The sequence below is a fragment of the Oncorhynchus gorbuscha genome, linkage group LG06, assembly GCF_021184085.1.
Source record: "Oncorhynchus gorbuscha isolate QuinsamMale2020 ecotype Even-year linkage group LG06, OgorEven_v1.0, whole genome shotgun sequence".
NCBI classification, from domain to species: Eukaryota; Metazoa; Chordata; class Actinopteri; order Salmoniformes; family Salmonidae; genus Oncorhynchus; species Oncorhynchus gorbuscha.
In genome coordinates this window covers 94,262,718-94,384,613 of record NC_060178.1, presented here as the reverse complement: position 1 = coordinate 94,384,613, position 121,896 = coordinate 94,262,718, and the positions used below count along the sequence as shown (strand labels likewise).

Genomic DNA, 121,896 nt, shown 5'->3' with positions numbered 1-121,896 from the left:
TGATAGATGTAGGCCTAAAAACACACAAACTGAAAAGTTGCTGAGTTGCAGTCTCCACACAACCTTGTTGACCACTAAACCATCAACATATAGGGCTTAACGTGTATAAGTTACTCCCATAGCTCCATACATAGCCTGCACATACATTTAGTACCTTTTTTCACGAAATGTTATTTTAGTAATATCCGCAGAGAGATTTCAATAAATCGAATTTCTATATTTCAGTTGGTCAGTAATTTCATCCAGGTCTCGGAGGTATGAGGCTGTGCAGGCTATCAGGCTATGCATTTAACGTGTTAAGGCGTTTCCCTTGTGAAAGGCCCTGTTTGGAGTTCGTCATCATTATTATTAAGGGACATCAGGAATATTTTCGTGAGAATATAATTGTTGCCCGCTATAGAGGGCCTCTCGTAGAGACCTCCAGTTGGCCCTTATTTACCTCCCCAGGCAGTCAGTGTGTTTCGCGTCGTCTGCAAATTGCGCTGATAAATATGTAGCTATACCCGCACTAAGTTCTTTCAGCTTTACCTTAGGGCCAACGCACCTATACGTGACACCCCTTATTTATTTAGAATACACTGTCCTTTTAAAATGACACGTGCGAACATGCTACAAGCAGCAAGCTCCCTTTACATACAGAGATTGCCTCGAGCGCTGAGGCGAGCGAACTGTGCAGCGCGGACGTTCTTTGGTTCTAGAATGGTCATGGTGAGAACGCAGGTCAAACAGAAAGACGCTCTTCTCTCCAGCGGAAATGAAAACTCCAGCCTTGGTTTTTGGAAGTGGGCCTTTCCTTGCAAAAAAGCGCACCGCTCTATTAGTTTGGGTGTGAGAGGGGAAGGGAAGTGGGAAATGTGTCAGTCAAGAACGCTTCATTGCTCGAGGACAATCCCTCGCGCAGGACCGGTCTGTTTCAAGAGCAATCAGTCAATCCGCATTAATTATCCGCGCGCCCTCTCGGTATAGGGTAGCTCACGCTGGCACACGGACCGGAGAGAGATGGGAAGAGAAAATAAAAGAGTGTGTGTGCATGTGCGTGTGTGTGTGTTATGCTTTCTATACACATCGAGCAGGCGAGCACCCACCCAACCCCCCACCTTTAAGTGAAAAAGAACCAATACAAATCAGGCAGTAAAGGGCTTTTTCTTGTCACTAAATAAATTAAATGCAGATTTCTGTTTTAAGTGCGGGACCCCTTTTGTGAGGCTATGAACATAATTCTGTATTGTCCCGATGTCATTGGTTTTAAAGACAACCGTGCTAGAGAATGGAATGGGAGCGTGAGGTTGGAAGGTGATTCCTTCCGGGGAAATCACAACGATATTAATGAAAATGTTGTATTTTTATCTGTAGAGGAAGGTGCCTTTGTTTATCACTGAGCATGCACCTCCTAACTCAATGAAAGCATGACATTTAAGTTGAATAGAAACTGCTGTCTATATATCCGACATTACAGTGGTTTTACGAATGTAGTATCTCACGGGCTTCGTCTGTTTTGATCAGCCTAATGGGCACTATATTTGGCAAATTTGGGGCGGCACAATTCTGTCCTCAGAATATCGATGATCAGATTTGGACCTTTCCCACCTGGCACAGACGTGAATTCAACATCTATTCCACGTTGGTTCAACTTAATTTAATTGAAAAGACGTGGAAACAACGTTGATTCAACCAGTGTGTGCCCAGTGGGTTTAGTCAAAGCGTAGAGATCGTGTGTGTCTGTGGGGGATGACGACTCCAACCCACCGACAGGCCACTGGGGGTCAGGACCCATGGAATGCGGTGTGCATATGTAGATTGCAGTGAGCGAACGATTCAATTATGGATTATGCGCAGAAATCTATTAGTTTTTATATTATTTTATTAATTTATTAATTTGTTGCAATACATAAAATACTAATTTCTAAGCTACATTTAGTTGCATTGCTGTTGTCCAGGACAGACTATTTTGGATGTTGTTTGATACTGCTGGTCGGATGTTGGGATTGGGGTGTTTGTTGTGGTTTTACCAAAAGGAGATTGATTGAATAATACAGATATCATAAGTGCAAATCGAATATTTATTCTGTCTGTCTGCTCATTAGATCTACCCCAGAAATGCAGAGATATTATCTTCGTCTGGCTTTTTTATGTTGTCTAAATTATGGTTTTGCAGTCAATTATATCATGATTATATGTTGGGTACATTACCTCTTTTTTGTAGCAGTTAGACCTAAGAACATTTATAACATGTCAGTCAAATGTCACCAGTGTTACCTTGCGTAATAAACTATGATATTTTACATACATTTTTATTACTATTATCATTAGGCTAGTATTATTAGCCTGTGTTTAATCAGTGAATTTAATTATGAAATCCTTCACCAATAAAGCACTATAGGACCGTTCTGAATTACAAGCGATTGGATTTAGCCTATTCTTAGAGAGAACATGTTTCTAAAAATGTTTCTCCGTCATTATTTTCCACCCTTATTGATATAGACTATTGTTGATATTTTCTTGTAGCAAACAATGTATGTAGCTAATCCCAATTCATGGTAACAAGTAAACCAACACCCATGTGAGGTGTCCTTGAACAGTTATGGTAATAATCCAATTTGCGATTGTAATTTATTTAAAAACGGAAATATCCACTTACTTTAGCATGGTTACTGAATAGCTGCAATAAAAACGTACGCGAACGTTTTAGAAACACGGATGTAATGACATGAGTCCAACGTTTTCTACCACATAATCACTCTCGCGCTCCATCTCCGCGTATATCTTTAGGAAAAAAAACAAAAATTTTGCGGTTCGTATCTTGGAAAAACAGAATTTTCATTTCCAATAAGAGCTAAATAGTTGTTTCCTGTCATTGAAGCCATTTTACCTCCCCTTTTCTCTATGTAACGTTGTTATTCCATCGCATTAATCCGCAAATCTAGCCTCTACGTTTAATACAACATGTAATTTCCCCCCTTTTTAACGTATTCCCTTTGATTTAGTCACTCTTGACACCACTTTTGCTCTGGGGCCAACGGGGTTCGCCGTGGGGGCGCCTTGAAACAGCCCCTCCTTATCTCCTTTCATCATTCAACCCGGGGCCGCCTTGAAACCGCAGGGCCAGTAATTGCTTTTTTCAGTCAGCCCAGTGCGGACTGGCCAGCAGCCAATCAGAGCCTTGTTTACATTTAGTGATTGACAGCTCTCTGGCAACATGCCAACCAATCAGACACTTTATTCACACCGAAGGCTGGAGTTTTAACCCTGTAGTTCCAGTTAACACAAACTGGGAATATTAGCTTATAGCTCATGATTTTTAGCATGGAATTACGCAAGGCCATATCCTTCCTTCTTTAACTCACTAAATTAGTGAACTGTGAGCAAAACTAACCCCGAGGACAGTACATTACATTGTGATTCGATTTCCCTAAGTGTGTGTCATGACTGTAAACATAAACAGACACCAACGTTTGTACTTCCCCAGTAATTTAGTCTATTAAAATCAAATTTGACTTCCTCCTGCATTTCTGTTGTTCTTTAATTGCCCTTTAAGCTACTATTTGGCCTATATTTAGCTTATTTTACAAATACATATTTGTAGGCATTTCATAATAAATGGGATACTCAGGTGTAAGCCATTTTATTATATGTGTTTATTAAGCAAGTTATAGGCCTAAATAAATTAAATTGGCCTGATTAAACTGATAATTGAAAACGTTTGCCTATTTCTGTTGACATAAGTAAGGTCTAAGTGTGAAGCTTTGAAAAAAAAAACGTTATTGTAAAATTATACAAATAAAAACTGGGGCGGCAGGTAGCCTAGTTGTTAGAGCATTGGGCCAGAAACCAAAAAGTTTGCTAGGTTGAATCCCCGAGCTGACAAGGTAAAATGATGTCGTTCTGCACCTGACCAAGGCAGTTAGCCCACTGTTCATAGGCCGTCATTGTAAATAAGAATTTGTTCTTAACTGACTTGCCTAGTTAAATAAAAAATTGACGTGTAGTTCATGTGATCACAAAATATTCTGTGGACTTCCTAGTGATCAAAAGTCCTGTATTTTCTGCTGTTCACTCACAGAGCTGTGCTGTGTTTTGATGATATCTCCTGACATTTGCATGCTACGCTCTGAAAAGGGCTATGCTCTGGCAAGGGCTTAAATCAAACGCCCGCCGTTTTGTTTTAGGAATCCAGCAGCATTCCTATTGGTTCAGGGCATCTTCCAACCAGAGTTTCTGTTTATCGCGGGGCGCGCCTCATGGACACGCTTCTCATTGTATTTATCAAACCAATGGGAGAGTGCGTTCCCCTACTGTCCCTCCTTCGCTCGTAGTTGAGTGGCACTAGCGGATACAGTGGGAGAGTTTCTGTGTGGATGTACGAGCTTAGATTCACTAGAAGCCTGTACTTCTACGATGCATCTCTATACCTCAACTGCACACTACAATCTGCAGACTAGGATGTAACTATTTCCACATGTTTTCCTTTTTGTACGCCGCTTTTTTCCCTTTGTATATTTTTGTACATTTTTTAAAAACAATTAATTGTTATGCAAGGAATAACTTACCAGTAAGTAATTTATTTATTGTGTCCATTTTGAATGTGTGTAATAATAAACATCTATACTTTCAACTTCTGCTTTTAAAAGAGTCTTTGTAGTAGAACATTTATGGGTTATTTTAGACTGCGTAAAGACACGATGCATTAATTTAAATCACACGGCACGGCACATATGTTCCATTGCTTAGTAGTAGTCCAGTAGTATAGTAATATAATGAAAGTAACAACAATATTAATATTTCTAACAAAATAATAATAATTATAAATAGTACAATGACAAATACTATAATGACTATAGCATATAACAAAAATGCATGAGAATATAGCCATTTTAACATTTGTACTTAAGCCAAGTGAAGGTTCCTTCCTTATGCTTTTGACAAGCTAAACGTTGATTGTTGTATAGACAATCATTGTTATTGTACAATTAAACAATCATCTACAAAACCTCTCTCCTGACGAGATGAGGTGCCACGTTTCAAATATAATTATCTTAACAGAATTTAAATGGATTTGGTTCTATGCATTATAAGACGCGCTTTTACCCGTGTTTCAGATAAACTAATAATGGGTTATATTGTAGTTTTGTTGTTTTAATATCAGTAGGCCTATTTGATTATAGGCTTGGCCTACTGCAGTTTTTCACAGTTGTTATGGAGGGGGCTTTGCCAGTAGACAGTTCTTACCGAATCCCACCAGGCAGGTTTCGCTGTGCTTGGAGTGTCCCTCTTGGAGTGTGTCTTTCGCTTAACTGGCCTTTGAATATCTTGATTTAGTATCCCAGTTATGGATTGTGACTTCGCTTTACTGCAAAATCGTGAATTGCAGCTCTTTGGGCCTAACGTAAAGCCGTGTAGTGAACAAATAACAGTGACAACAGTGATGCCCTTATGAGAGTCTATTCTTTTTCAGAAGAGTTTGTGCGTTCCATGCCCAAAATACCTTAGTTTTATTACAATCTCATCTCATGTTGGGAATTGGGAAGAAAGGAGAAATTCGTGCTTCCACCTCAGTGTTTAGGCATGCTTTTCGTGTATTGCCATTCGGCTGGTAGTTTTCTAAAGGTTTTTTTGTTGTCTCCTGATAGTTTGACCCTTTGGGGGCAGCGATGGAGGAGGGGGTAGAGAGAAAGACTGTCGGGCAGAGAGGAGTGGAAGGAAAGGAAGTCTCAGCGTCTCCTAGCCTACTCCCACGTTGATCCCAGATTTAAATTAGGCCCAGGCTACCTGTTTTTTAATCAGATTTGAATGTGTTTTTTATGTGATGGCCTCTAGTCAGCTCAGTGACACGGTTGAAGGACGGTAAGCCTATGGTCCTACATTGATTGTATATGTTGTTTGGTCGAAACGCATAGCTTGGATGGCTTCGTTTTGACTTGGAATGTAAACATTTTAGACTTTTGTTTACGAGGAATAATGTAAAAAAAATAGTCTGCGTGAAATAAGAGGAAGCGATGTATCTTCGATTGTTGCTAAATTAAATTCCACAATAGTTTTTTCATGGTTCCACTATTACACATAAAGAAGATAAAACACTTGAAATGTTTAACTCTGAAAGCACCGTTAGCCTTTAATGTAACGATTTGAATAAAAATATAATAAAAAAATGTGCACGTTTAAAATGTAATTATTTTAATATAATTGAAATGTATTTGGTTCTATGCATTCTAAGACCGTTTTTTGTAACAGAATGAAACAGACATATTTTTTTATCACATTGTGAGGAGTGTAGGCCAATACCATTTTTCAACGATTGTCAACATTTTGAATAAAAATACACTCTAACACGTTGTCATGCTCAAGGATTTGGATACATGTGCAAATCTCACGCACACACACACCCACACACACATTCGTCAGTTGCCTATGCTGCCTGAACATATAAGCCTCTGCTCTGTCGTTGAGAGAGGCTTGTCTCGCTCAGAATTCCTGAACGTTTCAGTTTGACTACTGTTCTAGAGTAGAATGTTCGCTGTGTACTTTTCTCCTTGAAATAGCAAGAGGACCAGTTGGTTTAGCTCGCCATTTTATATTTTCTTTGTTCTCTTACCTTGGATTTTGCTGATATAATTGAAGTTCACCAATCACCGTATCAGTAGTGCCTGAATGGAGGTGCTATTGAAGCAGCCTAATACATTGCCCAGTGAGATGTGTTTTGTGAACACAGGCCCACCTATCCATATTTGAGCGCCATGGGGTGTCCCATTGAACTGAATGACTAGGGGTATAAGGCACATTGAGTATGTTGATTCCCATTCCTATATTTATTGCTTAAATTTCTATCCCCGGCGGTAAACGTCATTTAGTTGGTGTTGTTATTATACATGTCCTACGGATGCACCCACCCATACATGCATTATAAGTGATTACCATTGTGAAAGGGGTGAAAGGCAATGTTGACTTAACTATTAAATTACCTTTGCGATAAACAAACGATTTCAATGCCTTTTCTCAAGCACATTCAGACTATATATGCCAGTAAAGAAACTACACATTTACAGACATAAAGGAGCTAGTCAAAATTCACGGACGTGACAGAATTGTCCCAAGTCTAACAAAAACTGTAGCTGATACATTTCAATATATTTATGCCTACATTTAAGTCTTAATAGTATTTTGTTTACATCGACATATTTATAATGTAACCTATTCTCCCTTTGATGATTTGCATTAGGCTATGGTCATGGAAGCAGTTTTGATGCTTGGAGTTTGAAAATTACAAAATTGGTCTGTAATGGACTGACTGAAAGATCAAACATTTGCTTCAGGTGAGATATGGACGAACGTCTAATTTCGACGTGAGACTGAGAGATGGTAGACCCCCCCCCCCTCCAGACTGACTCATCTATAGGTTTCAGAATACACCGAAGTAGTATAGCGTTATTATCCCCTACAGTGAAACAACCCGTAGTTTAAGATGACCACTCCTTTTGTTGTCCCGTTTGTAGCCACCCTGCTCTTTCTTGTCTGCCATGAAGACGAGTAAGCGGTTTGAGTCTGCATTCTACCGTAGGCTACTGTAGACTGGGTAGGCTATTTGTTTTGGGGTTTCATTTAGTCAAACCTTTTAGCATTCTTTTACTGATACTTAAAAACACTTGATGTTATACTTTTGTAATGCAAGGAAATAAAGTGTAGTTGGCAACATTAGACAGGATGCGTGTGAGAATTACACGCCTCAATTGATCTTTCAGAGATTTTGTCCCATTGTTTTCGGTGCATTGACGTGGTCTTGTGTTTTCTCTTTGTAGAACATGACCGGGACATACTTTTTGGTGGGCAAGGCAAATACTCGAATGAGTTCAAGACGACCTATCCGAAGTTCATAAAAGGGATTATTGAATCTAGACAGCGTTCGATGCTTCTGGTTTTTCCTCTGGATTTGGGATTTATTGCTTCTCGACAGAATGGAAAGCCGGGATTTCGCTCCTCCACACCACCTCTTGACAGAGCGGGGCGCGTTGGTTCACCACGCCTCCTCTCGGATAGCTTCTGGCGGCCGAGGCACGGTGCAGCACCCCGCTCACTTCCAGCCTGGAAAGTACTATTCCTCTCACATCGCCATGGCCCCACATTCAGGTTGGTGGAAATACGAATTTGTTGGAATATAAGATTAATTGTGCGATTTTATAAATGAGTCTCTGGTGTTTTTGGACTGTTTGAAAGTGGGACGGACATACGGTGTGCGTCTCCCGTGGTAAACTTAACCCTGCCGTTTGTCAGGGACGAACGAGAGTTTATTGGAAAAGGAAATGAGTTAGACGATGTGGTCATTCTCTAAATTAGGAATTACTGTGGACTCTTGATATTTTATGTTCCAGTTTTAGTCAATATTATATTTTATTGAACCGTTTCTAGCGCTGTTTCTTACATACCCTGTCAGAACCGAGTGTAGGCTACTTTAATATGAAAAATAAGCGTGCACTTTATAAAAGTAAACACAAAATAAACTTAATTTGTTAAATTACAGATTTAGTGAGACTAAGCCTATTCTAGACAATACGATTTATAGTTAGAACACAATATACAACGTTATTATATAAAATAGATTATTACATAATTCTGAAATATTATTGGGATTATTTAGAAAGAGTAAAGGATTATTAGGGCTACAATACATTATTTGCTTTCAAGTGACATGGAATCTTTCCAAATGAAGTTGGATAGTTTCACCTCCAAAAAATCTGTTTAGTAGAATGGACTAATCCTAATGTTATAAATGGGTTTTAATCCTTTTGTAACTTTATGTTGCCTCATTTACCATCAACCGTTTGTCCTTTGCTAAAATGATTGTTGTATGTGCGTAGGCTAGGATACTGTAGACCTATTCCCGTGAGCGCGGTGCGTGTGGAGGAGTGACGTGCGAGCTGGTGCGTTCCTTTCCGTCTTCGATGAGGCCCTGCGACTGTCCTGAGTCCGAGACCCGGGGGTCAGTCTGTAGGAGTGGAGAGGAGTCCGCGCTAATAGAGGTGCGCGTAATACCAGACAATCCGGTTTCTATATTGAGCGCGGACGTGACGGGCGAGAATGGTTTGACAGTGCATGCATTAGATTTTAACAAGTAGCTTTGGTATCCTGTCCTAAAGGAGGAGGGGAGGGGGGAGTGAAGGTGTGTGTGTAAGTGAAGGCTGGGGGAGGGGTGTCTGCTGCACCTAATCATGTAGTGAATCGTAAAACCGAGCGAATGCTTGTATAAATATAAAACGTATGTGTCTTGAGTGAAATCTCATTAATTTATTATAAAACGTTGAGATACGAACCCGTGTTGTTGTCGTTATAGTTAAGAACATTTATTTTCTAGCTATAGATGTTGGTCTAAATGCATTACGCGTATCAATTAAATTGGGAATTTGAATCGTTTAGTATGCCAGGAAGTCTTTGTAAATACACATTTAGTGACTATACCTTCTGAATAAAGGTTGAATAAAGATTTAATAAAGTAAAAATCAAAATTATGGGTAAATTGACAAATTAAATACAGACAGAATTTATTCTCACCACCTTTATGGGCATTTTACAGCAGCAGCACATGTTATTGAGCTGTGCATTTGAGAGCGTTTGGCATTGTCTGCTCTATTTTGTTGTACAGTAAGTTCGCTGGTGAAGCTATCTTATCACAGAGTATCATTGTAATAATAATAACTATATGAATTGCATTTTTATAGTCTTTTAGCGTTTATATAGTCTCAAAGTGTTTCACATTGTATGTTATCATATTTAGAATGCCAGTACTTCAGTATTGCTTCATTATTCCTGATGGATGACTGACATTCTGATGGGGATTGTTTTTTGGATGGGGTTCTGTTGTAAAGGGGCTGAGGAGGGGGGCACTTTGTGTTGGGCACCCCTTGAGATTCAGATAGCTGTCTGCCTGGCCCTAGGCCACTGGGCAGGGGGTTGATGTGATGTGTGGTGCAGGCAGGGCAGGCGGGGGCGTCAGGGGGGAGTCAGGGGGAGGAGGAAAGGTTTTTGGGGGTTAGTTAGATCTCCTCTTCCTGGGACGACTCTCCCCCAAAACGCACGCACGCACACGCACACGCACACGCACACGCACACGCACACACACACACACACACAGATTCACCAATGTTTTGCATCTGCAGCAGGGTAATTCCAGAATCTTATGAGGAAATGGTGAGGAAAAATGTAAATTTCCTTCTTTTACCATCATTGTTTTTGCTAAATCTGTATTTGATCTATCTATAACATTCGCGTCCTTATAAGGATCTGCATGGTGTCTGTTGTGCATGATGAGGTGGCTAAATGGCTGGTATCACTATTATATAGCTATAAAGACCAGCCCCTCAGATGAACACCGGTGGTACTGTGTTGTCTGTAAGGTTCATATCTGAACTGGGACCATTTGTCACTCTCTCTCTCTCTCTCTCTCTCTCTCTCTCTCTCTCTCTCTCTCTCTCTCTCTCTCTCTCTCTCTCTCTCTCTCTCTCTCTCTCTCTCTCTCTCTCTCTCTCTCTCTCGCTCCTCTAGGTTGTAGTTGTTTCAGTGCAGATGAGGGTTGTGTCTAGTCTGTAGGTAGATGTATAGTTGAACAGGTGTGCTGTATCATGGAGGGTGTGGCTTAGCCTCCTTGCACTGGTGTGTCATTTTCAGAAGGTGTGGATTAGTGTGTGTGAACGCGTACGTTTGAGCTCCTAATCCTAACTCTGAGACTAACCCTAGACTAACCCTAGCTCCTAACCCTAACCCTTACCGTAATTCTAACCCTAATCCTAAACCCCCTAGACATAGCATTTGATCTTGTGATGACTTGCAAACTCCCTCCCTCTCTCTCTTCTCCTTTTTATCTCCCTCTCTCTCTTCTCCTTTTTATCTCCCTCTCTCTCTTCTCCTTTTTATCTCCCTCTCTCTTCTTCTCCTTTTTATCTCCCTCTCTCTCTTCTCCTTTTTATCTCCCTCTCTCTCTTCTCCTTTTTATCTCCCTCTCTCTCTTCTCCTTTTTATCTCCCTCTCTCTCTTCTCCTTTTTATCTCCCTCTCTCTCTTCTCCTTTTTATCTCCCTCTCTCTCTCCTCCTTTTTATCTCCCTCTCTCTCTTCTCCTTTTTATCTCCCTCTCTCTCTTCTCCTTTTTATCTCCCTCTCTCTCTTCTCCTTTTTATCTCCCTCTCTCTCTTCTCCTTTCTATCTCCCTCTCTCTCTCCTCCCTTTTCTCTCCCTCTTTCTTCTTCTCCTTTTGCTCTCTTTCCCTCTCTCTCTTTTCCTCTCTCCATAAGTGCTGTGTCTCATTATGTCAGCACTGGCTCCTACATTGTCCTGTGTGTGTGTATGCTGTGTGTGTGTTGGGTATTTGTGTGTGTGTGTGTGTGTGCCGTGTGTGTCGTGTGTGTGATATGTGTTCTGTGTGTGTGTATCAGACACTGTCTCACATTCCGCAGCCCTGTCCAGTCATTCTGATGCCTCGTTTGGACTCGGAGTCAGCGAGCAAGCTGATTGGCTAAGGTGTTTGAGGTGCTAGCTTCGGGGTGCCATTACTTTGATCGCCACGGTTACAGAGAAGAGACACCCTGCCCCCCCCATCCAATGGCAGAGTTGTTAGCGTGTTCTGCCTATTGTCCTGTCTGTCTGTCTGTCTGTCTGTCTGTCTGTCTGTCTGTCTGTCTGTCTGTCTGTCTGTCTGTCTGTCTGTCTGTCTGTCTGTCTGTCTGTCTGTCTGTCTGTCTGTCTGTCTGTCTGTCTGTCTGTCTGTCTGTCTGTCTGTCTGTCTGTCTGTCTGTCTGTCTGTCTGTCTGTCTGTCTGTCTGTCTGTCTGTCTGTCTGTCTGTCTGTCTGCCTGCCTGCCTGCCTGCCTGCCTGCCTGCCTGCCTGCCTGCCTGCCTGCCTGCCTGCCTGCCTGCCTGCCTGCCTGCCTGCCTGCCTGCCTGCCTGCCTGCCTGCCTGCCTGCCTGCCTGTCTGTCTGTCTGTCTGTCTGTCTGTCTGTCTGTCTGTCTGTCTGTCTGTCTGCCTGCCTGCCTGCCTGCCTGCCTGCCTGTCTGTCTGTCTGTCTGTCTGTCTGTCTGTCTGTCTGTCTGTCTGTCTGTCTGTCTGTCTGTCTGTCTGTCTGTCTGTCTGTGTAAGAGGTAGACTAGACACAGAGTTAGTAAACGGAGAGACTCGTCTCCCTCTCTGGGGCGGTGTGTGTTGGAGATAAGGCTGTGTGTCTGTCTGTGTATCTTTAGTCGGAGGAGAATGTCCTCTGATCATAGTTAAGGCTGTGAATCTAGAATAGTTCCTTTTCCCTCAGGCCTCCCTCCCAGCACATGTATTTCTATGGACACAAGCACTGTTCATGACACAAACTGTTCACACCCCTTTTGTTGGGGGAGATACAATTTTGCAGGTTTAAGGCTTATTTCCTGCAATTCTACACGATGCCATGGGTGCTGAGAACATTTTGCAAGTTTAAAGCTTTAAAGCTTATTTTCTTGCAATTCTATACATTTTGCCATGTCTAATGTTTATTCATGTGATATTTGAGTGACTCAAACATTGCAACAATATCCTTGGGATAGAAAAACCTATCTAAAAAAGGTCAGCTGACATGGGCTAGTTCATCTGGACATTTCTGACAAGTTATAAATAGCTCTCTAAGGTATGCAATGATTGACATGACAAGAATAAAACTGATGATGCACTACTCAACTTTGAAATGGTACCTTATGCAATCTACTATTACAACTTTCCATAGTAAGTTGAAAGATGGTCTGAGTTCCTTAAAATATATATGTATATTTTCTGGGTGGGGGGACCCCTGTTCCCCCCAGGTCAACCCCTTGTGGACACAGTTTGGGAACCACTGCTCTATAGGAGCAGGGAGAAGGTGTAATGAACAGTCCTCTAGGGAGAAGGTGTCATGAACATTCCTCTAGGGAGAAGGTGTAATGAACATTCCTCCAGGGAGAAGGTGTAATGAACATTCCTCTAGGGAGAAGGTGTAATGAACATTCCTCCAGGGAGAAGGTGTAATGAACAAACATTCCTCTAGGGAGAAGGTGTAATGAACATTCCTCTAGGGAGAAGGTGTAATGAACAGTCCTCTAGGGAGAAGGTGTCATGAACATTCCTCCAGGGAGAAGGTGTCATGAACATTCCTCCAGGGAGAAGGTGTAATGAACATTCCTCTAGGGAGAAGGTGTAATGAACATTCCTCCAGGGAGAAGGTGTCATGAACATTCCTCTAGTGAGAAGGTGTCATGAACATTCCTCCAGGGAGAAGGTGTAATGAACATTCCTCTAGGGAGAAGGTGTAATGAACATTCCTCCAGGGAGAAGGTGTCATGAACATTCCTCTAGTGAGAAGGTGTCATGAACATTCCTCCAGGGAGAAGGTGTAATGAACATTCCTCCAGGGAGAAGGTGTCATGAACATTCCTCTAGTGAGAAGGTGTCATGAACATTCCTCCAGGGAGAAGGTGTAATGAACATTCCTCCAGGGAGAAGGTGTAATGAACATTCCTCTAGGGAGAAGGTGTAATGAACATTCCTCCAGGGAGAAGGTGTAATGAACAGTCCTCTAGGGAGAAGGTGTCATGAACATTCCTCCAGGGAGAAGGTGTAATGAACAGTCCTCTAGGGAGAAGGTGTAATGAACATTCCTCCAGGGAGAAGGTGTAATGAACAGTCCTCTAGGGAGAAGGTGTAATGAACATTCCTCTAGTGAGAAGGTGTCATGAACATTCCTCTAGGGAGAAGGTGTCATGAATATTCCTCCAGGGAGAAGGTGTCCTGAACATTCCTCTAGGGAGAAGGTGTAATGAACATTCCTCTAGTGAGAAGGTGTCATGAACATTCCTCCAGGGAGAAGGTGTCCTGAACATTCCTCTAGGGAGAAGGTGTAATGAACATTCCTCTAGGGAGAAGGTGTCATGAACATTCCTCTAGTGAGAAGGTGTCATGAACATTCCTCTAGGGAGAAGGTGTAATGAACATTCCTCTAGGGAGAAGGTGTAATGAACATTCCTCCAGGGAGAAGGTGTAATGAACATTCCTCTAGGGAGAAGGTGTAATGAACATTCCTCCAGGGAGAAGGTGTAATGAACAGTCCTCTAGGGAGAAGGTGTAATGAACATTCCTCCAGGGAGAAGGTGTAATGAACAGTCCTCTAGGGAGAAGGTGTCATGAACATTCCTCTAGTGAGAAGGTGTCATGAACATTCCTCTAGGGAGAAGGTGTAATTAACATTCCTCTAGGGAGAAGGTGTAATGAACATTCCTCCAGGGAGAAGGTGTAATGAACATTCCTCTAGGGAGAAGGTGTAATGAACATTCCTCCAGGGAGAAGGTGTAATGAACAGTCCTCTAGGGAGAAGGTGTCATGAACATTCCTCTAGTGAGAAGGTGTCATGAACATTCCTCTAGGGAGAAGGTGTAATGAACATTCCTCTAGGGAGAAGGTGTAATGAACATTCCTCCAGGGAGAAGGTGTAATGAACATTCCTCTAGGGAGAAGGTGTCATGAACATTCCTCTAGGGAGAAGGTGTAATGAACATTCCTCTAGGGAGAAGGTGTAATGAACATTCCTCCAGGGAGAAGGTGTAATGAACATTCCTCCAGGGAGAAGGTGTCATGAACATTCCTCTAGGGAGAAGGTGTCCTGAACATTCCTCTAGGGAGAAGGCAGAAAGTATTATGAACAGACCTCTCAGGAGAAGGTTGAAGTTGTAGTGAACAGTCCTTTCGGGAGAAGCTGTAATGTGTGTCTCCCTATAGCCGTACGCCCCAGCCCTGATCACCCACCACAGGACTCACAGCTGGTGATTTTTGCTCACATTGTTGTAATACTTGGAGGAGGAGAGGAGGATATGAACGGACATATGAAGAAAGGATAAAGGGATGAGTGAGAAAGGAAGAGTAAGAGAGGAGGTAGAATTAAGGGAGAGAAGGAAGGAAGCAGGGAAAGGAGAAGAGGTGAGGTGGAATTAAACAGCAGGAGGGTGAGGATGGAGGGAGAGTGGAGCAGAGAGGCTAGGAGGAGAGAGGGAAAGGAGGAGTGGAGAGGGGGAAGAGAGAGAGCGAGAGTGGCTGAGCATTTCCACCTGGTTGATAATCCAGTCAGATTACCGGTGCCTGAAAGCACCGACCGTCGTCCCCGGCAACTCATCCGAGCATCTCCGCGGGAACACTCTGGCTCATAAGTAGTGTGTGTTTGTGTGTGTGTGTGTGTGTGTATGTATGTATGTATGTGTGTCAGCGATGAGTCAGCAGATCAGCCGAGCCACAGGTAGAGAAAGCGACAAGCCCGAGCCCCCCTCACCGTTCTCCCTAGATGGGAAGCCTTCATCTGGGGCATGGAAGGCGAGGCAACCCCTTCTCTGGAGCTGGAGATGGTGGTGGTAGCGCTAGCGGGTTGGTGGTGGAGATAACGTAGTTTAGCCCACGTTTAGAGACAGTTTACAGCAAGCAGGTTGATGGTGGAGATCATGTGGTTTAGCCCACGCTTAGAGACAGTGTACAGCAAGCAGGTTGGTGGTGGAGATAACGTAGTTTAGCCCACGCTTAGAGACAGTGTACAGCAGGTTGGTGGTGGAGATAACGTAGTTTAGCCCACGCTTAGAGACAGTTTACAGCAGGTTGGTGGTGGAGATAACGTAGTTTAGCCCACGCTTAGAGACAGTGTACAGCAGGTTGGTGGTGGAGATCATGTGGTTTAGCCCACGCTTAGAGACAGTGTACAGCAGGTTGGTGGTGGAGATCATGTGGTTTAGCCCATGCTTAGAGACAGTGTACAGCAGGTTGGTGGTGGAGATCATGTGGTTTAGCCCACGCTTAGAGACAGTGTACAGCAGGTTGGTGGTGGAGATAACATAGTTTAGCCCACGCTTAGAGACAGTGTACAGCAGGTTGGTGGAGGAGATAACATAGTTTACCCCACGCTTAGAGACAGTGTACAGCAAGCAGGTTGGTGGTGGAGATAACATAGTTTAGCCCACGCTTAGAGACAGTGTACAGCAGGTTGGTGGTGGAGATAACATAGTTTACCCCACGCTTAGAGACAGTGTACAGCGGGTTGGTGGTGGAGATAATATAGTTTAGCACACGCTTAGAGACAGTGTACAGCAGGTTGGTGGTGGAGATAACATAGTTTAGCCCACGCTTAGAGACAGTGTACAGCAGGTTGGTGGTGGAGATAACATAGTTTAGCCCACGCTTAGAGACAGTGTACAGCAGGTTGGTGGTGGAGATAACATAGTTTACCCCACGCTTAGAGACAGTGTACAGCAGGTTGGTGGTGGAGATAACATAGTTTAGCCCACGCTTAGAGACAGTGTACAGCAGGTTGGTGGTGGAGATAACATAGTTTAGCCCACGCTTAGAGACAGTGTACAGCAGGTTGGTGGTGGAGATAACATAGTTTAGCCCACGCTTAGAGACAGTGTACAGCAGGTTGGTGGTGGAGATAACATAGTTTAGCCCACGCTTAGAGACAGTGTACAGCAGGTTGGTGGTGGAGATAACATAGTTTAGCCCACGCTTAGAGACAGTGTACAGCAGGTTGGTGGTGGAGATAACATAGTTTAGCACACGCTTAGAGACAGTGTACAGCAGGTTGGTGGTGGAGATAACATAGTTTACCCCACGCTTAGAGACAGTGTACAGCAGGTTGGTGGTGGAGATAACATAGTTTACCCCACGCTTAGAGACAGTGTACAGCAGGTTGGTGGTGGAGATAACATAGTTTAGCCCATGCTTAGAGACAGTGTACAGCAGGTTGGTGGTGGAGATAACATAGTTTACCCCACGCTTAGAGACAGTGTACAGCGCTCTTCAAATAGCTAATACACTCCAATCAGCCAGCCAGCCAGCCAGCCACTCATCCAGTCAGCCAGCCAGCCAGTCATTCACACACACACGCTCACTTGCACGTGCACAGTTGTATGGGTTGACTAATTATTTCTCCTCTGCATCTGTTATGTAGGGTGTTTGTCAGTGGCACTGCTGAATATTATGTGTTAACGTAATGGAACCAATCAATTATTATATATTTTTTCCTTGGATGTGAACTTATGGACTGAGTGATGACACTTATTGTGGAAAGCTACCTCTTGCCTCGGGGTCAAGGCATCCGCTGTTCACAAGAGCCAGAGCGATGACATCATTTGTCAGGGACAGACATGATGTCATCCAGGATGAGAATCCTTCTCGGGCGGCTGGTCTGGCACGTGAAACACACACTAGCGTCCAGAGATGCAGCCACGACAACCCTCAATACCTGCAAATAGCCACATGATATGGCCCTGAAATGGCCTTGTCCAGCTGAAATGTGTATGCTTCTTATTTGGTTAATGTCAGCGCTCAGTGCTGCATCTCAGCTCTGCTCATTCATATTGTAATGCTGTTCATTGAGCAGTGTTTGTCTGTTAAAGTGTCAGGGTCTTAGATGGATGGAGAGGTCCTTGGTTCACAGAGAGGTTAAGGAATACAGGGGAACAGTGACACTAGAAGGGCATGAAGAATCTGCCTGAAGTTGAGGGAGCATGATCCTTTCATTCTATTCTGTTGTCTCTCCTTTCTTTTCCTTCTGTTGTCCATGATAACCTCTTTATCAAATGTACTGTCTCTCTCTAGCCCTTTTTGCTGTCTGGACTGTAAACTGTTCGGTAAACTGTTCTGTAAACTGTTCTGTAAACTGTTCTGGACTGTAAACTGGACTGTAAACTGGACTGTAAACTGTTCTGGACTGTAAACTGGACTGTAAACTAGACTGTAAACTGTTCTGGACTGTAAACTGGACTGGACTGTAAACTGGACTGTAAACTGTTCTGTAAACTTTTCTGTAAACTGTTCTGGACTGTAAACTGGACTGTAAACTGGACTGTAAACTGTTCTGGACTGTAAACTGTTCTGGACTGTAAACTGGACTGGACTGTAAACTGTTCTGGACTGTAAACTGGACTGTAAACTGGACTGTAAACTGTTCTGGACTGTAAACTGTTTTGGACTGTAAACTGTTCTGGACTGTAAACTGGACTGTAAACTGTTCTGGACTGTAAACTGGACTGTAAACTGGACTGTAATCTGTTCTGGACTGTAAACTGTTTTGGACTGTAAACTGTTCTGGACTGTAAATTGGACTGTAAACTGTTCTGGACTGTAAACTGTTCTGGACTGTAAACTGGACTGTAAACTGGACTGTAAACTGGACTGTAAACTGGACTGGACTGTAAACTGGACTGTAAACTGGACTGTAAACTGGACTGTAAACTGTTCTGGACTGTAAACTGGACTGTAAACTGGACTGTAAACTGGACTGTAAACTGTTTTGGACTGTGAACTGTTCTGGACTGTAAACTGTTTTGGACTGTAAACTGGACTGTAAACTGTTCTGGACTGTAAACTGGACTGTAAACTGTTCTGGACTGTAAACTGTTTTGGACTGTAAACTGGACTGTAAACTGTTCTGGACTGTAAACTGGACTGTAAACTGTTCTGGACTGTAAACTGGACTGTAAACTGTTTTGGACTGTAAACTGTTCTGGACTGTAAACTGTTTTGGATAGTAAACTGGACTGTAAACTGTTCTGGACTGTAAACTGGACTGTAAACTGTTCTGGACTGTAAACTGGACTGTAAACTGTTTTGGACTGTAAACTGTTCTGGACTGTAAACTGTTTTGGACTGTAAACTGGACTGTAAACTGTTCTGGACTGTAAACTGGACTGTAAACTGTTCTGGACTGTAAACTGTTCTGGACTGTAAACTGGACTGTAAACTGTTTTGGACTGTAAACTGGACTGTAAACTGTTCTGGACTGTAAACTGGACTGTAAACTGTTCTGGACTGTAAACTGGACTGTAAACTGTTCTGGACTGTAAACTGTTCTGGACTGTAAACTGTTCTGGACTGTAAACTGGACTGTAAACTGTTTTGGACTGTAAACTGGACTGTAAACTGTTCTGGACTGTAAACTGGACTGTAAACTGTTCTGGACTGTAAACTGGACTGTAAACTGTTTTGGACTGTAAACTGGACTGTAAAATGTTCTGGACTGTAAACTGTTCTGGACTGTAAACTGGACTGTAAACTGGTCTACATGTTACTGCAATGAATGCTACCTAAATGAATAAAGGTTGAGTATAAACTGTTGTTTAGCTGGTCCGTCCCCTGCCAGTGTGTGTGTAGACGTGTGTGCGCGCACGTGTGTGTGTGTTTAAGTGAGTGTGTATTTTGTGTGTGCATGCAAGGAAGTGTCTGTGTGGATCAGCGTGGAAGGTTATACAGTAACACATGAAAGCGTTAAATCTATTCAGGATCCTCTGTTGAATATGCATGCAGATCTGTGAGTGTGTTCCTGTCTCCTGAAAGCTCTCAGCCCAGTGCAGAGAGAGAGAAAGACGGTGAGGAAACAAGAAAAAAGAGAGACAGAGAAAGAAAAAAAACTAAGATCCATCATCAGTCATTCATGGATAATCAGTCTCGTGGGACACACACACACACACACACACACACACACACACACACACACACACACACACACACACACACACACACACACACACACACACACACACACACACACACACACACACACACACACACACACACACACACACACACACACACACACACACACACACACACACACACACACACCCCCTACCGCCTGGGTCCTAATTCTTTGGGGACTCGCTGTGTGTATGTCTGTCTAAATTTGGCTGTTCACTGATTAAAACCAAATGCAATTTTTTTGGCTTCATTCTCTCTATCTTTGATTGCAAGTTTAGTATTTGTCCTCCTTTTTGTTTTTCCATTCTTGTCACTTTGTTCATCATCTGCTGTCCTTTTCAGTCTTTTTTCCTAAGAATATGTATGTTTTTTATGTTGTAAGCCTGCATGCATGCATTACGTGTGTGCTTACTTATGCTCGAGGCGATTGTGTGCATATCGGTTGTTGTTTTTCTGTGCAGATGTGTGCACGTCTATGTGTGTGTGTCTGAGTTACACTCCAGTCGTCTTATCTTTGACTCTTTGGATTCTCATTGGATTCAATGAGCCCCCTCTCTCTCTCTCTCTCTCTCTCTCTCTCTCTCTCTCTCTCTCTCTCTCGCTCTCTCTCTCTCTCTCGCTCTCTCTCTCTCTCTCTCTCTCTCTCTCTCTCTCTCTCTCTCTCTCTCTCTCTCTCTCTCTCTCTCTCTCTCTCTCTCTCTCTCTCTCTCTCTCTCTCTCTCTCTCTCTCTCTCTCTCTCTCTCTCTCTCTCTCTCTCTCTCTCTCTCTCTCTCTCTCTCTCTCTCTCTCTCTCTCTCTCTCTCTCTCTCTCTCTCTCTCTCTCTCTCTCTCTCTCTCTCTCTCCAATTCAATTTGCCTTATTGGCATGATGTAACAATATTCACATTGCCAAAGCTTACTTTGGATATTTACGATATGAAAATAATAAGAATCAAAATTGTCAAAGGGACAAAAGTAACAACAATAATCAAGGGTCAAAATAACCATAAATTGAACAATAACAATAACAATTTCCCAATAAATTTTGATTGTGTTGTAATTTGTTTAATTCTGAATGATTAGATGTCCTGGTCCTGAGGCTTCAGTGTGTTAGTAGAACAGGTTTGTGAACTCAGCCCCAGGACCAGCTGGATGAGGGGACTCTTTTCTTTGCTCAGCTCTTGGCATTGCAGGGCTTGGTAATGATATGAGAGGGGGTCACTGTATTTGAGATGTTTCCAAAACTTAATTTCTCTTTTTTTGTTTTTATTATTAGTGGATATTAGCCTAATTCTGCCCTGCATGCATTGTTTGTAGTTTTCCTCTGGACATGTAGGAGAATCTTACAGAACTCTGCCTGCAGGGTTTCAATGGGGTGTTTGTCCCATTTGATGAAATCTTGTTTTGCAAGTGGACCCCACACCTCGCTGACATAAGGTGCAATTGCTTCAATAACACATTCAATTAGTTTTAGCCTAATTTTAATAGGCATTTCAATTAGAATTTGTTTTTTAATGGCGTAGAATGCCCTGCGTACTTTCTCTCTCAGTACATTCACTGCCTCATTAAGGTGTCCAGTTGAGCTTATTTTTAAACCTAAGTAATTGTAGTGTGTGCAGTACTCAATATATTTTGTACCAATTGGTCTAATTCCTTGAGATCTGGATCTTCTCTGGAAAATCATTATTGTAGTATTTTTGGGGTTTACTGCCAGGGCCCAGGTCTGGCAGTACTGCTCTAGCAGGTCCAGGCTCTGCTGTAGGCCATGTGCTGTGGGTAACAGCAGGTATAGGTAATATGCGATGAATAGGCATTTAACCTCTGAATTGTGGAGACTAACACCAGGGACTGAGAACTTTTTTTTTAGAAAGGTGGCTAATTTGGTGATGTAAATATTGAAGATTGCAGGGCTCAGATTGCAACCCTGGCAAAGGCCCCGCCCCTGGTGAAAGAATTCTGTTATTTTCTTGCCAATTTTAATGCTGCACGTATTGCCAGTATACATTGATTTAATTATGTCATATGTTTTACCCCCTACACCACGTTCAATAACGTTGTAGAACTGTCCTGTATGCCAAATATAATCAAATGCTTTTTGGAAGTCGATAAAGCAAGCGTATATTTTGGTATTATTTTGGTGAACATGTTTATCAGAGTATGTAGGGTGTAAATATGATCAGTTGTGCGATGTTTTGGTATAAATCCAATTTGGCTTTTACTCAAGACATTGTGCTTATTAAGGACGTTTAGAAATCTTACATTTATAATACTACAGAAAGCCTTCCCCAGGTTACTGTTCACACAAATGCCTCTGTAATTGTTAGGGTCACATTTGTCTCCGTTCTTAAAGATTGGGGTTATGAGTCCAAGATTCCAGATGTCATGGAAATAACCTCCACTCAGGATAAATTTAATATATTGCGCAACTCTTTTTCTGCTTTCAGTTTTAACCAAATGGGATATTTACCCATTTTGAGGGGATCAATTAGATTTTGTTGTTCAGATTAGTACGAAATGATCAAGCCCCCAGAGTCTCTGCCTCTATTGACAGAGCTGTGTTTCTGTGACGGCACAATTACCTCTCTATAGCCTGTGGGACAGTGAGTGACAATGTCAGCCTTACACCATGTCTCCTGCAGAATGATGAAGTCAACATCTTTAAGATTTCTGTAGAACTCCTGTGCTAAACTCTTCAGTCCAAAGGTTGATGAGTTTAGGCCCTGGACGTTCCACATGCTAACTGATAGTGATTTCATGGTGCAAAAAGAAAGAATAGCAGTCAGAAATACAGTAACTACTAACTATCTCTCGCTCTGTCTCTCTCCCTCTCTCTTCAATAATGCATTTATTATCAGGAAGTTCCCATGTAAATATTTCCAGAGCAGGAATATATAATGGACTAGATTGAATAGGTTATGTATAGATGAGATGAGGGTAGGTTAGGTAAGGTTCTCTCTCTCGTCTCCCTATTGCTCCCACTCTCTCTTTTTACTCAATCTTTCACTCATATGCTCTCCATCTCCTATTTGCTCTCATTCTCATGCTATTCGTCCCCCCCCCCCACACACGCTGATGCTTGGTGTAGATATAGTGCAAACACACTGACACCTGTGCAGAGAGCCGTTAACAGTCTATTTAGGTAAAGCAAAGTGCTGCATGTATAAACCACAACACACACACACACTGATGCTTGGCGTGTAGATTTAGTGCTCCTAGAGTGCGTAGGTGGGTACAGGGTTTGTTCTAACTTTAGTCATGCTCTCTCTCTCTCTCTCTCTCTCTCTCTCTCTCTCTCTCTCTCTCTCTCTCTCTCACTCTGTGTGTCTCTCTCTCTCACTCTGTGTGTCTGTCTGTCTGTCTGTCTGTCTGTCTGTCTGTCTGTCTGTCTGTCTGTCTGTCTGTCTGTCTGTCTGTCTGTCTGTCTGTCTGTCTGTCTGTCTGTCTGTCTGTCTGTCTGTCTGTCTGTCTGTCTGTCTGTCTGTCTGTCTGTCTGTCTGTCCGTCTGTCTGTCTGTCTCACTCTCTCACTCTCTCACTCACTCTCTCTCTTTCACTATCTCTCATTTCAATTCAATTTCAATTCAAGGTACTTTATTGGCATGGGAAACATATGTTAACATTGCCAAAGCAAGTGAAGTAGATAATATACAAAAGTGAAATAAACAACAAAAATGAACAGTAAGTGTTACAATCACAGAAGTTCCAAAAGAATAAAGACATCACAAATGCCATATTAATGCATATACATTGTTGTAACGATGTATAAATAGTTACAGTACAAAAGGGAAAATAAATAAGCATAAATATGTGTTGTATTTACAATGGTGTTTGGTCTTCACTGGTTGCCTTTTTCTCGTGGCAACAGGTCACAAATCTTGCTGCTGTGATGTCACACTGCTGTATTTCACCCAGTAGATATGGGAGTTTATCAAAATCGGGTTTGTTTTAAAATTCTTTGTGGATCTGTGTAATCTGAGGGAAATATGTGTCTCTAATAACTCTGCGTGCAGAATCTCAATTGGGTGTTTTTCCCATTTTGTGAAGTCTTGGTTGGTGATCGGACCCCAGACCTCACAACCATAAAGTGTAGTAGGTTCTATAACTGATTCAAGTATTTTTATCCAGATCCCAATTGATATGTCTAATTTTATTTTCCTTTTGATGGCAGAGAAGGCCCTTCTTGCCTGAAATGTTGTATATTATTTTACCTTTATTTAACTAGGCAAGGCAGTTAAGAACAAATTCTTATTTTCAATGACGGCCTAGGAACAGTGGGTTAACTGCCTGTTCAGGGGTAGAATTACAGATTTGTACCTTGTCAGCTCAGGGATATGAACTTGCAACCTTTCGGTTACTAGTCCAACACTCTAACCACTAGGCTACCCTGCTGGCCCAAATGATTGATTTCCCCCTCCAGGATGAAGAAGCTGTCTTCATTAAAGTATGTGGATTATAGTGGGGGGACATAGGTAGCACACAGGAGGACATTTTTCTCTGTTAACATCATTTTGATTAATTTAATGGAGTGAGTTAGGTCTGCTCTACACCAAATTAGCATACCCCCTGAGTCCCTTCCCTGTTTCACACCTGATAGTTTGGTGGATGGGACTACCAGCTCTCTGTAACCTAGAGTAGAGGGCAACCAGTGGGCCTGTCTCCCCTATACCATGTTTCTTGTAGGATGACAACGTCTGTATTTCCAATTTCTTTGGTGAAGTCCGGGTTCCTGCTCTTTAGGCCAAAGGCAGATGACCTCAGGCCTTGTATATTCCAGGATGAGATAGTGAAGGCTTTGTGTTCCATAAAGTGTCCAATGTTGTTAAAGTGTGAGCAGAGTCTGCTGAGCATCTAGTACATGCCATTGGCTTGGGCTAGTGTAAGAGTGGGGGTTGGGCCTGTTTGCCCGCTCACAGCCTGGGCGTGTGTGTGACTTCCTCTCTTTGCGGGGGTGGGGTGCATGGGGTGGGCAGGAGGGGCATAGGTCTGATCTGAGGGGGCCTAAATGGGGTGTGGGCATGGTTGACTTGGAGGGGTGTTGATTGGTTGGGGTGGGGGTGTGTATGTGGCTGGGTTGTTGTGGTCTGGATGTAGGTCCTCTTGGTGGGGGTTCTCTATGTGTAGGTACGGGGGGGGGGTCCCGCAGATCTGGGATAGCGTCTCGCTGGTCTGGGCGGGGTGTCTATTGATCTGTTGCTCGGGGTGTCTATTGATCTGAAGTTTTGGGGCTGTGTTTGGGATCCATGTCCTTTAGAGTCCAGGCGATGTTGGGCACTGCTGCCTAGTATAGGTGGACCTGGTCTTAGAGACTGTTCCAGGGTGGTGGTGAGCACTGCTGCCTTGTATAGGTGGACCTGGTCATAGAGACTGTTCCAGGGTAGAGTGGTGAGCACTGCTGCCTTGTATAGGTGGACCTGGTCATAGAGACTGTTCCAGGGTAGAGTGGTGGGCACTGCTGCCTTGTATAGGTGGACCTGGTCATAGAGACTGTTCCAGGGTGGTGGTGAGCACTGCTGCCTTGTATAGGTGGACCTGGTCATAGAGACTGTTCCAGGGTAGAGTGGTGAGCACTGCTGCCTTGTATAGGTGGACCTGGTCATAGAGACTGTTCCAGGGTAGAGTGGTGGGCACTGCTGCCTTGTATAGGTGGACCTGGTCATAGAGACTGTTCCAGGGTAGAGTGGTGAGCACTGCTGCCTTGTATAGGTGGACCTGGTCTTAGAGACTGTTCCAGGGTGGAGTGGTGGGCACTGCTGCCTTGTATAGGTGGACCTGGTCATAGAGACTGTTCCAGGGTAGAGTGGTGGGCACTGCTGCCTTGTATAGGTGGACCTGGTCTTAGAGACTGTTCCAGGGTGGAGTGGTGGGCACTGCTGCCTTGTATAGGTGGACCTGGTCATAGAGACTCTTCCAGGGTGGAGTGGTGGGCACTGCTGCCTTGTATAGGTGGACCTGGTCATAGAGACTCTTCCAAGGTGGAGTGGTGGGCACTGCTGCCTTGTATAGGTGGACCTGGTCTTAGAGACTGTTCCAGGGTGGAGTGAGTGGTGGGCACTGCTGCCTTGTATAGGTGGACCTGGTCATAGAGACTCTTCCAGGGTGGAGTGGTGGGCACTGCTGCCTTGTATAGGTGGACCTGGTCATAGAGACTGTTCCAGGGTGGAGTGGTGAGCACTGCTGCCTTGTATAGGTGGACCTGGTCATAGAGACTCTTCCAGGGTGGAGTGGTGAGCACTGCTGCCTTGTATAGGTGGACCTGGTCATAGAGACTGTTCCAGGGTGGAGTGGTGGCACTGCTGCCTTGTATAGGTGGACCTGGTCATAGAGACTGTTCCAGGGTGGAGTGGTGAGCACTGCTGCCTTGTATAGGTGGACCTGGTCATAGAGACTGTTCCAGGGTGGAGTGGTGAGCACTGCTGCCTTGTATAGGTGGACCTGGTCATAGAGACTGTTCCAGGGTGGAGTGGTGAGCACTGCTGCCTTGTATAGGTGGACCTGGTCATAGAGACTGTTCCAGGGTGGAGTGGTGGGCACTGCTGCCTTGTATAGGTGGACCTGGTCATAGAGACTGTTCCAGGGTGGAGTGGTGAGCACTGCTGCCTTGTATAGGTGGACCTGGTCATAGAGACTGTTCCAGGGTGGAGTGGTGGGCACTGCTGCCTTGTATAGGTGGACCTGGTCATAGAGACTGTTCCAGGGTGGAGTGGTGAGCAAGGAAAACATTTGGTTTTGAGGCACAGTCACGGGAAATACAGTGCCTTGCAAAAGTATTCATCCCCCTTGATGTTTTTCCTATGTTGTTGTATTCCTGTAATGGTTGATTTGGATTTTGATTTGGATGTTTATTTGGATTTCATGTGATGGACACAAAATAGTACAAATTGGTGAAGTGAAATAAATATATATTTTTAAATTCTAAAAAATAAAAAACTGAAAAGTGGTGCGTGCATATGTATTCACCTCCTTTCAATGAAGCCCCTAAATAAGATCTGGTGCAACCAATTACCTTCAGAAGTCACATAATTTGTTAAATAAAGTCCACCTGTGTTCAATCTAAGTGTCACATGATCTCAGTGTATATATACACCTGTTCTGAAAGGCCCAAGAGTCTGCAACACCACCAAGCAAGTGGCACCACCAAGTGGCACCATGAAGTCCAAGGAGCTCTCTAAACAGATCAGAGACAGAGTTGTATTATTTAAGACATTGCTTAAAGAAAAAAATAAGGAAACACGTTTGGTGTTCGCCAAAAGGCATGTGGGAGACTGCCCAAACATATGGAAGAATGTACTCTGGTCAGATTTCTCTCTCTCTTTCACTCTGTGTCTCTCTAACAGTGAAATTATTATGGGCCCTTCCCAACAATGCAGAGACAATTTTTAAATAAATAATAGAAAAAGAATAAGACAAGGAATAAATAGAAAACGAGTAACGGTAACTGGGCTATACAGACGTGGTACCAGTCAATGTGCAGGGGTATGAGGTTATTGAGGTAGATATGTCCATATCAGTAAGCCAAGGAGAGAAGAATAGACATTCTCTTGCGCTATTGACTCCCATCAGTCTCCTGAAGTTGGCAGATCACCACAGCCTCTCCAGAAATATCATACACCCTTATGCTTTTCGTTAGTGTGGACTTGGATGGCCCATATCCCCACATCCTGTTACTATGGTGAACATGGAACGTTCACTCATCCCTTTACTTCCTGAAAGCCCATACATGGTTGTTCCTTCCACCGTGGGCTGGGTGAGGTCTAGCCAGAAGAACTCTGTGGTTATAATACTGTAACCATTCCATCCTCTCCTAATGGAGTAATCTGGGCCTGATTCTTCAACTGGAACTGACTAAACTGATGCCAGCTCCATCGACCAGGGGTTAGAAAAGGGTGGATCTAATATCTCAGGGCATATGGTATTCTGCAACCCACTGGTTCCCTTTTTTCTTTCAAAGCAGCATCTGACTCAGATCTGGGAAACAGCTGTTTGCCCTCTGTAAACACTCAAATGCTGAGAACCTGCAGAATCATCTTGTTTAGGGTGTACTAGGCGTAACGGGGGAGTGGGGACCTGAATGTTTGAGGGCCATTATAAGGTTCCCCCCTTCTCTAACCCTTCAGAACAGAGAGAAAGAGAGAAAAATAAATAGAGGTTCCCCCTCTCTTCCCCTCAGAGGGAAATCTCTCATTTGTAGCTTTTCATCTCTTTTATTATTTTTTTTTTCTCTCTCTTTCCAGCTCTCGAAATGTAATTCAGGACTGCTGGTTGTCCCAGGCGACATGCTCAGATTCGCTCTCGCTCTGCCTCACAAGCACTCTTACACACACACACACACACACACACACACACACACACACACACACACACACACACACACACACACACACACACACAGTACTCCTGCTTCACGTCAGAACACAATCAGAAGGACCTGCCCAGGCTCCGCCCTCTGACCCCACCCCCTGACATATACTCAAACACACACACTGAGGGTGTGCCAGGGCTCTGGGTGGTTGTAGCCTGTTGAAAGTGTGTCAGTACGTCTACCTTATGGGACAGCTTAAAAACAATGCTGCCCCATCCACAGCTCAATCCAAAAATGCCTCCCCATGACTGAAAGAGAGGCTCCTTTTGTAGGGCTAGCCCCTCCCCTCAGAACAATTAACCCTAATTAATTAATCAATTAACAATACAAACCTACATTTTCCATGAACTAAACATACTAAAGGATATACATTGCAACACGGTTTTAAACAATATCACAACATAACATTTACAACATTACATCACTACTGACAATATCGTTCAATATGCCCATATGCATTAATGAGCCATTTGGGACAGGCACTATAAAGCCAACCCAATTCCCTTAGCTCGGGTCCTTTTCCAGCATACCCGGAAGCTACAGAGATGGAGAGAGAGGTACAGAACAAACAAACAATGCGCTCATCCACAACATTGATAAGTATAATAATTATTGTATCTCTCAAATATGAACATTGACAAGTGTGAAATGCATGCACCAAGACAGAAGTTAATTTGTGTGTCGACCCACATTGTTAACTTATCTTATAATGGCTCAGGGAGGAGTGATGAATATGTGTGTGCGTTAAAGAACCAAATGCTGCCCGCGGCCAGTGACGGACTTCTACGTCACAGGGAAACACTCACAGGGAGACACTCACAGGGGGACACTCACAGGGGGACACACACAGGGAAACACACACAGGGGGACACACACAGGGAAACACACACAGGGGGACACACACAGGGAAACACTCACAGGGAAACACACACAGGGAAACACACACAGGGAAACACACACAGGGAAACACTCACAGGGAAACACTCACAGGGAAACACTCACAGGGAAACACTCACAGGGAAACACTCACAGGGAAACACTCACAGGGAAACACTCACAGGGAAACACTCACAGGGAAACACACACAGGGAAACACACACAGGGAAACACACACAGGGAAACACACACAGGGAAACACACACAGGGAGACACTCACAGGGAAACACACACAGGGAGACACACACAGGGAGACACTCACAGGGAGACACACACAGGGAGACACACACAGGGAGACACACACAGGGAGACACACACAGGGAGACACACACAGGGAGACACACACAGGGAGACACACACAGGGAGACACACACAGGGAGACACACAGGAAGACACACACAGGGAAACACACACTTTGTAAATTTGAATTAATTATTCCACAGTATATTTGTGTCCAGTGTCTGTGTTCAGTGGTCAGTATGTCAGTGTGGATAGACGCACTGTTAATTGGCTAAAGTGACAATGGAACACGATACGATATTGATCACTGATTGGCTGCTGATCGATTGAGTCTACCAACCTCCTGTTTTCTTGGATTGTGTATGCGGTTCAGTACATTCAAGCAAGAGTAGGCTTCTTGGAGGAAGGTGAGCTAAACTGAAGGAAATGCCTCCCTTTTCTCTCTCTCTCTCTCTGTGTTTGAATGTCCCACACAACTCCCCTCATTATTTACCAGTCTCTTGCATCCTTTCATTTGTCCCTTTCTTTTTTTCATCCTTTCACTTTTTCTCCCTCCTCTCGTCTCCTCGCATAGTAGTGTGTGCGAGAGAGAGCGAGGCAGAGAGGGAGAGATGGACAGAGAAAGACGGAGGAGAGAGACTGCCTCGACAGAGAGAGAGAGAGAGAGAGAGAGAGAGAGAGAGAGAGAGAGAGAGAGAGAGAGAGAGAGAGAGAGAGAGAGAGAGAGAGAGAGAGAGAGAGAGAGAGAGAGAGAGAGAGAGAGAGAGAGAGAGAGAGAGAGAGAGAGAGAGAGAGAGAGAGAGAGAGAGAGAGAGAGAAAACCAATCCCACAGGTAACTTCCACAAAGCTGTGAACGATCTGAGAAACAAGGGAAGAAGGGCCTTCTCTGCCGTCAAAATGAACATACAATTCGACAAACCAATTAGGATCTGGCAAAAAATACTTGAATCTGTTATAGAACCCATTGCCCTTGTGAGGTCTGGGGTTCAATCACCAACCAAGAATTCACAAAATGGGACAAACACCAAGTTGAGACTGCATGCAGAATACCGCAAAAATATCCTCCATGTAAAACGTAGAACACCAAATAATGCATGCAGATCAGAATTAGTCCGATACCCACTAATTATCAAAATCCAGAAAAGAGCCGTTAAATTCTACAACCACCTAAAAGGAAGAGATTCCCAAACCTTCTATAACAAAGCCATCACCTACAGAGAGATGAATCTGGAGAAGAGTCCCCAAAGCTGGTCCTGGGGATATGTTCAGAAACACAAACAGACCCCATTGGAAAGAATCAGCCATCAAACAGAGCAAATGGGAATGTTTTCTGGCCATAAAACAGAGAGAACCCAGTAGCAGAATACAGAACATTCTGAAAGTATTCAGACCCCTTCCCCTTTTCCACATTTTCTTACGTTACAGCCTCATTCTAAAATTGATTTAATTGTTTTTTTCTCTCATCAATCTAATAACAAAGCAAAAACAGTAAAAAAAAGTTTGATAAATAGAAATAATACATTTACATAAGTATTCAGACCCTGTACTGAGTACTTTGTTGCAGCACCTCTGGCAGCGATTACAGCCTAGAGTCTTCTTGGGTATGATGCTACAAGCTTGGCCCATCTGTATTTGGGGAGTTTCTCCCAGTTTTCTCTTCAGATCCTCTCAAGTTCTGTCAGGTTGGATGGGGAGTGTTACTGCACAACTAAACTCAGCAAAAAAAGAAACGTCCCTTTTTCAGGACCCTGTCTTTCAAAGATAATTTAAAAAAAATCCAAATAACTTCACAGATCTTCATTGTAAAGGGTTTAACTTCTTGCGGCGAGCCATCCCGGATCCGGGATCGTGAATACAGCCTCAAGCTCATTACCATAACGCAACGTTAACTATTCATGAAAATCGCAAATGAAATGAAATCAAATATGCTAGCTCTCAAGCTTAGCCTTTTGTTGACAACACTGTCATCTCAGATTTTCAAAAATATGCTTCTCACAAAAGCAAAACTAGCATTTGTGTAACAGTATTGATAGCTATTGATAGCTAGCATTATCATTTAGTGTTTGCATTCAGCAGGCAACATTTTCACAAAAACCAGAAAACCATTCAAATAAAATCATTTACCTTTGAAGAACTTCGGATGTTTTCAATGAGGAGACTCTCAGTTAGATAGCAAATGTTCCGTTTTTCCTGAAAGATTATTTGTTTAGGAGAAATCGCTCCATTTTGTGCGTCACGTTTAGCTACTAAAAAAACCTGTATCCAGGATTGTGTAAATCTATCCGCAAGCTCATTAGCATAACACAACGTTAACTATTCATGAAAATCGCAAATGAAATGAAATCAATATGCTAGCTCTCAAGCTTAGCCTTTTGTTAACAACACTGTCATCTCAGATTTTCAAAAATATGCTTCTCAACCATAGCAAAACTAGCATTTAGCATTTAGCGTTAGCATTTAGCATTAGCATTTAGCGTTAGCATCAGCAGGCAACATTTTCACAAAAAACAGAAAACCATTCAAATAAATAATTTACCTTTGAAGAACTTCAGATGTTTTCAATGAGGAGACTCTCAGTTAGATAGCAAATGTTCAGTTTTTCCTGAAAGATTATTTGTGCAGGAGAAATCGGTCCGTTTTCTACGTCATGTTTGTCTACCAAAAAAATAATAATAATTCAGTTATAACAACGCCAAACTTTTTCCAAAATAACTCCATAATATCGACTGAAACATGGCAAATGTTGTTTAGAATCAATCCTCAAGGTGTTTTTCTACATATCTCTTCAAAGATATATCGTTCGTGGAAGTGTGCTTTCACCTCTGTATCCCATGTGAAAATGCATGCAGCTGAGTATTACGCACCAATTTAGACAAAGGACACCGGGCGGACCCCTGGCAAATGTAGTCTCTTATGGCCAATCTTCCAATGATATGCCTACAAATACGTCACTATGCTGCAGACATCTTGGACGAACGGCAGAGAGCATAAGCTCGTTCATGGCACATTCACAGCCATATAAGGAGACGATGGGAAACAGAGCCTCAAAAATTCTGCTCATTTCCTGTTTGAGGTTTCATCTTGGTTTTGCCTGTAGCATGAGTTCTGTGGCACTCACAGATAATATCTTTGCAGTTTTGAAAACGTCAGTGTTTTCTTTCCAAAGCTGCCAATTATATGCATAGTCGAGCATCTTTTCGTGACAAAATATTGCGCTTAAAACGGGAACGTTTTTTTTATCCAATAATGACATAGCGCCCCCATAGGTTGAAGAGGTTAAACACTGTTTCCCATGCTTGTTCAATGAACCTTAAACAATTAATGAACATGCACCTGTGGAACGGTCGCTAAGACACTAACAGCTTACAGACGGTAGGCAATTAAGGTCACAGTTCTGAAACTTAGGACACTAAAGAGGCCTTTCATCTGACTCTGAAAAACACCAAAAGAAAGAGGCCCAGCGTCCCTGTTCATCTGCGTGAATGTGCCTTAGGCATGCTGCAAGGAGGCATGAGGACTGCAGTTGTGGCCATCGCAATAAATTGCAATGTCTGTACTGTGACACCCCTAAGACAGCGCTACAGGGAGACAGGATGGACAGCTGATCGTCCTCGCAGTGGCAGACCATGTGTAACAACACCTGCACAGGATCGGTACATCTGAACATCACACCTACATTTTTGAGATGACTAATACTACTGTACACACACACACACAAACATACACACACACACACCTTACGGTCCCCACTACAATTTTGTCCTTGAAACATTTAATTGAAATACTGTAGAGTTCCATTCATTCCTATGGAGGACTGCTCCTAATGGGGTGTGCCAATATTGCTGACCGGCTCCTTCAAAGCCTCTCAGTGGCTAAAACAAAGCATCAGCGATCCAGGGTGTATATACATCATTTGATTACACCCGTCCATCACCCTCGTCCACATCGCCCTAGCAAAATCCATGATGGTAATAGCGCTCACTGTTGCACCTAGTTGTCGCTTTTGAAGGCATTTCCTGACGTCCTCAGGACATGGACAGACGTCCAATTTCAAAGTCAATCTTGAGTGATCTGCCTGGTGTATGTGTGCGTGCACACACACTCATGGCTTTTCAAATAGATCTGGACTCGCATTGGCAGAAGACAACCAGAGCAGAACAGAGTAGTGCAAGCAGCAATGACATCAATCACATCGTCCAGAAATATGACAGATATTGGATGAATGTAAAATGTTAATATCTTCGGCGGTGGGAAAAAAATTGGCCTCAAAGACAATTACTTGAATAGTTCAATGGATATTCTTTGCACAAAGGTGATAACCAAAGTGTCTTTTTAGGACATTTCTAATTGGACTTTTTGGGGCTCGACTTCAGCTAAACTGCAATACCGAAAGTGTCCTCTCAGCACAGTGGAATGCTTAGACCTAAACCCTGGGCCCTTGGTGTCCCGGGGCTGTCTCCCATGTTTTCTATTTATTTATTTTTATTTCACCTTTATTTAACCAGGTAGGCTAGTTGAGAACAAGTTCTCATTTGCAACTGTGACCTGGCCAAGATAAAGCATAGCAGTGTGAACAGACAACACAGAGTTACACATGGAGTAAACAATTAACAAGTCAATACCAAAGTAGAAAAAAAAGAGACTACATTGTGTGCAAAAGGCATGAGGAGGTAGGCGAATAATTACAATTTTGCAGATTAACACTGGAGTGATAAATGATCAGATGGTCATGTACAGTGTGCAAAAGAGCAGAATAGTAAATAAATAAAAACAGTATGGGGATGAGGTAGGTAAAATTGAGTGGGCTATTTCCCGATAGACTATGTACAGCTGCAGCGATCGGTTAGCTGCTCAGATAGCAGATGTTTGAAATTGGTGAGGGAGATAAAAGTCTCCAACTTCAGCGATTTTTGCAATTCTTTCCAGTCACAGGCAGCAGAGAACTGGAAAGAAAGGCGGCCAAATGAGGTGTTGGCTTTAGGGATGATCAGTGAGATACACCTGCTGGAGCGCGTGCTACGGGTGGGTGTTGCCATCGTGACCAGTGAACTGAGATAAGGCGGAGCTTTACCTAGCATGGACTTGTAGATGACCTGGTGCCAGTGGGTCTGGCGATGAATATGTAGCGAGGGCCAGCCGACTAGAGCATACAGGTCGCTGTGGTGGGTGGTATAAGGTGCTTTAGTAACAAAACGGATGGCACTGTGATAAACTGCATCCAGTTTGCTGAGTAGAGTGTTGGAAGCTATTTTGTAGATGACATCGCCGAAGTCGAGGATCGGTAGGATAGTCAGTTTTACTAGGGTAAGTTTGGCGGTGTGAGTGAAGGAGGCTTTGTTGCGGAATAGAAAGCCGACTCAAGATTTGATTTTAGATTGGAGATGTTTGATATGAGTCTGGAAGGAGAGTTTACAGTCGAGCCAGACACCTAGGTACTTATAGATGTCCACATATTCTAAGTCGGAACCATCCAGGGTGGTGATGCTAGTCGGGCGTGCGGGTGCTGGCAGCGTAAGGTTGAAAAGCATGCATTTGGTTTTACTAGTGTTTACGAGAAGTTGGAGGCCACGGAAGGAGTGTTGTATGGCATTGAAGCTCGTTTGGAGGTTCGATAGCACAGTGTCCAAGGATGGGCCGGAAGTATACAGAATGGTGTCGTCTGCGTAGAGGTGGATCAGGGAATCGCCCGCAGCAAGAGCAACATCATTGATATATACAGAGAAAAGAGTCAGCCCGAGAATTGAACTCTGTGGCATCCCCATAGAGACTGCCAGAGGACCGGACAGCATGCCCTCCGATTTGACACACTGAACTCTGTCTGCAAAGTAGTTGGTGAACCAGGCAAGGCAGTCATCAGAAAAACCAAGGCTACTGAGTCTGCCAATAAGAATATGGTGATTGACAGAGTCGAAAGCCTTGGCAAGGTCGATGAAGCACAGTACTGTCTTTTCGATGGCGGTTATGATATCGTTTAGTACCTTGAGCGTGGCTGAGGTGCACCCGTGACCGGCTCGGAAACCAGATTGCACAGCGGAGAAGGTACGGTGGGATTCGAGATGGTCAGTGACCTGTTTGTTGACTTGGCTTTCGAAGACCTTAGATAGGCAGGGCAGGATGAATATAGGTCTGTAACAGTTTGGGTCCAGGGTGTCTCCCCCTTTGAAGAGGGGGATGACTGCAGCAGCTTTCCAATCCTTGGGGATCTCAGACGATATGAAAGAGAGGTTGAACAGGCTGGTAATAGGGGTTGAGACAATGGCGGCAGATAGTTTCAGAAATAGAGGGTCCAGATTGTCAAGCCCAGCTGATTTGTACGGGTCCAGGTTTTGCAGCTCATTCAGAACATTTGCTATCTGGATTTGGGTAAAGGAGAACCTGGAGAGGCTTGGGCGAGTAGCTGTGCGGGGGGGGGGGGGGGGGTGAGCTGTTGGCCGAGGTTGGAGTAGCCAGGAGGAAGGCATGGCCAGCCATTGAGAAATGCTTGTTGAAGTTTTCGATAATCATGGATTTATCGGTGGTGACCATGTTACCTAGCCTCAGTGCAGTGGGCAGCTGGGAGGAGGTGCTCTTGTTCTACATGGACTTCACAGTGTCCCAGAACTTTTTGTAGTTAGATCTACAGGATGCAAATTTCTGCCTGAAGAAGCTGGCCTTTGCTTTCCTGACGCACACTGACATGTCAAAGGTCATTGATTCGAGACCTGGGAAGAAGACATCTGCTAGACCAATCAGAGATGCTGTGTTTGGTGTCATTGACATTCTCTATGCGACACTTCCCTACATCAAGACCCTCCTTCGTTTTTGCTCTTTTTCTCCTCTTCGGCCATCTGTCTGCTATAGCTTTTGGTTGTTAGCTTTTGGTTGTTAGCTTTTGGTTGTTAGCTTGTGGTTGTTAACTTGTGGTTGTTAGCTTGTGGTAGTTAGCTTGTGGTAGTTAGCTTGTGGTAGTTAGCTTGTGGTTGTTAGCTTGTGGTTGTTAACTTGTGGTTGTTAACTTGTGGTTGTTAGCTTGTGGTTGTTAGCTTGTGGTTGTTAGCTTGTGGTTTTTAGCTTGTGGTTTTTAGCTTGTGGTTTTTAGCTTGTGGTTTTTAGCTTTTGGTTGTTAGCTTTTGGTTGTTAGCTTTTGGTTGTTAGCTTTTGGTTGTTAGCTTGTGGTAGTTAACTTGTGGTTGTTAGCTTAGCTAGCTCCTCACCAACCATGCTATTTTGATAGTTTTTTCGCATTGTTTGTAACTTTTTTTTAAATAATGTTGCTGCTACCATCTCTTATGACTGAAAAGAGCTTCTGGACATCAGAATAGCGATTACTCACATCGAGTCAGACAGGAAGGATAATACTCCAAACACTCTTACAGGCCCTCAGCCCCATCATTTGCTGGAGAAATAAACTGAGATTTTGCAGAAAGAGATTGGGGTGCCTTGTGAGGATCAGGCGACGAGTGGCTAATCTGCCTTTACCATCCGTACTGATAGCTTACGTTCAATCGCTGGAAAATAATTGGGACAAACTGAAATCCTAATAATGGGACATTAAAAACTGTAATATTTTATGTTTCCCCGACTTGTGGCTGATCAATGACATTAATAACATACAGCTGGCAGGTTATACACTCTATTGGCAGGATAGAAGAGCAGCCTCTGGTAAGACACGGGGCGGGGGCCTATGCATATTTGTAAACAATAGCTGGTGCATGATATCTCAGGAAGTCTCAAGGTTTTGCTTGCCTGAGGTAGAGTATCTCATAATAAGCTCTAGACCACACTATCTACATAGAGAGTTTTCATTTGTATTTTTCGTAGCTGCCTACATAACACCACAGACCAATGCTTGCACTAAAACCACACTCAATGAGGTTTATACCACCATAAGCAAACAGGAAAATGCTAATCCAGAGGCGGCGCATCTTGTGGCCTGGGACATTAATGCAGGGAAACTTAAATTTACCTAATTTCTATCAGCATATTAAACGTGAAACCAGAGGGGGGAAAAAAACTCTATACCACCTTTACTCCACACACAAAGACGCGTACAAAGCTCTCACTTGCCCCCCATTTGTCAAATCTGATCAACATTCTGTTAACAAGCAAAAATGAAAGCAGGAAGCACCAGTGACTCAGTCTATAAAAAAGTGGTCAGATGAAGCAGATGCTAAACTACAGGACTGTTTTGCTAGCACAGACTGGAATATGTTCTGGGATTCTTCCAATGGCATTGAGGAGTACACCACATCAGTCACTGGCTTCATCAATAAGTGCATCGATGACGTCATCTCCACAGTGACTGTACATACATACCCCATCCAGAAGCCATGAATTACAGGCAACATTCGCACTGAGCTAAAGGGTAGAGCTGCTGCTCTCAAGGAGTGGGACTCTAACCTGGAAGCTTATAAGAAATTCCGCTATGGCCTCCGACGAACCACCAAACAGAAAAAGCATCAATACAGGACTAAGATCAAAACATACTACACCAGCTCCAATGCACGTCTGATGTGGCAGGGCTTGCAAACTATTAAAGACTACAAAGGGAAGCACAGCCGAGAGCTGCCCAGTGACACGAGCCTACCAGACGAGCTAAATTACTTCTTTGCTCGCTTCGAGGCATGTAAAACTGAAACATGCATGAGAGCATCAGCTGTTCTGGGTGACTGTGTGATCACGCTCTCCGCAACCAATGTGAGTAAGACCTTTAAACATTTCAACATTTACAAGGCTGGAGGGCCAGACGGATTACCAGGATGTGTACTCCAAGAATGCACTGACCAACTGGCAAGTGTCTTCACTGACATTTTCAACCTCTCCATGTTTCAAGCAGACCACCATAGTCCCTGTGCCCAAGAACACTAAGGTATTCTGCTTAACTGACTACCAACCCGTAGCACTCACATCTGTTGCCATGAAATGTTTTGAAAGGCCTGTCATGGCTCACATCAACAGCATTATCCCAGACACCCTAGACCCACTCCAATTTGCATACCACCCAAACAGATCCACAGATGATGCAATCTCTATGCACTCCACACTGCCCTTTCACACCTGGACAAAAGGAACACCTATTTGAGAATGCTATTCATTGACTACAGCTCAGCGTTCAACACCATTCTGCCAATCTGATCCTCAACACGAGGACCCCTCATAGGGTTCAGCCCCTCCCTTACACCCTGTTCAGTCATGACTGCACGGCCAGGCACGACAACACTATCATTAAGTTTGCCGTTGACACAACAGTGGTAGGCCTGGTCACCGACAACGATGAAACAGACTTTTAATTTTTTTATTTAACCTTTATTTAACCAGGTAGGCTAGTTGAGAACAAGTTCTCATTTACAACTGCAACCTGGCCAAGATAAAGCAAAGCAGTGGGACACAAACAACACACAGTTACACATGTAATAAACAAACATACAGTCAATAATACAATAGAAAAAGTATGTATACAGTGAGTGCAAATGAGGTAGGATAAGGGAAGTAAGGCAATAAATAGGCCATAGTGGCGAAATAATTACAATATAGCAATTTAACACTGGAGTGATAGATGGACAGAAGGTGAGTGTGCAAGTAAAGATACTGGGGTGCAAAGGAGCTAAAAAATAAATTTAAAAAACAGTATGGGGATCAGGTAGTTGGATTAACACATTAACACAAATTAACACTGGAGTGATAGATGTGCAGGTGATTATGTGCAATTAGAAATTCTGGTGTGCAAAAGAGCAGAAAAGTAAATAAAAACAATATAGGGATGAGGAAGGTAAATTGTATGGGCTATTTACAGATGGGCTATGTACAGGTGCAGTGATCTGTGAGCTACTCGGATAGCTGGTGCTTAAAGCTAATGAGGGAGATATGAGTCTCCAGCTTCAGTGATTTTTGCAGTTCGTTCCTATCATTGGCAATAGAGAACTGGAAGGAAAGGCGGCCAAAGGAGGAATTGGCTTTGGGGGTAACCAGTGAAATATACCTGCTGGAGCGCGTGCTACGGGTAGGTGCTGCTATGGTGACCAGTGAGCTGAGATAAGGCGGGGCTTTACCTAGCAAAGACTTATAGATAACCTGGAGCCAGTGGGTTTGGCGAGCAAATATGAAGCGAGGTAGTAGTATATGGGGCTTTAGTGACAAAACGGAGGGCACTGTGATAAACTGCATCCAATTTGCTGAGTAGAGTGTTGGAGGCTATTTTGTAAATGACATCGCCGAAGTCAAGGATCGGTAGGATAGTCATTTTTACGAGGTTATGTTTGGCAGCATGAGTGAGTGATGCTTTGTTTGCGAAATAGGAAGCCGATTCTAGATTTAATTTTGAATTGGAGATGCTTAATGTGAGTCTGGAAGGAGAGTTTACAGTATAACCAGACACCTAGGTATTTGTAGTTGTCCACATATTCAAGTCAGAACCGTTCAGAGAAGTGATGCTGGACAGGCGGGCAGGTGTGGGCAGCGATCGGTTGAAGAGCATGCATTTCGTTTTACTTGCATTTAAGAGCAGTTGGAAGCCACAGAAGGAGAGTTGTATTGTATTGAAGCTCGTCTGGAGGTTAGTTAACACAGTGTCCAAAGAAGGGCCAGATGTATACAGAATTGTGTCATCTGCGTAGACGTGGGTCAGAGAATCACCAGCAGCAAGAGCGATATCATTGATGCATACCGAGAAAATAGTCGGCCCGAGAATTTAACCCTGTGGCACCCCCATAGAGACTGCCAGAGGTCCGGACAACAGGCCCCATGCTTTGACACACTGAACTCTGTCTGAGAAGTCGTTGGTGAACCAGGCTAGGCAGTCATTTGAGAAACCAAGGTTGTTGAGTAAGCCGATAAGAATGTGGTGATTGACAGAGTCGAAAGCCTTGACCAGGTCGATGAATACAGCTGCACAGTATTGTCTCTTATCCTTGGCAGTTATCATATCGTTTAGGACCTTGAGCGTGGCTGAGGTGCACCCATGACCAACTCGGAAACCAGATTGCATAGCGGAGGAGGTACGGTGGGATTCGAAATAGCCTATAGGGAGGAGGCCTGAACGTGTGGTGCAAGGACAACAACTTCTCCGTCAAAACGTGATCAAGACAAAGGAGATGGTTGTGGAGTACAGGAAAAGGAGGACCAAGCACGCCCCCATTCTCATCGACGGGGCTGTAGTTGAGCAGCTTGAGAGCTTCAAGTTCCTTGGTGTCCACATCACCAACAAACGAACATGGTCTAAGCACACCAAGACAGTCGTGAAGAGGGCACGACGTAACCTATTCCCCCTCAGGAGACTGAAAAGATTTGGAATGGGTCCTCTGATCCTCAAAAGGTTTTACAGCGGCACCACCGAGAGCATCCTGACGGGTTGCACGTCTCCTGGTATGGCAACTGCTTGGCCTCTGACCGCTAGGCACGACAGAGGGTAGTGCGTTTGGCCCTGTACATCACTGGGGTCCAAGCTTCCTGCCATCCAGGACCTCTATACCAGGCGGTGTCAGAGAAAGGCCCTACAAATTGTCAAAGACTCCAGCCACGCTAGTCATGGACTTTTCTCTCTGCTACAACACGGCAAGCGGTGCACCAAGTCTAGGTCGAAGAGGCTTCTAAACAGCTTCTAATCAAATGGCTACCCAGACTACTTGCAATTCCCCCCACCCCCCTCTACACTGCTACTTCTCTTTGTTATTATCTATGCATAGTCACCTAATAACCCTACCTACATGTACATACTGTATTACCTCAATTACCTCGACAACGGTGCCCCCGCACATTGACTCTGTACCGGTACCCCTTGTAGCCCCCGGTACCGGTACCCCTTATAGCCCCCGGTACCGGTACCCCTTATAGCCACCGGTACCCTTTATAGCCCAGCTACTGTTATTTACTGCTGCGCTTTAATTAATGTAATGAGTTATTCTTATTGCTTACTTTCTTAAGGTATTTTCTTAAAACTGTGTCGTTGGTTAAGGGCTTGTAAGTAAGCATTTCACTGTATACCTGTTGTATTCAACTCATTTGACTTGATTTGTGGTTGTTAACTTGTGGTTGTTAGCTTGTGGTTGTTAACTAGTGGTTGTTAGCTTGTGGTTGTTAGCTTGCAATTGTTAGCTTGCGGTTGTTAACTTGTGGTTGTTAGCTTGTGGTTGTTAGCTTGTGGTTGTTAACTTGTGGTTGTTAGCTTGTGGTTGTTAACTTGTGGTTGTTAGCTTGTGGTTGTTAGCCTGTGGTTGAAAAGTTGTGGTTGTTAACTTGTGATTGTTAACTTGTGGTTGTTAACTTGTGGTTGTTAGCTTGTGGTTGTTACCTTGCGGTTGTTAGCTTACGGTAGTTAGCTTGCGGCTGTTAACTTGCGGTTGTTAACTTGCGGTTGTTAGCTTGCGGTTGTTAGCTTGCTGTTGTTAGCTTGCGGTTGTTAGCTTGTGGTTGTTAGCTTGTGGTTGTTAGCTTGTGGTTGTTAACTTGTGGTTGTTAGCTTGTGGTTGTTAGCTTGTGGTTGTTAGCTTGTGGTTGTTAGCTTGTGGTTGTTAGCTTGTGGTTGTTAGCTTTTGGTTGTTAGCTTGTGGTTGAAAAGTTGTGATTGTTAACTTGTGGTTGTTAACTTGCGGTTGTTAGCTTACGGTTGTTAGCTTGCGGTTGTTAACTTGCGGTTGTTAACTTGCGGTTGTTAGCTTGTGGTTGTTAGCTTGCTGTTGTTAGCTTGTGGTTGTTAGCTTGCTGTTGTTAGCTTGCTGTTGTTAGCTTGTGGTTGTTAGCTTGTGGTTGTTAGATTGTGGTTGAAAAGTTGTGGTTGAAAAGTTGTGGTTGAAAAGTTGTGGTTGTTAACTTGTGGTTGAAAAGTTGTGGTTGTTGACTTGCGGTTGTTAGCTTGCGGTTGTTAACTTGCGGTTGTTAGCTTGCGGTTGTTAGCTTACGGTTGTTAGCTTGTGGTTGTTAGCTTGTGGTTGTTAGCTTGTGGTTGTTAACTTGTGGTTGTTAACTTGTGGTTGTTAACTTGTGGTTGTTAGCTTGCTGTTGTTAGCTTGCTGTTGTTAGCTTGCTGTTGTTAGCTTGTGGTTGTTAGCTTGGCTCCAATGTTGAACACAGAAACAAACAGTCAGGTACTGGAGCTGGTACCAGAAAGGAAAGCGAAACTAAATGAAAGGGAAAGAGGAAGAGAGTTAGATGGAGAGATAGAAGGATATATGAAACGTAGGAAAGAGGAGAGAGAGGAAAAGGAGGAGAGAAATATGGTGGCGTTGAGAGAGAGAGAGAGAACAACAGTCTGCTATGGGAAGTCGTCAGAGTTTCCTTAAACAGCTTTCCGGTTTTACTCAGAAATCAGGTTTATTATGTCTACCCTGAGTGAAAATATAGATGGTAAATGATATGGTTTCTCTCTTTAGATCGAGTGAGTGTGTGTGAGTGTGTGTGAGTGTGTGTGAGTGTGTGTGAGCGTGTGTGAGCGTGTGTACGTGTCAGTGTGTGTATGCCACAGCTGTAATAATAGAACGCCCCACTGACCCGCCTCCTTGTCCACAGACCATGGCCACTTTCTGCCCCCTTCAGTCTCTTACGCCCCTTCTTACCCTCTTTAAGGAGGGTTAAGTCTTTCAGCCCCTCCTCACTTCCCATCCTATCACAGTATTATTGGCCCTGTTCTGTTAGGTTGTTTGTGTAGTATGTGTATGTGCAGAGACAGCATCTTAGATGTGAGGCAGTTGAGGATTCTTGTGGTTTTTGGGGTGTTTTGTAGTGGTCTGACTGTCAAGGGTGAGGGTGTGTGCGTGTGCATGTGTGTGTGTGTGCGTGTGCATATGTGTGTGTGTGCGTGCATGTGTGTGTGCGTGCATGTGTGTGTGTGCGTGTGTGTGTGTGCGTGCGTTTGCAGGTATTGTGTGTGTGCATGCGTGTGTGTGTATGCGTGCGTGTGCATGTGTGTGCGTGCGTGTGTTTGTGTGCGTGCGTGTGTGTGTTTGTGTGCGTGCGTGCGTTTGCAGGCATTGTGTGCAACAGACTGTTGTGGTTTGGGTTATTGTGCCTGTCAAAGGTTTTGATCAAAGTTAAACAGTCTTTCTCTCTATTTACACTCGAAGCTGTATTTACGTGACTCTCTCTCTCTCCCTCAGGTGGTTCGTTCATGGGCTCATTTCTGGCGAGCAGTTTGGGCTCTCCCCCATCTCACCCTGCCTCCCCTTCCTCCCCCTCCTACAGGGGAGGACCTCACTCCAGCGCCTCCCCCATCTGGTTCCCTCACTCACATGAAGGTAAGACACACACTCACACACACGCATGCGTGTGCTTCGGGAGCCCCTATCCCCCATCGCCCCCCTCTCTCAGACCAGGGCCCCTCTGGGCTAACCGATCTCCAACGGTCCCCTTCCTGCCACACACACACACACACACACACACACACACACACACACACACACACACACACACACACACACACACACACACACACACACACACACACACACACACACACACACACACACACACACACACACACACACACACACACACACACACACACACACCTACACATCTGTTTTGTCTCTTTTGGACTACCAACTCCGAATGGTTAAGGCATGAACCCTAGAATGGTTAAGGTTAGGCATGAACCCTAGAATGGTTAAGGTTAGGCATGAACCCTAGAATGGTTAATGTTAGGCATGAACCCTAGAATGGTTAAGGTTAGGCATGAACCCTAGAATGGTTAAGGTTAGGCATGAACCCTAGAATGGTTAAGGTTAGGCATGAACCCTGGAATGGTTAAGGTTAGGCATGAACCCTGGAATGGTTAAGGTTAGGCATGAACCCTAGAATGGTTAACCTCTCTGAACTACCCATACCGGATCCGGGATAATTGTCATCAGCAACGCCGAATAGCATAGCGCCACAGTCAAATAATATTACTAGAAAATATTCATATTCATGAAATCACAAGTGCAATATTGTAAAACACCGCTTAGCCTTTTGTTAATCCACCTGTTGTCTCAGATTTTGAAATGATGCTTTACAGCAAAAGCAATACAAGCGTTTGTGTAAGTCTATCGATTGCTCAACAAAACAATAAGTACACTCACGAGACTCCCAGTTAGACAACAAATGTTCCTTTTGTTCCATAAAGATATTTTTTATATCCAAATACCTCCGTTAGTTTGGTGCGTTATGCCCAGGAATCCACCGGAAAGAGCGATCACGACAACGCAGACAAAAATTCAAAATTATATCCAATGTCCACATAAACATGTCAAATGTTTTTTTATAATCAATCCTCAAGGTGTGTAGGTGGTTATAAACAGTAGATACCAAGAGCGGGAATTTAGAAAGAGAGGGAGGAGAAAAAGAGAGCTGGAGAGAGCTGGAGAGAGCTGGAGAGAGCTGGAGAGAGCTGGAGAGAGCTGAGAGAGAGAGAGAGAGAGAGAGAGAGAGAGAGAGATAGAGAGAGAGAGAGAGAGAGAGAGAGAGAGAGAGAGAGAGAGAGAGAGAGAGAGAGAGAGAACAGACGAGCAGATGAGCTCCAGCATCTTTCAGCATTAACTTGATAAGGACTGAATGCTAAGTTAAGGCTACCGAGTTTGCTACGACAGAACCGATCTGACTGCAACTTCAATTAGCACTGAGGTTTGAAGTTGTCAAGACTTCCGCCAAAGTCGGCTCCTCTCCTTGTTCGGGCGGCATTCGGCGTCACCGGCTTTCTAGCCATAGCTGCTCCATTTTTCATATTTCCATTTGTTTTGTCTTGTTCCATACACATCATTCCCTAATCACACTGCATGTATTTAGTCCTCTGTTCCCCTCCATGATTTGTGTGAAATTGTTTTATGTTATGTGAGTATTGTCACGCGCCAGACCTTTGTTTATGTTCCGTGTTTTGGGCACGTTTATGTACTTATGTGCTTTCGTTTGGACCGGAATAAAAAGTGCGCCTGTTAACTACACTCTGCTTTCTTGCACCTGACTTTGCCTCCAGTACACACCAGTAACAGAAGCAGCTTAAGCCCCACCCTCTTCAACATATATATCAACGAATTGGCGAAGGCACTAGAACAGTCAGCAGCACCCGGCCTCACCCTACTGGATTCTGAAGTCAAATGTCAGCACCTAGATCATCTGAACATATTCTGTCAGACCGGGTTCCTGACAGGAAATCTCATGACAAAAATTATGGGGTTCCAAAAAAAGGTCCAGTTGCCAGGAACACAAATACAAATTCCATCTAAACACTGCCCTAGAGTCCTAGACTACACAAAAAAACGACACATACCTCGGCATAAACATCAGCGCCACATGTAACTTCCACAAAGCTGTGAACGATCTGAGAGACAAGGCAAGAAGGGCCTTCTATGCCATCAAAAGTAACATAAAATGTGATATACAAATTAGTTTCTGGCTAAAAATAATTGAATCAGTGATAGAACCCATTGCCCTTTACGGTTGTGAGGTCTTGGGTCCGCTCACCAATGAAGTATTCAACAAAATGGGACAAACAACAATCCCAAACAACTATCCTTAGTGTACAACGTAAAACAACAAATAATGCATACAGAGAAGAATTAGACCAATAGCCGCTAATTATCAAAATCCAGAAAAGACCAGTTAAATTGTACAACCAGCTAAAAAGAAGCGATTCCCAAACCTTCCATAACAAGCCCTCACCTTCAGAGAGATGAACCTGGAGATGAGTTCCCTAAGCAAGCTTGTTTGGCCCTAAACAGAGAGTACACAGTGGCAGAATACCTGACCACTGTGACTCACCCAAACTTTAGGAAAGCTTTGACTATGTACAGACTCAGTGAGCATAGCCTTGCTATTGAGAAAGGTCGTCATAGGCAGACATGGATCTCAAGAGAATACAGGCTATGTGCACACGACTCACAAAATGAGGTGGAAACTGAGCTGCACTTCCTAACCTCCTGCCAAATGTATAACCATATTAGAGACACATATTTCCTTCAGATTGCACAGATCCAGAAAGACTTCTAAAACAAACCCACATTTTGTTTGTGTGAATTTTACCCCCTTTTCTCCCCAATTTCGTGGTATCCAATTGTTTTTAGTAGCTACTATCTTGTCTCATCGCTACAACTCCCGTACGGGCTCAGGAGAGACAAAGGTTGAAAGTCATGTGTCCTCCGATACACAACCCAACCAAGCGTCACTGCTTCTTAACACAGCGCCATCCAACCCGGAAGCCAGCCACACCAATGTGTCGGAGGAAACACTGTGCACCTGGCAACCTTGGTTAGCGCGCACTGTGCCCGGCACAGGAGTCGCTGGTGCGCGATGAGACAAGGATTTCCCTACCGGCCAAACCCTCCCTAACCCGGACGACGCTATGCCAATTGTGCGTCGCCCCACAGACCTCCCGGTCGCGGCCAGTTACGACACAGCCTTGGCGCGATTCCAGAGTCTCTGGTGGCACAGCTGGCGCTGCAGTACAGCGCCCTTAACCACTGCGCCCAAACAAACCCAATTTTGATGAACTCCCATTTCTATTGGGTGAAATACCATAGAGTGCAATTACAGCAGCAAAATATGTGATATGTTGCCACAAGAACAATTTGCACATAATATGAAACATCATTATTCTTTTGGAACTTATGTGAGTGTAATATTTAGTGTTAATTGTTGTTGTTTATTTTACTTTAGTTTATTTTCTACTTCACTTGCTTTGACAATTTTAGCATGTTTCCCATGCCAATAAAGCCCATCATTTGAATTGAATTGAGAGAGAGAGAGACCATCGAGACAAAGACAGACAGAGAGAGAGAGGGGAGAAAAAGAGGGAGAGAGGGAGAGAGGGAGAGAGAGAGGGAGAGAGAGGGGAGAGAGGAGAGGGAGAGAGAGAGAGGAGAGGAGAGAGAGAGAGAGAGAGAGAGAGAGAGAGAGAGAGAGAGAGAGAGAGAGAGAGAGAGAGAGAGAGAGAGAGAGAGAGAGAGAGAGAGAGAGAGAGAGAGAGAGAGAGCAATTTAATCTCTGTGTGGCTCATCTTTGAAGTATGTGTTTGTGTGTGTCAGTAACTAACTCACAAACACACACACACACACACACACACACAACAAATGATTGTTTTGAAGAATCCAATCCAGGGAGCCCCAGTAGGCAGATTGCCATCTGGCTTCAGTCCAGAGAGTGGAGCACAGCTAGCAAAGAGAGGAGAGCCTGGACACTACATACACACACACTAAAACACCATGCTCGCTCACATACACTCTCAGTCAAACACCTGTCCTTGTCCCCACAGATTATAGTTTTTATTGACAGAGTTCTAAAACTGTTCTGGCAGGTACCATGTCTCCATTTCTCTCCCTCTCTCATTCCCTCACCCTCTCTCTTCCCCTCATCTCTCATTCTCCCCCCTCTCTCTTCCCCCCACTCTCATTCTCCCTCTCTCTCTCTGTTCCCCCATCTCTCATTCTCCCCATCTTTCTCTTACCCCATCTTCTCCCACTCACTCACTCACTCACTCACTCACTCACTCACTCACTCACTCACTCACTCACTCACTCACTCACTCACTCACTCACTCACTCACTCACTCACTCACTCACTCACTCACTCACTCACTCACTCTCTTCTCTCTCTCTCTCATCTCCCTCTCTCTCTCCCTCTCGCCTCTCTCTGTCCCCCCTCTCTCCCCTCTCTCTCTCCCCTCTCTCTCTCTTTCTCTCGCTCGGCCCCCCCTCTCAATTACATTTCAATTTCAATTTATGGGACTTTATTGGCATGGGAAGCATATGTTTACATTGCCAAAGCAAGTGAAATAGATAATAAACATTAAATTAACTATTTAAAAAATGTACAGTACACATTACTCTCACAAATGTTTGTTAAAGAATGAAGACATTTCAAATGTCATATTATAATTAAAGTACAAAAGGGAAAATAAATTAACCTAAATATGGGTTGTATTTACAATGGTGTAATAGGCAATAGGTCACAAATCTTGCTGCTGTTATGGCATACTGTGATATTTCACCAAATAGATATGGGAGTTTATCAAAATTGGGTTTGTTTTAGAATTCTTTGTGGATCTGTGTAATCTGAAGGAAATATGTGTCTCTAATATGGTCATACATTTGGCAGGAGGTTAGGATGTGCAGCATTTTGTGGACAGTGTGCGCATAGCCTGTCTTCTCTTGAGAGCCATGTCTGCCTACAGCGGCCTTTCTCAATAGCAAGGCTATTGCTCACTGAGTCTGTACATAGTCAAAGCTTTCCTTAAATTTGGGTCAGTCACAGTGGTCAGGTATTCTGCTACTGTGTGCTAACTGTTTAGGGCCAAAGAGCATTCTAGTCTGCCCAGTTTTTTTGTTAACTCTTTCCAATGTGTCAAGTAATTCTTTTTTTGATTTCTCATGATTTGGTTGGGTCTAATTGTGTTGCTGTTCTGGGGCTCTGTGTGTTCTGTTTGTGAACAGAGCCCCAGGACCAGCTTGCTGAGGGGACTCTTCTCCAGGTTCATCTCTCTGTAGGTGATGGCTTTGGTCTCTCTCTCTCTCCCTCCTTCTCTCTGTTTATCACCATTAGTTTGTGATTGCCTCTAGATGACTGATGGAGCCTTTTGGGTAATTGTTGCCATTTAGATTCAATGGTTGTTAAAACACACACACATATGCTTAGTGGGACCAGCATGTTGGTGGTTTTGTGCATCTGAGGAATGTGGAGGATGAGTTTTATGGAGTACTGTTTACTTTGGCCACCACCATTAAACGTTTAACTGCTGCCAATTAACCAGCTGGGAAACCAACTGTGAGAGGGCACATATACACACACACACACACACACACACACACACACACACACACACACACACACACACACACACACACACACACACACACACACACACACACACACACACACACACACACACACACACACACACACACACACACACACACACACACACACACACACACACACACACACACACACACACACACACACATCATGTGTTTGTGCGTATGTACAGTAGGTGTACTTGTTTGCATGTGTTTGATGTGTGTGTATGTCTGGTTTGTGTGTTGTGTCTGCTGCATGGTGACAGAAATGTTTGGTTTACACATAAATATCCCCTCACCCCCTGCTGAGGCCTCCGCTATCCCAGGATACAGTTCAATGTCCTTGGAGGCAAGGAGTTTGGTGGACCAGCCATTTACCTCCCGCTGACCCCCTGGGAAGAACTGTGTGTGTGTGAAAGGATGGGTTGAAATGTATGGACCGGCCATTTACCTCCCGCTGACCCCCTGGGAAGAACTGTGTGTGTGTGAAAGGATGGGTTGAAATGTATGGACCGGCCATTTACCTCCCGCTGACCCCCTGGGAAGAACTGTGTGTGTGTGAAAGGATGGGTTGAAATGTATGGACCGGCCATTTACCTCCCGCTGACCCCCTGGGAAGAACTGTGTGTGTGTGAAAGGATGGGTTGAAATGTATGGACCGGCCATTTACCTCCCGCTGACCCCCTGGGAAGAACTGTGTGTGTGAAAGGATGGGTTGAAATGTATGGACCGGCCATTTACCTCCCGCTGACCCCCTGGGAAGAACTGTGTGTTTGTGAAAGGATGGGTTGAAATGTATGGACCGGCCATTTACCTCCCGCTGACCCCCTGGGAAGAACTGTGTGTGTGAAAGAATGGGTTGAAATGTATGGACCGGCCATTTACCTCCCGCTGACCCCCTGGGAAGAACTGTGTGTGTGAAAGGATGGGTTGAAATGTATGGACCGGCCATTTACCTCCCGCTGACCCCCTGGGAAGAACTGTGTGTGTGTGAAAGGATGGGTTGAAATGTATGGACCGGCCATTTACCTCCCGCTGACCCCCTGGGAAGAACTGTGTGTGTGTGAAAGGATGGGTTGAAATGTATGGACCGGCCATTTACCTCCCGCTGACCCCCTGGGAAGAACTGTGTGTGTGAAAGGATGGGTTGAAATGTATGGACCGGCCATTTACCTCCCGCTGACCCCCTGGGAAGAACTGTGTGTGTGAAAGGATGGGTTGAAATGTATGGACCGGCCATTTACCTCCCGCTGACCCCTGGGAAGAACTGTGTGTGTGAAAGGATGGGTTGAAATGTATGGACCGGCCATTTACCTCCCGCTGACCCCCTGGGAAGAACTGTGTGTGTGAAAGGATGGGTTGAAATGTATGGACCGGCCATTTACCTCCCGCTGACCCCCTGGGAAGAACTGTGTGTGTGAAAGGATGGGTTGAAATGTATGGACCGGCCATTTACCTCCCGCTGACCCCCTGGGAAGAACTGTGTGTGTGAAAGGATGGGTTGAAATGTATGGACCGGCCATTTACCTCCCGCTGACCCCCTGGGAAGAACTGTGTGTGTGAAAGGATGGGTTGAAATGTATGGACCGGCCATTTACCTCCCGCTGACCCCCTGGGAAGAACTGTGTGTGTGAAAGGATGGGTTGAAATGTATGGACCGGCCATTTACCTCCCGCTGACCCCCTGGGAAGAACTGTGTGTGTGAAAGGATGGGTTGAAATGTATGGACCGGCCATTTACCTCCCGCTGACCCCCTGGGAAGAACTGTGTGTGTGAAAGGATGGGTTGAAATGTATGGACCGGCCATTTACCTCCCGCTGACCCCCTGGGAAGAACTGTGTGTGTGAAAGGATGGGTTGAAATGTATGGACCGGCCATTTACCTCCCGCTGACCCCCTGGGAAGAACTGTGTGTGTGTGAAAGGATGGGTTGAAATGTATGGACCGGCCATTTGGATCTTTGCGAGTGAAAAAAGAAACACGTCAAATCAATCAGGACCTGAATATGACTCTGCACGTCACATAGTCATTTAACATGTTTGTATATTTTTTCTGTAGGTATTATGCATTTTCACTTATATTTCATATGTCACAAGGATTCACCGATACGTATGCTATGATGCTGGTAAAGTTTTGTCTCACGCCCCTGCTGCTGCCACACGAGCGCGGACTTCCCGGGAGCTCTGGACAGTGCTGGTCATTAAAACATCTAGCTAGCTGATGGATGCAAACAATGTTCTTTCCCAAAAACATAGCAAAACAACATAATCTGTATCAGTAGCTATAGTTAGCCATATAACTACTTGTATCTAGCTACAGTTGAAGTCGGAGGTTTGCATACACCTTAGCCAAATACATTTAAAATCAGTTTTCCACCATCCCTGACATTTAATCCGAGTAAGAATTCCCTGTCTTAGGTCAGTTAGGATCACCACTTTATTTTAAGAATTTGAAATTTCAGAATAATAGTAGAGAGAATGATTTATTTCAGCTTTCATTTCTTTCATCACATTCCCAGTTTACATACACTCAATTAGTATTTGGTAGCATTGCCTTTAAATTGTTTAACTTGGGTCAAACATTTTGGGTAGCCTTCAACAAGCTTCCCACAATAAGTTGGGTGAATTTTGGCCCATTCCTCCTGACAGAGCTGGTGTAACTGAGTCAGGTTTGTAGGCCTCCTTGCTCGCACATGCTTTTTCAGCTTTTTAAAATTTTCTATAGGGTTGAGGTCAGAGTTTTGTGATGGCCACTCCAATACCTTGACTTTGTTGTCCTTAAGCCATTTTGCCACAACTATGGAACTATGCTTGGGGTCATTGTCCATTTGGAAGTCTCATTTGCAACCAAGCTTTAACTTCCTGACTGATGTTTTCGAGATGTTGCTTCAATATATCCACATAATTTTCCAACCTCATGATGCAATCTATTTTGTGAAGTGCACCTGTCCCTCCTGCAGCAAAGCACCCCCACAACATGATGCTGCCACCCCCGTGCTTCACGGTTGGGATGGTGTTCTTTCCTCCAAACATTAACGATGGTCATTATGGCCCAACAGTTCTATTTTTGTTTCATCAGACCAGAGGACATTTCTCCAAAAAGTACGATCTTTGTCCACATGTGCAGTTGCAAACCGTAGTCTGGCTTTTTTATGGTGGTTTCGGAGCAGTGGCTTCATACTTGCTGAGTGGCCTTTCAGGTTATGTCGATATAGGACTCGTTTAACTGTGGATATAGATACTTTTGAACCTGTTTCCTCCAGCATCTTCACAAGATCCTCTGCTGTTGTTCTGGGATTGATTTGCACTTTTCTCACCAAAGTACGTTCATCTCTAGGAGACAGAACGTGTCTCCTTCCTGAGCGGTATGATGGCTGCGTGGTCCCATGGTGTTTATACTTGCGTACTATTGTTTGCACAGATGAACGTGGTACCTTCAGGCATTTGGAAATTGCTCCCAAGGATGAACCAGACTTGTGGAAGTCTACAATTGTTTTCTGAGGTCTTGGCTGATTTCTTTTGAATTTTCCATGATGTCAAGCAAAGAGGCACTGAGTTTGAAGGTAGGCCTTGAAATATATCCATAGGTACACCTCCAATTGACTCAAATGATGTCAATTAGCTTATCAAAAGCTTCTAAAGCCATGACATTTTCTGGAATTTTCCAAGCTGTTTAAAGGCACAGTCAACTTAGTGTATGTAAACTTCTGACCCACTGGAATTGTGATACAGTGAATTATAAGTGAAATAATCTGTCTGTTAACAATTGTTGAAAAAAATTACTTGTGTCACGCACAAAGTAGATGTCCTTATCGACTTGCCAAAACTATAGTTTGTTAACAAGACATTTGTGGAATCGTTGAAAAACAAGTTTTAAATGAAGGTATGTAAACTTCCAACTTCTACTTCAACTTCAACTGTAGGTGTCATCATCTAAAATACCCCTAATTTATAGGACAGTTCTTATTTGATTAACGGTAGTCGGACCCACCTATGTGAAGTTAGCCACAATAAGGATTAGCCACAATAGTGGAATTTGCGGTTCGCCTGCAAAATAAAAGTATGTTATTGACAGTGAAGCAAATGAATACAAATAGTGGAATCATGCCACAATTTAATGAATAGCATGCTAAACGAGGTTAGAATGTTGTTATATTAATTCAACAAAATATAATAATTTGTTAATTTGACAAAAATCTTTTGAATTCACACTGGATGTATTAGACATCAGAATTGCATTGGGGCCATACTTATTTCACTGTAAAGCCTTACCTATGGATGGTGGATCAATGACATGGGGTATCAGTCTACTCAGTTACAGTGGCTTGTGAAAGTATTCACCCCCCTTGGCATTTTTCCTATTTTGTTGCCTTACAACCTGGAATTAAAATAGATTTTTTGGGGGGTTGTGTCATTTGATTTACACAACATGTCTACCACTTTGAAGATGCAAACTATTTTTTATTGTGAAACAATAAATTCACCATAGTACCATCACTAAGCTATGGATCCTGGGACTAAACACATCCCTCTGCAACTGGATCCTGGACTTCCTGACGGGCCGCACCCAGGTGGTGAGGGTAGGTAGCAACACATCTGCCACACTGATCCTCAACACTGGAGCTCCCCAAGGGTGCGTGTTCAGTCCCCTCCTGTACTCCATGTTCACCCACGACTTCATGGCCAGGCACGACTCCAACACCATCGTTAAGTTTGCAGACGACACAACAGTGGTAGGCCTGATCACCGACAACGACGAGACAGCTTATAGGGAGGAGGTCAGAGACCTGGCCGGGTGGTGCCAGAATAACAACCTATCCCTCAACGTAACCAAGATAAGGAGATGATTGTGGACTACAGGACAAGGAGGACCGAGCACGCCCCAATTCTCATCGACGGGGCTGTAATGGAGCAGGCTGAGAGCTTCAAGAACCTTGGTGTCCACATCAACAACAAACTAGAATGGTCCAAACGGCCCAGTACATCATCGTGGCGAAGCTTTCTGCCATCCAGGACCTTTATACCAGGTGGTGTCAGAGGAAGGCACTAAAATTTGTCAAAGACCCCAGCCACCCCAGTAATAGACTGTTCTCTCTACTACCGCATGGCAAGCGGTACCGGAGTGCCAAGTCTAGGACAAAAAGGCTTCTAAACAGTTTTTACTCCCAAGCCATAAGACTCCTGGGCAGGTAATCAAATGGCTACCCAGACTATTTGCATTGTGTCACCCCCCCCCAACCCCTCTTTTAGCTACTGCTACTCTCTGTTCATCATATATGCATAGTCACTTTAACCATATCTACATGTACATACTACCTCAATCAGCCTGACTAACCGATGTCTGTATGTAGCCTCGCTACTTTTATAGCCTCGCTACTGTTTATAGCCTGTCTTTTTACTGTTGTTTTATTTCTTTACCTACCTATTGTTCACCTAATACCTTTTTTTCACTATTGGTCAGTGCCTGTAAGTAAGCATTTCACTGTTGTTTTCGGCGCACGTGACAAATAAACTTTGATTTGATTTGATTCATAGCAAAGGGTGAATACATTTGCACGCACCACTTTTCCATTTGGATTTTTTTTTGAATTTTTTGAAACAAGTCATTTTTTTTCATTTCACTTCACCAATTCAAACTATTTTGTGTATGTCCATTACATTAAATCTAAATAAAAATCAATTTAAATTACGGGTTGTAATGCAACAAAATAGGAAAAACGCCAAAGGGGATGAATACTTTTGCAAGGCACTGTACACCCAGAGAACAGCTCTTACGGCAGGAATCTGAAACCACTGATTTGAGCCACTTTTTTTTGTACCAGTCAACCTACTATGTGTGTTGAACACTTTTCCAGAGGAAAAACAATACAATGTGGATGTTTTGGAGTCTGAGAAATCCGAGGAGGAAGTTGGGAAAAAACACTTGGGTACTTAGTAGACTAATATCCAATTTCATTGATCTCCAATCCTTAGGTAAAGCTTTACCGTGCAATTTGATTGACAATATGCACAATAGGCTGAATGGTCAGGTGATGTCCCTCAGTCAAAGTCCCTGATAAGAGCTACAACGCTAATATTTGTGTATACTCTTTACAGTTGTGTTCTGTGGGTGTCACCAAGTAGTCTAATACCTAATTTAATTGCTCCACATTACACACTCCAATGTTGTTTAACATTACCTAGTCTAAATATGCCATGATTCCACCAATTGTAATCTTCTGTCAGTTTCTAAGAGGGACATTCATTTTGAAGGCCAACCGCAATTCCACTGTTGTGGCTAATCCTTATTGTGGCTAGCTTCACAACACATAACTCAGTTCAGTCAAGCCTCACTAGCCAGAGGAAGCTTGTTGGCTGCTTATAACATTAGCTTTGGGCAACAGGGTTAAGTAAAATGATTATCCCCATCATTTACAGCTAGTTATTTTCATGAACTGAAGTTTAACAACATGTGGCTACCTAACTAATACTTACTCACATGGATTCCTAAATCATTGTTAAGAATATTGAAAATTATTGAAGTTTCTCCTGGTCATTTTTTTCAGGCTGGTTGGATTTGTGCTAGCTAGGTACCAAGCTAAAGCTAGCTAGCTAGCTACCCCAGAAGTTGCTAATAACATATGTATCAAAGATATTTGCTTACATTTTTGATCCTGCCCGTTTGATCTTATTTCAAATGCACACACAGACGTTTTCCCATTCAGTCGAACAAATAATGGCTTATTACCAACGCGGTATTGTAAACACATCGTTTGTGGCAGGTGTGTGCTTGTTTGCAGACTTTTATTTTTTGTAGAGCTTTGACAGTACTTGTGATCGTAGTGGTGGAGTTTGGCTTGCACGTGCAAATTCAGCACACACAACATTCTATAATATAATTTTGTGATTTAACCTGTCAAATGAAAAGCTTATTTCACACGTCATATAGTGTTATTTGACGTGTATTGTTTTTGACACACAAATACCCTAACGGCGTTCCAAAGAAATGGGTTATAGGCTGAGCATCCTGAAGAGAAAAACACACTTGTTTTGTATAAGCAAACTCCATCCTGAAAAATACCCATCTCTTGTCAGTTACTCTCTGGTATTGTTGTTGTCACCGCTGTATCTGCTGTAAATGATGGGGATAATCATGTTGGTGGCATTTAGGCCTAATGTCAAAATTCTCTCTCTCCCCCTCCCTCCCCTGTTTCACTTCCACCCTCTCTCTAACTCTATCTCTCCCACTTTCTTTTGGTCTCTCTCCTCTCTTTCTTCTCGCTCTTCCTATATCTCTCTCCCCCCTCCTCACTCTCTCTCAGGGTATCCCCGGTATTCAGGAGGTCTGACTTCCCCCTTTCTTCCCATGAGCTCCTTGGATCACCATAGCAACAGCAGCATTCTCTACGGACAGCACCGCTTCTACGACACTCAGAAAGGTGTGTGTGAGACAGAGAGAGAGGTGTGTCAGAGAGAGGGGTATTTAAGAGAGAGAGAGGTGTGTATGTGTAACAGTATAGCTTCTATCCCTCTCCTTGCCCCTACCTGGGCTCAAACCAGGGACCCTCTGCACACATAGACAATAGTCACCCTTGAAGCATCGTTACACATCGCTCCACAAAAGCCGCAGCAAGGGAAACAACTACTTCAAGGTCTCAGAGCGAGTGACATCACCAATTGAAATGCTATTAGCGCGCACACTCTGCTAACTAGCTAGCCATTTCACACCGGTTGTGTATGTGAGAGACTGCGAGAGAGAGAGAAATAGGTGTGTGAGAGAGAGGGGTTTCTATGTGTGTTAGAGAAAGACAGAGTTGTGTGTGTGTGGGTGAGAGAGATAGAGAGAGACAGAGAGAGGTGTGTGTGAGAGAGAGAGGTGTGTGTGAGAGAGAGAGGTGTGTGTGAGAGAGAGAGGTGTGTGTGAGAGAGAGGTGTGTGTGAGAGAGAGAGGTGTGTGTGTGAGAGAGAGAGGTGTGTGAGAGAGAGAGGTGTGTGTGAGAGAGAGAGGTGTGTGAGAGAGAGAGTGTGTGTGAGAGAGAGAGGGTGTGTGAGAGAGAGAGAGAGAGTGTGTGAGAGAGAGAGAGAGAGAGGGTGTGTGTGTGTGTGTGTGTGTGTGTGTGTGTGTGTGTGTGTGTGTGTGTGTGTGTGTGTGTGTGTGTGTGTGTGTGTGTGTGTGTGTGTGTGTGTGTGTGTGTGTGTGTGTGTGTGTGTGTGTGTGTGAGAGAGAGAGGTGTGCGTGTGTGTGAGAGAGAGAGGTGTGCGTGTGTGTGAGAGAGAGAGGTGTGCGTGTGTGTGAGAGAGAGAGGTGTGCGTGTGTGTGAGAGAGAGGGTGTGTGTGTGTGAGAGAGAGGGGTATGGGTGTGTGTGAGAGAGAGTGTGTGAGAGAGTGTGTGAGAGAGTGGATAATATTAAGAAATGCTATAGATGGAAGGAAAGTAGTGTGGTAGTCAATTTGAGGCTTTGAGGGGACTCTTACGGTACATCCACCTACAACTCATTCCTTGGCAGTATTACTGTAGATTACTTCATAACTGGCCTCAACGTAGTCTCTCAGAGCATTCACAGTCAGACCACTGACACCCCTATCAGATCACAGCAAAATCACATTCTACTTGAACAGAGCAACACTCAATCATGAGGCATCAAAGCCAAAGGAACTGCATAATATTAAGAAATGCTATAGATGGAAGGAAAGTAGTGTAGAAATCTACCAAAAAACTATTAGGCAACAAGAAATTAAATCCCTTTTAGACAACTTCTGGGGCAATACATTTCACAGTAATAGTGAAGGTGTAAACTTGGCAGTAGAAAATCTTAACAGTATATTTGACCTCTCAGCTTCCCTATCAAAGAAAAATTTGAAGCCGACGACCAAAGAAAATGAACAAGGACAAATGGCATGATGAAGAATGCAAAAACCTAAGAAGGAAATTGAGAAACCTGAGTCTAAAACATAAAAAAACATTATTTTACTACGGTAAAAGAAGGAACAGCACATCAGAAATCAGCTCAATGTAATTGATATCATCCAAAAGGTACCGAAGGGCTGGATGATCAGGCATCTGGGAAAGTAGTCCAGTCAGGCAGGGGTCAAAACCAGGAGGACTATCAAAAAGAGAATAGCAAAAGGAGTACGGGAAAAACACACTGGTTGACTTGACTAACATACAAGACGAACTGGCACAGAGAGACAGGAAACACAGGGATAAATACACTGTGGAGAATAAGCCACACCTGGCGGGAGTGGAGACAATCACAAGGACAGGTGAACCAGATCAGGGTGTGACAATTGAAGAATCAATAGAATCTCTTGAGTTGTGCAGTGGTCTAAGGCACTGCTTCTCAGTGCTAGAGGCCTTACTACAGACACCCTTGTTCGAATCCAGGCTGTATCACAACCGGCTGTGATTGGGAGTCCCATTGGGCGGCACACAATTGGCCCAGCATCGTCCGTGTTTGGCTGGTGTAGGCCGTTTTTGTAAATAAGAATTTGTTCTTAACTGACTTGCCTAGTGAAATAAAGGATAAATAAATAAAACATGAAAGCAACTTCTGGGAAAATTGGAACAAACTAAGCTAACAGCACGAAGAGTTATCTATCCAAAATGGAGGTGTATGCATAAACCACTTCTCCAATCATTTTGGCTCTATAACAAAGAACAGTCAGCAAAAACATATACATGATCAAATACAAATCTTAGAATCAACTATTAAAGACTACAAGAACTCACTGGATTATCCAATTACATTGAATGAACTACAGGACAAAATACAAACCCTCCAACCCAAAAAGGCCTGTTGTGTTGATGGTATCCTCAATTAAATGATAAAATATACAGACCACAAATTCCAATTGGCTATACTTAAACTCTTTAACATCATCCTTAGCTCTGGCATCTTCCCCAATATTTGGAACCAAGGACTGATCACCCCAAGCCACAAAAGTGGAGACAAATTTGACCCCAATAGCTACCGTGGAATATTCGTCAACAGCAAACTTGGGGAAATTCTCTGCATTAACATTAACAGCAGATTTCTACATTTCCTCAGTGAAGCTCGCATCCGCTACAAGACCATGGTGCTTGCCTAAGGAGCTGTGAGGGGAACGGCACCTCAGTACCTCCAGGCTCTGATCAGGCCCTACACCCAAACAAGGGCACTGCGTTCATCCACCTCTGGCCTGCTCGCCTCCCTACCACTGAGGAAGTACAGTTCCCGCTCAGCCCAGTCAAAACTGTTCGCTGCTCTGGCCCCCCAATGGTGGAACAAACTCCCTCACGACGCCAGGACAGCGGAGTCCATCACCACCTTCCGGAGACACCTGAAACCCCACCTCTTTAAGGAATACCTAGGATAGGATAAAGTAATCCTTCTCACCCCCCCCTTTAAGATTTAGATGCACTATTGTAAAGTGACTGGTCCACTGGATGTCATAAGGTGAATGCACCAATTTGTAAGTCGCTCTGGATAAGAGCGTCTGCTAAATGACTTAAATGTAAATGTACTTAGCAAATGTCAAATGGACTTTTTACCAAATTACTGAACGACAGCGTCAAATGTCTACAGTTTGACTATGATCTGGTGCTTCTGTCCCCAACCAAGGAGTTCAGCAGCACCTAGATCTTCTGCACAGATTCTGTCAGATCTGGTTCCTGACAGTAAATCTCAGTAAGACAAAAATGATGGTGTACCAAAAAATGTCCAATTGCCAGGAACACAAATACAAATATCACCTAGACGCCATTGCCCTAGAGCACACAAAAAAACTATACATACCTTGGCCTAAACATCAGCGCCACAGGTAACTTCCACAAAGCTGTGAACGATCTGAGATGAGAAGGCAAGAAGGGCATTCTATGTCATCAAAAGGAACATAACATTTGACATACCAATTAGGATCTGGCTAAAAATACTTGAATCAGTTATAGAACCCATTGCCCTTTACGGTTTGGGCACTGCTCACCAATCAAGTATTCACAAAATGGGACAAACACCAAATTGAGACTATGCATGCAGATTTTTTATTTATTTTTTAAATCTGTGTACAATGTAAAACATCAAATAATGCATGCAGAGCAGAATTAGGCTGATACCCGCTAATTATCAAAATCCATAAATGAGCCCTTAAATTCTACAACCACCTAAAAGGAAGCGATTCCCAAACCTTCCATAACAAAGCCATCACCTACAGAGAGATGAACCTAGAGAAGAGTCCCCTAAGCAAGCTGGTCATGTAGCTCAGTTGGTAGAGCATGGCGCTTGTAACACCAGGGTAGTGGGTTCGATTCCCGGGACCACCCATACGTAGAATGTATGCACACATGACTGTAAGTCGCTTTGGATAAAAGCGTCTGCTAAATGGCATATATTATTATTATATATTACTGGTCACAAACACAAACAGACCACACAGAGCCCCAGGACAGCAGCACAATTAAACCCAACCAAATCATCAGAATACGAAAAGATAATTACTTGACACATTGGAAAGATTTAACAAAAAAATGGAGCATACTAGAATGATATTTGGCCCTAAACAGAGAGTACGCAGTGGCAGAATACCTGAACACTGTGACTGACCCAAACTTAAAGGAAAGCGTTTGACTATGTACAGTCTCAGTGAGCAAAGTCTTGCGATTGAGAAAGGACATTGTAGGCAGACATGTTATGTGCACACCGCCCACAAAATGAAATGGAAACTGAGCTGCACTTCCTAAACTCCTGCCAAATGTATGACCATAATAGAGACACATAGTTCCGTCAGGTTACACAGATCCACAAAGAATTCGAAAACAAACTCAATTTGGATAAAATCCCTTATCTAGTGTGCAATCCCATTAGCAATATATGTGACATGTTGCCACAAGAAAAGGGAAACCAGTGAAGAATAAACACCATCGTGAATACAAACCTTTACTTATTTTTATTTATTTTCCCTTTTGTACTTTAACATTTGAAATGTCTATTATTTTGGAACTTGTTAGTGTAATATGTACTTTTTACATTTCGTTGGTCTATTCCACTTGCTTTGGCAGTGTAAACATAGGTTTCCAATGTCAATAAAGCCCCTTGAATTGAATTGAGAGACAGAGATTTTTCCTCTTTTTAAAAATATTATTTAATTTTCCAAATATATACAGTTGGTAGAACAAGTATTTGATACACTGCCAATTTTGCAGGTTTTCCGACTTACAAAGCATGTAGAGGTCTGTAATTTTGATCATAGGTACACTTCAACTGTGAGGGAATCTAAATCAAAAATCTAGAAAATCACATTCTATGATTTTTAATGAATTAATTTGCATTTTATCGCATTAATAATATTTAAACTATGTCATTTATTTTCAGATCATTTCTACTTGCGAAGCCTGCCGTCCCAGTCCCCTCTTCTCTCAACCAATCACAGCCTTCCGCCACTGTCTAGGACTGCCCCCGGACATCCTCTGGGGTCCTGCAGCAGAGAAACAGACTCTGGGGGAGGAGGAGGTGGAGGGGGTCTCCAAAAGAGCTCCAAGGAACTGGGGATGGTGGAAAAGAGTGTGTCGAGAGAGAGATCCATCAGCAAAGAGAGACATCATCATCACCACCATCAACATCCGCGTCATCCGTTCTCTCAACCCCACTCCCTCCCCACTCACATGGGTGAGGAGGACCACAGACACAAAACCCCCAACCTGCCCACAGAATACAGGGACGACCCCGCAAACCAGGGCTCCAAACACAACTGTGCTCAACTTAGCAAACTATCCAACGGAGACTCTGTGTCCAAGGACGGGTCCCTGAACAGCTGTGGGAGTGGAGGGGGTAGCAGACCCCAGGGGAGTGGTAGTGGGGGGACGAGGCGATGCTCCAAGGAAGGGGGTGTGAGCGGGGAGATGAGGATAAGCGAAACTCTCCCCTCCTCCTCGTCAGACTGTCTGCGTCGAGCAGCCATGATGGGACCCCACAACCCCCATGCCATGGCTTCCTACTCCATGCCCCCGCCCCCTCCTCCACCCCTACACATGGGCCCTGCTGTGGGAGGGGGCTGGCTGCACCACCCTCATCACCCCCATCACCCTCACCCTGAGTTCTACTGCCCCCCTGCCCCCGCCCCACTCACCCTCACCCATCCTAAAGACGGAGTATCCGGGAGGGAGGTAAAAGACTCTGGCCCAACGTACATCCCCTCAGTCGGGCCTTTAGGGGACATGGGGTCCCCTGACTGCCATGGCGCTGGAGGAGGAGATAAGGGTGGAAAAGGGGCAGAGAACAGCAGAGGAGGAGGAGGTGGATCTAGTGAAAGTCTTCCTTCTCTTCATCCTCGTCCTGATCGTCCTCAGTCTAGTAGCTGCCAGAGGAAGCCGCCGTCGCAGACGCAGCAGCCACATTCACAGCAGCAGCTGGGCTACTGCAAGGCAGACAAGCCCCCGGACTGGAACCAGAACCAGAACCACAACTACAACCAACACCACAGCCAGAACACCCAGCCCAACTCCCAGCCTCAGCCACATAACCCTAACCGCCAGTCTGGGCCTCACTCTTGCAGCCTAGAGGCTTCTTCCTCCAGGGGAGACCTGGAGGTTCTAGAGGTCTACCGGGCCTCCCTGCCTCTGGAAGCCCAGAGTGCTCACCCCAGGCCTGGGCACCAAGCCACCAAGACTGGGCCCAACGCCAGCACCCCGCCCTTCCGGGACTGTTCACACTCAGGTCCTCCTGATGGAAAGGGGGGATTGGGGGGGAGTGGAGGTGCCCAGAGAGAGGGACAGAAGGTTGCTAGGATACTGCACCAGCGGCACAGTAGTCATGGAAGCGGGTTGGGTTCTGATGGATCAGGGACTGAGAGGGGGAGAGAGGGGGGGAAGCAGAATCAGAAGAGTGAGGGTGTTGTCATGGGGTACAGGGGTCAAACTCCCCCCACGCTGCACCCCTGGGGGATACCGAGGGGTCCCCAAGAAGACGAGAGGAGGATCTCCCCATACACAGAGTCCTACCCAGATAACAAGACTCAAAACCACCACGATCAACAGCACTGTAAGACAGCACCTCATCCCTCCTCCCACTCCTCCCCCCACCCAGAAGGAGAGAGCAGCGCCATGAAGAACCTGATGAACTACAGTTCCCAGCAGCCTTTGCTGCTCTCCCAGAGGAGTCTCTTTGGGGGGCTAGGCTGCCTGAAGCCGGGGGGCGAGAAGGGGGGTAGATCCAGCACCCCTCAGGAGCCCCCCAAACAGCCCCTACCACCCAGGAGAGGGTCCACCAGCGAGGGGGAGAGGATGGATGGAGGGGGGAGAGGTAGAAGGGAGGCGGGGGAGACACACAGGGGGAGGGGAGGTACGACAGCCCCCTGTGGGTATAGCTGTGGCGGTCGCCCGGCAGAGAGAGCCCCCCCAACACCCATCAGACACCCCCCCAGGACACAGCCGACAGGGCAGGGTACTGCCCAGTGTGAAAGGTGAGAGCTGGATCTGTATGTCTCTGTATTTATATTAACTTCACTATCTAAACATTTTTTTACTGGTTTTGCAACTTTTTCTACAGCTGCATTGTGTTAAAAGTGTGGCATTACTTATGGATTATGAATTATGAATTTTGACATTGCTAGGTTAGCTTTGTTTTAACGTTGCCATATCTGCTTTCTAAACCCTCTCTTTGTATGTTGCCAGGTGTGTCTCGGTCTGTGTACCCGCTGGGCATGGAGGCAGAAGAGAGGAAGAGGATGACTGAGGAGCAGCTCAGCCTTCATCACCTTGACAGAGACAGAGAACTCCTCATCAGGGAAAGCCAGGAGAGAGTGGAGTTTGCCAGGATCCACCCATCCAGCAGTTGCCATGGTGACCTGACCTCTCACCTTCTGGTGCCTGGCGGGGCCAGCCAATTAGGTGGAGACCCTTCTGCTCACTCCCACCACCATTGGATGCAGCGGACTGGAAGTCCCTCCCTCTGGATGGGCCATTCATATGGTGAGCTGACCATGCAGTTTCCCCACAGACCATGACAAACGCTCGCAATGTTGTGCAACTGTCTTTACACGTGGATCAGAAAGTGTGGAAATAACATGCAGAAACAAACCCAAAGTTCATGTTCTAATCTTGTGTTTTCTGTCTCTCAGGTCTGAGCCATGCTGCGCTGCACCAGAGTTTGGGCCCAGGGTTCGGCCCTGGCCTGCCTCTGTCCCAGGACCCCTCTGGCTCCCTGGTGGTCCTGCCCTCTGAGCCTGCACACCACCACCTGGGTAAGACACACAAACACACATGCAGGCCCTACACACACACACACACACACACACACACACACACACACACACACACACACACACACACACACACACACACACACACACACACACACACACACACACACACACACACACACACACACACACACACACACACACACACACACACACACACACACACACACACACACACACACACACACACACACACACACACAATCAGCCAGTTAGCCAGCACTGAAGATGAACCTCCATTAGAATGGTTTGCATAATTATCAGATTACCCATTATCAAAGCCATGAAAAACAGAGACTTAGTCAACCATTATACTATGATTAGCTAATGATACTAAAACACAGGGAGAGAGATGGCACTTCTTCTCATGGTTCAGCTACAGACAGAGAGATGCAGTGTGTGAGTGTGTGGGATGAGTGTGTGTTCCTATGTGGTGGAATTTTGCGGTGTGTGTGAGGTATGGCCTAGTCAGATGATAGTGGCGTGTGTGTGTGTTGCTGCTCCTTTGCAAACAGGCTGTGAAATGTAATTATCTGCCTGCTCTCTTGCCTCACTCCTTGGGAGTTCCTACAGAGAGGGGAAGTGCATCCACTGAACCCTTCCCCAGGGAAACTTAAGCCCACTCAGGTTAATCTAACAGAACAAAGGTTCCCAGCAACGGCAGTGGCAGCCACGGAGGGATGTGTGTGTGCGTCTGATGGGATGTATGGGAATGTGTGTCTTGCCATGCACATGAAGACACAACCATGAGAGAGAGAGAGAGAGAGAGAGAGAGAAGAGAGAGAGAGAGAGAGAGAGAGAGAGAGGGAGAGAGGGGGGAGAGAGGGGGAGAGAGGGGGGAGAGGGAGAAAGAGGGGGAGAGGGAGAGGGAGAGAAAGAGGGGGAGAGGGAGAGGGAGAAAGAGGGGGAGAGAGAAAGAGGGGGAGAGAGAGAGAGAGTGGAGAGAGAGAGAGAGAGAGAGAGAGAGAGAGAGAGAGAGAGAGAGAGAGAGAGGGAGAGAGGGGGAGAGGAGAGAGAGAAAGAGAGAGAGAGAGAGAGAGAGAGATGTCTGAGGCTTAAGGCTGAGGCCACACTGACAGAAACAACACAGTTAGATCCTCTCTCTCAATTCAATTTCAATTTAAAGGGCTTTATTGGCATGTGAAACATATGTTTACATTTCCAAAGCAAGTGAAATAGTTAATAAACCAAAGTGAAATAAACAATAAAAAAACAGTACACATTACACTCACAAAAGTTCCAAAAGAATAAAGACATTTCAAATGTAATATTATGTGCAAATACAGTGCATTCGGAAAGTATTCAAACCCCTTCCCTTTTCCACCCTTTGTTACGTTACAGCCCCACTCTAAAATGGACCAAATACATCCCTTTCCTCATCAATATACACACAACAACCCACAATGACAAAGTGAAAACAGGCCTCCAGGAATTGCTGCAAACTCTCTCTCTCTCTCTCTCTCTCTCTCTCTCTCTCTCTCTCTCTCTCTCTCTCTCTCTCTCTCTCTCTCTCTCTCTCTCTCTCGCTCTCTCTCGCTCTCTCTCGCTCTCTCTAGATGTGATGGAGCAGTCAGCTCTGTGGCCCTCGGTCTATGGAGCCCGAGGCCTGTCACCCCACATGCAGCATCACTCTGTTTACTCCCGTTCTCCGTTCCTACGACAACAGGAGCTCTATGCCCTGCAGCACCACCACCACCACCAACAACAACACAGGGCCATGGAGCACATTCACCGACAACACACACTCTCACAGGTAAACACACACACACTCTCACAGGTAAACACACACACACTCTCCCAGGTAAACACACACACACTCTCACAGGTAAACACACACACACTCTCACAGGTAAACACACACACACTCTCCCAGGTAAACACACACACACTCTCCCAGGTAAACACACACACACTCTCACAGGTAAACACACACACACTCTCACAGGTAAACACACACACTCTCACAGGTAAACACACACACACTCTCACAGGTAAACACACACACACTCTCACAGGTAAACACACACACACACTCTCACAGGTAAACACACACACACTCTCACAGGTAAACACACACACTATCCACAGGTAAACACAGACACACTCTCATAGGTAAACACACTCTCATAGGTAAACACACTCTCACAGGTAAACACACACTCACAGGTAAACACACACACACTCACACACACACACACACACACACACACACACACACACACACACACACACACACACACACACACACACACACACACACACACACACACACACACACACACACACACACACACACACACACACACACACACACAGGTAAACACACACACACTCTCACAGGTAAACACACACACATCTCACAGGTAAACACACACACTATCCACAGGTAAACACAGACACTATCCACAGGTAAACACAACACACTCTCATAGGTAAACACACACTCACAGGTAAACAAACACACACACACACACACACACACACACACACACACACACACACACACACACACACACACACACACACACACACACACACACACACACACACACACACACACACACACACACACACACACACACACACACACACACACACACACACACACACACACACACACACACACTACTCAAAGGCAACACATACACTCTCAACACTTGTGTGCAACCTTTAATGGAGAGAATACTCTTAAACCCAGTTACTTTTGCTCCCAGTAACAGTAACCCAAATGATCTTTCTACACTGCAGGTTCCCTCATGACCATGACCAACAGTCATGATGTTGTGAAACTGTCTGCACACGTGAATCAGGAAGTTAGGAAATAACATGCTGAAACAAACCCAGAGTTCATGCTTTCACCATCTTCAGCATATTCAGTAGCATATTCAACCACGAGCCAGGGACGTTTCAAAATAGAGAAAGGGAAAAAACAGGTTTTTAGTTTTTAAAGAGAAAGTTTGTCAAGAGACAAAGGATCCTAGCAGATTGCCAATGACCTTTGGCTGTCTGTAAAGGTCTGTACTAGCTTGTGGCGTTTGCCCAAGAACCCCCACTGTGTTCCTAACATGATGGTAAGGGTTTTTAAGGAATACGTGGCTCTTCTCATGGGCTCAAAACAGATCTAACTTCTCCCCCCTCTTTTCTCTCTCCCACATCTCCTTTCGCCCATCCCTCTACATTTCTTTCTCTACTCCCCTCCATCTCCCTATAGAGGAAGGCAGAGGAAACCACTATCACCATTGATGACCGTCCTCTCCATGAGACCTCGAGAACCTCCCGTGCTGCTAAGCTCTTCTCCCACACCCCTCCCTCCAAGACTACCCCTCCCTCACAGGGGGTGTGTCCTAGCAGCCACCAATCACCCTGCTGCCACTCCCCTTCCAGGAGACCACACCCCCAGAACCTTCTAAACCCCACCCCCAGCCCTGCGGCTGCAGCCCCGAGATCCCCAGCTCTAAGCCCCGCACCCTCACACCTGTCAAAAGTAGTGGAAAGCGGGGAAAGAGGAGAGGGGCAGCCGCCTCAGGATTACCCACAATCCTTAGAACCAGGTGAGTTTGGATGGATGGACTGATGTCTGAGCTGTATGTTTCCTGGCACACTCTGACCCTGTCAGACACAAGTAGGCCACGCACTCTGACCCTGTCAGACACAAGTAGCCCACGCACTTTGACCCTGTCAGACACAAGTAGGCCACGCACTCTGACCCTGTCAGACACAAGTAGGCCACGCACTCTGACCCTGCCACACACAAGTAAGCCACGCACTCCGACCCTGTCACACACAAGTAGCCCACGCACTCCGACCCTGTCACACACAGGTAGCCCACGCACTCCGACCCTGTCACCCACAAGTAGCCCACGCACTCTGACCCTGTCACCCACAAGTAGCCCACGCACTCTGACCCTGTCAGACACAAGTAGGCCACGCACTCTGACCCTGTCAGACACAAGTAGGCCACGAACTCTGACCCTGCCACACACAAGTAGCCCACGCACTCCGACCCTGTCACACACAGGTAGCCCACGCACTCCGACCCTGTCACCCACAAGTAGCCCACGCACTCTGACCCTGTCACACACAAGTAGCCCACGCACTCTGACCCTGTCACACACTCTCTCCCAGCTTTCTCAGTTTCTTCATTTTACTCACAAATATGCACCACAGGCACTCCCTCTTGAGCTTAAGTCTCTGGCTCGCTCTCTTGTGCTGTGTCTTTATGTCTGATATAGTATTCATCAACACCCCCTAAAATATAGACACAAGAGGATAGACAGAGTTGGTCTTTTCCCTGATTCCCTCTGCTCTGTGGAGGAAAGACAAGAAACACTGGAACATTTCATCCGTTCCCAAGGTTATGGTCTGTACCAGCCTCCATTTACTACTGAGATAAAAGAGGAGGGAGAGAAGGAGAGAGAGTGAGAGAGAGAGGGAAGGAGGAGGGAGAGTGAAAATGTGTGCGAGAGAGAAAACAAGAGAGGGAGAGGAGTAGCGGGAGAGATAAACATTTATAGAGAATGTGTGAAAGAAGGATATGGAAAGAAAGGTGGAGACCAGATAGCAGTAGAGTTGTTGAGAGAGGAATCCCCTACACCCCAGGAGAGAGAGTATGAAGCTGTAGGACAGATAAGAAACCCCTACACCCCAGGAGAGAGAGTATGAAGCTGTAGGACAGATAAGAAACCCCTACACCCCAGGAGAGAGAGTATGAAGCTGTAGGACAGATAAGAAACCCCTACACCCCAGGAGAGAGAGTATGAAGCTGTAGGACAGATAAGAAACCCCTACACCCCAGGAGAGAGAGTATGAAGCTGTAGGACAGATAAGAAACCCCTACACCCCAGGAGAGAGAGTATGAAGCTGTAGGACAGATAAGAAACCCCTACACCCCAGGAGAGAGAGTATGAAGCTGTAGGACAGATAAGAAACCCCTACACCCCAGGACCCCAGGAGAGAGAGTATGAAGCTGTAGGACAGATAAGAAACCCCTACACCCCAGGAGAGAGAGTATGAGGCTGTAGGACAGATAAGAAACCCCTACACCCCAGGAGAGAGAGTATTAAGCTGTAGGAAAGATAAGAAACCCCTACACCCCAGGAGAGAGAGGATGATGCTGTAGGACAGATAAGAAACCCCTACACCCCAGGAGAGAGAGTATGAAGCTGTAGGACAGATAAGAAACCCCTACACCCCAGGAGAGAGAGTATGAATCTGTAGGACAGATAAGAAACCCCTACACCCCAGGAGAGAGAGTATGAAGCTGTAGGACAGATAAGAAACCCCTACACCCCAGGAGAGAGAGTATGAAGCTGTAGGACAGATAAGAAACCCCTACACCCCAGGAGAGAGAGTATGACGCTGTAGGACAGATAAGAAACCCCTACACCCCCCCTACACCCCAGGAGAGAGTATGAAGCTGTAGGACAGATGAAAACACCTGTATGTGTGTAGGACAGATAAGAAACCCCTGTATGACGCTGTGTGTGTACACCCCAGGAGAGAGAGTGTGTGTGTGTGTGTGTGTGTGTGTGTGTGTGTGTGTGTGTGTGTGTGTGTGTGTGTGTGTGTGTGTGTGTGTGTGTGTGTGTGTCTGTGTGTGTGTGTGTGTGTGTGTGTGTGTGTGTGTAGCTAGATGCACAAACTGCTGGGATTCCCTATCTCCTGCTGCCTGTACACTTACTGTAGCCATGTCCCCAACTATTCTAGCTCTCTGTTGCCTTACTGATTGATTGATTATAGTCTATAGTCTTGACCTATGGCATTTATATTCTTTCTCTGTCTTAGATCTTCCACCAGGTTACACCTATCCAGAAATCGCCATGCGTTACAAGGCTGATCCTTCCCTAGAGGAGGCTCGATTTGCTGAACATGCTGATCTAGAGGTGGAGCCAACTGAACCCTGCCCTAAGCTCTGCCCACACACCACAAGGATTGTGGAGAATGAGGATGTGGGAAAAGAGAAGGAGAATGGCTGCACAGTTGTAGAATCTAGTGGAGTTGTAGAAAGGGAACAAGAAGGAGCAGAGGTGGATGGGCAATCAGTATCTGAGCCCCCACTATTTGGAGTAAAGACCCCTGAAATGGTGCCTTGTCCTGCCCAAGTTTCAAACTCATCCCCATCCCCAGCCACAGTTCCATCTCCAGCCCCAATCTCTGCATCTGAGGATGCCCAAAAAGGAGAGGTCTTTGTAGGCAGCCTGGCTCAGCCAGCTGGCTTGAAAGACTCACAACCAGCAGAGGAGAAGAAAGAGGAGGAGAAGGAGGAAAGTTCAGTAGAGTTGAAAAATAACCACATACCAGATTGTACTGAGGAGGAGAAGGATGTAGAGGAGAAGGAGAGAGAGAAGCGTAAGGAGGAGGAGGTAGTGGAGAATGAGGAGAGAGAGAAGAGCAAGGAGGAGGAGGAGAGAGAGAAGAGTAAGGAGGAGGAGGTAGTGGAGAATGAGGAGAGAGAGAAGAGCAAGGAGGAGGAGGAGAGAGAGAAGAGTAAGGAGGAGGAGGTAGTGGAGAATGAGGAAAGAGAGAAGAGTAAGGAGGAGGAGGTAGTGGAGAATGAGGAAAGAGAGAAGAGTAAGGAGGAGGAGGTAGTGGAGAATGAGGAAAGAGAGAAGGGTAAGAAGGAGGAGAACGTAGAGGAGAAGAAGGGGGGTAGGAGGAGTCAGAGTGAAGCCTCTGTGGAGTTACTAAGCAGCCCCCAGAATTCTCCAACCCCAAACCCAACCCCAACCCCACCCCCAGCCCCAGCCTCAGACCCACCCCCAACCCCAGCCTCAGCCCCACCCCCAGCCCCAACCCCAGCCTCAGCCCCACCCCCAGCCCCAACCCCAGCCTCAGCCCCACCCCCAACCCCACCCCCAGCCCCAGCCCCACCCCCAGCCTCAGCCTCAGCGCCCCCCCCCAGCCCCAACCCCAGCCCCAACTCCAGCACCATCCTCTACCCTCAGTGATGATCCCTGCATCTGGAGTCTGGAGCTTCTCATCGCTGCGGCGCTGTGTGCCAGCCGGGATGAACGCTACCCCGCTATGCTCCCCTCCACCACACCGCTGCCTGCCCCACGCCCACTCCCACACCGAGGTATGGAGATACTGGGAGAGTTGGCTGAGCTGGGGATACTGCAGAGGAATAGAGAGAAGGAGAGAGCGACAGGAGGTGAGTGGAGAGAAAATGTGTGAGCACACACACTGACTGTGTAGCTTCCTTCCTATGTTCTCTGTTTAACTCCAAAGATCAAATGTTTCCCTGGAGGATGAGATGTAGTTGAGGAGAGGGGGAGATGGGGTGGATTTGTATGGGAAAGGGGGATGGATGAGGAGAGGGGGAGATGGTAAATGGATAGATAGGAGAGAGAAACAATACAATAATGTTAGTGCCCCCCCCTCCCTCCCTCACTCCCCCCTCCCTCCATCTCCCTCCCACCCTCCCTCCGTCCCTCACTCCCTCAGGCTCTGGAGTGTAGCTTGACTAATTAGAAGCTCTTGTTTAAAACAGTTCTACTTTAAAAAATTGATATTTTCCCCTTGTCCCCCTGAGAGAATATGTTTTTATTTACACTTGTGTGTGCGTGTGTATAAGCTGTTAAGTTATCCCTGATGAACCACACTGGCTGTGCTTTTCTCCATTTGTCCTTGTTTCTTCTTATCATTTATAAAAGCCATGTAATGTTCTGTGTAATTCCTTCCTGATGACAGAATTAAGTGCAAATACTTATTAGGTGCTGCACAGCTTTGTGTGTGGCAGGAGGGCAGGAGGAAAGTATCGATCTGTGGCGGCCTTCATCGGGGTGGCTTAACTAGGCCTGTTGATGTCAGCGGTGATGTTATCAAGTCAGGGGTAACCAGAGCATCTCATTGGCCCAGAGGTCTGACAGACCAGACTCCGCTGTCCTCTACCAACCAGGACAGGATACATCCTACCTTCTTTCCTTTCTTCCTGTCTCTCTGTGTCTCTCTCTCTCTGAGGGTATTGGTTCATTAATTATTTAATTAACTCTCTCTTTATCCCACTGTTTCTCACTTTCCCTCTCTCTCACACTTTCTCTCCGTTCTCCTTCTCCTCTACCTCGTCCTCCCGTATCCTCCTCTTTCTCCTCTGCATCGTCCTCCCTTCTCCTCCTTCTTCTCTACCTCGTCCTCCCGTATCCTCCTCTTTCTCCTCTGCATCGTCCTCCCTTCTCCTCCTCCTTCTCCTCTACCTCACCCTCCCGTATCCTCCTCTTTCTCCTCTGCATCGTCCTCCCTTCTCCTCTGCATCATCTTCCCTTCTCCTCCTTCTCCTCTACCTCGTCCTCCCTTCTCCTCCCCCTTCTCCTCTACCTTGTCCTCCCTCCTTCTCCTCTGCCTCATCTTCCCTTCTCCTCCTCTTTCTCCTCTACCTTGTCCTGTTTCTCCACCTTGTCTTCCCCTCTACCTAATCCTCCTTTGCCTCTTTCTCCTCTGCCTTGTCCTCCCATCTCCTCCTCCTTCTCCTCTCCTTGTCCTCTTCCTTCTCCTCCTCTTCCTCTATTCTGCCTCATCTTCCTTTCTCCTCCTCCTTCTCTCTCTGCCTCATCTTCCCTTCCTCTCTCTCTCCTTGTCCTCTCTGCTCCACCTCGTCCTCCCTTCTCCTCCTTATCCTCTGCCTCATCTTCCCTTCTCCTCCTTCTCCTCTTCCTTGTCCTCCCTTCTCCTCCTCTTTCTATTCTGCCTCATCCTCCCTTCTCATCTGCCTCATCTTCCCTTCTCCTCCCTCTCCTCTACCTCGTCCTCACTTATCCTCTGCATCATCTTCCCTTCTCCTCCTTCTCCTCTGCCTTGTCATCCCTTCTCTTCCTCCTTCTCATCTGCCTCATCTTCCCTTCTACCCCTTCTCCTCTGCCTCATCTTCCCTTCTCCTCCTCTTTCTATTCTGCCTCATCCTCCCTTCTCCTCCTCTTTCTATTCTGCCTCATCCTCCCTTCTCCTCCTCCTTCTCATCTGCCTCATCTTCCCTTCTCCCCCCTCTCCTCTACCTCGTCCTCACTTATCCTCTGCATCATCTTCCCTTCTCCTCCTTCTCCTCTGCCTTGTCATCCCTTCTCCTCCTCCTTCTCCTCTGCCTCATCTTCCCTTCTCCTCCTTCTCCTCTACCTCGTCCTCCCCTCTCCTCCTCCTTCCCCTCTACCTCGTCCTCCTCCTCCTTCCCCTCGACCTCTTCCTCCCTTCTCCTCCTCCTCCTCCTTCCCCTCGACCTCTTCCTCCCTTCTCCTCCTCCTCCTCCTCTGCCTCATCTTCCCTTCTCCTCCTTCTCCTCTACCTCGTCCTCCCTTATCCTCCCCTTCTCCTCTACCTTGTCCTCTTTTCTGCTCCACCTCGTCCTCCCTTCTCCTCCCCTTCTCCTCTACCTTGTCCTCTTTTCTGCTCCACCTCGTCCTCCCTTCTCCTCCTTCTCCTCCTTCTCCTCTTCCTTGTCCTCCCTTCTCCTCCTCTTTCTATTCTGCCTCATCCTCCCTTCTCCTCCTCTTTCTCCTCTGCCTTGTCCTCCCTTCTCCACTGCCTCGTCCTCCCTTCTCCTCCTCCTCCTCATCCTCTGCCTCATCCTCCCTTCTCCTCCTTCTCCTCTACCTCGTCCTCCCTTGTCCTCCCCCTTCTCCTCTACCTTGTCCTCTTTTCTGCTCCACTTCGTCCTCCCTTCTCCTCCTTCTCATCTGCCTCATCTTCCCTTCTCCTCCCTCTCCTCTGCCTCGTCCTCCCTTCTCCTCCTCCTTCTCCTCTGCCTAATCTTCCCTTCTCCCCCTCCTTCTCCTTTACCTCATCCTCCCTTCTCATCCTCCTTCTCCTAATAATATATAATATATATGCCATTCTCCTCTACCTTGTCCTCTCTTCTCCTCCACCTCGTCCTCCCTTCTCCTCCTCCTTCTCCTCTGCCTCATCTTCCCTTCTCCTCCTCCTTCCCCTCTACCTCATCCTCCCTTCTCCTCTTCCTTCTACTCTACCGCATCCTCCCTTCTCCTCTGCATCATCTTCCCTTCTCCTCCTTCTCCTCTGCCTCGTCCTCCCTTCTCCTCCTCTTTCTCCTCTGCATCATCTTCCCTTCTCCTCATTCTCCTCTTACTTGTCCTCCCTTCCCCTCCTCTTTCTATTCTGCCTCGTCCTCACTCCTCCTCTGCCCCATCTTCCCTTCTCCTACTTCTCCTCTACCTCGTCATCCCTTCTCCTACCCCTTCTCCTCTACCTCCTCTTCCTTCCTCTCTCCTCCTCCTTCCCCTCTATATCGTCCTCCCCTCTCCTCCTCCTTCCCCTCGACTTCTTCCTCCCTTCTCCTCTCTTCTCCTCTTTCTCCTCCTCTACCTCGTCCTCCCTTCTCCTCCTCTTTCTCTTCTGCCTCGTCCTCCTTCTCCTCTGCTTCATCTTCATCTTCCCTTCTCCTCCTTCTCCTCTGCCTCATCTTCCCTTCTCCTCCTCTTTCTCCTCTGCCTCGTCATCCCTTCTCCTCCTCCTTCTCCTCTACCTTGTCCTCTTTTCTGCTCCACCTCATCTTCCCTTCTCATCCTTCTCCTCTACCTTGTCCTCCCTTCTCCTCCTCCTCCCCCTCCCCCTCTTCCTTGTCCTCCCTTCTCCTCCTCTTTCTCCTCTGCCTTGTCCTCCCTTCTCCTCTGCATCATCTTCCCTTCTCCTCTGCCTCGTCCTCCCTTCTCCTCCTCCTCCTCTGCCTCATTTTCCCTTCTCCTCCTTCTCCTCTACCTCGTCCTCCCTTCTCCTCCCCCTTCTCCTCTACCTTGTCCTCTTTTCTGCTCCACCTCGTCCTCCCTTCTCCTCCTTCTCCTCTGTCTCATCTTCCCTTCTCCTCTTACTTGTCCTCCCTTGTCCTCCTCTTTCTATTCTGCCTCATCCTCCCTTCTCCTCCTCTTTCTCCTCTGCCTTGTCCTCCCTTCTCCTCTGCATCATCTTCCCTTCTCCTCTGCCTCGTCCTCCCTTCTCCTCCCCCTCCTCTGCCTCATCTTCCCTTATCCCCCTTCTCCTCTACCTTGTCCTCTTTTCTGCTCCACCTCGTCCTCCCTTCTCCTCCTCTTTCTCCTCTGCTTCATCTTCATCTTCCCTTCTCGTCATTCTCATCTACCTTGTCCTCCCTCCTTCTCCTCTGCCTCATCTTCCCTTCACCTCCTTCTCCTCTGCCTCATCTTCCCTTCTACTCCTCTACCTCGTCCTCCCTTCTCCTCTTTCTCTCTCTGCCTCGTCCTCCTTCTCCTCTGCTTCATCTTCATCCTCCCTTCTCCTACTTCTCCTCTGCCTCATCCTCCCTTCTCCTCCTTCTCCTCTGCTTCATCTTCATCTTCCCTTCTCCTACTTCTCCTCTGCCTTATCTTCCCTTCTCCTCCTCTTTCTCCTCTACCTCGTCCTCCCTTCTCCTCTACCTTGTCCTCTTTTCTGCTCCACCTCGTCCTCCCTTCTCCTCCTTCTCCTCTGCCTCATCTTCCCTTCTCCTCCTTCTCCTCTTCCTTGTCCTCCCTTCTCCTCCTCTTTCTATTCTGCCTCATCCTCCCATCGCCTCCTCTTTCTCCTCTGCCTTGTCCTCCCTTCTCCTCTGCATCATCTTCCCTTCTCCTCCTTCTCCTCCACCTCATCCTCCCTTCTCCTCCCCCTTCTCCTCTTCCTTGTCCTCTTTTCTGCTCCACCTCATCCTCCCATCGCCTCCTCCTTCTCCTCTTCCTTGTCCTCCCTTCTCCTCCTCTTTCTATTCTGTCTCATCCTCCCATCGCCTCCTCTTTCTCCTCTGCCTTGTCCTCCCTTCTCCTCTACCTCGTCCTCCCTTCTCCTCCCCCTTCTCCTCTTCCTTGTCCTCTTTTCTGCTCCACCTCGTCCTCCCTTCTCCTCTTTCTCCTCTTCCTTGTCCTCCCTTCTCCTCTACCTCGTCCTCCCTTCTCCTCCCCCTTCTCCTCTTCCTTGTCCTCTTTTCTGCTCCACCTCGTCCTCCCTTCTCCTCCTTCTCCTCTGCCTCATCTTCCCTTCTCCTCCTTCTCCTCTTCCTTGTCCTCCCTTCTCCTCTTTCTATTCTGCCTCATTCTCCGTTCTCCTCCTCCTTCTCATCTGCATCATCTTCCCTTCTCCTCCTTCTCCTCTGCCTTGTCATCCCTTCTCCTCCTCCTTCTCCTCTGCATCATCTTCCCTTCTCCTACTTCTCCTCTGCCTCATCCTCCCCTCTCCTCCTCCTTCCCCTCTACCTCGTCCTCCCCTCTCCTCCTCTTTCCCCTCGACCTCTTCCTCCCTTCTCCTCCTCCTCCTCCTCTGCCTCATCTTCCCTTCTCCTCCTTCTCCTCTACCTCGTCCTCCCTTCTCCTCCCCCTTCTCCTCTACCTTGTCCTCTTTTCTGCCCCACCTCGTCCTCCCTTCTCCTCCTTCTCCTCTGCCTCATCTTCCCTTCTCCTCCTTCTCCTCTTCCTTGTCCTCCCTTCTCCTCCTCTTTCTATTCTGCCTCATCCTCCCCTCTCCTCCTCCTTCCCCTCTACCTCGTTGTCCCTTCTCCTTCCTCCTTCCCCTCTACCTCGTTGTCCCTTCTCCTTCCTCCTTCCCCTCTACCTCGTCCTCTCTTCTCCTACTCTTTCTCCTCTACCTCGTTGTCCCTTCCCTTCCTCCTTCCCCTCTACCTCGTCCTCTCTTCTCCTCCTCTTTCTCCTCTTCCTCGTTGTCCCTTCTTCTTCCTCCTTCTCCTCTACCTCGTCCTCCCGTCTCCTCCTCTTTCTCCTCTACCTTGTCCTCCCTCCTTCTCCTCTGCCTCATCTTCCCTTCTCCTCCTCTTTCTCCTCTACCTTGTCCTGTTTCTCCACCTTGTCTTCCCCTCTACCTAATCCTCCCTTCTCTTCCTCTTTCTCCTCTGCCTTGTCCTCCCATCTCCTCCTCCTTCTCCTCTACCTTGTCCTCTCTTCGCCTCCTCTTCCTTCTCTGCCTCATCTTCCCTTCTCCTCCCCCTTCTCCTCTGCCTCATCTTCCTTTCTCCTCCTCCTTCTCCTTTACCTCGTCCTCCCTTCTCCTCCTCCTTCTCCTCTACCTTGTCCTCTTTCGCCTCTACCTCGTCCTCCCTTATTCTCCTCTTTCTCCTCTACCTCGTCCTCCCCTCTCCTCCTCTTTCTCCTCTACCTCGTCATCCCCTCCTCCTCTTTCTCCTCTGCCTCATCCTCCCTTCTCCTCTACCCCGTCCTCCCTTATCCTCCTCTTTCTCCTCTACCTCGTCCTCCCTTATCCTCCTCTTTCTCCTCTACCTCGTCCTCCCTTATCCTCCTCTTTCTCCTCTACCTCATCCTCCCCTCTCCTCCTCTTTCTCCTCTATCTCGTCCTCCCCTCTCCTCCTCTTTCTCCTCTGCCTCGTCCTTCCTTCTCTTCTGCCTTATCTTCCCTTCTCCTCCTATATCTCCTCCTCCCTCCGTCCCTTCCTTTGTCTTTATCATCCTCTCTCTCACTCTAATTTTCTCTTGTGCGCAGCAATTTGACGGTCTTTGCAGCTCTGCAAAATGAACCGGTGTGTGTGTGTGTGTGTGTGTGTGTGTGGTTGTGGGTGTGGGCTGGCTGGTCCCTCATGAATATTCTAGTTGATCTGCAGGCGGTGACAATGACAGAGTTAATGACAGTGATAGATGGAGAGACAGCACTCCTTTAGCACTCTCCCTCCTTTCACTCAGTCTGTCTACCTCTTTCCCTCCCACTCTGCCGATGTGTGTGTGTGAATGCTATAACTTAGCTAACATTCACCCTGTTTGCCAATCACTTGTTTAGGCGGCGGCAATAGTAAAAAATAATGTAATTCTTTTCTCTCTCTCGCCAGGAGAGGACGTTTTGACCTTTGACCTTTGTAGCCTGGCGACCCTGGCTGCGGCTCGCAGTCTGGAGCTTGGGGAAGGAGCTCCAGGGAGTGGGGAGGGGAAGCACTGTCCCGTCAGGATGACCTTCAACCTGCGACGGAAATGCAGCTGGACGCCTCGCCACGAGCCGGTATGTGTGTATGCCTAAACACACATAGAACTTTCCATACACACACGTAACTGAACACACACACTCAAATGTGCACATACAGACAGTCCTGTAGGTATACACACTTGTTTACTCAAACATATAATGCACATGTACAGAATATAACTGTACTGTATATACACAGAAGCACAGTATATAACTGTACTGTATATACACAGCTATACAGTATATAACTGTACTGTATATACACAGAAACACAGTATATAACTGTACTGTATATACACAGATACACTGTATATAACTGTATATACACAGAAACAATTGTAATGTATATACACACAGTATATAACTGTACCATGTATACTGTGTATATATATATATATACACACATACACAGTATATAACAGTAATGTACTGTATTTGTTAATTTTTTTATTTAACTAGGCAAGTCAGTTAAGAACAAATTCTTATTTTCAATGACAGCCTAGGAACAGTGGGTTAACTGCCTTGTTCAGGGGCAAAATGACAGATTTGCACCTTGTCAGCTCGGGGATTCGATCTCGCAACCTTTCGGTTACGAGTCCAACGGTCTACACAGATACACAGTATATAACGGTACTGTACATGCATGTTAAAACACAGTATATAACTGCACTGTATATACACACATATACACGAGCTACATTTTCTATGTACTGTCACACAGTACAGTCCATTTACAATCTACTATATCCTTTATGTCTATCTGTCTGCAGGTGTGTCCGGTGAAGGGTGTCATGGAGACGGTGGATGGGGCGGAGCTTGCGATACGAGTCCAGCTAGCGGAGATCCAGAGACGTTACAAAGAGAAACAGAGAGAACTGACAAAGCTGCAGAGAAAACATGACCGCCAGAAAGCAGAGACCGCTCATAGCCCTGCTCGCAGACGACCCGGTCGCCCCCGGAAACGCAAGTCTACCTCCAGTCCCAGCGCCTCAGACGGCCCCAAAAGACTCAGGCGAGTGTCTCCGCAGGGATTCTCCTTTCCATTTATTCACTTATACAAGTTTAAAGTTTTAATGTCACATGCACAAATACAGTGAAATGCCTTTCTTGCAAACTCAAAACCCAACAATGCAAAAATCAATAACAATGTATTACTAGAAAAAAACACACGAGAAATAAGAATAGGAAATATGAAATACACCATAAAGTAAGTAACTTAGCATACTATATACAGGAAATATTTGAAAAGTCAGTTCCAAAAACATATGTACATGTGCAAGGATGCTGTTGCCATACCAAGCAGTGATGCTGCCAGTCAATATGCTCTCAATTGTACAGCTGTAGAACCTTTTAAGGATTTGAGGGCCCATAACAAACTTTTTCAAGCTCCTCAAAGGGAAGAGGCACTGTCGTACCTTCTTCATGACTGTGTGTGTTTGGACCACTTTAAGTCTTTAGTGATTAGAGGAACATGAAGCTGTTTACATGCTATACTGTTGCCCTGTTGATGTGGATGGGGACGTGCTCGCCCCTACGTTTTCTGTAGTCCACGATCAGCTCCTTGGTCTTGCTGATGTTGAGGGTGAAGTTGTTGCTCCGGCACCACACTGCCAGGTCTCTGACCTTCTTCCTGTATGCTGATTCATCGTTGCTGATGATCAGGCCTACTGTCGTCAGGGAACTTGATAATGGTGTTGGAGTTGTGTGTGGCCACACCATCGTGGGTGAATAAGGAGTACAGGAGGGGACTAAGCACACACCCCTGTGGGGCTCCTGTGTTAAGGGCCAGTGTGATGGAGGTGATGATGCCTACCCTCACCACCTCAGGTTGGCTCGTCACGAAGTCCAGGATCCAATTGCAGAGGGAGGTGTTCAGACCCAGAGTCCTAAGCTTGGTGACGAGCTGTAGTCAATGAACAGCATTCTCACAAAGTTATTCCTCTTATCTAGGTGGTTGAGGGCAGTGTGGAGAGCATTTGAGATTGCGTCATCTATGGATCTGTTGGGGTGGTATGCAAATTAGAGTGGGTCTAGGGTATCTGGGATGGTGGAGTTAATGTGTGCCATAACCAGCCTCTCAAAGCACTTCCTGATTACAGAAGTGAGTGCTACAGGGCGGTAATCATTGTGTCATGAAGCCTTGATTGTGGTCATTTAAAAAAATGTGGGGATTAGAGACTGGGACAAGGAGAGGTTGAAAATGACCGTGAATATGCCTGCCAGCTGTTCTGCGCATGCTCTGAGAACGCACCCAGGAATACCGTCGGGGCCCGCGGCCTTGCAGGTGTTGACCTGATTAAAGACCCTAAAGGTGTGACGGCCCTCACGCACTGATCAATGTTGTTGTCAAAGCGTGTATAAAATGCATTGAGTTTGTCTGGTAGAGAGGCATCATTGGGCAGATCATGGTTGGATCTTCCTTTGTAATCCGTAGTAGACTGTAGCCCCTCCACATGTGGCGGGTGTTAGAGCCTGTGGAATATGATTTCACCTTATTCCTATATTGTCCTTTTGCTCGTTTGATGACTCTGTGGAGGTCATAGCGGGCCTTGTACTTATTCCTGTCTTCGGCCGTGTAGCATCAGGGTTGTCTGCGATAGCTCTGTGTGTGGTAGTCATGTCCTTTAGTTTAGCACCAACTTCGGTGTTAATCCAGGGCTTTTGATTGGGGAAGCAGTGAACCTTCACCGTGGGTACAACATCGCTGAAGCATTTTGTATTGAAGCAAGTGACGGAGATGGTTATGTCGTCAATGTTATCGGCAAAATCTCGAAACATATTCCAGTCAGCGCTAGCATAGCAGTCCCGTAGCTTACCCTCTGATTCTGGTGACCATTTCTCAATGGAGCAAATTGCTGGTACTTTGAGGAAGGACCTTGTATCCTTGACTGTGGGTCGAATAGCAGTGGTCTAGGGCTTTATGGCCTTTAGTGTCGTTGGAGATGTGTTGATGGTAGTTGGGCATTAATTAAAATCTCCGGAAACCAGAAAGGCAACCTCTGGGTGTAGTGTTTCCTTCTGGTTTATAGCCTTGTACAGTTCTTAAGTGCCAGCTTATTCTTTTTATTGTCCTGAGGTGGAATGTATACAGCAGTCACGATAGATAGCAACTGAAAACCCCCCCCCTCGATTTCCCCGACTCCACTGTCCTGTCCGCCCGGTGAATAGAGAATCCATCGAGTTGGATAGCCGTGGGGGGTATCTTGTATGAGAGCCATGTTTCTGAAAAACAAAGAATATTGCAGTTCCGGGAGTCGCGTTGGTAGTAAGTCCGTGATTAGAGATCCTCCATCTTATTATCGAGTGACTGTACATTAGCCAGTGGAATAGAGGGAAGAGGTGGCCGGTTTTCCCTTCGCCTTAATCTCACCAGGATCCACCCTCTCTTCTCTGTAACGCCGAAAATTGGGTTGGAATTACAGAGGGAGCCCAGGGCAGATGATTTGAAGTAGAAGCCGTAACTGGGGTAAGTAACTGCCGATCTGATGTTCAAAGTTCTTGTCGGTTGTAAGAAATAATAGAAGGATACATTGCAGGAAATAGAGTCAAAATAAAGGACAAAATAATCACAGAAAAGCTGTCTTGGGTCAGAGCTTGTAAAACGACAGCCACCCAGTACGGCGCCATCTTGGTTTTTCCTTATATTTAGGACTCATAGAAATATTTTTGCCTGAGATGAACCCTGTTGAGCTTCTTTATAAGAGGAACTGCTGCCCCCCCCTCTCTCTCTCTCTTACACACGCACACCATATTTATCACTCCATTGATTATGTTCTGACCCCCTCTCACCCTCAGCACATATTAATATGGACAAAGTCCCCATGTAGACTTATCACAGTGATGAATGACTCTACAACCCCCTCTTCTTACACACACACACACACACACACACACACACACACACACACACACACACACACACACACACACACACACACACACACACACACACACACACACACACACACACACACACACACACACACACACACACACACACACACACACACACACGATTCCAAAGCAAATCCCCTAATGCCCTACACAGTGTTAAATTCTAGTGTTAGGTCATCATATTGATGGATGTGTTTTCTGGCTGTGCTCCACCTATGATAGCGTGATAAACTGATTAAACAAGCACAACGTTTATCACGGTTACCACAGTGATTACAACACACTAATGAAAAATGACAACACGCACACACAGACGACACACACACACCACACACACCACACACATCCCATATTTGTTTAATTACTGGAGCTGGCTGGTATGTGACAGGGTGTATTTTTTTATTAATTAATGAATGAGTGTAGTATCATTAGTGTATTCCTTAATCTTTGAGAGAGAGAGAGAGAGAGAGAGAGAGAGAGAGAGAGAGAGAGAGTTTCTCTAGCAACTGGTCTCTTGGTGGCAGTACTTGTTGGCATCGGTGTTGGAGAGAGGAAAAAGGGGAAGGCTGTTATAGTAATTACATTAACTGTGGATTTTACGTCATTCTACATCAACCAACTGCCCTTTTCCCCTCTTCACATACTCTCCTTCCAGTGAGGATGTGACTGAGGGCTATCGCTGGGTTTTAGGGACTGACTGGGGGTCAAAGGTTGAAAGGAGAGGTCAGGGGGTGATGGTGACAGACAGGTTAGGGCTGGGTGATGGAGAGTTGGTGTGTGGGATGGGAATGAGGGGTATGGGTAGGTTCGCAATATTCCGGAAACTTTCAATAAATTCCCTGGATTTCCTGCTTATTCTGTACGGATTCCAGGAATCCTCCAACCGGGATTTCAGGAAAATCAGGGAATTTATTGATGGTTCCCGAAATTTTGTAACCCTAGGTATGAGTGGTGTGGCAGTTTGTTAGGGGGAGTTTCTCTGTAGAATCTGTAGATCTGTAGATCCTGACCTCAGCAGGAAGCTGGCTTCTCTGTAGATCCTGACCTCAGCAGGAAGCTGGCTTCTCTGTAGATCCTGACCTCAGCAGGAAGCTGGCTTCTCTGTAGATCCTGACCTCAGCAGGAAGCTGGCTTCTCTGTAGATCCTGACCTCAGCAGGAAGCTGGCTTCTCTGTAGATCCTGACCTCAGCAGGAAGCTGGCTTCTCTGTAGATCCTGACCTCAGCAGGAAGCTGGCTTCTCTGTAGATTCTGACCTCAGCAGATCAGTGTTGCCTTTCTTTTTGTCTGACTGCCTGAGATGACAACTCAACCAGGTGGTATTTCTCTCAGGTTTCACATTACACATCATATCTTCCCCTCTTTTCATGCTCCTCCTTTCCTCCATTCATTCCCTGCTTAATCCTCTCCTCTCCCTTCTCCCTTTACTCTGCTCCTTCCCCAACTCTATCTATTTCCCCCCTTTCTCCCCCTCCCTGCCTCCCTCCCCCTCCCTGCATCCATCCATCCCTGCCTCCCTTCTTTCTTCCTCCCTCCCTCCGTCATTTTGTCCTCCCTCCCTTCCTTCTCCCTCCCTTCCTTCTCCCTCCCTTCCTTCTCCCTCCCTCCTCCTTCCCGCCTCCTTCCCTCTCTTTTCCTTGAAGGGAGACACTGAGCTCTGAGGGAATATAGGATTCACCTGCCTCAGACACCAGCTGCTCATAGCAGGGTGTGTGTGTGTGTGTGTGTGTGTGTGTGTGTGTGTGTGTGTGTGTGTGTGTGTGTGCGTGTGTGTGCCTGCCTGCCTGCCTGCCTGCCTGCCTGCCTGCCTGCCTGCCTGCCTGCCTGCCTGCCTGCCTGCCTGCGTGCGTGCCTGCCTGCGTGCGTGCGTGCGTTTATTTGAGATCGAACGATGGAAAGAGAAAAAGGGTAGTGGATCAGTGGTGTTCAATAGAGGTGTTCATCTATTCAGCCCTGGAGCAGGGAGTGGTGGTGTTCAATAGAGGTGTTCATCTATTCAGCCCTGGAGCAGGGAGTGGTGGTGTTCAATAGAGGTGTTCATCTATTCAGCCCTGGATCAGGGAGTGGTGGTGTTCAATAGAGGTGTTCATCTATTCAGGCCTGGAGCAGGGAGTGGTGGTGTTCAATAGAGGTGTTCATCTATTCAGCCCTGGAGCAGGGAGTGGTGGTGTTCAATAGAGGTGTTCATCTATTCAGCCCTGGAGCAGGGAGTGGTGGTGTTCAATAGAGGTGTTCATCTATTCAGCCCTGGAGCAGGGAGTGGTGGTGTTCAATAGAGGTGTTCATCTATTCAGCCCTGGAGCAGGGAGTGGTGGTGTTCAATAGAGGTGTTCATCTATTCAGCCCTGGAGCAGGGAGTGGTGGTGTTCAATAGAGGTGTTCATCTATCCAGCCCTGGAGCAGGGAGTGGTGGTGTTCAATAGAGGTGTTCATCTATTCAGCCCTGGAGCAGGGAGTGGTGGTGTTCAATAGAGGTGTTCATCTATTCAGGCCTGGTGTTCAGGTGTTCTATTCAGCCCTGGAGCAGGGAGTGGTGGTGTTCAATAGAGGTGTTCATCTATTCAGCCCTGGATCAGGGAGTGGTGGTGTTCAATAGAGGTGTTCATCTATTCAGCCCTGGAGCAGGGAGTGGTGGTGTTCAATAGAGGTGTTCATCTATTCAGCCCTGGAGCAGGGAGTGGTGGTGTTCAATAGAGGTGTTCATCTATTCAGCCCTGGAGCAGGGAGTGGTGGTGTTCAATAGAGGTGTTCATCTATTCAGCCCTGGAGCAGGGAGTGGTGGTGTTCAATAGAGGTGTTCATCTATTCAGCCCTGGAGCAGGGAGTGGTGGTGTTCAATAGAGGTGTTCATCTATTCAGCCCTGGAGCAGGGAGTGGTGGTGTTCAATAGAGGTGTTCATCTATTCAGCCCTGGAGCAGGGAGTGGTGGTGTTGGTGTTCAATAGAGGTGTTCATCTATCAGCCCTGGAGCAGGGAGTGGTGGTGTTCAATAGAGGTGTTCATCTATTCAGCCCTGGAGCAGGGAGTGGTGGTGTTCAATAGAGGTGTTCATCTATTCAGCCTGGAGCAGGGAGTGGTGGTGTTCAATAGAGGTGTTCATCTATTCAGCCCTGGTTCAATAGAGGTGTTCATCTATCCAGCCCTGGAGCAGTGGTGGTGTTCAATAGAGGTGTTCATCTATATCCAGCCCTGGAGCAGGGAGTGGTGGTGTTCAATAGAGGTGTTCATCTATTCAGCCCTGGTGGTGTTCAATAGAGGTGTTCATCTATTCAGGCCTGGATCAGGGAGTGGTGGTGTTCAATAGAGGTGTTCAGCCCTGGAGCAGGGAGTGGTGTGGTGGTGTTCAAGTAGAGGTGTTCATCTGTTCAATCTATCCAGCCCTGGAGCAGGGAGTGGTGGTGTTCAATGGAGGTGTTCATCTATTCAGCCCTGGAGCAGGGAGTGGTGGTGTTCAATAGAGGTGTTCATCTATTCAGCCCTGGTGTTCAATAGAGGGCCCTTCAGTGGTGGTGTTCAATAGAGGTGTTCATCTATCCAGCCCTGGAGCAGGGAGTGGTGGTGTTCAATGGAGGTGTTCATCTATCCAGCCCTGGAGCAGGGAGTGGTGGTGTTCAATGGAGGTGTTCATCTATCCAGCCCTGGAGCAGGGAGTGGTGGTGTTCAATAGAGGTGTTCATCTATTCAGCCCTGGAGCAGGGAGTGGTGGTGTTCAATCCAGAGTGGTGGTGTTCATCATATTCAGCCCTGGAGCAGGGAGTGGTGGTGTTCAATAGAGGTGTTCATCTATTCAGCCCTGGAGCAGGGAGTGGTGGTGTTCAATAGAGGTGTTCATCTATTCAGCCCTGGAGCAGGGAGTGGTGGTGTTCAATAGAGGTGTTCATCTATTCAGCTGGAGCAGGGAGTGGTGGTGTTCAATAGAGGTGTTCATCTATCCAGCCCTGGTCAGGGAGTGGTGGTGTTCAATAGAGGTGTTCATCTATTCAGCCCTGGAGCAGGGAGTGGTGGTGTTCAATAGAGGTGTTCATCTATTCAGCCCTGGAGCAGGGAGTGGTGGTGTTCAATAGAGGTGTTCATCTATTCAGCCCTGGAGCAGGGAGTGGTGGTGTTCAATAGAGGTGTTCATCTATCCAGCCCTGGAGCAGGGAGTGGTGGTGTTCAATGGAGGTGTTCATCTATCCAGCCCTGGAGCAGGGAGTGGTGGTGTTCAATAGAGGTGTTCATCTATCCAGCCCTGGAGCAGGGAGTGGTGGTGTTCAATGGAGGTGTTCATCTATCCAGCCCTGGAGCAGGGAGTGGTGGTGTTCAATGGAGGTGTTCATCTATCCAGCCCTGGAGCAGGGAGTGGTGGTGTTCAATGGAGGTGTTCATCTATCCAGCCCTGGAGCAGGGAGTGGTGGTGTTCAATAGAGGTGTTCATCTATTCAGCCCTGGAGTTCATATATCCAGGCCTGGATCATAGGGAGTGTGTTCAATGGTGTTCAATAGAGTGGTGGTGTTCAATAGAGGTGTTCTATTCAGCCCTGGAGCAGGGAGTGGTGGTGTTCAATAGAGGTGTTCATCTATTCAGGCCTGGATCAGGGAGTGGTGGTGTTCAATAGAGGTGTTCAGGTGTTCATCTATTCAGCCCTGGAGCAGGGAGTGGTGGTGTTCAATAGAGGTGTTCAGGGAGTGGTGGTGTTCAATAGAGGTGTTCATCTATTCAGCCTGGAGCAGGGAGGTGTTCATCTATTCAGTGGTGGTGTTCAATAGAGGTGTTCATCTATTCAGCCCTGGAGCAGGGAGTGGTGGTGTTCAATAGAGGTGTTCATCTATCCAGCCCTGGAGCAGGGAGTGGTGGTGTTCAATAGAGGTGTTCATCTATCCAGCCCTGGAGCAGGGAGTGGTGGTGTTCAATGGAGGTGTTCATCTATTCAGCCCTGGAGCAGGGAGTGGTGGTGTTCAATAGAGGTGTTCATCTATCCAGCCCTGGAGCAGGGAGTGGTGGTGTTCAATAGAGGTGTTCATCTATCCAGCCCTGGAGCAGTGAGTGGTGGTGTTCAATGGAGGTGTTCATCTATCCAGCCCTGGAGCAGGGAGTGGTGGTGTTCAATAGAGGTGTTCATATATCCAGGCCTGGATCAGGGAGTGGTGGTGTTCAATAGAGGTGTTCATCTATCCAGCCCTGGAGCAGGGAGTGGTGGTGTTCAATGGAGGTGTTCATCTATCCAGCCCTGGAGCAGGGAGTGGTGGTGTTCAATGGAGGTGTTCATCTATCCAGCCCTGGAGCAGGGAGTGGTGGTGTTCAATAGAGGTGTTCATCCAGCCCTGGATCAGGGAGTGGTGGTGTTCAATAGAGGTGTTCATCTATCCAGCCCTGGAGCAGGGAGTGGTGGTGTTCAATAGAGGTGTTCATCTATTCAGCCCTGGAGCAGGGAGTGGTGGTGTTCAATAGAGGTGTTCATCTATTCAGCCCAGGGAGTGGTGGTGGAGATCAGGTGTTCATCTATCCAGTGGTGGTGTTCAATAGAGGTGTTCATCTATCCAGCCCTGGAGCAGGGAGTGGTGGTGTTCAATAGTGGTGTTCAGAGGTGTTCATATTCAGCCCTGGAGCAGGGAGTGGTGGTGTTCAATAGAGGTGTTCATCTATTCAGCCCTGGAGCAGGGAGTGGTGGTGTTCAATAGAGGTGTTCATCTATTCAGCCCTGGAGCAGGGAGGTGAGTGGTGGTGTTCAATAGAGGTGTTCATCTATCCAGCCCTGGAGCAGGGAGTGGTGGTGTTCAATAGAGGTGTTCATCTATCCAGCCCTGGAGCAGGGAGTGGTGGTGTTCAATGTGAGTGGTGGTGTTCAGGTGTTCTATCCAGCCCTGGAGCAGGGAGTGGTGGTGTTCAATAGAGGTGTTCATCTATCCAGCCCTGGATCAGGGAGTGGTGGTGTTCAATAGAGGTGTTCATATATCCAGGCCTGGATCAGGGAGTGGTGGTGTTCAATAGAGGTGTTCATCTATCCAGCCCTGGATGGTGAGGTGTTCATCTATCCAGGCCTGGAGCAGGGAGTGGTGGTGTTCAATGGAGGTGTTCATCTATCCAGCCCTGGAGCAGGGAGTGGTGGTGTTCAATGGAGGTGTTCATCTATCCAGCCCTGGAGCAGGGAGTGGTGGTGTTCAATGGAGGTGTTCATCTATCCAGCCCTGGAGCAGGGAGTGGTGGTGTTCAATGGAGGGTTCATCTATCCAGCCCTGGTGGTGGTGTTCAATGGAGGTGTTCATCTATCCAGCCCTGGAGCAGGGAGTGGTGGTGTTCAATGGAGGTGTTCATCTATCCAGCCCTGGAGCAGGGAGTGGTGGTGTTCAATGGAGGTGTTCATCTATCCAGAGGTGTTCATCTATTCCAGCCCTGGTGTTCAGGGTGTTCATCTATTCAGTGGTGGTGTTCAATAGAGGTGTTCATATATCCAGGCCTGGATCAGGGAGTGGTGGTGTTCAATAGAGGTGTTCAGTGGTGGTGTTCAATAGAGGTGTTCATATATCCAGGCCTGGATCAGGGAGTGGTGGTGTTCAATAGAGGTGTTCATCTATCCAGCCCTGGAGCAGGGAGTGGTGGTGTTCAATGGAGGTGTTCATCTATCCAGCCCTGGAGCAGGGAGTGGTGGTGTTCAATGGAGGTGTTCATCTATCCAGCCCTGGAGCAGGGAGTGGTGGTGTTCAATGGAGGTGTTCATCTATTCAGCCCTGGAGCAGGGAGTGGTGGTGTTCAATAGAGGTGTTCATCTATCCAGCCCTGGAGCAGGGAGTGGTGGTGTTCAATAGAGGTGTTCATCTATTCAGCCCTTCAGGGAGTGGTGGTGTTCAATAGAGGTGTTCATCTATCCAGCCCTGGAGCAGGGAGTGGTGGTGTTCAATAGAGGTGTTCATCTATTCAGCCCTGGAGCAGGGAGTGGTGGTGTTCAATAGAGGTGTTCATCTATTCAGCCCTGGAGCAGGGAGTGGTGGTGTTCAATAGAGGTGTTCATCTATCCAGCCCCCTGTGTTCATATATCCAGGCCTGGCAGGGAGTGGTGGTGTTCAATAGAGGTGTTCATCTATTCAGCCCAGGGAGTGGTGGTGTTCAATAGAGGTGCAGGAGTGGTGGTGTTCAATAGAGGTGTTCATCTATCCAGCCCTGGATCAGGGAGTGGTGGTGTTCAATGTGAGGTGTTCATCTATATCAGCCCTGGAGCAGGGAGTGGTGGTGTTCAATAGAGGTGTTCATCTATCCAGCCCTGGAGCAGGGAGTGGTGGTGTTCAATGGAGGTGTTCATCTATCCAGCCCTGGAGCAGGAGTGGTGGTGTTCAATGGAGGTGTTCATCTATCCAGCCCTGGAGCAGGGAGTGGTGGTGTTCAATGGAGGTGTTCAGGTGTTCTATCCAGCCCTGGAGCAGGGAGTGGTGTGGTGTCTATCCAGGCCTGGAGCAGGGAGTGGTGGTGTTCAATAGAGGTGTTCATCTATCCAGCCCTGGAGCAGGGAGTGGTGGTGTTCAATGGAGGTGTTCATCTATCCAGCCCTGGAGCAGGGAGTGGTGGTGTTCAATGGAGGTGTTCATCTATCCAGCCCTGGAGCAGGGAGTGTGTGGTGTTCAATCCAGGCCTGGATCAGGGGTGTTGTTCAATAGAGGTGTTCATATATCCAGCCCTGGAGCAGGGAGTGGTGGTGTTCAATGGAGGTGTTCATCTATTCAGCCCTGGATCAGGGAGTGGTGGTGTTCAATAGAGGTGGTGTTCATCTATCCAGCCCCCTGTTCATCTATCCAGCCCTGGCAGGGAGTGGTGGTGTTCAATGGAGGTGTTCATCTATCCAGCCCAGGGAGTGGTGGTGTTCAATAGAGGTGTTCAGTGGTGGTGTTCAATAGAGGTGTTCATATATCCAGGCCTGGATCAGGGAGTGGTGGTGTTCAATAGAGGTGTTCATCTATCCAGCCCTGGAGCAGGGAGTGGTGGTGTTCAATAGAGGTGTTTCATCCAGCCCTAGTGGTGGTGTTCAGGTGTTCATATATCCCCTGGAGCAGGGAGTGGTGGTGTTCAATGGAGGTGTTCATCTATCCAGCCCTGGAGCAGGGAGTGGTGGTGTTCAATGGAGGTGTTCATCTATCCAGCCCTGGAGCAGGGAGTGGTGGTGTTCAATGGAGGTGTTCATCTATCCAGCCCTGGAGCAGGGAGTGGTGGTGTTCAATGGAGGTGTTCATCTATCCAGCCCTGGAGCAGGGAGTGGTGGTGTTCAATAGAGGTGTTCATCTATCCAGCCCTGGAGCAGGGAGTGGTGGTGTTCAATGGAGGTGTTCATCTATCCAGCCCTGGAGCAGGGAGTGGTGGTGTTCAATGGAGGTGTTCATCTATCCAGCCCTGGAGCAGGGAGTGGTGGTGTTCAATGGAGGTGTTCATCTATCCAGCCCTGGAGCAGGGAGTGGTGGTGTTCAATGGAGGTGTTCATCTATTCAGCCCTGGAGCAGGGAGTGGTGGTGTTCAATGGAGGTGTTCATCTATTCAGCCCTGGATCAGGGAGTGGTGGTGTTCAATAGAGGTGTTCATCTATCCAGCCCTGGAGCAGGGAGTGGTGGTGTTCAATGGAGGTGTTCATCTATTCAGCCCTGGAGCAGGGAGTGGTGGTGTTCAATGGAGGTGTTCATCTATCCAGCCCTGGAGCAGGGAGTGGTGGTGTTCAATGGAGGTGTTCATCTATCCAGCCCTGGAGCAGGGAGTGGTGGTGTTCAATGGAGGTGTTCATCTATCCAGCCCTGGAGCAGGGAGTGGTGGTGTTCAATGGAGGTGTTCATCTATCCAGCCCTGGAGCAGGGAGTGGTGGTGTTCAATGGAGGTGTTCATCATCCAGCCCTGGAGTTATCCAGCCCTGGGCAGGGAGTGGTGGTGTTCAATGGAGGTGTTCATCTATTCCAGCCCTGGAGCAGGGAGTGGTGGTGTTCAATGGAGGTGTTCATCTATCCAGCCCTGGAGCAGGGAGTGGTGGTGTTCAATGGAGGTGTTCATCTATCCAGCCCTGGAGCAGGGAGTGGTGGTGTTCAATAGAGGTGAGGTGTTCATCTATCCAGCCCTGGAGCAGGGAGTGGTGGTGTTCAATGGAGAGGTGTTCATCTATCCAGCCCTGGAGCAGGGAGTGGTGGTGTTCAATGGAGGTGTTCATCTATCCAGCCCTGGAGCAGGGAGTGGTGGTGTTCAATGGAGGTGTTCATCTATCCAGCCCTGGAGCAGGGAGTGGTGGTGTTCAATGGAGAGGTGTTCATCTATTCAGCCCTGGAGCAGGGAGTGGTGGTGTTCAATGGAGGTGTTCATCTATCCAGCCCTGGAGCAGGGAGTGGTGGTGTTCAATGGAGGTGTTCATCTATCCTGGAGCAGGGAGTGGTGGTGTTAAATGGAGGTGTTCATCTATCCAGCCCTGGTGGTGGTGTTCAATGGAGGTGTTCATCTATCCAGCCCTGGGGAGTGGTGGTGTTCAATGGAGGTGTTCATCTATCCAGCCCTGGAGCAGGGAGTGGTGGTGTTCAATGGAGTTCAAGGTGTTCATCTATTCAGCCCTGGAGCAGGGAGTGGTGGTGTTCAATGGAGGTGTTCATCTATCCAGCCCTGGAGCAGGGAGTGGTGGTGTTCAATAGAGGTGTTCATATATCCAGGCCTGGATCAGGGAGTGGTGGTGTTCAATGGAGAGGTGTTCATCTATTCAGCCCTGGAGCAGGGAGTGGTGGTGTTCAATGGAGGTGTTCATCTATCCAGCCCTGGAGCAGGGAGTGGTGGTGTTCAATGGAGGTGTTCATCTATCCAGCCCTGGAGCAGGGAGTGGTGGTGTTCAATGGAGGTGTTCATCTATCCAGCCCTGGAGGGAGGGAGTGGTGGTGTTCAATGGAGGGAGTGGTGTTCATCTAGGTGTTCATCTATCAGCCCTGGAGCAGGGAGTGGTGGTGTTCAATGGAGGTGTTCATCTATCCAGCCCTGGAGCAGGGAGTGGTGGTGTTCAATGGAGGTGTTGGAGCAGGGAGTGGTGGTGTTCAATGGAGGTGTTCTATCCAGCCCTGGAGCAGGGAGTGGTGGTGTTCAATGGAGAGGTGTTCATCTATATCCAGCCCAGGGAGTGTGGTGTTCAGGGAGTGGTGGTGTTCAATGGAGGTGTTCATCTATCCAGCCCTGGAGCAGGGAGTGGTGGTGTTCAATGGAGGTGTTCATCTATCCAGCCCTGGAGCAGGGAGTGGTGGTGTTCAATGGAGGTGTTCATCTATCCAGCCCTGGAGCAGGGAGTGGTGGTGTTCAATAGAGGTGTTCATATATCCAGGCCTGGATCAGGGAGTGGTGGTGTTCAATAGAGGTGTTCATATATCCAGGCCTGGATCAGGGAGTGGTGGTGTTCAATAGAGGTGTTCATATATCCAGGCCTGGATCAGGGAGTGGTGGTGTTCAATAGAGGTGTTCAGTGGTGGTGTTCAATAGAGGTGTTCATATATCCAGGCCTGGATCAGGGAGTGGTGGTGTTCAATAGAGGTGTTCATCTATCCAGCCCTGGAGCAGGGAGTGGTGGTGTTCAATGGAGTTCATATATCCAGGTGTTCATCTATTCCAGCCCTGGAGCAGGGAGTGGTGGTGTTCAATGGAGGTGTTCAGGTGTTCATATCCAGCCCTGGATCAGGGAGTGGTGGTGTTCAATAGAGGTGTTCATATATCCAGGCCTGGATCAGGGAGTGGTGGTGTTAAATAGAGGTGTTCATCTATCCAGCCCTGGAGCAGGGAGTGGTGGTGTTCAATGGAGGTGTTCATCTATCCAGCCCTGGAGCAGGGAGTGGTGGTGTTCAATGGAGGTGTTCATCTATCCAGCCCTGGAGCAGGGAGTGGTGGTGTTCAATGGAGAGGTGTTCATCAATAGAGGTGTTCATATATCAGCCTGGATCAGGGAGTGGTGGTGTTCAATGGAGGTGTTCATCTATCCAGCCCTGGAGCAGGGAGTGGTGGTGTTCAATGGAGGTGTTCATCTATCCAGCCCTGGAGCAGGGAGTGGTGGTGTTCAATGGAGGTGTTCATCTATCCAGCCCTGGAGCAGGGAGTGGTGGTGTTCAATGGAGAGGTGTTCATCTATTCAGCCCTGGAGCAGGGAGTGGTGGTGTTCAATGGAGGTGTTCATCTATCCAGCCCTGGAGCAGGGAGTGGTGGTGTTCAATGGAGGTGTTCATCTATCCAGCCCTGGAGCAGGGAGTGGTGGTGTTCAATCTATCCAGCCCTGGAGAGGTGTTCATCTATCCAGCCCTGGAGCAGGGAGTGGTGGTGTTCAATGGAGGTGTTCATCTATTCCAGCCCTGGAGCAGGGAGTGGTGGTGTTCAATGGAGGTGTTCATCTATCCAGCCCTGGAGCAGGGAGTGGTGGTGTTCAATGGAGGTGTTCATCTATCCAGCCCTGGAGCAGGGAGTGGTGGTGTTCAATGGAGAGGTGTTCATCTATTCAGCCCTGGAGCAGGGAGTGGTGGTGTTCAATGGAGGTGTTCATCTATCCAGCCCTGGAGCAGGGAGTGGTGGTGTTCAATGGAGGTGTTCATCTATCCAGCCCTGGAGCAGGGAGTGGTGGTGTTCAATGGAGGTGTTCATCTATCCAGCCCTGGAGCAGGGAGTGGTGGTGTTCAATGGAGAGGTGTTCATCTATTCAGCCCTGGAGCAGGGAGTGGTGGTGTTCAATGGAGGTGTTCATCTATCCAGCCCTGGAGCAGGGAGTGGTGGTGTTCAATAGAGGTGTTCATATATCCAGGCCTGGATCAGGGAGTGGTGGTGGGAGTGGTGGTGTTAAATAGAGGTGTTCATCTATCCAGCCCTGGAGCAGGGAGTGGTGGTGTTCAATGGAGGTGTTCATCTATCCAGCCCTGGAGCAGGGAGTGGTGGTGTTCAATGGAGGTGTTCATCTATCCAGCCCTGGAGCAGGGAGTGGTGGTGTTCAATAGAGGTGTTCAGCCCTGGGTGTTCAGGGAGTGGTGGTGTTCTATTCAGCCCTGGAGCAGGGAGTGGTGGTGTTCAATGGAGGTGTTCATCTATCCAGCCCTGGAGCAGGGAGTGGTGGTGTCACAATGGAGGTGTTCATCTATCCAGCCCTGGAGCAGGGAGTGGTGGTGTTCAATGGAGGTGTTCATCTATCCAGCCCTGGAGCAGGGAGTGGTGGTGTTCAATGAGAGGTGTTCATCTATTCAGCCCTGGAGCAGGGAGTGGTGGTGTTCAATGGAGGTGTTCATCTATCCAGCCCTGGAGCAGGGAGTGGTGGTGTTCAATGGAGGTGTTCATCTATCCAGCCCTGGAGCAGGGAGTGGTGGTGTTCAATGGAGGTGTTCATCTATCCAGCCCTGGAGCAGGGAGTGGTGGTGTTCAATGGGAGGTGTTCATCTATCCAGCCCTGGAGCAGGGAGTGGTGGTGTTCAATGGAGGTGTTCATCTATCCAGCCCTGGAGCAGGGAGTGGTGGTGTTCAATGGAGGTGTTCATCTATCCAGCCCTGGAGCAGGGAGTGGTGGTGTTCAATGGAGGTGTTCATCTATCCAGCCCTGGAGCAGGGAGTGGTGGTGTTCAATGGAGAGGTGAGGTGTTCATCTATTCAGCCCTGGAGCAGGGAGTGGTGGTGTTCAATGGAGGTGTTCATCTATCCAGCCCTGGAGCAGGGAGTGGTGGTGTTCAATGGAGGTGTTCATCTATCCAGCCCTGGAGCAGGGAGTGGTGGTGGTGTTCAATGGAGGTGTTCATCTATCCAGCCCTGGAGCAGGGAGTGGTGGTGTTCAATGGAGGTGTTCATCTATCCAGCCCTGGAGCAGGGAGTGGTGGTGTTCAATGGAGGTGTTCATCTATCCAGCCCTGGAGCAGGGAGTGGTGGTGTTCAATGGAGGTGTTCATCTATCCAGCCCTGGAGCAGGGGGTGGTGGTGTTCAAAAGAGATGTTCATCTATCCAGCCCTGGAGCAGGGAGTGGTGGTGTTCAATGGAGGTGTTCATCTATCCAGCCCTGGAGCAGGGAGTGGTGGTGTTCAATAGAGGTGTTCATCCATTCAGCCCTGGAGCTTAGGTCAACGGACAGACTCCCCCTGAGACTGCCTTGTCTCTCTCTTTCTCCTCCAACTCTCACCTTCCTGCCACCCTTCTCTCTGTTTTTCAGCCATTTTTCCCTTTTTCTTGTGGTTATTCATCAGGGTCTCATAGTCAGACTCCTCTTGGATATTTCAGAGTTTACCGACAGAAGGCTTTCTCTTCCAAACACAGCATCCGCACTGGAAAGGAACCCCCCCCCCTCTCCATACTCATCAAAGGCTAGACAGAGAGAAGGAGGAAAAGGGAGAAAGTAAAAGAGCTCTTGTGAGAGGTATAGAGGGCAGGAAGACCAGATGACCTGTTACCGTTTCTTTGATCTCCTTAGTTTTTGTTGTTTGTTTCTAAAATCCAACTCTCTTCTTTGTGTTTTTCAGGGCGGAGGATTATGAAGCAGATGGGAGCAGAGAGAAGCGGAGGAAGACGATGACTAATCAATGCTTCCTCACGAGGAGGAGAGGTCGTCCCAGCCTGAGCTCCCGACTAGCACGGAGGGTGACCCAGCTGCAGCAGAAGGTTGTGGCCCAGAGAGGTGCACCATCAGGGGGCATGCACCGCCGCAGACGGGACCCCAGACCTGGAGCCCACGCAAACTGCAGAGAGAGTGGCACAGGTAAAACAAACAAACGTAAACCTTGTACCACATACAGTACACTCCCTGACACTAACACACCCATCTCTCCATGTTCACCCAGCCGCCGATACATCCAGTAACCAGCAGGACTGGGTGCCCAATCAGGGGCTGAGGAGAAGGAGAGGTCGACCAAGGGTCAAACTGGGCGGACCTTCGACCAGAGTCCTCCGCAGAGGAGGTGTGGCCTCTGTGAAGCAGGAAATGAACGAGGGGAAGAGCAACAGCGAGTGCTCAGGCCAGGGTAAGTTACGTCTCAGTGAGATGTCTCCCGGCTGTGTGTTTGTGTGTGTTTGTTAGAGAGTAAGATGTCTTCCATCACAGTGGCCTCCTCTCACTTCCCTGCTCGTCTGTCACACCATTAAAACCATTAATGGCTGCCCACTGGCATGCTGCCCCCAAAACCACACTGTAACGTGAACCCCAATATCGCCTCTTTTAGAATGTCACACCCCTGTCGCCCCTCCTGCACCCCCTCAAACCAACCAGTAGAGACGCAGTGTCCCCCCTTCCCCAATAATCTCAAATTGATGTGGCCCTATTGTGTACGTCCTGTGTGTGCGTGTGTGAGAGAGTGTTGACGAGAACGTTGTGTAAATGTCAAGTGTGTCAGCGACACGACCCCTTTAGTCAGCCACACACAGCTGCCAATAAAGATCTGATCTGTGAGTGTGTATGAGTGTGTGCATGTGTGTGCTTGCATGCGTGTGTGCGTAGTTGAGTGTGTGTACATGCATTTGTGTCAGTGTGTTTGTACTGATGTTTGTCTGTCCATGAGAAAGACAGGACCATTGGGTTTCCTTGACCGCAGTTATTGAAAAGGACAAACATTTCTGAGTGGCCAACTGACCATAGTAGTGTGTTCTATAGTATATAGAGAACAAGTATTTGATACACTGCCGATTTTGCAGGTTTTCCAACTTACAAAGCATGTAGAGGTCTGTAATTGTTATCATAGGTACACTTCAACTGTGAGAGACAGAATCTAAAAAATCCAGAAAATCACATTGTATGATTTTTAAGTAATTCATTTGCATGACATAAGTATTTGATACATCAGAAAAGCAGAACTTAATATTTGGTACAGAAACCTTTGTTTGCAATTACAGAGATCATACGTTTCCTGTAGTTCTTGACCAGGTTTGCACACACTGCAGCAGGGATTTTGGCCCACTCCTCCATACAGGTCCTTCCGTAGCTCAGTTGGTAGAGCATGGCGCTTGTAACGCCAGGGTAGTGGGTTCGATTCCCGGGACCACCCATACGTAGAATGTATGCACACATGACTGTAAGTCGCTTTGGATAAAAGCGTCTGCTAAATGGCATATATATATATATATAGACCTTCTCCAGATCCTTCAGGTTTCGGGGCTGTCGCTGGGCAATAAGGACTTTCAGCTCCCTCCAAAGATTTTCTATTGGGTTCAGGTCTGGAGACTGGCTAGGCCACTCCAGGACCTTGAGATGCTTCTTACGGAGCCACTCCTTAGTTGCCCTGGCTGTGTGTTTCGGGTCGTTGTCATGCTGGAAGACCCAGCCACGACCCATCTTCAATGCTCTTACTGAAGGAAGGAGGTTGTTGGACAAGATCTCGCGATACATGGCCCCATCCATCCTCCCCTCAATACGGTGCAGTCGTCCTGTCCCCTTTGCAGAAAAGCATCCCCAACGAATGATGTTTCCACCTCCATGCTTCACGGTTGGGATGGTGTTCTTGGGGTTGTACTCATCATTCTTCTTCTTCCAAACACGACGAGTGGAGTTTAGACCAAAAAGCTATATTTTTGTCTCATCAGACCACCTTCTCCCATTCCTCCTCTGGATCATCCAGATGGTCATTGGAAAACTTCAGACGGGCCTGGACACGCGCTGGCTTGAGCAGGGGGACCTTGCGTGTGCTGCAGGATTTTAATCCATGACATTGTAGTGTGTTACTAATGGTTTTCTTTGAGGCTGTGGTCCCAGCTCTCTTCAGGTCATTGACCAGGTCCTGTCGTGTAGTTCTGGGCTGATCCCTCACCGTCCTCATGATCATTGATGCCCCACGAGGTGAGTTCCTGCATGGAGCCCCAGACTGAGGGTGATTGACCGTCATCTTGAACTTCTTCCATTTTCTAATAATTGCGCCAACAGTTGTTGCCTTCTCACCAAGCTGCTTGCCTATTGTCCTGTAGCCCATCCCAGCCTTGTGCAGGTCTACAATTTTATCCCTGATGTCCTTACACAGCTCTCTGGTCTTGGCCATTTTGGAGAGGTTGGAGTCTGTTTGATTGAGTGTGTGGACAGGTGTCTTTTATACAGGTAACGAGTTCAAACAGGTGCAGTTAATACAGGTAATGAGTGGAGAACAGGGGGGCTTCTTAAAGAAAAACTAACAGGTCTGTGAGAGCCGGAATTCTTACTGGTTGGTAGGTGATCAAATAATTATGTCATGCAATAAAATGCAAATTAATTACTTAAAAATCATACAATGTCATTTTCTGGATTTTTGTTTTAGATTCCTTCTCTCACAGTTGAAGTGTACTTATGATAAAAATTACAGACCTCTACATGCTTTGTAAGTAGGAAAACCTGCAAAACCGGCAGTGTATCAAATACTTCTTCTCCCCACTGTGCTGTGTGATACCCACTGTGGTGTCTTCCCTGCCTCTCTGTGCTGTGTGATAGTTTGTGTGGTGTCTTCCCTGCTTATCTGTGCTGTGTGATAGTTTGTGTGGTGTCTTCCCTGCCTCTCTGTGCTGTGTGATAGTTTGTGTGGTGTCTTCCCTGCTTATCTGTGCTGTGTGATAGTTTGTGTGGTGTCTTCCCTGCTTATCTGTGCTGTGTGATATTTTGTGTGGTGTCTTCCCTGCTTATCTGTGCTGTGTGATAGTTTGTGTGGTGTCTTCCCTGCGTATCTGTGCTGTGTGATAGTTTGTGTGGTGTCTTCCCTGCTTATCTGTGCTGTGTGATAGTTTGTGTGGTGTCTTCCCTGCCTCTAGTTTGTGTGGTGTCTTCCCTGCTTATCTGTGCTGTGTGATAGTTTGTGTGGTGTCTTCCCTGCTTATCTGTGCTGTGTGATAGTTTGTGTGGTGTCCTCCCTGCTTATCTGTGCTGTGTGATAGTTTGTGTGGTGTCTTCCCTGCTTATCTGTGCTGTGTGATAGTTTGTGTGGTGTCTTCCCTGCCTCTAGTTTGTGTGGTGTCTTCCCTGCTTATCTGTGCTGTGTGATAGTTTGTGTGGTGTCTTCCCTGCTTATCTGTGCTGTGTGATAGTTTGTGTGGTGTCTTCCCTGCCTCTCTGTGCTGTGTGATAGTTTGTGCGGTGTCTTCCCTGCCTCTCTGTGCTGATAGTTTGTTGCCTAAAGGGTAAAGGCCACTGAGTTATTTTACGATATAGCTACTCTACACTGTCATCAGATAGAGCCTGAGATTGAGATTGAGATGGTCGTGCCACAACTGATCTCCAAAGTTTCTAATGTATTATGTTGATTCCTTGATCCCACAGAGGAGGAAGAAGAGAGGCGCTATGACAGCGACGGAGGACTCAATGATGTAAATACAACGATACCATCCTCCAAAGACACGCCAACAAACTCTGCTGCGACTGGCCCAGCTGCTAAACTCCAAGCCAATCAGAAAGCCAGGAGCAAGGAGGAGAGGCAAGGTGATGATGTGAGCATGCCCAGTGTGGCACTGAGGAGGAGAGGAGCCCCCTGCAGGCCAGGCCCTGCTACTGTAGATGGGAGATGCCCAGAGCTCCAGGAGCCACAAGGGGCTAGGAGAGAACCTGTATCCAGCTGGAGGGTCTCGTTAGTGGGCAATAGCCTCCAGGACAGCAGGGCGGTCCAGGGACCAGTGGCGGAGGCAAAGAGGAAGATCTCGGGACAAGAAAGCTTTCTGGGAAAGGTGAGGTGGGAGAATGGAAGGACCCGTGGGAGGGGGGAATCTCTAGGTTAATCAAAAATGGCTTCCTCCTCTGTTAAAATCTTCCTCAACTACTTGCGACAGTTAAGATGCACGTGTTACGGTGTCTCCCTTGCTACATGGTAATCATGATCATTGTCTATAATACTAGCCTGTCCTGTGTGGTTTTTCCAGAGGAGAGGCTGCTGGCTGGAGACTGAGACCCAGAGAGAGGACACCACCAGGGCCAAGAGGAGCAGGAAGAAGCAGGTGGGGATGGGGGTCAGAATGGGCATGGTGGAGGAGGGATAGGGGCAACCAGAAAGAGGCAGTGAGGAACAGGAAATGACAGTTGGTGGCGAATCCTGAGTAGAAACAACAGGGAGAGTACAGTAGAACAGAGAGGTGGCGTGACTAGAGGGCATTCAGAGGCAGTTGGAACAGTGAAGATGTTTGGCAGTTGGAACAGAGATTATGCTAAGCAGTTGGAACAGAGATAATGTTAGGCAGTTGGAACAGAGATAATGTTAGGCAGTTGGAACAGAGATAATGTTAGGCAGTTGGAATAGATATGATGTTAGGCAGTTGGAACAGTGAAGATGTTAGGCAGTTGGAACAGATATTATGTTAAGCAGTTGGAACAGTGATGATGTTAGGCAGTTGGAACAGATATTATGTTAAGCAGTTGGAACAGTGATGATGTTAGGCAGTTGGAACAGTGATGATGTTAGGCAGTTGGAACAGTGAAGATGTTAGGCAGTTGGAACAGTGAAGATGTTAGGCAGTTGGAACAGTGATGATGTTGGGCAGTTGGAACAGTGATGATGTTAGGCAGTTGGAACAGTGAAGATGTTAGGCAGTTGGAACAGAGATGATGTTAGGCAGTTGGAACAGAGATAATGTTAGGCAGTTGGAATAGATATGATGTTAGGCAGTTGGAACAGTGAAGATGTTAGGCAGTTGGAACAGATATTATGTTAAGCAGTTGGAACAGAGATAATGTTAGGCAGTTGGAACAGTGATGATGTTAGGCAGTTGGAACAGTGAAGATGTTGGGCAGTTGGAACAGAGATGATGTTAGGCAGTTGGAACAGAGATGATGTTAGGCAGTTGGAACAGAGATGATGTTAGGCAGTTGGAACAGAGATGATGTTAGGCAGTTGGAACAGAGATGATGTTGGGCAGTTGGAACAGTGATGATGTTGGGCAGTTGGAACAGTGATGATGTTAGGCAGATGGAACAGTGATGATGTTAGGCAGTTGGAACAGTGATGATGTTAGGCAGTTGGAACAGTGATGATTTTGGGCAGTTGGAACAGTGATGATGTTAGGCAGTTGGAACAGTGATGATGTTAGGCAGTTGGAACAGTGATGATGTTAGGCAGTTGGAACAGTGAAGATGTTAGGCAGTTGGAACAGTGATGATGTTGGGCAGTTGGAACAGTGATGATGTTAGGCAGTTGGAACAGTGAAGATGTTAGGCAGTTGGAACAGAGATGATGTTAGGCAGTTGGAACAGAGATAATGTTAGGCAGTTGGAACAGTGATGATGTTGGGCAGTTGGAACAGTGATGATGTTAGGCAGTTGGAACAGTGATGATGTTGGGCAGTTGGAACAGTGATAATGTTGGCAGGTGGAACAGTGATAATGTTGGGCAGTTGGAACAGTGATAATGTTGGGCAGTTGGAACAGTGATGATGTTAGGCAGTTGGAACAGAGATGATGTTAGGCAGTTGGAACAGTGATGATGTTAGGCAGTTGGAACAGTGATGATGTTAGGCAGTTGGAACAGAGATGATGTTAGGCAGTTGGAACAGTGATGATGTTAGGCAGTTGGAACAGTGATGATGTTAGGCAGTTGGAACAGTGATGATGTTAGGCAGTTGGAACAGTGATGATGTTAGGCAGTTGGAACAGTGATGATGTTAGGCAGTTGGAACAGTGATGATGTTAGGCAGTTGGAACAGTGATGATGTTAGGCAGTTGGAACAGTGATGATGTTAGGCAGTTGGAACAGAGATGATGTTAGGCAGTTGGAACAGTGATGATGTTAGGCAGTTGGAACAGAGATGATGTTAGGCAGTTGGAACAGTGATGATGTTGGGCAGTTGGAACAGTGATAATGTTGGGCAGTTGGAACAGTGATAATGTTGGGCAGTTGGAACAGTGATGATGTTAGGCAGTTGGAACAGTGATGATGTTAGGCAGTTGGAACAGTGATGATTTTGGGCAGTTGGAACAGTGATGATGTTAGGCAGTTGGAACAGTGATGATGTTGGGCAGTTGGAACAGTGATAATGTTGGGCAGTTGGAACAGTGATGATGTTGGGCAGTTGGAACAGTGATAATGTTGGGCAGTTGGAACAGTGATGATGTTAGGCAGTTGGAACAGTGATGATTTTGGGCAGTTGGAACAGTGATGATGTTAGGCAGTTGGAACAGTGATGATGTTAGGCAGTTGGAACAGTGAAGATGTTAGGCAGTTGGAACAGAGATGATGTTAGGCAGTTGGAACAGTGAAGATGTTAGGCAGTTGGAACAGAGATAATGTTAGGCAGTTGGAACAGTGAAGATTTTGGGCAGTTGGAACAGTGATAATGTTGGGCAGTTGGAACAGTGAAGATGTTAGGCAGTTGGAACAGTGAAGATGTTAGGCAGTTGGAACAGTGATGATGTTAGGCAGTTGGAACAGTGATGATGTTAGGCAGTTGGAACAGTGATGATTTTGGGCAGTTGGAACAGTGATAATGTTGGGCAGTTGGAACAGTGATGATTTTGGGCAGTTGGAGGAATGAGGAGAAGCTATATGTAACCTAACTGGAAAGGTAATAGAAATGTGCTTCTGGCGAGTTTCCTTGACAGCACACAAAAGTCTTAAACTATGGCGTGACCTATTTTACCAAAGGGATTATTAGCTAACTCTGTATGGGTGGATCAGTTTAAAACAACCGTGAATGAGTCAGCTGGTGAGATATACGGACAATGAATAAGACTGATGACGTGTGTGAGTTGCCTTTACTCCAGTCTACTCTGTTCTGGAGAGAACAGCCCTGAGGTGGGACTGAACACGAGCCTAGTGTGTTCTGGTGAGAACAGCCCTGAGGTGGGTCTCAACACCAGTCTAATGTCTTCTGGTGAGAACAGCCCTGAGGTGGGACTAAACACAAGTCTAATGTGTTCTGGTGAGAACAGCCCTGAGGTGGGTCTCAACACCAGTCTAATGTCTTCTGGTGAGAACAGCCCTGAGGTGGGACTAAACACAAGTCTAATGTGTTCTGGTGAGAACAGCCCTGAGGTGGGTCTCAACACCAGTCTAATGTCTTCTGGTGAGAACAGCCCTGAGGTGGGACTAAACACAAGTCTAATGTCTTCTGGTGAGAACAGCCCTGAGGTGGATCTCAACACCAGTCTAATGTCTTCTGGTGAGAACAGCCCTGAGGTGGGTCTCAACACCAGTCTAATGTCTTCTGGTGAGAACAGCCCTGAGGTGGGACTAAACACGAGGCTAATGTCTTCTGGTGAGAACAGCCCTGAGGTGGATCTCAACACCAGTCTAATGTCTTCTGGTGAGAACAGCCCTGAGGTGGATCTCAACACCAGTCTAGTGTCTTCTGGTGAGAACAGCCCTGAGGTGGGACTAAACACAAGTCTAATGTCTTCTGGTGAGAACAGCCCTGAGGTGGGACTAAACACGAGCCTAGTGTGTTCTGGTGAGAACAGCCCTGAGGTGGGACTAAACACGAGCCTAGTGTGTTCTGGTGAGAACAGCCCTGAGTTGGGACTAAACACCAGCCCAGTGTGTTCTGGTGAGAACAGCCCTGAGGTGGGTCTCAACACCAGCCCAGTGTGTTCTGGTGAGAACAGCCCTGAGGTGGGTCTCAACACCAGCCCAGTGTGTTCTGGTGAGAACAGCCCTAAGTTGGGACTAAACACCAGCCCAGTGTGTTCTGGTGAGAACAGCCCTGAGGTGGGACTAAACACAAGTCTAATGTGTTCTGGTGAGAACAGCCCTGAGGTAGGACTAAACACAAGTCTAATTTGTTCTGGTGAGAACAGCCCTGAGGTGGGTCTCAACACCAGTCTAATGTCTTCTGGTGAGAACAGCCCTGAGGTGGGACTAAACACAAGTCTAATGTGTTCTGGTGAGAACAGCCCTGAGGTGGGTCTCAACACCAGTCTAATGTCTTCTGGTGAGAACAGCCCTGAGGTGGGACTAAACACGAGTCTAATGTCTTCTGGTGAGAACAGCCCTGAGGTGGATCTCAACACCAGTCTAATGTCTTCTGGTGAGAACAGCCCTGAGGTGGATCTCAACACCAGTCTAGTGTCTTCTGGTGAGAACAGCCCTGAGGTGGGACTAAACACAAGTCTAATGTGTTCTGGTGAGAACAGCGCTGAGGTGGGACTAAACACAAGTCTAATGTGTTCTGGTGAGAACAGCCCTGAGGTGGGACTAAACACAAGTCTAATGTGTTCTGGTGAGAACAGCCCTGAGGTGGGACTAAACACAAGTCTAATGTGTTCTGGTGAGAACAGCCCTGAGGTGGGTCTCAACACCAGTCTAATGTCTTCTGGTGAGAACAGCTCTGAGGTGGGACTAAACACGAGTCTAATGTCTTCTGGTGAGAACAGCCCTGAGGTGGATCTCAACACCAGTCTAATGTCTTCTGGTGAGAACAGCCCTGAGGTGGATCTCAACACCAGTCTAGTGTCTTCTGGTGAGAACAGCCCTGAGGTGGGACTAAACACAAGTCTAATGTGTTCTGGTGAGAACAGCGCTGAGGTGGGACTAAACACAAGTCTAATGTGTTCTGGTGAGAACAGCCCTGAGGTGGGACTAAACACAAGTCTAATGTGTTCTGGTGAGAACAGCCCTGAGGTGGGACTAAACACAAGTCTAATGTGTTCTGGTGAGAACAGCGCTGAGGTGGGACTAAACACAAGTCTAATGTGTTCTGGTGAGAACAGCCCTGAGGTGGACTAAACACAAGTCTAATGTGTTCTGGTGAGAACAGCCCTGAGGTGGGACTAAACACAAGTCTAATGTGTTCTGGTGAGAACAGCCCTGAGGTGGGACTAAACACAAGTCTAATGTGTTCTGGTGAGAACAGCCCTGAGGTAGGACTAAACACAAGTCTAATGTGTTCTGGTGAGAACAGCCCTGAGGTGGGACTAAACACAAGTCTAATGTGTTCTGGTGAGAACAGCCCTGAGGTGGGACTAAACACAAGTCTAATGTGTTCTGGTGAGAACAGCCCTGAGGTGGGACTAAACACAAGTCTAATGTGTTCTGGTGAGAACAGCCCTGAGGTGGGACTAAACACAAGTCTAATGTGTTCTGGTGAGAACAGCCCTGAGGTGGGACTAAACACAAGTCTAATGTGTTCTGGTGAGAACAGCCCTGAGGTGGGACTAAACACAAGTCTAATGTGTTCTGGTGAGAACAGCCCTGAGGTGGGACTAAACACAAGTCTAATGTGTTCTGGTGAGAACAGCCCTGAGGTGGGACTAAACACAAGTCTAATGTGTTCTGGTGAGAACAGCCCTGAGGTGGGACTAAACACAAGTCTAATGTGTTCTGGTGAGAACAGCCCTGAGGTAGGACTAAACACAAGTCGAATGTGTTCTGGTGAGAACAGCCCTGAGGTGGGACTAAACACAAGTCTAATGTGTTCTGGTGAGAACAGCCCTGAGGTAGGACTAAACACAAGTCTAATGTGTTCTGGTGAGAACAGCCCTGAGGTGGGACTAAACACCAACCTAGTGTGTTCTGGTGAGAACAGCCCTGATGTGGAGCTAAATACCAGCCTAGTGTGTTCTGGTGAGAACAGCCCTGAGGTGGGACTAAACACCAGCCCAGTGTGTTCTGGTGAGAACAGCCCTGAGGTGGGACTAAACACCAGCCCAGTGTGTTCTGGTGAGAACAGCCCTAAGTTGGGACTAAACACCAGCCCAGTGTGTTCTGGTGAGAACAGCCCTGAGGTGGGACTAAACACAAGTCTAATGTGTTCTGGTGAGAACAGCCCTAAGTTGGGACTAAACACCAGCCTAGTGTGTTCTGGTGAGAACAGCCCTGAGAGACAGACAGACAGACAGACAGACAGACAGACAGACAGACAGACAGACAGACAGACAGACAGACAGACAGACAGACAGACAGGCAGACAGGCAGACAGACAGACAGACAGGCAGGCAGGCAGGCAGGCAGGCAGGCAGGCAGGCAGGCAGGCAGGCAGGCAGGCAGGCAGGCAGGCAGGCAGGCAGGCAGGCAGGCAGGCAGGCACCAATCTACACACTCTTTGGAAACAGGCTGATTTTGAAGCTCCATCCATCAGTCGTCATTCATCATTAAGAAACCAGGTCAAACCAGAATTGGACTGTGTGTGTGTGTGTGTGTGTCTCAGTGCTGTGCGATTAGTACTTTTTGAAGTCTGTTTGATTTCGATTCAATTATTATTATTATATAAAGAAAATGTAAACATTCAATGCAATATGCATTATTTGGGTCGAATGCTGCAACAGGACAGAATAAAACAATTAATTAAAGTCCCATGATGGTAGTGACTTCCCATTACTGTTTATCAGTTATTAACCATCACTTATTCACATTACTTTACTTTAATAACATATTTCAGTTGTACATTTGTTTAATTTGATGACTATTATTTCATTCCAAGTCATCATCTTATCTCTTTAGATCTGCTGCCAATGCTGTCTGACAAAATCACTATTTTAGTAGTTTTCCAAAGTAAATAAGGCATACTATTATGACTACTGAATACCATCTATCAATCACTTAGATCATGTATTTTCAGGTAGAGATACCTCAGGAAGCAACAGATCAGATCAGATCAGATCGCTCATTCTTCTCTCTTCCGTAGCAGGCGTAAAAGAAACACAGACCGGCCAAGTAGATACGCAATGGATTATGGTCATTGTAGTTAATTACCACGTTTTCTGCACTTAACTATGTAGAATATTGGTCTGTTGGAAACTACAACTCCCTACTACATCGCACAATTCATGCTGGATCTGATTTATCTCTAGAGACACTGTGCAATGTGCACATTTAGAAGAAAAAAAATTGTGTGTGTTGAAAGAAAGGGGTAGTTCTGGCAGCAATGTATGGAAAAAAAAGATGACATGCTTTTGTTCTATCCCTGCACTAAAACACCAGATTCATTGATGATCATAATTTGAATTAGTGCTGTAATGGAAAAAAAGCCTGCACACTCTGTAGCTGTCCAGGACCTGGGAGGGTGATCACTGGTTTGGTCCTCCTGAGTGGCGCAGCGTTCTAAGGCAATGCATCTCAGTGCTAGAGGCGTCACTACAGACACCCTGGTTCAAATCCAGGCTGTATCACAACCGGCTGTGATTGGGAGTCCTATAGGGCGGTGCGCAATTGGCCCATTGTTGTCTGGGTTTGGCCGGTGTAGGCCGTCATTGTGAATAAAAATTTGTTCTTAACTGACTTGCCTAGTTAAATAACGGTTCCATTAAAAACATTTTTTTTTAAAGGAGTTTAAAGAGATATATATTCTAATGATGTAATTTCCTGTTTCCTGTTGCAGGCTAAGGGGCGTGCAGTGAGCCGGCTTCTGGAGAGCTTTGCGGCTGATGAAGGATTCCGATTGGACGAGGAGAGCAGCTTCTCTGAGGGGGAGGAGGAAGACATGGAGCATACACCTCACACACACAGAGAACCAGGTGAGAACACACACACATACACCACAGTCTCACAGGGTCACATACCAGGCTAAATGTTCATATTTTCTCTCTCTCCTTCTTGCTCTCTCTCTCTGCAGCACTGCTTAACTGTGTGCTGAGCAGGGAGATGCTGGTGGATGGTCTGAAGGTGTTGATATCTAAGGAGGATGAGCTGCTGTATGCTGCTCGACTACACACTCTGGACCTGCCTGACATGTAAGGCACTGACACCTACTGACACCAATTCATATGGCCTGCTTAATCACAGATAGGCATGTTGATACAAAGGATTGGCTGAATGGCTTGTAATACATTTAATACAATCTCCCTGCCCTAGATTCCGTGTAGTGATCGAGGGGGAGAGAGGGAACAGGCCTAGGATCTACTCTCTAGAACAGATATTACAAGAAGCGGTGTTGGACGTGCGGCCACAGACAGAGGCCATCCTGACTGCTGGGACACGTGTGTGTGCCTACTGGAGCGAACGCTCCCGTTGTCTCTACCCTGGAAACGTCCACAGAGGGGTTCCGGGCGAGGAGGAGAAGGGCAGTGTGATGGTGGAATTTGATGATGGAGACAGAGGAAGGATCTCCCTGCCCAACATACGCCTGCTGCCCAATGGGTACCAGATACACTGTGAGTATACTGCTCTCACACACACACACACACACACACACACACACACACACACACACACACACACACACACACACACACACACACACACACACACACACACACACACACACACACACACACACACACACACACACACACACACACACACACACACACACACACACACACACACACACACACACACACACACAGATTACACATTCCTGGAGGGTAAAGACATGGTCTGTCAACATTAGATCCAGACTCTGAGAGATTCATTCTCTGTGTCTGTTTTGCCCTACTTCTCTCTCTCTCACACGCTCTCTCATTTTTTTGTGTTCTCACTCTTTCTATCTTGCTCTCTCTCTGTCATTTTCTCATTCATTCTCTCACTCTTTCTATCTTGCTCTCTCTCTGTCATTTTCTCATTCATTCTCTCACTCTTTCTCTCTGTCATTCTCTCTCACTTTCACTCTCACTCTCACTCTCTCTCTCTCTCTCTCTCTCTCTCTCTCTCTCTCTCTCTCTCACTTACTCAGGTGCGGAGCCATCTCCAGCCCTGCTCTCAACTGGACGTTGTGGTCGCAGAAGCTCCACCCAGGACAGTAGAGATAAGCCCACAGAGGGACCAAACAATGAAGAGGCAGAAGGAAGGAGTCAGGAGAGGAGACCAGGTAATGGCTCAGAGCATAAGTTCACAGTATTAGATGGTTTCTCCTTTTTGTTTGAGATTGAGGCCAACAGCACCTGAGCAGCACCAGTGAGATAAGCATACTGGAGACACCACCATCAGAGGGGTTGGAAACGGTTCAGGGAACAGAACTGAAAACCAGAAAATAACCACATTTTTGAAGGACAGAAATGGAAGCTGGAACAAAAGTGATCCATACTGTAACTGAACTGTTATTTTAAAAGCATGGGAACCGGTTCCAGGCATATTTTCTAGTCCCATAAAGGGACATGCATCACAGCTCCTGTGCCAAAGCCCTCACTCTGTCACTCAGAAACTTATTCCAGTGTTTGACTGCCTGCCAGCTGAAAATCTTGGCCAGTGTGTGTGTTTAGGCTTCCTGCCCCTCTCCCTCTGAAGCATATGCTACTGTAACCCTCCTAGTGGTGTAAAAAACTTAAGTAAAAATACTTGAAGGTACTACCTAATTTGTTTTTAGAGTGTCTGTACTTTACTATTCATATTTTTTGACAACTACTTTTTTCCCACTACATTCCTAAAGAAAATCATGTACTTTTTACTTCATACATTTTCCATGATTTGCAGGACTGGAAAGTTGTCCAAATTCCCACAGTCATCAAGAGAACATCCCTGGTCATCCCTACTGCCTTTGATCTGGCGGACTCACTAAACACACATGCTTCGTTTGTAAATTATGTCTGAGTGTTGGAGTGTTCCCCTAGCAATCCGTAAAAAGCAAAAACATGACAATTTTGCTGTCTGGTTTGCTTATTAATATGATCAAATGTAAAATATTTTTGCAATTACATTTACTTTTGATACTAAAGCATATTTAAACCCAAATACTTTTAGACTTTTACTCAAGTCGTATTTTACTGGCTTACTTTTACTTGAGTCATTTTCTACTAAGGTATCTTTACTTTTACTCAAGTATGACAATGGGGTACTTTTTCCACCACTGGCCCCTCCCCATCTGAAGCAGAGGCTACTGTACTGACATTACAATCATGATTCAGAAGATAGGAGAGAGATTTTTAATTAGCTAGAAAAGAATGGATGCTAGTTAAGGATACTAAAGAACATGTGTTAACTACAGAAAGGTAAGACATGCTTTTAATTCTGGTGCTGCTCTGCACGCACATGTTTTTTAGTCAACTAGCTCACAGGACATTCAAAGTTTCCTTCATAGAAGCCGCTCCTCCTAGGTATAATTCTGTGGACCTAATTCAGATAATGCATATCATAACTAAGATGCCCAGCGCTTCCAGCCTCCTCCTCCACCCTCACTCACTCTCTCCCCACATGCAAAATGTCAGTCTATCTTGCGCCATAGGCTACACTTGTCTGTCAATCAGGCATTGTGAACAATTAGCTTGCCTGCTCTATCCGCACTGATTGGTGAAGTCATTTAATAACCTAAATGTAAAACAACGGTTGATTTCACAGGTAAAAAAAGGAACAATATAAACCGGTACTTTCTTTTGGTTCAAACCAGTACAGAACTTTTTATTTTGCTTGTGGGAAAGTGTAACGGAACTAAAAGGATAAAGGCAAACTGCTTCAGAGGCCAACTTACTAGTCAGACCATCTTTAATCATACACTATATATGCAAAAGTATGTGGGCAACCCTTCAAATGAGTGTATTTGACAGGTGTATAAAATCGAGCACACGGCCATGCAATCTCAATGGACAAACATTGTCAGTAGAATGGCCTTACTGAGGAGCTCAGTTACTGTCAACGTGGCACCATCATAGGATTACACCTTTCCAGCAAGTCAGTTCATCAAATGTCTGCCCTGCTAGAGCTTCCCTGGTCAACTATATGTGCTGTTATTGTGAAGTGGAAACATCTAGGAGCAACAATGGCTCAGCTGCGAAGTGGTAAGCCACACAAGCTCACAGAACGGGACCGCCGAGTGCTGAAGCTCGTAGAGCGTATTAATCATCTATCCTCGGTTGCAACACTCACTACCAAGTTCCAAACTGCCTCTGGAAGCAACATCAGCACAATAACTGTTTGCCGGGAGATTGATTTTAGGAGCAGCCGCACAAAAGCCTAAAATTACAATGTGCAATGCCAAGCGTCGGCTGGAGCGTTGAAAGCTCGCCACCATTGGACTCTGGAGTAGTGGAAAGTGTTCTCTGGAGTGATTAATCACGCTTCACCATCTGGCAGTCTGACGGACAAATTTGGGTTTGGCGGATGCGAGGAGAACGCTACCATAGTGCCAACTCTAAAGTTTGGTGGAGGAGGAATAATGGTCTGGGGCTGTTTTTCAGAGTTCGGGCTCCTTAGTTCCAGTGAAGGGAAATCTTAACGCTACATCATACAATGACATTCTAGATGATTCTGTGCTGCCAACTTTGTGACAACAGTTTGAGGAAGACCCTTTACCTGTTTCAGCATGACAACACCCCCGTGCACAAAGCGAGGTCCATACAGAAATGGTTTGATGAGATCGGGGTGGAAGAAATGTACTTCCCTGCACGGAGCCCTGACCTCATCTCCATCGAATACCTTTGGGATGAATTGGAACACCGAATGCGAGCCAGGCCTAATCGCCCAACATCAGTGTCCGACCTCACTAATGCTCTTGTGGCTGAATAGAAGCAAGTCTCCGCAGCAATGTTCCAACATCTAGTGGAAAGCCTTCCCAGAAGAGTGGAGGCTGTTATAGCAGCCAAGGGGGGACCAACTCCATATTAATGCCTATGGACTGAGATACTCAACGAGCAGGTTTCCACATACTTCTGGTCATGTAGTGTATATAACACACATATAGAATATGATTTTATCACACAGCTTCTTCCCTCTATGGAATCCCCGTCCACCTGCCTAACGTCATCACTGTTCCAACTGTTACTGATCTGAATGCCCTCCAGTCAAACAGCATTCCCACAACTCAACACAGACTAAATGTGACAAGGTGTCTCCAGTTCCACATTAAGGGCTGTAATTTATAGTTACACATAATTTGATCTCTTTGACTTGGTTTAAAGGAAGGTTAGGTACATTCATCTAGTTTATAAATCTCTCTTCTTTCTTTCCCTTTCTTTCCTTCTGTGTCTTTTTCTCTCTTACTCTGTTTATTCTTCCAGTTGGACGACCAAAGAAGGTCAAGCCAGAGGCCAATAGTTCAGCCACGACATCGTCAGAGAGAGTAACCGGGGGCAACACTTCCTCGATAAGCTGGCCGGTGAAGAGACTTCCAGCGGACTTCTTCCTGTTTAACGGGACATCCCGTAAAACTCACCGAGTGTGTCGCCAGCGAGACCTGGGGGTGTTCCACCGCCCAGCCACACACCCCCTCACCCCTCCCACACCCCTCAAGTGCATCTTTAGTTCCCCCTTTGAGGTTGACTCATTCAGTAGCATCGCCAACGGTTACGCCGGAGCCTTCAGAAGCGGAACCCACCGGCCTGTTACCACGGTAACGCCCCTGCTAAGTGACTCTGTCGCTATGACAACGGTACCCTCCAACAGGAAGTCGAGTGACAGGTACAGAAAACAGTTCCTGGTGAAGCTGGACCACGAGGGTGTGACCTCGCCCAAAACAAAGAATGGGAAAGCTCTGCTGCGTTTGGGGGGCAGCAGGGTGCACAAGGGTCCATCTGCAGGGGTGGAGAGGGCACCTCTCAGGTACATCCACCCTGCCCTGGTGGTGAAGAAGGGGGCACCTCTCAGGTATATCCACCCTGCCCTGGTGGTGAAAGACAGAAATAAAGGAGAAAGAAGAGGAGAGAGTGGAATGTCCAAGTCTGAGCCGCTCCTGAAGGGGGCGCCAGCCCTCAGAAAGGGGCTCCCCTCATCTGGTTTAGTGGGTCTGGGGGGAGAGTTTGGTACTCTGGACTGCCCCAGTGACTGCCCTAGCTCTTACTCTGAGCTGGATGAAGATGATGATGATGATGATGATGATGGAGATGAAGACGTAGCTCGGAGGAGAGCAGCAGCGGCGGGTGCTGGACGTTTCCTCTCACGTCTCTCTGTTTGCTCCTCGTCCTCTTCCTCTTCCTCCTCTTCTGGCTCCCTCTCTTCTTCCTCCCTCTGTTCTTCCGACTCCTCCTACTCCTCTGACGAAGAAGAATCTTCATCCCTCCTTCTCCGCCGAGCGCTGCTCCAGCAGCAGAAACACAAACACAAACAGAGCTTGACGTCTAACACCTTAACCCCTGACCCCACCACAAAGCCCAACCCAAGCACCGCCTCGGCAACACCACACTCCTACGTTGCAAAGGCAGCCATGTCCGTCACCGGGGAGTCAAAGGTGAGAGGAAGTGATAGAGGAGAGGACAGGAAGGAGTACGCATCAAAGGGGAGGACCAATAGTAGCAGCAGTGCATCCAAAAGCCAAACCAAGAGGAAAGGTGGACCCGTCTCCAACACACAGTCATTCCGACCCCCAACACACACAACCCGGCCTTCCAGCCCAAACCTCCCAAGGACCACCCAGCAGAAAAGAGGCAGAGGATGTTGTCACCGATCCCCCATCCTAATATGTCCGCCCTCCTGCCGAGTCGCCAGCTGTGGAAGTGGTCTGGAAATCCCACACAGGTCAGAGCATACATGTGGGAGCCTTAATGGTGAACACAATCTGAAGCAGACGTATTGACTTATTGACTGAGGTCTTACTGAATTGAATAACTGAGTAAGGTCTTACCTGTCCCCCCCCCTCTCCCCCTACAGAGGCGTGGTCTGAAGGGTAAGGCCCGTAAGTTGTTCTACAAGGCGATTGTGCGTGGTGGTGAGACGGTGCATGTGGGGGACTGTGCTGTGTTCCTGTCCCCCGGTCGGCCCCAGCTGCCCTACGTGGGGCGGGTGGAGAGCCTCTGGGAGTCCTGGTCCTCCAGCATGGTGGTCAGGGTCAAGTGGTTCTACCATCCCGAGGAGACGAGCCTGGGGAAGAGGCTTCATGACGGAAAGGTATGATGGATTATCATTCAACAACATGATCAACTTTTTGATCAAATGTATAAACTTTTTGATCAAATTTATCAAGTATTGATCAAGAATTTATCTACTTAAATCTATTTGGGGATTAATGAATAGGCTGTTCATTTATCTTTCAGTCTTCTATTTAACTCTGTGTTTAACATCTGTCTCCTTCCCTCCGCTATCCAGCATGCTTTGTACCAGTCGAGCCATGAGGATGAGAACGATGTCCAGACCATCTCCCACCGCTGCCAGGTGCTCAGTCGCACCGATTACGAGCACCTGATTCGCCGACGAAAGCCAGGGGGTGGGGCCCTGGATCTGTTTTACCTGGCAGGGACCTACGAGCCAACCACAGGCCAGCTGGTTAGCGCCGAGGGCGTGGCCATCGTCCCCTAGCAACAACTATGGAGTGTAAACAAAACAAAGCCTTAAAGATGCTAGCCTCATCTCTCCTGGATGAATCCAGCTACTTGTGCTGGTGTTAGTGAAGCATGGTTCTGTCCAAATCTAGAAGAGTTTGGAAACGAGGACCTTCCTTGGTTCTAGTTCCTGCTGGTTCTGGATCTCGGTTCTGGGTCCTATCTGGTGGTGGACGATCCCAACCCAAAAAGGGATAACAGCACTTTGGACCGCAGCACTGAAGTCATCTGATCTAATGTGATCTGAAGAGGGACTACAGTACTCTACTGACCTTCTGAAACTGACAGACAGTGTCCTTCCTCGCTACGTCTTGTCTCCAAGAGTTGTTTTACTGTCTGTCACAGAGTCAAAAACTGTCATAGACTGACTCTCTGGCAGTTTGTCAGAGAGACTCCTGTGACTCTTACTAGGTTGTTGCTGTAAGTGAGAATGTGATGTGTTCACGAGAGAGAGAGAGAGAGAGAGAGAGAGAGAGAGAGAGAGAGAGAGAGAGAGAGAGAGAGAGAGAGAGAGAGAGAGAGAGAGAGAGAGAGAGAGAGAGAGAGAGAGAGAGAGAGAGAGAGAGAGAGAGAGAGAGAGAGAGAGAGAGAGAGAGAGAGAGAGAGAGAGAGAGAGAGAGAGAGAGAGAGAGAGAGAGAACAAACACTGGTGGCTACACTGCTCTGATGATAAATGAATGACGGCAGGATTGAGAAATCCCAAAAGGACCAAAAACACTGTAGTTCTGAAGTGTGTGTGTGAGAGAGTGTATGTGCTGAGTGGTTGTAATGGATGCATTTGGTCCTTGAACAGCTGAGAGTAAATAGTGCTTTAGTGCATTTGCGGTGTGTGCGTGTGTGTGCGTGCGTTGGTCTCTCGTCTAGACCTCACCATGGAAACCCTAGATGTCTTTAACACTCAAAAAGTAAACCTAAATCTATGAATATTCATATATCAATGGATTTACTAACCGCTTCTTCTCTAGACAGAAAATAAGACAAAAAGGAATGATTATTTCTACAGTCAAGCCATACACTTCAATACCTCTCATATCCTTCTATTCAGGTACAGCTGAATGATTTGTCTATTTCTGTGTGTTGTACAGCATTATGTATAAAGACTTTAATATTCAACTGGACATAGTATACATATATAATATACATGAAGAGAGAACTATATTCCTCTTTGTTGCTCTTTATGTTGTTATTTTTTCAATGACTGTTGAATAGTTATTTTGGCTTAGGGGGAGGAGCTTTAAGACTTCTTCTCTTTCTGCACTGAGTACGTTGTGGAGATGGGATGGGGTCCATGAGGGGTAAAGCTGTAAATATGCGACGGGATGGGTTCAAGTCCCATTTTGGGGGTTAGTTGTGGATTTAGTGACCGGGGATGTTTTTATAAGAAAAGTGGAAAATGATTTTTTTGTTCACATCATCATTGGTCTGGTTTTGTATATTGTTCTTCTAGGTTTTATTGTCTATAATAATGTTGCTTATTCTCCTGTGGGGGTTTCAAATGTAGATTTCTTTGTTTTTAGAAATACTGGAAAGAGTTTTTTCTATTCGCTGATCCTTAAAGGTCCAGACTAGAGAGTTCTAGATGTTCTATATCTATATATTCCTAGAGGAAATCTATGTCTATTTATCTGGCCTAAAAAAATACTAAACCAAAGCGCATCTATGTTTTGTTTCATCACATTAGAATGAAGAAATATAAAAATATGAAATATTCAATAAAATCTGAAATATTCAATAAAATCTGAATTCGGAGATCCCTGCAATCATATTCAAGTAGCTCACCTGGGTTTCCCTCCTACCTGTTGGCATAGTACATGGCTTAACATTCACCATCATGTTGCCATGGGAACACAGCAACTTTATCTTCCTGCACGTAGCTTGGCTGTTGCACTTGAAGGCTCCATGACAACCATATGGCATCTCATGACTGTGAAGGACAATCAAAGCCAATCAAAAGAGGGGAATGTCTAAAAAAAATGATTAAGGATCCAATCAAAATTGTGCTTAATCTTTTCACTTTTCTTTCTGCTTTGCCAAAAATGTGTCTTTCTGTTTTTATTTTTATTTCACCTTCCACCCTTTCCTGCCAGTTATATATGCCTGGGATGACTGTTTCCAGTGTTGGGGTTTTCACAAGGAGAACATGAATGCCTTTTCATATGAGACGTACATGAGCTGACTTTTAAACAACATTGTGGCTGTAACACTATGACGCAAAAGCTTAAAATAAATCTAATGTGAACATCCATGTTATATTACTTTTTGTAGGTCTTTAAACAATATTTTAAAAGCTGTATTTTCTTAAAGAAACACTGGATTTAGTTCTAAACATCACATTGGGTGAAGTGACATCATCTTTGCGCGACCTGTTTTGAGACCAACTGGAAACGACTTACTTTGTAGGTTTGGTATATAGTTTGTGACAATTGTCTCAGTCATTGTTGGAAATATGACTAAAATATTTCCCCTGTGTAAAAAACAAAGTTATTTATCTTAATTTTATTGCCTTTCTGTTGCATTTAATTAATAAAAAAATGCTCAAAATGATCAAATCTATGTTTTTCTTGTCTTTCTTTAGTGGATTAGAAGTAGGTCTACCTGGATTAGAAGTAGGTCTACCTGGATTAGAAGTAGGTATACCTAGATTAGAAGTAGGTCTACCTAGATTAGAAGTAGGTCTACCTAGATTAGAAGTAGGCCTACCTAGATTAGAAGTAGGTCTACCTGGATTAGAAGTAGGCCTACCTGGGTTTAGTTTAAAAGGTAGAAATCATTCTCAATCCACTGTCAGGTGCAGAAATAAGGAAACAGGGAGAGAAAAAGATTGGGGAAAAGTGAACTGAAACTTTCTATCATGGTTGAATGAAACAGAGAAATAGAGATATGTTTTGTGTGTGTGTGTGACGCCTATACCATCTCCTGTCTAGTATAGAGTTTCTGGGACAGGGTGTATAGATTTGAAAATTGTATTTGATACTTCCTGAGATGCATTCATACCTTTTTATTACATTATTAAACCTACGTGGATTACTGCCCTAACCTGCATAAAGCCTCATATTACTGTAGTTGGCTCATGGCAACATACACAGCCGAGTAGAGAATCTCAACACTGATTGAGGGTCAGCTTTATGTTTCAGGTCGGAATCTTTACTAGATGCTGTTCTTCCACTAACCTCATTGCAACTCCCCTCCAAGTCTCCGACCACTACCTTGTATCCTTTTCCCTCTCGCTCTCATCCAACACCTCCCACACTGCCCCTACTCGGATGGTATCGCGCCGTCCCAACCTTCGCTCTCTCTCCCCCGCTACTCTCTCCTCTTCCATCCTATCATCTCTTCCCTCTGCTCAAACCTTCTCCAACCTATCTCCTGATTCTGCCTCCTCAACCCTCCTCTCCTCCCTTTCTGCATCCTTTGACTCTCTATGTCCCCTATCCTCCAGGCCGGCTCGGTCCTCCCCTCCCACCCGTGGCTCGACGACTCATTGCGAGCTCACAGAACAGGGCTCCGGGCAGCCGAGCGGAAATGGAGGAAAACTCGCCTCCCTGCGGACCTGGCATCCTTTCACTCCCTCCTCTCTACATTTTCCTCCTCTGTCTCTGCTGCTAAAGCCACTTTCTACCACTCTAAATTCCAAGCATCTGCCTCTAACCCTAGGAAGCTCTTTGCCACCTTCTCCTCCCTCCTGAATCCCCCCCCCTCCTCCCTCTCTGCAGATGACTTCGTCAACCATTTTGAAAAGAAGGTCGACGACATCCGATCCTTGTTTGCTAAGTCAAACGACACCGCTGGTTCTGCTCACACTGCCCTACCCTGTGCTCTGACCTCTTTCTCCCCTCTCTCTCCAGATGAAATCTCGCGTCTTGTGACGGCCGGCCGCCCAACAACCTGCCCGCTTGACCCTATCCCCTCCTCTCTTCTCCAGACCATTTCCGGAGACCTTCTCCCTTACCTCACCTCGATCATCTACTCATCCCTGACCGCTGGCTACGTCCCTTCCGTCTTCAAGAGAGCGAGAGTTGCACCCCTTCTGAAAAAACCTACACTCGATCCCTCCGATGTCAACAATTACAGACCAGTATCCCTTCTTTCTTTTCTCTCCAAAACTCTTGAACGTGCCGTCCTTGGCCAGCTCTCCCCCTATCTCTCTCTGAATGACCTTCTTGATCCAAATCAGTCAGGTTTCAAGACTAGTCATTCAACTGAGACTGCTCTCCTCTGTATCACGGAGGCGCTCCGCACTGCTAAAGCTAACTCTCTCTCCTCTGCTCTCACCCTTCTAGATCTATCGGCTGCCTTCGATACTGTGAACCATCAGATCCTCCTCTCCACCCTCTCCGAGTTGGGCATCTCCGGCGCGGCCCACGCTTGGATTGCGTCCTACCTGACAGGTCACTCCTACCAGGTGGCGTGGCGAGAATCTGTCTCCTCACCACGCGCTCTCACCACTGGTGTCCCCCAGGGCTCGGTTCTAGGCCCTCTCCTATTCTCGCTATACACCAAGTCACTTGGCTCTGTCATAACCTCTCATGGTCTCTCCTATCATTGCTATGCAGACGACACACAATTAATCTTCTCCTTTCCCCCTTCTGATGACCAGGTGGCGAATCGCATCTCTGCATGTCTGGCAGACATATCAGTGTGGATGACGGATCACCACCTCAAGCTGAACCTCGGCAAGACGGAGCTGCTCTTCCTCCCGGGGAAGGACTGCCCGTTCCATGATCTCGCCATCACGGTTGACAACTCCATTGTGTCCTCCTCCCAGAGCGCTAAGAACCTTGGCGTGATCCTGGACAACACCCTGTCGTTCTCAACCAACATCAAGGTGGTGGCCCGTTCCTGTAGGTTCATGCTCTACAACATCCGCAGAGTACGACCCTGCCTCACACAGGAAGCGGCGCAGGTCCTAATCCAGGCACTTGTCATCTCCCGTCTGGATTACTGCAACTCGCTGTTGGCTGGGCTCCCTGCCTGTGCCATTATTAAACCCCTTCAACTCATCCAGAACGCCGCAGCCCGTCTGGTGTTCAACCTTCCCAAGTTCTCTCACGTCACCCCGCTCCTCCGTTCTCTCCACTTGCTTCCAGTTGAAGCTCGCATCCGCTACAAGACCATGGTGCTTGCCTACGGAGCTGTGAGGGGAACGGCACCTCAGTACCTCCAGGCTCTGATCAGGCCCTACACCCAAACAAGGGCACTGCGTTCATCCACCTCTGGCCTGCTCGCCTCCCTACCACTGAGGAAGTACAGCTCCCGCTCAGCCCAGTCAAAACTGTTCGCTGCTCTGGCCCCCCAATGGTGGAACAAACTCCCTCACGACGCCAGGACAGCGGAGTCAATCACCACCTTCCGGAGACACCTGAAACCCCACCTCTTTAAGGAATACCTAGGATAGGATAAGTAATCCCTCTCACCCCCCTTTAAGATTTAGATGCACTATTGTAAAGTGACTGTTCCACTCGATGTCATAAGGTGAATGCACCAATTTGTAAGTCGCTCTGGATAAGAGCGTCTGCTAAATGACTTAAATGTAAATGATGTAAAATGGAATTTTGGTATTGTAAGCTAATTCTAGATCTGTGCATAAAGGTGACTTTTACTGCATACAAAGAGCTCAAATTAAAAGTTTTTTTCAAAGTAAGAGTTTTTGACTGGTCAAAATTGGAAAAGCTGAATAATCCCTGTCCTGAGTCACTGTCTTAACGATCTTTGTCGGTAGGCATAGTTCCCTGTGTGTATGGCACATTGTCCTGTGGCGTGTTTGTTTTGTCTTCTTCTGTTGTCAGAGCTGGATGCTGGGATGTTTACTTCATTATGGAGGAGACACAGAGATATGAAACTGTGTGGCTGCCAGTCTGAACACACACACACACGGCTTACTTTTCATATCCCCTACAGCACCCCCTCCCCTCTCACCCATGCAACGCCTTGAAAACACACACGAACTGTCTTTGACTGTTCATCTTTCCCCGTTTGCATTGGGCTTATCTTGTTGACAATGTTAAACTACTTTACCCAGCATGCTCAGGAAGAAAACGAGTCCAGGGGCGGAGCTAGAAATTACCTTAGGTTTAATGGGAGAAGGGCTTTCAGATACAACAAGGGAAAGCACACTATTCAATACCTGTTCTCCAAGGACATCCATCATCGACTGGTCAACTGTTGACAGACAACCTGACACTGTGTTTGTGCGTGTGTGCGTGCGTGCGTGCGTGTGTGCGTGTGTGTGCGTAGATGTGTGTGCATGTGTGTCAAGAGAAAGGAGAAAGGAGGAGTAAAAGCAACAAAGGAAAGTGGAGAGGAAGCATTTGGGAGGAAGGGAAAGGGGGTTCCAGAAGGAAATGTTCACATATAGCCTGTATCAGTGGGGTGAACAAATGGTTGTCAGCTGCACCAAGATGCTCTACACTGTGAACCAGATTAAATTGTGTGTGTGTGTGTGTGTGTGTGTGTGTGTGTGTGTGTGTGTGTGTGTGTGTGTGTGTGTGTGTGTGTGTGTGTGTGTGTGTGTGTGTGTGTGTGTGTGTGTGTGTGTGTGTGTGTGTGTGTGTGCCTGTGTGTGTGTGTAGTGCTTGTGTGTGCATCAGTGAGTTCTGTTTGCTTGCGTGTGGTGGGAGGTAATTTGGGGTCATGGGTTGGGAGAGAGTGGAAGGTGATCACCACTATTCCCGACTCGTCATCCATCGTCCACTTGATATCCTGTGTGACATGGCTGTTTATGGTGTGTGTGGTTGTGTGTTCACCTGCGTCTGTGCGTGCAGCTGGCAGTAGTTACATAACATAACAGGTGGAGCTGGGACCTTACTGGTCCCTCCACACTAACAGTGTGGTGAAGAAGGCACAACAGTGCCTCCTCAACCTCAGAAGGCTGGTGACATTTTGCTTGGCCCCTAAGACCCTCACAAACATCTACAGATGCACCATTGAGAGCATCCTGGCGGGCTGTATCACCGCCTGGTACGGTACCTGCACTGCCCGTAACTGTACACACCTTTTCTATTAATGGAGGGCCCTACTTTAGATTTAGGAACTGTACGCCTTTCCGATGCACATCTTCCCTGTGCACTTCTCAGTAGTTGTAATTCAGACTTACGTTATGGAGGTGTGTAACGGGCTTTGCAGACGTAGAAAGAAAGCAATGTAACTGCGTATATTCACCTCCTTTTCAACACCAATTGGTAGATTTAAATATACTCTAATCTTGTAGATTATGTAGAGTTTGGAAATGATTTATGAATAATCAAATGGTTTGGAGAGCCTTTATGCATTAATCCTGAAAGTTGCCATATTCAATTGTTCATCCATAGAATATTGGAAGGTGAGAAAAGTGTCTAATAGGGGTTGAACAGTAGTCCTATAAATCTACCCTAATAATTCTCACTCATCATGGAATTGTAATGACAGTCATAATGAACTGGGCGCCAGGCTCCAGGTTTAACCTGCTAAGTATGGTCTGCATTCCATAATGATTCAAATAGGCTACATGTCCCAAATGATTAGACAACTTGTAATACATGATCCTAATATAATCCACTACTGCTAGCGACGCTCAGGAACAACCACACCAACGTGAAGGAAGAAAGGAAGGGAAACTAGCGGTGCAAAGTTCTGTATCCAATTTACAAAGAAAATAGATTAAAAGGGAAACGAGTAGCTCTCTTCGTTGATTAACTATATATTGATAACTAGTTGTTCAGAGACACAAAGACTACTCCATAGTTATTTATAAAATGACAAAGTTCTCATAGATGAGGAAAATAAACACAATTCTAGCCCGGTTATGGATTGTAACAATACAATAAAAATACAGCTTTTCTATATACAGAATCTTCACATATAACTAATTGAACACACAAGCACTAATTCAACATTGTGAAGATAAAAACTAAGTAAACAGAAAGCACAGTATGTGTGGATGGTGTGGTGTATGTTTATTTTGATTTGTTATGTTTGTAAGTTGAGTGAGTGAGTAATGAAATGGTTGCATATCCCAGATCCAATGTATTGCTGTGGGCCGGGGTATGAGAGGACTTTCAATGCTGTTCAGATGATGAATATACTTTTATAATGAATTATAGGTCTTATTTATTTATTTATTTATTTATTGTCCTATCATGGTGGAACAGTTTTAAAATAGATGATACATTTGATTTGTTATTGTCCTATCATGGGAACTACATTTTAAAAATAAATTATATCTAATTATTTATTTATGATCC

General features: G+C 46.5%; 1 protein-coding gene and 1 long non-coding RNA gene across 2 annotated transcripts; both read left to right on the top strand.

Moving 5' to 3' along the window:
* The first annotated feature begins 4,308 nt into the window (after positions 1-4,308).
* Positions 4,309-116,221, top strand: LOC124038774 (BAH and coiled-coil domain-containing protein 1-like). Its single transcript, XM_046354840.1, is given in 26 exon segments — positions 4,309-4,549; positions 7,791-8,118; positions 43,060-43,197; positions 56,023-56,139; positions 61,049-62,997; positions 62,999-63,134; positions 63,346-63,642; positions 63,792-63,914; positions 65,489-65,685; positions 67,144-67,483; positions 69,717-70,354; positions 70,797-71,082; positions 77,707-77,873; positions 78,608-78,849; positions 95,166-95,401; positions 95,484-95,663; positions 98,906-99,306; positions 99,499-99,573; positions 106,879-107,014; positions 107,113-107,230; positions 107,352-107,650; positions 108,172-108,306; positions 111,425-112,737; positions 112,740-112,877; positions 113,010-113,246; positions 113,445-116,221. Coding segments are annotated over 25 exon segments (8,280 nt in total). The 5' UTR covers positions 4,309-4,549; positions 7,791-7,946; the 3' UTR covers positions 113,655-116,221.
* Positions 87,567-89,604, top strand: LOC124038587. Its single transcript, XR_006839378.1, has 3 exons — positions 87,567-87,654; positions 88,150-88,273; positions 89,573-89,604. It is a non-coding gene; the product is annotated as an uncharacterized LOC124038587 (long non-coding RNA).
* Positions 116,222-121,896: the final 5,675 nt, after the last annotated feature.